Source organism: Scomber japonicus, chromosome 18, assembly GCF_027409825.1.
Source record: "Scomber japonicus isolate fScoJap1 chromosome 18, fScoJap1.pri, whole genome shotgun sequence".
Lineage (NCBI taxonomy): Eukaryota > Metazoa > Chordata > Actinopteri > Scombriformes > Scombridae > Scomber > Scomber japonicus.
The window spans coordinates 19378020-19522198 of NC_070595.1; the positions used below are offsets into that span (position 1 = coordinate 19378020).

The 144179-nt window shown below is 40.1% G+C and overlaps 8 protein-coding genes and 1 pseudogene across 13 annotated transcripts; 5 read left to right on the top strand and 4 right to left on the bottom strand.

The window, feature by feature from the left end:
- Window positions 1-6720: 6720 nt before the first annotated feature.
- On the bottom strand, window positions 6721-19580 carry stk17al (serine/threonine kinase 17a like). Its single transcript, XM_053337880.1, has 7 exons — window positions 19249-19580; window positions 15442-15654; window positions 10734-10878; window positions 9707-9833; window positions 9553-9601; window positions 9052-9231; window positions 6721-8576 (listed from the first exon to the last, which is right to left on the bottom strand). The coding sequence occupies exons 1-7, from the start codon at window positions 19365-19367 to the stop codon at window positions 8294-8296; spliced, it is 1116 nt and encodes a 371-aa protein (XP_053193855.1). The 5' UTR covers window positions 19368-19580; the 3' UTR covers window positions 6721-8293.
- A 16793-nt stretch (window positions 19581-36373) lies between these two features.
- Window positions 36374-41670, top strand: LOC128379270 (17-beta-hydroxysteroid dehydrogenase type 1-like; annotated as a pseudogene).
- A 1232-nt stretch (window positions 41671-42902) lies between these two features.
- On the top strand, window positions 42903-45672 carry si:ch73-141c7.1 (coenzyme Q-binding protein COQ10 homolog, mitochondrial). Its single transcript, XM_053337881.1, has 5 exons — window positions 42903-43061; window positions 43597-43749; window positions 43837-44029; window positions 44643-44744; window positions 45348-45672. The coding sequence occupies exons 1-5, from the start codon at window positions 42958-42960 to the stop codon at window positions 45498-45500; spliced, it is 705 nt and encodes a 234-aa protein (XP_053193856.1). The 5' UTR covers window positions 42903-42957; the 3' UTR covers window positions 45501-45672.
- Window positions 45673-46427: 755 nt separating this feature from the next.
- On the top strand, window positions 46428-47618 carry LOC128378380 (complement C1q-like protein 2). The gene is made up of 3 exons (XM_053337882.1): window positions 46428-46706; window positions 46815-46949; window positions 47034-47618. The coding sequence occupies exons 1-3, from the start codon at window positions 46451-46453 to the stop codon at window positions 47318-47320; spliced, it is 678 nt and encodes a 225-aa protein (XP_053193857.1). The 5' UTR covers window positions 46428-46450; the 3' UTR covers window positions 47321-47618.
- Window positions 47619-49538: 1920 nt separating this feature from the next.
- On the top strand, window positions 49539-53409 carry LOC128379271 (uncharacterized). Its single transcript, XM_053338896.1, has 7 exons — window positions 49539-51015; window positions 51089-51228; window positions 51358-51562; window positions 51644-51748; window positions 51942-52129; window positions 52368-52509; window positions 52607-53409. Exons 1-7 carry the CDS (start codon window positions 49539-49541, stop codon window positions 53188-53190), a joined length of 2841 nt encoding a protein of 946 aa, XP_053194871.1. The 3' UTR covers window positions 53191-53409.
- A 369-nt stretch (window positions 53410-53778) lies between these two features.
- On the bottom strand, window positions 53779-63762 carry mylk5 (myosin, light chain kinase 5). Of its 4 annotated transcripts, none has more exons than XM_053337867.1 (17): window positions 63281-63762; window positions 61000-61143; window positions 60374-60526; window positions 59989-60171; window positions 59512-59547; window positions 58199-58326; window positions 57933-58086; window positions 57533-57844; window positions 57342-57447; window positions 56648-56851; window positions 56321-56538; window positions 56107-56230; window positions 55464-55616; window positions 55256-55385; window positions 55074-55161; window positions 54808-54948; window positions 53779-54471 (listed from the first exon to the last, which is right to left on the bottom strand). In XM_053337867.1, the coding sequence occupies exons 1-17, from the start codon at window positions 63417-63419 to the stop codon at window positions 54266-54268; spliced, it is 2619 nt and encodes an 872-aa protein (XP_053193842.1). In that variant the 5' UTR covers window positions 63420-63762; the 3' UTR covers window positions 53779-54265. The 4 variants fall into 4 exon arrangements, 2 of the variants coding, with proteins under 2 accessions (XP_053193842.1, XP_053193843.1); XM_053337868.1 differs by having other exon boundaries at window positions 55080-55161; window positions 63281-63761; XR_008323356.1 differs by lacking the exon at window positions 53779-54471 and having other exon boundaries at window positions 54893-54948; window positions 55080-55161; window positions 55464-55591.
- Window positions 63763-73128: 9366 nt separating this feature from the next.
- Window positions 73129-75452, bottom strand: fzd2 (frizzled class receptor 2). Of its 2 annotated transcripts, XM_053337878.1 has the most exons (2): window positions 75182-75310; window positions 73129-75065 (listed from the first exon to the last, which is right to left on the bottom strand). In XM_053337878.1, the coding sequence occupies exon 2, from the start codon at window positions 75023-75025 to the stop codon at window positions 73748-73750; it is 1278 nt and encodes a 425-aa protein (XP_053193853.1). In that variant the 5' UTR covers window positions 75026-75065; window positions 75182-75310; the 3' UTR covers window positions 73129-73747. The 2 variants fall into 2 exon arrangements, with proteins under 2 accessions (XP_053193853.1, XP_053193852.1); XM_053337877.1 differs by having other exon boundaries at window positions 73129-75452.
- A 1930-nt stretch (window positions 75453-77382) lies between these two features.
- moto (minamoto) lies at window positions 77383-82722 on the top strand. Its single transcript, XM_053338897.1, has 7 exons — window positions 77383-77445; window positions 78634-78806; window positions 79004-79108; window positions 79582-81097; window positions 81805-81939; window positions 82270-82447; window positions 82532-82722. The coding sequence occupies exons 1-7, from the start codon at window positions 77383-77385 to the stop codon at window positions 82720-82722; spliced, it is 2361 nt and encodes a 786-aa protein (XP_053194872.1).
- Window positions 82723-83899: 1177 nt separating this feature from the next.
- On the bottom strand, window positions 83900-90778 carry ccdc43 (coiled-coil domain containing 43). Of its 2 annotated transcripts, XM_053337884.1 has the most exons (6): window positions 90752-90778; window positions 89138-89361; window positions 87195-87285; window positions 85497-85632; window positions 84921-84976; window positions 83900-84728 (listed from the first exon to the last, which is right to left on the bottom strand). In XM_053337884.1, exons 2-6 carry the CDS (start codon window positions 89309-89311, stop codon window positions 84541-84543), a joined length of 645 nt encoding a protein of 214 aa, XP_053193859.1. In that variant the 5' UTR covers window positions 89312-89361; window positions 90752-90778; the 3' UTR covers window positions 83900-84540. The 2 variants fall into 2 exon arrangements, with proteins under 2 accessions (XP_053193859.1, XP_053193858.1); XM_053337883.1 differs by lacking the exon at window positions 90752-90778 and having other exon boundaries at window positions 89138-90081.
- Between the last annotated feature and the right edge of the window lie 53401 nt (window positions 90779-144179).

The following is a 144179-nucleotide window of genomic DNA, read 5'->3' on the forward strand; positions in this document are numbered from 1 at the left end:
GGTGTTGTCTTGATCCAGGCACAGGAAAACAGATTTAGATATTGTATTAGCCTACACCGGTAACAGCTAAAAATCCACAAGCATCACTGTCATGTTTTGCTGTACTTTTCCATACACTACAAAGCGCAATCCGTACTTTACAGTATGTGAAATATCACTATTATTTGAATACTTTTGTGGCTGACCACAGTATCCACCATCTGAAGAGCCCAAACTACAGTATGTGTTATGAATTTGTACAAAATCTGGAGCCTTTGTGTTCTTGCTGGCACAATTTAAGACTCAAACATCTTACACATCTTTGTGGGATGAGAGACTCAAGATCCTTTCCAAGAGTGCTGTGCGCTCTGCAGCTGTGGAATAATATTGATGTTCTCTTTTCTTCTGTTTTCCACCCACACACTCTTTCAAGCCCAGTGTTAAACTTTCGGACAAACAAATGATAACATTTTAAGTGTAGCTCATATAGCTTGTGCTTCTGTGCTGCTGTTATGAAAGAAATCATTAGGCTTATATTCTGTCTTTTACGCAATATATCTGACATATCTTTGGACTACACAGACTAAACAAAGTCTTTTTTAACTAGACACATGAGAAAAATGATTTCTGTTCAGAGAGTGAATAACAAATCAGAATTGGAAAAGTTTTTTCCAAATAGTATATAAAAGTTGGACAAAGTAAAAGCCCTTTTTCTATTCTAGCCCACTTGAATTTGACACACACACACACACATACAAAAATAACAGATTTCCAAACCTGCAATTTGTTTGATTTTAGCGTAAAAAATGTCTGAAACAATCTGTCCTCACTCATATTTCTATGTCTATGATCCCTTTTGACATTCAACTATAACACAGCCAAAATAAAGCCTGTCTCGTTGTCATGACAGACTGCCATAAGCTGTCACATCTGGAGTTATCGTGGCTGATGGACAGAGAGGCCAAAAATGTTCATGCAGACTTGACTGACAGGCAGGTCCATTCAGCTAATAGATGACTCAGGTGAGCCTGGGATAGCGGAAGCTTCTCTTTACTCAAAGGACTTGTACCTTAACACACCACTGGGATTTTATTACCAGGTCTTCAGATAACATTGTTGTTCAAACGGTTTTCCACGACCTGTCTGACCCCCAACCATTGTTTCCAAGCTCTTTTTTCACACAACGATTTGGCCGATTACATCAGGAAGCTTCAGACAATATGAAAACCTGACAGCGGTGACAATGTTGGACACACACACACACACACACACACACACACACACACACATACACACACACACACAAACACACACAAACATCTACATACCTCTGTGGAAAAGAGTTACATAACAAAAAAAGCCAGAAAAAATGGAAAAGGGAGGTAAAAGGAGAGAAAAAAGGAAGAAAAGAAAATAAGTGACAATCAGATAAAAAGATATGACAGCTAACTTTTTGACTAATTAATAGCTCCAGGAAATCTTGAAAATATTCCTGGAGGATGGAGGAGTGGAGGTTCCACTGGCAAGTTACCAAGTTCCAGAAAAGCACATGTTTGCCTCTCTCTCATCTCAAAATCTGCAGCCACACTCACAGAAATTCATATGACTGACACATTAATGAGTTGCGACTCACGCTGCCAACACAAACCCTCACATGAGCAAAAATGGACTCTAATAACCCAAAATACACATGTATAGAAATATAAGAACTAAGAATCTGAAATGCTACAAGTCTGAGGATCTTCACCAATCCTAAAAATCAGAACAATCTACAAAAAACAAGATCTTAATTTTGCATTGTAACCTTTATTTCACTTCTTTCCAAAACATTTTGATGTGATTGTATTATTATAATATTGAGTTTCATGCTGAAATAAGGTAGAAAGCATTATAAAATGTTGCTCAAAATAGGAATTTTAGTGTAGACTATCAACCCTCAGGTTTGACCACGTGCCTGGATCCATGTAGGTATTTGTCTGTGTCTGTGTGTGTATATGTGTGTGTGTGAGCTCTAAATTACTCTCTAATCCTGTACCGTAGTAAACAAGGAGAGAGCTGTGGGTTGGAAATCAAGAGCTTGAAGAGATTTGTTCTTGGCTGTACTTTCATAACTCATGATTGTACAAAGTATGAAACTCATAATTGGCCCTCTCCCCATCATAAGATCACAGCGACATTGGCTGCAGTGTATTTTTAAATATGTCCGCTTCAATTACCTTCACTATTTAAAACAGTTCATGGTACTTTGAGACACTCTATACAGCTCTTGTTCTCTGTTCCCGCAGTCTCTAAGTCAATAGCTGAGAAAGTCTTTATGTTTAAACTTCCATCTGATTTTAATAGTCAACCTGTAAATGCTTGATCCATATCTTTCTACTTTGCCCTGTCTTCTTATTGTAGGAACAGTTGTACATTCCCATAATTACCTCTCTATGATTATGTTTTATAACTTTATTACTTAATGCTATCACTGACACGAAGACTTGCCAATAATCTATGAATGACTGATTCATTTTCACGCTCTGATTGGAGTATGATCTCCTGATTTAAATGTCTTATTTTTTAATATTTATAGTTCTTTTGGTATCATTTAATTACCTCCTTGTTATTTTTGTTTTTTGTCAAATGTTTTGTCTAATTGTGTTTGCATGGTATTATTGTCACTGATGACCCACTTAAAACACAGGATGATGCATCACAAGTGGTTTTTCCTAATGAAGAATTTCTATTAAGATCCAGACCACCAGAGTCTGTTCCTCGTCAGTCTGAAAACCTGGACTCCCTCCCAAGCCAGAGGATAGAAGACAAAGTTCACTGTGGCTTCTCTGGCAGGTGTGTGTGTGTGTATAAACTACAGTTCACGTACATGTGAGTGGGCATTTGTGGGTATCACGTCCTACAAATCCAAACAACAGAATTGGCAGTCTTTTTGTTTCTTTCCATGAGCTTACCCACATTGAAATTGAGCTTTTTAAGGATTAACTTAGCAGTGTCCCTTGTTTTGGTTGGGTTTCTTTACACCGCTTTTGAGTTGAAAAGTTCTCCCCACGTTCAGTGTGCCTATTGTGTGGCTTTTTGGAGTATGATCTGTGCCAGTAGTACCCCCATGTTGAGGGAGGACACAGCCGCCGCAGACGGAGGAAAACAGGCCGCGGCAACAGGTCATGCTACTCTTTGTTCAAAGTGCTTTTGTTGTTTTTCAAGCATTTCCAGGGACAGAATAAATAGCTCTGCTTAACCAAAGGCATTTGCCTCCCTCACTGCTATGAATGCACCACCATGAGAAACATATTACCAGTGGTTACGAGTGTTTCGCCTCCTCTGGAAACTCTCTACCTCTTTCTGTTTTTCTTTTTAAAGCATTGCTGAGACATGTGAAAGAAATGTTTTGTCCCGGTCAGCATCTAGCCAGCGAGTATGGAGAAGGCAGGCTTTGATTTGTCATTAACCTCATCTCTATGAATGACTCCAACATTTGAGGACTAGAGACCAAATCCTGCCTCTTAGAAGGTAACTGTGAGGACATATTCTTGTTTTTATCCTCTTCACATGCACTTTACCTGCCACTGATATCCATCAGCACCAACAGACTGCAGTGCTTGATCTTACTGTAAGCTTGTGGATCTTAAGGATCCTTGCAAAGGTTTGCACCAAAAGCTTTAGGTCAACACTGGAATGTAGCAGGAGTGAACCAATTCAGAGGAAGTGACTAAGGGGTCAGAGTGTTAAGCATATCGTTAAGCACATTCCACAAGTGATGGAGTGAAAATGATTTGATTTGCCATACATTTCATTATCGTCAACACCATTTATGGCTACAATGTAAAGGTGAACTGAGGTCATAAAGGAAAAAAAGACTTGAAAGGGAACGAAGGAGAGAGTTGGAGAGGCTAGTGGAGGTTGCAGGTTTTCCATACCCTGGAGAATTGTTTTTCCGATCACCCCTCACCCCAACGGTATCTCCATAACAGCGGTATAATCAGGAACATAAGCGTAAAGGAATTTCCCCATTATGTAAGGTGCGAGAGGAACTACTTCTGAGAAATGTGGTGCACTGAAAGAGATCTAGAGATTGTGAGATTGAGAGAGACAGGGAAAGAGACAGGGAGAGAGAAAGGACGGCAGTTAGAGGAGGCACAGAGACAACAAGAGCAGAAGGTCACGTAGATGGAGAGAGAGATACGGTGCAAGGAGATGGGAACGATGGGATAGAAACCTGTATACAACTAAACTGAAGTCCACTGGCCAAACCAGGAGGATGTATGCTCTAATGAAATGCTTTTCAGCAAGGAATCAAACATTCAAATTGCTGCCAAGGCAGTGCACTGTGGGTGTCTGTGCAGCTGAACATTCAGTCAAATAGAAAGACATATCATCAAAGGATCAACTGTTTCCACACAAAGCTGTAAATTAGAACAAGGCACATAGTATCACAATGTGTACCAAGAAGTACCCAATGTGCTTTATACCAATAAAAAAAAGATGGTGGTAAATGTAGGCTCTATAGGGCTGACAAGGATCATTATGAGAGTTTGCATGGCACAGTCTTACTTGAACTCTGCCCTCTAAATTTGTTTGCAATATTTTTGGTACTATCTGACTCTGCGTTCCACTTCATGTAAACTAGTAGGACTCCCATAAAGACCTTTTGTAATCCTTATCTCTTTGATAAGCTATTTTAGTTTGCTCAATGACTCAGAAAACAGAAAAAACTGGATGTTCTACATCAAATAGTTTCTGTTATCGACTCAGATAAGAAAATATCAGAAAATATTTGACTATGAAGTGAAAAAGTGCTTTACATAAACAAATACTTTAGCACCAGTTGGCTGCTGTAATGATGCCAGTTGTGTAGTGTGTTCTTATAGAGTGCTGTCAAGTAATCTCTTGTTATATAACTGATTGTTGTGACATGTAGCTTTTCCGACTTCCAAATCTATATTTGCTCTATGAAAGTCATTCCTTTACTTTTGTCACACAGACTGAGAGGAGACAAATTGATTTTGCAAAGTAATGCCTTATTGTAGCGTTTAAAAGCAATTTGCTGCCTGTTAAACTTCAATAACCATAAAGTCAGACATTAGTTAGCAATATGCAGTTCAGAGCAGGTTATCTGCATGTCACTCTAAGCTTTAGTTTAGATCAGTACGAGCCGAGTGCTCTTTTGCTACAAAGTCAGATTTTGTAGCACACTCATCAGTCAGCAGACAGCACGAACTTTCTCCACATCTGTTTTAAATCACCCTGTACAGGTTACCTTAAATATCAAAGTGACATCAACTGATCCTGAGAGTCCTAGAAACATCCACTTAATCAAGCATTTCAGCATATGTTTATGCGTGTGTGTATATGTTCTGTGTGCACTGTGGTATGGAAACAATACCTTCTACTGAGGAAACAAACCCCGTAAGGAGAATAAGAGTAAAGAGAGGCATAAAGGACGAGGCTTGAAAAAAGGACGGAGGCCAGTTATGAACATTTCTGGCATTCCTCAGCTCCATGCAGCAGCAGGATTTTCTTTAAGGGAAGCGGTCACTCCAGCCAAGAGCCACCGGAGCAGGACCCTGCAGGGAGCCCTGCTTTCTCCTTATTGGCCACAGCAGAGATGGACTGGCTCGGTGCCGAGTACGCAAGGAAGAACACATTAAAGCAAGAATTCAGGATATTGGCGGTCAGGGATATTGTTTAACCTGAGACAAGTAAACAAGCACATGTGTGCCCTTGAGAGAGAAAGACAGAAAGAGAAAGGAACTTTACTACAGTGGAAAGCATTACTGAGTGTTCCTCTTCACAGGATGCTGGTATTTCCTGTACAGAGAGGCTGCTGGATATTTATGGATGACTGGCCCTAGAGAGGATTTCTATTTTCTTTATGATATTCTGTTTCTCTAAATAGACGTACTGAGAGGAAAAGCAGATGCTTCACAAGTAATCTGGTCCATGCATGGGCAATCTGTTTCGGTATTAGATATACTTCTTTACTGACCTTGCACACAGGTGAACCATCTGAACTATCAACACCAGTCAACAGAAACACTGAAAGGTATTGTCCTTTATCATCAGCACATCATCAGGGGTTCATAGGGGGATGAGAATATGTTGAGACGATACAAATATGTGATGACATGCATGATGATGTCAAATGTGAAATATGCATCCTAGAATGCAGATTTCCATCCTCCTTTCCCCAAGAGGTCGCCAGCTCAATCTGAGGCGTCGCAAGATGATTAACATGAGCGGAAATGAGAGGGGGGGGGGGGGGGGGGGGGGGTTCTGTTATACAACTCTGACTTTTCTCTTTTGTTGTGTTTCATTATGAAATACTGGGAGTTTATGCCAAATTAGGCCCATTAAATCAAAGTGTTGTATATCTTTGATCAAATTGTCCACATTGCATGTTTATATTCTTAAATTCCAGTGAACACAAGTAAATTACATGAACATGGTGAATCAACAGAGGGTCACTGCCCCCTTGTTCTAGACTAACTGAAGTATTTGAATACCAACTAAGTTCAGACCATGACTCTATCCGAATGAGGACTCTCCAACCAAAGATTTATCTATAGAGAATATTACTATGAGTCTGTAAAATGAGCCTGGATCAGGTTCAATTATTGTACTGTAACACTTTCTAGAATCATACATTTTCATTGTAGTTCAGATTTAACTTAAAGTGACAAAGCTATGTAGAGCAAACTAAATTGTTGATGTTGCTATAAATAAAAATAAGACACAGGCAGAAAGGTTTGATACAAAACAAACATGTATTTTTTTCTTCTCTTACATTTTGCAATGCATGCCATCAACATTTATTCATTTTAACATAACGTCCTCAAGGACAAGTGCAAACCTGCCTGAAATTCATGAGCAGAAAAAAAGGAATAAGTAGAAGTTAATGTACAAAATAAGACATGATACAATGTTAACATTCATACATTGGTAAAAAACAAAAAACAAACACCCCCCCCCCAAAAAAAAAAAGAACATCAATTATTTTAACATAATCTCATAATTTTAATACTAACTCACAATATACATTTCAGTACTTTTGAGAAGTTCTCCCGAGCATCTGAAGGCAAATATCACATATCTATACAACTCTGGGCCCTTCAGTTAACCAGGTCATTGATCATCATCTGTTACACTTCTAATAACAAAGCCAGACTGTTGCTTCCCCCCCTCCCCTCTTTCCAAGACTGTTCTCACAATATTTGAAGAGCATGAAATCTGGTGGCAACTTCGCAGTTCAGCACAACCACAAAAAAAAAAAAAAAAAAAAAAGTGTGCAACTTGTGCAATAGCCAACAAATTAATAATAATAAAAAGAACAAAATAAGTTTGACTGCAACATTAACACAGAAGTGAAGTGAGGTTGACGAAGTGGCACTTTGTGAAAAAAAAAGAGGTGACAACTATAAGTGGAAATGGTTAATAAGCACAGTACAATATGTGACAGCTGAGTGTGCTTGATGAGCCTTTGGTTTCTTACCATTACACGAAAGTCCAATAACAAAATAAAAAGTGCTCAAGATTGTCATTAAAAAAAAACAATAAAGAATGCTACTATTTGCATCTTAAACTCAGGCATTTATGTGACTTTGTGTATTTAAGGGGCTGAAGTGGTATAACGCAAACATATAAACATATAAAACAGTGGAACAGTTCACGTCTGGCTTCGGCGTAGGTGCTGTTCTTTTTTCTAATTCCTTTGTTTAATACAACCATCTGTCAAAACCCTTTACTTCCTTCACGAAAACTCATCACATAAGGTATGTCTGGGTCAGCTGAAGCATAACTTGTTTTGATGAGAGCACACAGTGAGTGAAGTCATTTCCCAAGGAAGTGAGAGACTGCGTCCCCTCTGAAACCCAGTTCAAAAGGCTAATTGGGTAAAAAGAGAAACCAGTGTGCGTGCAGGAGTGAACTAGCCACAGCGTGAAGCCGAGTCCAGTTCATGTCAGTCACTTTTAAGGCAGCAGTGCAGTCCTGCGACAAAACACTTGCGGTTGAGTGCTGTGTCTTCTCCCACGTCTTTCTCCCGCATCTTCATTCCTCCTGTCATCATATGAAATCAGCACGGAGTAGCATGCATTATTCCAACACACACACAAACACGTACACACAGGTGTGAAACTACACACACCCCAGCTCACAGACATCACAGCAGTAGAAGCAGCCAGCAGCAGGCGTACAGCATCCATATAGCATGGCCCTGAGTCAAATCAAGACCGAGAAGCTGCAGGCTCACTGGCTTTCAGCGTCTGCTTCGTGGAGTTAAGGTTTCTTCAGGCTCTCTCCACCTGTCAAACGTGGTTCAGCAGATCAGCTCCTGTTGTATCTCAGGCCGCGTGGGGAAGGGGGATTCACTGAATGTGAAGGCATCACGGCCTGTTTTCAGTTCACCCTGGCCCGGGCATATGAGGTACCCGATCAAGCCCAGCTCAGGGGAGGGAGCCGGGCTCTCAGGCTCTGACTCCGACTGGCTCATCTCCGGCTCATCCAAAGATGACCCCGTGTTGAGGTGCGGATGGGAATGGGGATGGGGTAGCGGGTTCAGCCAGGCATGGCTGAGGCATTCTTCTGCCGTGGCTCTCTTCCTGTACACACAAACACAATAACACTGTGGATGAGTGGAAATTCCCGAAGAGTTTACATAACCAATGGATTTCCAGGATCTTCAGATTCACTCAATCCGTTCCCTCAAAGTTGTCAACCATATTGCTTTTCAAAATTTGAAACCCCCCCCCCCCCACTCAGTCAAAATTAGAGTTTCTGGTTAATTTTTTCAGTAATATGATCAGATGGTTTCCTATGAAAATCATGTGGGTTTAAAATGTCTTGTTTTTTGTCTGACATAATTTGCAAGAAAGGAAATGACTTTTCGCTCAAGTGACGCAAATCATGTTACCACACACTCTTTTAGATATACGCAGATGCACTTCCGTGCCGGTGTGAACCTGACTCATATCCTCAGTGTGTAAATCAGCTCAATGTAGTGCTGACGGAAAATTTTCGGTTTTAGCCATAATCAGAACATCTGAGTATCTTCAGCTTAACTGTAAAAAGCCTCACCTGGGGTTTTTAACCAACAAGGACTTGATGAAGTCAATGGCCAGGGAGGAGATCCCCTCAAACGTGTCTTGCGAGTAGTCGATGTTGACTTGGGAGATGTTGAGAAATGTCTCCTGCTTGTTGTCACCCAGAAAGGGTGATTCACCAGTCAACATGACGTAGGTCAGGACCCCAATACTCCTGCAGAGGAAGAAAGAAAGGGAAGGAGTCAATAAGGCAATTTGTCATGTTTGAGAGTTACAGAATGTTTTACAACACAACAGATGTGGCTGTCTTCCACTGTGCTGTGGTTATACATTAATTAACCACTCAAGGATGTGATAAAGATGATTTGTGGTCAAAGGTCTAGACATAAAAAAGGATATTTTGTACATTAGGGAGGTGATGTCATTGTCCTGAATATGTCTTTATTTCCAGAAGTACTAAATGAAGCCTGCATGGCAGAACCATTTCCACTGAAATGAGTGGAAATAGTCTCATTAACTGCAGTAGCACACTCACCACATATCTGTTGCAGTGCTGATGGGTTCGTAGTTCAGGATCTCTGGTGCTGCAACATAAACACATGGCCTGTGTTAGTCATGATAAATGATGACACTCAAATTGAACAGACACAGGTGATTGTGGGGATTTAAGGGCTGAATGCAGGACTCACCCACATACTCTGGGGTACCGAGGATCTCTCTGACTTCTGTGATACTGTCCATGCGTCGGGACAAGCCAAAGTCCACAATGCGAATGTCCCCCAGAGGTGTGGCACAGGTCAGCAAGATGTTTTGTGGCTGGAGAAAGTGAACAACAGATTAGATGGAGTTATGTTACATAATGACTAATGATGATTCAAGAAGCTTGAGGTTTGACATCTGAACATCTTTGACATTTGAAATCCACTGATTACAAGCTAGTGTGAATGAGTCAAAGCATTTCAGGTAAATGGCTGCAAGAGGATTTCAAGTTTGGTCAGCATCCAGCTGCTCCTCTGAGCTCAGATCATCCACTAAGCCAATCAGACAAGACTGAAAACAGGTAGGGTATCCCTGCCAACTAGCTATACTGCTCCAGGGTTGGTGTGTACAAATACTTCAGTGTGCGTACAACTGTGCTTAATTCTGGGTCAGGCTCACCTAATCCCAGACTTGGTTGGAACATCTGAGATAAACAGAAGAGGAAAATACAGACTAGCTCTCAGGCATGGGCCATTATAGTCCATCACACCACAAGAGCAGCTAAATAGTGCATGAGATTCACCTCTTGAAAATACTTAACCACACAACTTTATTATTATAGGCCCAAATGTTTTACACAAGCAGTACTCTTAAACAGAGCACTTTTTTTTGTATTGCAAGTGATCATTTTATCCAGAACATGTGCAACACTTTCATGACTTATTCATTTTATAAAATCATTCTGGCTCATATTATATGAGCAAAGAGAAAACAGGTTAATTTGTGAGATACTTATGTAAATAATATCCTCAATGGTAACTGCCTTGTAACCTCAGAGCTTAATAAAGAAAACATGATAGTTCAGACAGGTTCTTTTACCGACTGATTTCTTGTGGGAACTGGGTTGTGACACGCTGAATGGGCTGAGGTTACATAACAGAAATAATATCTGCCTCAGTCTGCTTCTCGGGGGAATAGGCTGTCCTATATCGCCATATAATCTTTCAGTGTGCTTACTTTCAAATCCAGATGCACCACATTGTTTCGATGCAGGAAGGCCACTCCAGTCAGGATCTGCTTGGCCAGCCGGACCACATCTTTCTCTGTGAAGGCTTCGTCATTGTCGGCAACGCATTGGTTGAAGATTTCACCACCGTCGGCGCTGAAAGGAAAGCAGAGGAAGGAAAACTTAGAAAACAAAACAAGGATAAGATGAAAAGAAAAGAACTGTACGTGGATAGCCACCCAGTGAAGTTTAGTTTGGCCGACCTTAATTTTTTTATTATTCATTTTAACTTGTCATAATAAATTGCCTCTTAAACTGAACAAATACACCCTTCCTTTCATTTTTAATCACACAAGTTGACAATGGCAAATTCCAGCTGATCCCATTAGCACAATTTTTGTGAACAAACCCAAAGTAATTTCCACTTTCTTTAAAATTACATAACACCCCGTCTCCTTGTACTTTGGCTTGAAAAAACAAAGTTCATCCACATCAACAGACCAAGTCCAACATGATTCAATATAATTTTTGTTACCCCGCCTCTGTATGTACCTTCCACTTAACAGGAATATTACTGGAGATAAGAATGGTCATATCAGTTTACAGCAGGTTCAGATAAGGCTTTATACAGCCTGATATGCTGCAAGTTCACATACTAAATCAAAACAGGGGAAGCAGTGGCAAACAGTGGCCAACTTATCAAAACCTAAATATTTTCTTAAAGTGAAAAAAGAACAGATTTAAAGCTTTAATATGGTCAGATAATGTTAATAAAGGGTGGCAGAGGAGTAGTGTCAGGTTGGTAACTAGATACTGCCTCCGCCTGCATAGTTTCTTTCTTGTTCTCTCCAATAGTACAAAGGGATTGTCCTTTTTTGGAATTAGTAATTAGACAACTCAGTGGTGACTTCTCACATTTTTGGGAAAGGGATAGTCAGATTCTTGCCTGATCTTGCTGTTCTTGTGTAACAACATTAAGTAAAGTGGAGTTAAGTGGTAGATTTACATTGGATGCTCCATCAGTCAGATCAATGCCTGGAGCTGACAGTTCACCCAAAAAACTCAAACCATGTGTGGGGGATTTAGATGGTGCACACATGCTTTTCATCTTCAGAGGAAAACTTTTGTGACCAGGCCCTGGGCATGTCTGTTACATAACCAGCAACACCCAATCCCCCTTTAGCCTCCTAACCATGCACCCTTTACTATCCTCAGCTGTGAAAATAGCACTCGTGTTTTTTTGGATTTCGAGGATATCCGTCATTGGTCCATATAATCTTTTTTTGCTCCTAGAACCAAATACTTGACCTGCCACCTACCTCACTTGTTGCAAAAATGCTCAATCCCACCTTATGACCCCTAAAGAGTTTAGAAGCTCTCAACTCTGCACACATGTATAATAAATGCAAACAAACCTAGTATTAGTGTTTACCTTTGGGAGAGCAAATGAGAGACATATGAGTGTAAATAACAGAGGCCTTTGATTATTTGATTTTAGTGTTGAAAAGTCCTCATATCTCTTCTCTGAATGGACTTGAACTTGAATCTGTCAATTAGACAGAGGCGTTGAGTGACCTGTTAGCATTTACTGTACCTGTCTTAACAATTAAAGGCTTGAAATGACGAAGCATTACAATTGTTTCATTAAGCTGTCAGTATAAGGCCTGAGAGGATTTAAAATCTTGATAAAGACCATCTTGTTTTAGTTCAACAGATTGTACATATCGTGGCCAAGCACTTAAGAATGATCTGATACTTCCCTGAAGTCTAAATATGGGCTCCATGGCTCCCTACTTCCAAGAGTTAATGTACTCACTACCTCAGCTTGTAGGCAGACATCCTCCCCTGCGCTGACACGCAAGTAAAAACCTAATGTAACCAACATGAGTAAAGTGAAGGCAGAGTGAAGCTAAACAACCATTTGAAGACAAGAGCTGAGAACAGATGAGCTTCAAACTCTGAATAAGGAGATGTTAAGTGGGAAAGAGGCAAAAGTATTTCTCTATCTTTAAGCGGTAAACCAAGTCAACCTCATTTTACATCAGCAGGAGAAGCTATTTGGTCAAAGCCCTTCTTGGCTGACCACCAAACCGGGCGCTCATTCATTGACGTCACCTTAACAGCACCCTGTCAACCAGTTTCCACAAGCCTAGCCTGTCTGTTGGCTACATTTTCTAGACAGCACTTATACTCTACTATAGTCTAATTAAAGAGTGGTGAGGTCATGAGGGCTCTGGGTTAGGTTAAATGCATGTAGATATTGAAATTAAAATGGACATAAAACATGGCAAAGTTTTCTAAACAAAAAAGAAATGGAAAAAAAAAAAATCAAAATTAAGTTATGCCGTAGCGGGGTAATCATGTGGTGAACCTAAATGAATTTGATTCTTGCAGTGTGTTGGATTTAGAAAAGATGCTGTCAGGAGTGCGCAATGAGCTTGGAGCATGTGTCAAGCAAAAACTTGTGACATCAACAGGAGGGTAAAGGCATGAATAAGATGACTTGATGCTGAGAGTTTAATAAGATTCATGAGGAAGATATTGTTGCAACTTAATAGGCAGACAACTCATTTAACTTTTAAGAACATCTGACATTTAAAAAAGGAAAAACATTTATTGGTTTGGCTGCTATTCCTGTTGTTGTGACGCATTAGGATCTTGATTCGTTTACCTGCAGATGTAACCTCATATTTTAACTTAACCTTGTATGTAGCTAAAATGGATTTATTGCTTGTGTATAGAAACCAAGAAATTAAGGACTATGCTGTGCACAAAATGGGGTTAGACTATCAGATGGTCACAAAGTTGAAGAGTTGCATTCATTTCTCATCTAGTGCCCATCTCTCACTTACGCTGAGGTTTTCGGGAACTAGATGCACGCTGGGGCGACACTTTAAATGCTAATCAGAATTCTAAGTCTCGCTTCCATTTCTCTGACATTACTAAGGAAGTGGTTGTGGCTATATGAGAAGAGTGTATGTGTTTGTAATATACCAGCGCAGTGGTGTGCTACTTCTGGGAGCATTGCTTGCTGCTTGCATTGAAACCCACAGGAAATGGAAAATGGTTTGCAATTCTTGAAACTCATGCTGAGGTCAGTCAGTTTGAAGATGCAGTTATTCACAGCCTCGCTCTCTTTTTGTGAGTGCTGCTGCAACTTTTACACCACAACCCTAACAGCATGAAGTGACATTTAAAACCAAGCTCTTTAAATGCCAAAATATTATAACCAATGCATGAACAGGCTGCTTAATTATTATGCTAAAAGACTCAGCGCTGCTCCATTTGGCTGCCAGAGACGATCTTGGACCGGTGTCAGCTGACCTCCTGCTATGTTTTCTCTGCAGGCATGCAGGGGTGAACTGTGGTGCTACTTCCCCTTTCACACTTCAGTCAGAGGTCAAACACAGCCCCCCAGCCCCCCCACAGAGAGGTCTTTGTTCTGCAGAAGCATTCCATGTCTGCAACGGGGATGACTAGCAAGAACTCGGCAGGAGAGATCTTCCTGCCTGAGTAGCGAGCAGTTCAGGGACAGGGTCAGGAGAACGAGGTTCAAGCATAATTGCCCTGTGTTATCTCTCTGTAATGAGGCAAGGGAGGTAATTAAGAGGCTAAGTGTCCTTTCCAAATCGTAACTAGATGGCATCATTAGTGCAGTCAGAGTACACTTGGTGGATATGCATGATGTCATTTAACACCCAACCACAACAGACCAGAGCCAGACAGCCAGGATGACCTTGCTGGGTCAACAAGCAGCTCGACTCAGCTGCCGGCCAGTTCACCTACATTTTGGCAACATACTGTCTGTCTGAGCAACAAGTTCTCACAGTGAGGTCTGACTGACTCATTTGTAGCTAAATGTTCACACGGTAAGCAGGCTGCAGTTTTGCCACATCAGTATTTAAAGAGGCGGTTACTGACAGTTATTTAGCATAACTAGGATCTGAGGTGTTGAGGCTTTGATGAGACTAGTATGAAACTACAGAGAAAGCGAGGATTTCCATTTAGGGCGAAATCATGTAACAATAGCACAACCCTATGCATTTTACAAGTGTGTATGTGTTTTTGAGGTGAGAAAGATCTGAGTGACATGCAGCTGTGCGCTGAGCCAACAATATCTCTAACCTGTGAAGTAAGTAGGTTTTGTTTGTAGGTCAGACCAATGAATCGAATAAAAAGCTGACAATTCACATGAAAACACCAAAGAATTGACATCACCATGCAAAATACAGGATGTTGCATGACCTGTATGCAAGATTTGATGTGAGGTTTCCCCCAACTAATTTCCATGAAAAATAAAACTGTGCTTATTAAGTTATTAAGTGGACCTGAATTACAGTATTAGGAAGTTCTCTGAAAGCCAAAAGTTTTGTGTCCTCACATACCTCAGTAATTCTGCATAAGAAAAACTGATGGAAAGTTTTTAAAAGGGGATGATTAATGTATTTTCATCTGCCTAGTAATTTAGCACCAAATCATTTTATCCTAGTTTTCCTGGCATGGCTCAAACACCAACAAGTGAGGAAAGTTTAAAAGGCCACTTAGAGTTCCATCATCAATTTTCTTTGCTCCTGTGGGTAGTGAAAGCTGAGGCTGTGTGTGTGCACGAGGGTTTGAACACAGACAAACTTGGGAGAGACAGACGGGGGAGACATAGCTGTTTTGAGTAAACTTTTCATGCCTTTTTTTTTGTTGTTTCTGTAATGTCTACTGTCTTACCATTCCAGAACGAGGATGATTTCGGTGCTGGTCTCATAAACCTCGTGCAGTGCCACAACATAGGGGTTTGACTTTGCTGACTCCAGCACGGCAATCTCGTTCAAGATGTCCATGCGGCAGTCCTCGCCCTTCCGTCGCTTTCTCAGGAACTTGGCAGCATACTGCTTCCCCGTTGCCTTCTCAATGCACTTCTTCACCACCGCAAACTTTCCCCTGGGAAACAAAGAGGGGGGGAAAGAGAGAGAGAGAGAAAGAGAGAGAGTGATTAGTGAGGAGGCAGAATAATCACAACCACATTACTGGCTTTTCAAAAATAGTTGGACTGAGATGGTTCTGTTCTGTATGCAAGTAGCCATTGGGACCACTGGATCAAATTTAGGTCAGTCAAACTGCAGTAGAAGAAAAGCTGAAATTACTGGACAAGCCAAAGACAGTTAAAATGCCATGAGGTGAAACCTAGATTACAGTGCAAGACGTTTGGGAAAAAGCCCGCCAACTGGCCACGAGTGCAACACTGTAGGCGAGGTTAAAGAACAGTTAAGAGATAAGAAGGTTAAGTGGCATCATTTGAACATACAAACACTGCTATTGACCACTGATATGCTTAGCTGAAGAGACGTCATTAGACATTTAGTAGAGACCACCCTTCTCTTACTTGTTCCCTAGCATTTAGGAGGGTCTGACTAGAGGCAGATAAGGCTGACAGTTTTGGCAAGAGCTCCCGAACAATGGGCAGGGACCTGATAAGGCTAACACAACTTTATAGATCAAGTAAACACAAAGAGATTCAAACTGCACAACCTCAACACTATCATTAATTTTTCTGCATCTACCCTGATGAATTCATTGAGTGGTGTTAAGGGTCAGCTGTGGGTGTGGGCAGGATGTCCGACGTGTGCAGAATTGCCCCTCTCTGTCAAGCTGACCACAATCACTAGCTGTCCCTCTTGGGATAATAATGCGGCCTTGTTCACTTCCTTTTCTTCACAGCTGACAGCAGCGGGGACAAATGGAATTGTGTTGACGCCTCCGCCCAGCTCCTTGGCCGGAGTCTGTTTCTCTTTTGACAGTTGTACAAAAGCTGACCAGTCGGCTAACACAGCAGCCGCCCCCCCAAACCAGGACCACCCACCTGACCGGGGCTGGGTAGGCCAAGCAGGGGGTCACTGCTGCTACAGTCAGGTTGGAGCCACAGCATACTAAAATGGATACTGTAACCTTAACAAATATATCCAGCTTAATGACATTCCCATGCTTTGTGGACCACACAATATAGATACACTGCAGACAGTTAAGGAAAAGTGAATAAAGGATGTGAAAAGATTACTGTGAACTGGACAGCATCTGAATGAAGTGGCCAAGTCGGAAAGGTCCAGTCAGCATGGTGCCAGACTTTTTCCCACACAACATTACCCCAAGCCTGCTCTGCTGTGGACCAAAAACAGCAACTGTTCTGGCCGGAGACTGGTTCTGTTTTGGCTACCACCCCGACACTGTGAGGCCCGTTCCCTCTCTCTTGCTGTTTCCCAGTCTCACATAATGGTGACAACTCATTGTTCAGAATGAAAAGGCAAAACCCGTCAGAGCCTTTTCATCCTTAATTAGCCAAGTTCAGAGAAGCTCACTGTGGGCTGGGAACTACATATGGGGTGAAAAGAAATGACCGCTGGCCACGGAAAGGAGCAACAAGAAGTCTTTTCAAAGGCTGACAACAGGTCAGAGGTTACTAAACTCAGCCATCTTCCATCTTCAAACCATGCACAGAACCTGCTGGTTATACAGTCCTTTAATGCAACAACATCACAGCTCTTTCATGTAATATTTCACATATGAAGTATTTTCTGCATGACAGCTGGATCTGTTATAGAAGAAAACAAACTACCACTAATGAAGGGTTTTTAAACATCATGTCTGGATCCACAAATACAATTATGCGGATCAAACAGCTCATTTGCAGGGTTACTCTCAGCAGAATTGATCTGAAACTCATCTGTCATCAATCAATTTTACTGTGAAATGTTAAACTAATTCTTTTTCTCTCTCTCTCTCTCTCTCTTTCTCCTGAGAGCTGGAGATGGTGAAAATTTGATTGAAAATTGGTTTCCTGTGGAGTCTGCGTTTTGTCTCCCTCAGCGGGTCACTGACTCATGTCTGAAGTGCAATGACAAATGACAGCTCTCATAGCTCTCATTTGCCTGCTTCACAGACAAACAGACAGACACACAAACACACACACACACACACACACACACACACGGGTTCATGCTTCCTGCTTTCGAGTTGGCCGCAACATATTTTTGTGCCCAGTTCTGCAGGGGGCCAACACTCAAAATGCAAAGCTTGAAGATTAGAAGGTCTTAAAATAAAGCTAATGAGCCTTATTGTTTGTTACAACTTGAAGAGAGCTTAAACAACTACAGGAAAAATCAAATCAGGCACCAACAAGTTATAATATGGTCAACATCCTTCCTACTGTACAAACTATATAGCTGAACTCTTGGCATGCAGCGCTATGTACATTCCTTCCCTTAATACGATTATGAGGCCTGATCTCAGGATGTCATTGGGTCAAAGTCATGGGAAGAGAAGGGGAGGAGGATGAAGGCTGAGGAAGAGTGGCTGCTGTGCCCTACACTTCACAAACTGCCTCCAGCCAGACTCCCCACAGGTCCTGGCTGCTGTCCCAGGACGTCTCAGGGTGTTTGACAAGGAAAACTGGCTGCCACCAACTGACTCTTTATTTAGCCTGTCCCAAACTCAGCAGAGGAGCAAACTTGCAGTAAAAAAAGAGGAGTTATGGAGACAGATGCAAAATTGGCACAAGGAGCAATCAGACAGCTGTTACATTAAGTTGAATCCAGTAAGTCCTCTTTGGCAGCTAGTCTTAACTCAAAATGATTTTGGGTGATAAGTCATTATTGTGTGGCATATTGGGCAATCTCTGCCTAAATACCACTGGAATGTGCACTTCAGTGTCTGAGTCCGCTTCATTAAAAGTGACCCGCAAGCAAAATGCATTCAACTGGAGAGAAAGAAAGACAGAAGGGGGAGAAGTGGATGATGCTAGATGGTATATTTTACGCTGCATCTTCCGAGAAAATGGTACAAAACATGAAAACTGTCTTAAGTCTATACTCCATATGAGTAATAATTTACTTTAAAAGTGTGTAAACAAGTGTCTCCAAAAGCTGCTAGAGTCATTTTCTGTTTTCACATACTGTTCTCTCATTAGTCTGGGTGCTTTTTTTGTCATGTCATATATTTTGACTCACTCAAAATATATGTTAAAACCAATACTTAAATTCAGCTCATGGTGTTTTACACTTTCACCACCTCATGCAGGAGGATCTACTAGACCACACAGGTGGGCACAAACAAAACCACAGGGCTATGAATTTAAACCCAGACATCATTATCATGCTTTCTCTTCTTTGAGCTGTGTCCTTTGATGGCCAATGCAAATTCATAATGCCAAAAAACTTTTATGGCCCTTGCATCTTCACATAACTTTAGTTTTCAATCCAAGACGCACAAAAGCGCATTGCCATTGCACGTCCGGGGTGCCAAATGCGCAACTACATCTACAGCCCCCCCCCCCCCTCCCCTCTCTCTAAAAGATGGTGTGAGAGATTGGAAATGTTCAATTAACACGCTTAACGTTAACAAGTGCATAGAGTAAATCTAATATGATTACCCGATTAACATCAGCTTATCAGTGCAAATTCCATTTAGCCGGCACACGCACACAGATTCATTTCTCATCAATGAATATACTGGAAACAATTTACGCAAAGAAAACACATTTACCTGCCCAGCTCTTTACCGACCAACTCGTAATTGACTGCAAACGGGTCAGCTCTTATCCTCGTGTGGATTTTTGTCACGATTCCGTTCCTGTTCATCCTTGCTGAAGTCGTGCTTGGCATGAAAAAAAAATCTCTTTCACCAAAAACAATTCACAAAAAAGCCCCACAAAAATTAACAAAAGAGGAAGAAAAATATGGTCCGATCAAGTAAAGACTCGCATGATAAAAATGGTCGTTTAGAAGCCTATGCGAGCTGTGGAGAGAAACCACCGGGAAATAAATCCAGGTTAAGCGCGTCCCAAACAAGAGAAGATGCCCTGCTAGAGTGTTACACAGTCGGTGTGGTAAATTGGTTTGAGTGCTACTACACATTCCTCACAATAAACTCCTCGTCCTCGCCCGCCCCCTGAGCTGACGCGGACGCTGAGCAGCGCAAGCCAATGAATAATGTTGTAAGGCTTCAGATCCGTCCTCTGACTTGACTTCAAGCTGGCAGTGGTGGTGGTGGTGGTGCGTTCAAGTGACAGGCATTTTTAGTAGCGCAGGTAAACAAACACATTTATCATTGTTTTTGAGTGCAGCAGTTTTTATGATGATGATAATTTGTAATTATAAATTATGGTGATGATTAAACATGATCAGTCCTAAATATCAACTGAAAGGTGATTAAACTACTGTGCACTTTAGTCCCTCATAATCTACAGCAGGCTATTTGTTATGATGTACAGTATCGGTTTAGAGTTGGCTATTTACCAGGCTTAAATGGTAAACTGTCACCAAAACAGTTAAGGAAAGACTTAAAAATCTATTTGCTAAGACGTATTAATGAGACATTTGAAATGATAATCTTACCTCAAAGTTTTATGTCTTGATTAACCCTTTCCCTCTTTTATTTTCTACCTACTTACTCCCAATTTTAAGAAATATAAACATGTTCAGATTCATATAGCCTTCATACACATGCAAGCTGGCAGTGGTGTGTTCATGTGACAGGAATTTTTTGGTACATGTAAACAAACACATTTATTATTAGGTTCAGTTTATTAGTTTTTATTATGACTTATAATAGATTAGGTTTATGATTAAACATGAACATTCAGCAATAGAAAGGAGATTAAACTACTGTGCACTTTATTCCCATAATCTACAACTGTCTATTTGTTATGATAGATAGTATCGGTTTAGAGTTGTTTTTTTCTCAGCCTTAGGAAAGAATTAAAATATGTTTGGTAAGACTAATTAATGAGGTATTTAAGTGATAACCTAACCATAAACTCGTCTCCTCCTTATTACTAACCCTGCATGATACAGTCCTACTCCCTGTTATATAGGGAGGTGAGGGAGGTATATTCATATACATCCGTAGCACTTGCACTCCCAAAAATGTAAGGCATGTTTGACAGTTTCTGTTTTCCTGCTACTTGTTTTGGGCTTGGCTGTACTTCAGTTGAGTCTTGACTTTTTCACACATAGCCTTCATCATGAATGCAAAGCTGCCCTTGACTCCATGGGAAATGTGTCACCTAACCTCCAGGGGCTTGCTGCAGCTAAAACTGTGAAACTGTGAAGCTATTAGGAAGACAGAGGCCCAGACTGACCCCAAGCATACGTCACACACATACACTCACACACACACACACACACCCGCACACACACACGCACACGCACACACACACAAAGCAAATCATCTCCAGCTGAGAGTCAAATCCCACACGATAAGGAACTGGTGGTAGAGGTTATGGTCGTAGCCCTGTGTAAGGAGGCAATATCAACCAGCGTCACACGTTTTCCTTCCTCAAATGGTTTGTTTTACCCAATAGCCAGACTCATGCTATCAGTCATTGCCATCTAGAGCTATATTTGATGATTATATCTCTGTATTTATTTTAGAACAATTGTAAAATCTATGAAATCAACCAAAATCATTGCTGACTAGTTTTTGTTGTTGATGGAATAATAGGCTACTTAATTTTCATTATCAGTTAATCTGCCAGTTGTTTTCTCAGTTAATGTATCAATGGTTTTGGCTAATAATTGTCAGAAAATAGTGAAAGATGCTTGTCTATTATCCAATGAGTCCATAGTGACATCTTCAAATGTCTCATATTGATTGATCAACAGTCCAGAATCCAAATATATTCAGTTTATCATCATGTATGACAAATAAAAGCTTCAAAACCTTACATTCGAGAAACTGAAACCATGTTTGACTTAAAGAATGAAATGAATTTTCAATTATTAAAAAAAGTTGATGTTTAATTAATGAATCGTTCCGCTTTGCTTGAAGAAGGGAGAGGCTCATACTAACCTGTATATTTCAGGTTTCTAAATGAGGAGATTTGTTCTGCCTTGAGGAAAGAGAGGAGAAAAAGAGGAGATGACAGGATGACAGGTCCTTCTGTACTGGTTTTATGGCCCACGGCTTAGCACATTGCCGGTGGTTGATCACATGCCCTACATAGCTGTTATCTAGCACACAGTGAAGGATTTGTCCTTTCTTACCATACCAAAGCTAATTTTGTTGCCACAAACAGCAACTGATTTAAAAGAGACCTATTGAGACAGGACATTCCTCAAACACTACCAAGTCATTAGTATCCAGCGACAAGGTTACATAACCTGTTATGCCTCCTCAAATTGTTACCTTAAGTCCTAGCAGGCCCACTCTGAAGCCATGACCCTCTTTCTCTGCCAGCCATCCCATTAAAGCCAGGGTCAGAGGTCAGAGGAGCCACGTTAGTGAGGGAGCTCTACCCGGCCCTAGAGACCTAATGAAAACACATACCAGCGAATTAGCCTGCCAGCCTGAAGTTTAGCTAACATAAATATGAGAAGTTCAGCCATGACCTGGGGACCACGAACACTTTCCGAGCTGCTGGAACACACTGTCCTAGTCATGACTGGGTCAGAAAACACAGCTCTTGTTTTTAACAAGACCTCGGCTGTAGTGTAACGGTTGGATCCGTTCCAATAAAGTGTTTAAGATATGGATCTGACTGACGTAAAGGATATATGATATGTTAAATGTGAAATTACGAGGTTAAATTTTCTTGAAACTGTGAAACAAGAAATGACTTTCATTCCAGTCCAATGACTGCATCTTCCGTTCATTGTGGCAGCGGGCATCTCACCATCATGCAGGACGGGTAATCAGAGGGGCAGTCATTCTTACAAAGGGCTGCTAAAGAGCCAGCGGAGGTAAAAGGTTGGGTGGTGAAGGGGCTGGAGCAATCTGGTGTTAAAGAAGTGACCATTGCCGGATCGGGTACACTATTAAGCGCTCTTATGACTCCCTTAGGTAAATGTGTTAGAGAGACAGACAGTCTTTTGTCTACATTTTCAAAGATGTCCTTTCTCTCCTCTCCTTTTTGTTGCCGATGGGCGTGTAAAAAGAGAGGGGGGGGGGGTGTTTCTCATTATGTAAGTGTTTTTCTCCCGTGACTCTGTGACACAGTGTTGTTAAATGTTTGCTTTATGAGTCTGCTCGGAGGCCCGTGGAGTCATGTTAAAATATCCTGATAACATCCCAGACTTTTTCCTCTCTGTTTGAAAGACCACAATGACCTGTTTCCATCCACTGCTTATAACGCTCAGGCCATATGAATGAAGAAGTATGCCATCAACCAGGACTGGCAAATGTCTGGTTTATGAGGTGTCCTTTCTAGACAATGTTCAAAGAAATAAGCATAGAATAAAATCAAACAGCTTTCACTGAGTCTATTTGAGTCTCTCACTATTCCCCCTTTCCTTTTCTCTCCTTGCTTTGCTCCATCTGATAGCTTTACAGGCAACATTTCATGAGAATGATAAAGCCTTCCACATTTTTCAAGGAAATTTGCCCTGTTAACAACATCTAAAAGACTACATCTACAAAATTGCTGAATGCTGAGTCCCTCCAGAGCATGATTGCTAGCTGTCTAAATTATCTGTTTATGGTTCTTAGTTATAAACCATTGTTTATGCAGAAAGAGGCTTCTGTTTAATGAATGGGTTCAGACTCAGGAGGGCCACTTGGTAATCTCACCTCAGCTGATAAGTGTTCCCTGTCTTCTTTGGACGCTTGGGCATCAATACACATCTTATCTCTTGCATCGTGTTGTGCAATTTGTAATTAAGAAGCAAGTGATGTTTTGGCAAAAAAAAGCTCCATATCTCTGCAAGACCAGACACTAATTTGCTTGGTTGGATAGCGTGCATGTCACCATTTAGAGGGTTAGAGCGTACTAACAGAAGGCTGATTTAATACATGATGTCATTCTTTCATCAACTCTATAAATCATTGGTGCAGTGGTGTAATGATGGTGGGTCTAGGTCACACACTAGTGTGATCTCTAATCTGTTTGCGCTGACCTCAGTGTAAAGCAGTCTGAATGGAGCAGCAAAGGTCTCACACCTCATAAAATTAAACAGCCCAATAGCTTTGGTTGATTTAGATGCTTAACAAACCACCCACGTCTTAACTCCTTCTCTTTCCCCTACTGCTGGTGTTTCTGCCACATCAACTACTGTGGTTAACAAAAAGCACAAACATCTTCTCAGTGGGTTCCTAAACATCAGTGCTGGAAGTCATTCACTTCTAGACGGCAGGATGACGTGCACAGCTGACGCTCGACCAGTATTTAAAGATAAGTTCCTAATCCTTTTGGCAACAGAGGAAAACACTGAAGGAGGGATAAAAATAAGACATCAGAATAGGCTCCAGATCACTTTGCCTTGTTTGTAATCTAAAAACAACACATGGCAAACGGGCCTGGAGACAAAGTGTGGCCTTTGTGAGAATCCTCTCTGTGGATTTCAGTCGGTCACACTATTTTATCATGTGTGGTGGAGTTGAATACTCTAATTAAACAGTCCTCCATGATGTGGGAGGAATAAAAAAAAAGATCTTAAAAAAGATAATGTGTGTGCACATGAAAGGTCTTTTTTAAATGAATAGTCAGCATGATCTGTTTATTTCACTGGATTAAAACACATCTGCAATTTCAGATTAAATCAATTAAACTGTAGGTTAGATGATTGGTGGTATATTACTACATGTTTACTTCTTCTGTGTGCTTTGAGGATGAGTATATTCCTTCACAGTTATTTAATTGATCCAACCAAATCCAGAAAAAATAAATAAACTGGTGTGAACAAACATCATAAAGTGTGACTGTAACCTTTGCAAGTAAGTAGCACTTTTCCAGACATACGTATATGGCTTTAGAATTGACTTTTGAATTATAGCATGTGAGTATTTAGTCTCATGTCTGAGAAAGTGACATAATTAGCAGTAGTTGAGAAAGAGTGGATGTTTCTGTATGTAATCATTTGTCGTCAAGTCTTTCAACAAACAGGCCACTGCCTCTGTTTCAAGCTTCTGTTTGAGAAAAAAAAACCCTGATGTCTTAAATGAGAAAGTGAACATGTTTTTCTACTCCTCTCGATCCCACTGGAGCCTCATTTATCAAATTCCTTCCTCTGGGCTTACATGATGTACCCCTCTGATTACAAATCAGCCAACAACAATACTCTGTTTGACACCCTGCAGTGCTACAATGAGCAACTTCCAGTCAGTGCTCAGTGTGCTAATATTTTCAAAGAGGTAACATGTATGGATGTTAATCACATTTGAACAGCTGGTTTTGGTTCATCTCTCCTGACCATGATGTTCAGGATAAATGCAACAGATGGAAACGAGTGAGGAAAGACAAAGTTGAGCACTGGGAATGCTTGTGTTTAAATCTCAGACCCATTGATTGCAGTGGAAATCATGAGTGTGAACTGCACACTTTTTCTTGCCCACAAATATGAAATTAGCTTTTAACAGACTGCAGTTTCAGTAACTGATTTGTTTTCTTCAAGCTGACACTGTGTGGGTTGATGCAGAACAGATAGCAATGCACACAGGAAGAGAGGGATGAGACAGAGACAAGATGAAAGCTGTTCTCAGGTAGACGCTTTACAGACGTTTTGCCACATCCTGCTTTGCTCTCTGGCAGCGTGTGACCTCCCAGTAAGGAGGAATTCATAACTATAGTTGTACGCACGTCTGCTAGACGGTGTTTGCACATAAATGCAGTGATTGTGGTAGAGTGCTTATTTCCTTCAGGCAGAAGAAAGAAAATGCATAAACATGTACAACACAGGCAGATGATTTAGGACGACTTGGTGTAAGTGATACTGTGACAAATGCTAACCATGCAGCACTATATTCAGGATAACGTATCACATCATCTTTTCATCTTTCTCAACAAAGTGTAAAACAGAGGAAGCATATTGTTGAGCTTTGTCTGGTTGATTGCACATGCAGGAAATTTCCAAAATAGCTACATGCAGATATAGATATTACACCACCCTAAATGCTGTTGTGGGGTGTGGGCATCAACAGATGCAGCCAGGCTTATCCATTGACAGACACACAGGACAGACCAACTTAGAAACTGAAAGGGTTTTCTCAGCTGTTGCTGTGGGTTGCTTCTGTCTCCAGTCTCCATCCCCCCTCACAGCTACATCATTGTCTCATCAATCCAACAACAGGCAACTTAAAGCCTTTTCACCGCCCCATTCATGCCTTATGTCTACATAATACTCACATCATTCAGGCAGTATCTGATAGGATTAGCAACAACTTTAATAACAGAGGTCTTGCTAGACCTGATGAAAAATGCTTGCCAACACAGTCCTGCACCCGTTGCCATCCATCAAAAGCTTATCTGTGTGGGTTGGTTGGAAAAACAAATTACTGTTGTCTCAGGGACTGGGGCTCGACGACATGCAAAAATAAAGTTGTAAAAAATAGCAACTGCTGTCTGACACCCGTAAACACAATTTCATTTCCCAGCAATCCGTGACAGATGAGGCGGAGGAGTTCAGATTTTCTCCTCTGTCTGAAATGGTCAGATAAATGTAAAACTAAAGAATTCCAAAGTGATAGAATAAGAAGTGCCAGTGGATAGAAGAAGGATGAGCGAAGGAAACGGAGGAAATGGGGAAACAGAGAAATCCGTTTGGAATGTCTGACTGAGGAGAGAAATGGAAAAAATGTATTTTAATTGGCAACTGAGCATGTGAGGTGGGGGTGTAAGTATCAAGAAATCGGATAGTCTAGCAGACAGACATACCAGTGAGGGAAAAAAAAAGAAATGTAAAGAAACAAACACAAATTGAAAGGGGGAATTAAGACAATAGAAAGCTCCCATTGGTTTATAGAAAATCTCATAAAGCCCAACACTCCTAAATTAAGAATTGTAAACAGGACGTGTCTGCAAGGAAATCAGCAACAGTCATTTGCTAACATTTCTATGCTATTTGCTGTGGCAGGCTCTCGCCGAGGGAATTTCCTGATCATTTTTTTTAAAGAGGGTTTGTTTCATAACAGAGAAAGGAAATATTCCCCGTAACAGCTATTGGAGATGACAGGCTGACACACAATACCTCTGGGGACAAAAAAACCCCAAAACAACTATTACACCTTCTACCTAAGAATCATGTTTAGCATTTAAAACACCATCGCCTGTCAATGAGCTTATACAGCCTACATAGAACAAATCTAACTGGCACTGTGGGTCGCTGCATTTACACAAACCTTCCTGCTGCTGGGTGACACAGTCCATTGACTCCAGTAACAGCAGGTAGACACGGCCATATGTCATCTGAGGCCTGGCAGGGGTCAAAGGTCAGCTTAGTACTAATGATTACCTGCTGAAGCGTGCTGCTTTGGTTCTCCGTGTTTGTTTGTGTAGCCGTGGTGACAGCGCAACAAGCTGCTACATTAAAACACAAGTGCACGCACGCTTCCCATCGGCACCATGAGCTCAGAATATTCAATGAGAAACAATATTAAGACTTTGAAAACTGTTCTTAAATAAAACTCACAACTAGCCCAAGAGTTTTATGACTTCAAAATCTAAAGAACACTTGATTTTTTTTCCCCCCCAAAGAATAAATCTGTGTGGGAGGAGGAGTTTGCTTTAAACCATAGCCAAGTAAATCTTTAAAGAAGTTAGGCTCGGCGTTATTTCCATTCCACCACCAGGCCATCAGGGAAAGCTTTGTGGTTTTGGTTTATGGAGAGGTCTCAACTTCAAAAGAGGTGAAAGACAGGCAAAAATCATATCATACCTCATAAAACATACAGAAGACCGCATAAGGTAGATTTTAAGAGCTAAAAGGTCATGGCTAGGTACACTGCACCAAATTTGTTTGCTTATGCATAATGTGAGATTTGTGTTTGCCCTTTCCTGTGTGTCCATCCAATGAGGTGAGTAGAGGTCAAAGGTCAGACAAAGCCAATCTTCTATTCTTATTGTGAACAGGTGCAGTGTATAGGCTACTGCAGGAAAACAAGTCCTATGCTTTTGTATGGCACTGTTCTTAATCATTATTATCATTGGTTCTTGTTATTCAGAGTTCCTTTGTCTCTATTCTTGGAAATTGATAATAATAAACTTTCATGGATTTTTATTAGTTTTAGATATATCTTGATATTGGCCAGTGTTGTTCAAGTGAAAATTACAGTGGTGGTAGAGGGTCAGGCAAAATATAGCAATCATCCTCTGGAGACCATGAATATCCAAACCCAGATTCAATAGCAATATGGTCGATTTACTGAGGATGAAATTATTTGTGGACAGAGAACAATCAACAATCAGTACAGTAACAGTACAGTAACACCGATGCAGAAGGCAAGAAGTACACCAAAATGGTGAAATTTAACATATTACAACTCATTTTGTTCCTCAGCTGAATTCTCCTTTTAAGACTATAACTTCCTACAACGCCTCAAACAGGTGAAGTAATGATAAAGTGGGTTCAGACCCTCTCACTTCTTTCGTAAGGAAATCATTTATTCAATATTGTTGAGCGCTGCATGGCTGTGATCTAGTTGCCTGCTACTGTTTTCCTATTTTTTGTTCTCATTCACACTCTCCTCTTATTCACATTCTCCTTTCAGCCTGAATAAATCCAGAGGACAGCGCAAAACTACAATGAACTAAAATGGGAATGTGGCTGCTAATTCTCTTCCATAATATTATATTCTGCTCCCAGTAACCTACAAGACCTCCCAGGGAGAGACTTAACTAAGTACCCTTATGAGTGTGTAAATTTCCACTGGCCTAGCACTCAAGGACCCCACAGCTATGACTTATAGCTCAAGTTGACAGTTAATTCACAGCTATTCATGCGTCCCTTCAGGCCTCTGCTTTAAAACTACTTCCTTTATAATACTACTCAGCTTTTCAGCTGATCACATCACAAATCAGACAACTGACTCACAAACACCAATGAAACATTTCTCAATATACTTTACTCCAACAATCTAATTTTCCGCAGGACGGAATTTGCTTTGGGTGAATAACCCAGAAGTGAACATTTTACACCCCTGTTTTACAGCCCTATGTAGGATTTTAAATGTTAATATAATATCGACCTGTACTGGCAGCAGAACATGTATAAAGTAAAACAAATTGCCCTTTAAATAATATGTAAAGAGTTGGAGGGTGTCCAGATTCCAGTGGTCTGAAGCGACTTGCTCAGGCTGAATGTGAACATAAAATATCCTGTCAAGGATTCAGACTGAGTCAGATTGAGAGCCGCCCTCTAGACTGTCTGTGGCCACACTGAGGGCGAGTCCCCACTTTGATGGGAGACCCACCCCTGACAAGCCCTCCTCTAATTCAAAACCCTGAAACCCCACATATAAAGGCAAGAGTTAGCACCATCTGTTAGGTTTTAACATAATTTTCCTAATAAATTCCAATTATTTTGTCTGAGAATCCGAGTATATGGTTATGGTTTATGTTACTTCCACATATGTTGTCTTCATAATTTGAAATTGTAGTTGGAGCTTCATGTCTGGTCACAAAGCGAAAGCCTCATCACACATCTTCATATTCATTCATAGCCTAGTATTTATTATAGACAGGGCCTCTTGTGTTAACAAGAGAATTGCTCCTTTGTCTGTCTTCTTCATCTATTGAGTAGAGTGTCTGCGGAGGAGAGGGGACCATTGCCATCGTGGAATTTGTTTCATTCGCCTCTCTGGCCATAACTCTGAGCTCAGTGATCGTGTTTCTCACACCCCTCACTCCAGCTGGGGGATAGGAAACAACTCTGTCTGTGACTGTGGTTGTTGGATTGTCGCGTCTCGTGAGAGTTGCGATGGCAATGTGTAGGGACGGCAAGAATGCAGCACCCAGACGCTGGATCTTAAGGAATCCCCCTGCTGACGCAAGGCCAGGCCAAAGAAATCTGCTGCCACATCCCCGTTAAAGTAGAGGCAAGACTGAGACTGAACAAATGCATTAATCAGAGCATACTGTGTGAAAAGAAGCCATAAATTACTGTTACAAAAATAATGTTTAAATGAGGAATATTCATCACACCTGATGACAGTCATTAACCAAAACATATCTACTAAAGTATCTTTATTGAGCAAGGGAAGACAGTGTGCGGGTGTTTCCCTTTTAAATACCATCATTTGACTAAATTATTTGATAAGGTCCACATTTCGCAGGGTGATGACGTTACAATCGCACAAAGTTTATCTCTTCACACAGGAAACAAAAACTCCTCCCACACGAATGAGGGTACAAATCCCATAAAAACTATCACCTCACAAAATCTAGCCTGATATCTCTCTCACGTAACAGTTCTCCAGCACCTTTGATGTCATGTCACCTTTGTGTAGGGTATATTGTTAATGAGGAGAACAGCATATGTCCACTGCAGTATGTGATCCGTAGCACTGATCAAAGAGTCCAGAGACAGATCAGTCATATGATCTGGCTGAATCCACTGTGAAATTCAGACAGCCAGGACACTCATGAATTAAATAAACTCACAAGTGAGCTCTAAGCTTACTAGGATGAGGCCAAGAAGAGTCTTTCCACATTACTTTTCTCCCCTTAATCTCTCACAGAAATGCACATGTGTATTCAACAGTAGATCTATCAGGTGAAAACGTGTGAGTTGATTGCATCCTAATGCCGTCACATGAAGCACAGTGAGTGTAAATATTATTTGGTCATCACAAATGGTTTTCCCATAAAACATACAACATTTATGCCAGCCCTGTCAATTGCAATTTATGGCTTTATCAATGGTTAACAATTTAAATAAAACATTTGTAAAGCTAACTTTCTTTGTCTTTCTTTGTACCCATTGTGTCTGCAGTTATAGATAACAAGGACATGCACAAGGCTAGGCTAAAGTTGCCTTTGCAACAGCCCATCTTTGGCTGAGTTGCCCCTTTGGAGTTAAATAAATAATTTCGACATGTGAACAGGAATTGCCAGGGATTAGTTGGCGACTTGCTTTAGCTCCTGAGTCACAGCCGTCCTACAATTAAACAGCCACATACACTACACTACATGCCAACCTTCAACTCTTTGTATGTATGCCTTTATTAAAATATAGTAAATTAAATGAGACATCTAGAAACAACTCAAATCCGAATCAAACAAGTATGTTAATTGACTGTTTAAGTTCATCGTAAAGGTGCAGGTATGAAGGGCATGAAGGTTATGAGGGTCCGCCCATTGGAACTCCACCCATGGTTTCATACATAAGAATCCTTTCAACCTTCCTGTAATGATCCTAACACATAAAAGGAATGTGAATGTAGGTTCATAACCTGATGTGATGAACAGAAACAAAGAAAAGCTGGTTTGTCAAACTGGCCCATCAACTCAGCATAATGTCCTTATTAGGCTTTTATATCATGGCATTCTCCACACGCCTGCCATAAAGATTGCCACAGACGTCACTCCCAGAAATCAACTTGATGTGCTGTGTTGAGGAAGTCATGGAAAAACCACTTTATATAACCAGAAGCTAATAATCATGCGTTCAGGCTTCTCTCCTCCTACTGATATCTGCTGCCTCCACAGAAGTCAGCTTTCAAAACCCAAATTATAGGCCAACAAGGTCTTATGTAATAATTACTAAGTATGATATATCATCAGCAGAAATATTCACCCCAGATACAGCTGAGTGATGTGTTCGAGTTGGAGGAGTTCTAGTTCCCAGAGGATCACGCAGAGCTGCACGTTTTACAGAGCTTTCTTTTGACCTTTGATCCGTCATCTCATAACCACAAGACAGATTCAGTTGCCGTCTACCAGAACATGTCACCGTGACCCCTTCAGTCTCTGTCATGTCTGTCGAAATGTATCTTAGCCTTTAACCCTCTAGCTAATCACTTTAAAAGACAGCAGTATTTTAAAAGAGAGCACAGTCTGAATATTAGTACAAGAGGAGGAAGAAAATTTCATCCACATTAGCAATAATATGTCAGGGCCATGACACAACAAAACAAGGAGTGATGTGTGATAAGCACGTAGCACCATTTACAGTTAGCTCAATCACACTTCAGGGACTTGGCTCCTGATCTTGGTCATTTTATGCGAAGGAAGTGATGTTGAGAGGTGATAAGAGCCAGATGGTCCTTGGGAATTTCTGAAGTATGCATCCTTAGCTCAGACTGGGATGTTGTGCAGAGTAAATTTACATAATCCACAATTGATTTGAAATTCTTTAAAATTCCCCTGTCGTAATAAATAACTCTCTCTGATGCCAAGGGAGCCAAAAATATGTTAGATTTTAAGAGGCATAATATACTTCTATTTGACATTTTTATTAGCATTAATGGTATTTGACTTTTACTTTCATGAGCACTAACAGAAATATCTTCTATTTTCTGGATCAAACAACAAAACAACAAATGGAAATTTGACTGAAAAATTATGCAGCAGGGTGATTTAGTGTATTGGGAAACCACAGTGTGCTTTCAAAGGCCTACATTCAGGTCAAGCTGTCAGCGAGTATTCACACTTCAGAGATATTTCCGAGCAAGACTCTGAATCCCCTCCAGCAAAGAAGAGAGAAAAAAGAAGAGATGATTATCATGCAAGTAAAATACAGAAATCTACAGAAAGAAACCTACAGTATGTAGTATATTAACTTCTTGCTTATGACCTTCTACGACATTTATGTGGTGTTTCTCCTAATTTAAAACTGTATGCTTGTGTTCTACTCGGCCAATAAGGATTATGTGCGTCTCACAGCAGCAGCTGCCAACAGGCATCTCTCGTGCTTTGAGTATCTCGGACATCACCATACAGGGAGCAACAGTTTGGGCATGGCAGCAGAGCGTGTTGGGCTATCTCTAGCCTCCTATTATCCCAAACTGCTCAGCCGACTTTGTGAAAGCTTTTATGGCTCAGCTCATCCAATTCCACCCACCTTTGTTTTGCCTCATCTCCCAGATATTTGAAAGTGTGTCAAAATGCATTGAAGGGAGCTGTAAATATGACCCTATCAATTCACCCCAGCTGTTTGCTGGTTTGTAGTGACCACAGTGGTGTTACTCTGACAGAACCCCTTCTTTGGTCCTAAGCACATAAGGTTTATATATAGATTCAGAATTATTCATCTAGAGCCATTTCATCCTCCATGCAAAACTGAACCTCTTATGCCCAGCATGAGCGTTGGCATGTTATATTGAATACATGGCCCCCTTTCGTCTCACTGAACAGCCGTTTGTGTGCTATGGAGAGGGAGTGGCTAGTTAGCTTTTGAGTGCATCTCCGCAGCTTACAGGCAGTTGGTAAGGACCCCCCCACTGTGGTCCAAGTGCACTCCACACGTGGTGTAGCAGTGTCAATCCAAGATGACTTGGGGATGAGGTGTACAGGGTTGTATGACGTGTGTCACCTGTGAGGTTAGGCCATGGTTTTACCCAGTTCATGTTCATATTAACTGAGCTGGAATGGCTCCCTACTGCCCTGCTTAAGCGACTGGAATTATAAAGTTGGAGGAGTGTTGCGGTGACTAACCTAGAGGTCTGGCTCAGTGAGGCAGTCTGATGACATGTTGTGGCAGGGTGAACATTAATCAGGTTCAGCCTACTGTACCCATAGAATCCAGTAGAGGGTGGAGTCCTTTACCTATGGCCCCTGCTGCTCCTACGCTATCCACTGAAGTGGTTACTGGATAGAGAGTGGCAGTGAGATGCTGTCTTATGTCTTATATGCTGTGTCAGACACACATAATCATGACACACACATCAGGTTTATCTTTAGGCTTTGCTAAGGCTGTTTGGGTATCTGAAGCGTGACTTCTCGTTTTAAACCTGTTTTTATTTTGTTACTAGGCATGGCTTTTCAAATGTTGCATAAACACCACAGTGTCAGGAGAAAAAACATTGACAAACTAGAACAGGTATGCATGAAATGAAGACAGGCGTCATTTCTTTCTATTTAGGTGTGTGAGTGAAGTATTTGTTGAGGTAATAACAAGGATTAGCTCTCTACTGTGGGAGTGTGGGCATACCGGGCCTCTGCTGAGAGCAGATGACAAAGGGCGCTGAGGAAATATGATCCTCTAAATGCGTCAATTAGAGAAGCAGCTCTCACTGTGATAGGCATGTAGCAGGTTTGCATGCCACAGGTGTAAAACTTGATGTCATTGTGTTCTTAGCCCGTGTGAACTGAAAGTTCAGGTGGTGATTATCCAACCGTGGTATGAAATGGCAATGTAGGTAGTGCTTATATAATTTTCTATGATAAAATTGCCACTAACAGACTGCCAATGTCTGCTCCCTTCAACAAAAAGCTTATGCAGCTACTAAAATGGGAGGGGTATCCTTGCCCAGCAAAAACAAAAGAAACAGCAACAATGTGGGTGCAAGGACAAACTCATATCAGGATAAGACTTAATTATTCAGGCTAAACACAGCACTAAACACTAAACACTGCATATCTTAACTGCAAAGCACACTAATCTCCTTTGTGTGAATTGTATATGCATTTGAGAGGCAGAGGAAGTAGGTTTGGTAAGCATTTGCACGTGAGAACACAGGAAAGAGCTAGAAAAAATAGAGCAGAGGCGTGTGTGGCTGTGAAAATGCAAATGAAAATAAAAGGTTTGTATTAATGTGTTTATGTTAGTGGGAAGGTCTGTGAAGGAAGTCTCACCACTTACTGTCAAGCATGCAAAGGCATTATGTTATGTCTTCACACTTAGTTACAATGTGTCCAGACACAGTTGTAAACAGAGAGTATCCAGGTAACCAGGTAGGTGGAGTGCACCATTGATTGCATCAATGTCTGTGTGCAGGCAAGATTGCACACAGAGAAACATAATTTAGAGGTGAATCTGTGACTGGGGCACTGAGAAAAAAAAGAAAGAGGAAGAGAAAAATGTGAGGGCAAAAATAAGACAGTTTGGAGAACTGTTCCAAGTGAGAGTGATAGTGTGAAAGCAGGCCTTTTTTTCTGCTGAGAACTCTATTTGATATTGGGTAAATACCAGCATGACTGAGTCACTTGCCATGCCCCAACAACTCCACCCATCATTTCATCTCACAGGTGGGGTACTGATGCATGGAGTGCCTGGCATTCTCCGCCTGCTGTACCTCAAGCAAAGAGACTGAGTGCCAAGAAAGAAAGGATGAGACATTGGAATGTGTATGACAGACGAAACTGAAAAAATACAAATACAACCACCCAATGTTTTTTGTTTAACGTTTAGTGTCACTTCCTGCCTAACATTCAACCACTGATACATGCCCAAACTGAATTTTCCAGCCAGACCAGGGACCCAGCAGAACTTTACTGATGAGATCTGCTCTCAGACTGTCTAAATGTTCCTGTATGTTATCTGACAACCCGGATCTCGCGATGGAACAAGCCTCCGATACATTGTTCTGATATGTTTGTGAGTATCAATCGAACAAAGGTTCACGTGATTTTGCAGCTGCAGGAGGAATGTATACACCCTGAAACTGTCCTGCTTTGACCTCCTGATTAAGCCATGACTACGATGTCAATGTTTTGAGCTAAATACAAGTCAGGTCTAGCTCCAGGACAGACTTAAGTGTCTGAAGGCCTAGAAACGAGCAGGAACAGGATGTCCCCAATATAACAGCGAGAAAGAATGCCTTGAGAGGTCGAATCAAGACACAAGGGACATTTCCCATGACACAATCCCTGCCATTTCCTGGAGCGCAGAGGTTTTGTACACAAACTAGTCCTGTGGAATGCCAAACCGGCAGGTCAGGCTTTGGCCCTGAGGGTTACGGCTGACGTAAAGGCTCATGTCCAGCTGGCAGCCATAACTCCTGCATCATCACATATATCAAAAAACTCTGGGAAAATATGTATATGTATAAAATATGATGCTCTAATCTGCTCCTATGGCAGTGACCAAATGACCTCTGGGATGGAAGTTTGACAAGACACCATTGAGCTCACAGCAAGATTGCATTGTTCTTGCACTTTTAATTTTGATAACTATCTTATTTTTTCTTCTTGAACTTGCAGCTTTCATGTTAATAATGCTGTCAGACAAACTGCATTTCTCTTTCTCCTTTGTAGATTAGGACTTGAAAATGTGCTGATTCTGCCTCTGTATATGTGTGTTCAGCACCATTCATACTTTCCACACGTCCTCTCCTGTTTCACCCAGTGATGATTTTACCAGAAAGGAGAGAGCCCCGCTCCCTCCATATTACCTTGTGAAAAATGCACTGTGCATTTCTCAGGCTCTCTCTTTACTCTTTATTGAAGTAAACCTACCATATTCTCCATGGTCGTCAGAACAGAATGATTTGTCGGAGCCACATCTCTCATCAGTCAGTGGTTTATAAGCAGGCGTATAAAGTTATAGCTTCTCGGTTTGGGTTTTTTATCATCCTGGATTAAATTCTCAGAGGAAGGAATTCTTTCAATCTCGCTCCCCACTTACAGTTGTCCTGTAGGCTAGATGGGTTTTGCAGAGCAGGGGATACTTTCTATTTTTACCACAAATGCCTGCAACATTTAATATAAGAGCTCCAACTGCAACACACTTAAGCACAAAACCTCTCTCAAATGTCCTGAGTTTATTTTGCAAATTTACTATAACTGTGAGCAAAGAGATACATGCAAACATACAATAGTGAAATAGAAGAAACTCTGGAGAGACACCAGAAATAACATGTCTCCAGGCGAATCAATTTAAAAGAGTTGAGAGACAGCAGACTTTGATAAATTATTAGATGAGAAATAGCTGAAGAAAAAGATATGGATTAAATGTATCCACTGTGAGTTTAGAAGAGAGCAAGAAGGGGTCACAGACACAGCGTAACTCAACCTCATCAGATGCAGACGCATTATCATAAAATCCATCAAGTCTAGACCAAAGCAGTCAAATGGTGGTTTTACAAAGTGAAACAAAACTCCTCAGACAGGTAAAGAAGAAATAATTTGATATCAGACAGGAATGCTGCACTGACATGAATTTATTGGCATGGGAATAACACTGGACAATTATAACACACACACCAACATATTTAATTTTCTGTCCCACAGTGTTCTCATTATCTGTTAGATTTATGGAAATCATTTTCACTGAGTTAAGAATGAAAACAAGAGTTGAAGGGGGGTTTACTCAACAAAGTGATGGGTAATTTGAGCCGCAAAGACAAAGTCACATTGTCCCTGAGATGTCTAAAAAACAGTCTGTTACTGTATTTCAGTGTATCATTTCATAATTGTGAAATAGGGAATTGTGTCTTACATTTATCTTCAACAACACATTAAAGATACATGATATTATAGAGCACCTTTGAAAAACAGACAATAGTTTTTGTTATTTTAAAGCTTCTGCATTGCTGTCAGCATACCCGCTTTACAGGGAAACATTTTGCAGCAGATATAATCACCTTATCATGTGTAACTTGATTCCAAAGTTAAAAATATGCTTTATTTCCAAGTAAGCCCTTTCTTATTTCTCCTACCGTGCTGATGGTAAATGCCTACCTTGTCTCATCACATCAGCTGATCATATAAATGACAATTATGCGAGATCATCCTTTTTTAAGACTAACAAGTTTGATCTAATCAACTTCAAGAAAAGGTCATTAAACAATTTTATCTTGACCTAGTATAGTGAATCAACTTCTCCGAGAATTCAGTTTAACATTTCAGGTATAGCGTGACATTTCAGCTTCACCACATACCACAACACGTCTTCAGTTGTTTCACTTCTGCTCATCACTCTCACATGGGACATCCTGTCGAGTACATCTGCTCCTGCAATGATTCTGCAGTAGTATTATACACCTTGCATTGTGTCTGTACCATGTTTTCACGGCATGTGTCTGCCCTGAAATAGCATGGCCCAATGTGACTACCTGTCCTTCACAGTGTAAGCATATGAATGGGCTGACACCAGGGAGCTGTTGTGCTTTTTTGTCCTGAAGCAGTAGCAGATACCTCGTTCGCTGTTTGCACTTCAGTCACAGTCCAGAATTACTGCTGCATCACATGTATTTCCCCCTTGAGCATGAGGCCAGCCTACTGCCACCAACACTTTTCATTTTCAAAAATGAAAAGCTATGGAAAAAATGCCATAGCTACACACATGTGTGCATGTGGGATGTCCTCGCTCTTGCCCTGAACAGCTGTAAGGTCTTCAGAAGACTGTTTACTCACGGGCCAATCATGCCCAGGAGGTGTTTTAAAGGCTTTACCAGACCACTGTGTACCTCCACTTGACCTTCTCTTAGTAATTACTGGGCCACAGGGAGACTGTAGGCCATGTGTAGGAAGAAGCTGCTCAAATTAGACAGTGGGCCATAGTCTGTACAATGATGCCAGGATGGATTCAGAGAAATTGAATGGATGAAGTCCGGCTCAAACAAGTCTGTGCAATGATTTGCTTGACTCTGCACATGTGAAGTAATGAATGCAATGAGTTTTAATAAAACAATTAAAGTTAAAATAGTTTCACTAGCATTTGGTGCTTCAGAACAGTAACAATGAACATGTACATGGCATGCATACGTTACACATGACCATGAACAGGGAAAGCAGGTATGAAATATTATTTGTAATTATTTGTATGCATGTGACAGCTAAGGTCAGACAGTTCAAGATTTTTAACAATGTCTGGGAGTTGTGGATATTTGAAAGAGGTCCAAGGCCTGCTGTTATCTGTCCCACAGACTCTGGGACAGCAGCCAAGCTGATGCCATCTCAAAGGGAGGAACGCAACAAAATAGCAGGAAATTCCTACTTGGTTTGCTCCCATCAGCAGAAGAAATGATTTAAAATCAGGGTGCTAAAATGTGGTCTAAAGCCAAATAAAGAAGTTTTAACTGGACAGAAACTAAGCAAGAGAATCAATGCACATGGGACTGCAACCAGATAAAATGCAAAAATGAGGTGAAAACAAAAAAAAGAGGAAGAAAAGAGTGCACAGTAGAGAACTACACACTTATCTTAAAAGTTGAATTTTGCATATTCTACACACTATATGACATTTCATGAGAGCACTTCTTTCACCTAATAATGTATTAAAACCCAGAAAGATGCCAAGTCTTTCTTCATAGCTTATTATAGGAAGATGCTGTACACCATTACTAGACTAGCACACACAAAGAACCAGGCTCTGGTTGAAAGAGAAGCAGACTGGTTTGTTCCTGAGGTTTTGTCTCCACCTAGTGAAATGTCACAAAACATGAAGTGGTATGTCGTACTTTGATCAAAATTCTTTCCATTGCTAAGAACTTTCATGACGCATTACTTGTACTGAATAACAGACACTTTGGTGCTCTGGTTGAATTTCTTTTCTTTTAAAAGGAGCCAAGTTTTCCCTTAGTTTCCTTTCAACACAGCTTCATTTCATATGCAAGGCCCTTGTTTGAAATTCCTAAATCCAAATAATTGTACTCATAGATGACCAAAACTAAAGATCCACACCAGACATGTTTTAAGATAAAATACTCTGTGTTTTTAAGCATTTTGAGCATGAAAGTTCATTCTTGACCTTTGGAACAGTGTGTGGAGTGGAAAATACTCTCAACTTAAAGGTCTGCTTATTAACTTTTTCCAAGCTTTCATTTGCTGATAAAGATTAAAAAAAGAAAGAAAGTAATAAGTAGACATTTGAATTTATCTTGTCACACATTCAAATAACATTTAAGGCATTGTTGTATGGTCAGACTGCTTTAATCAAAACTAACAGAGCTTTGCTGGAATCAGTAAATGACGGGCCTTATAAGACTTGTCTGAAATCATTTTTCTCAACACAGGCCTGGGAAAAGAATGCAGATCACCAAATCAGTGATCTTATGAGAATAACATACAGCTATTTTTCTCATTAAACCCTTAAACTCAAACCCATTGTGCTTCTTGCTGACTATTTTCCAGCCTTATTGTCTTGATGTGGTCAATGGAGCACTCAGAGGTCATGGTGGCTTTGTTCATACTCGGTGCAGGACTGATATTGTAATGTTTTGCTGCCACCTGGTGCTAATGTCAATAGTGTCATTCAAAGGACAAACTGATACATTGCAACATATACCAGGTTTTTCTGGGAATTGTCCTTATTTTCAATAGATAACTCACTGAAATAAATGGGTAGGACTCCAGCTGGCCAATAACTGGAGAATGTACAGTACACAATACAGTATGTGATGTACTGTATACACTATGTGATACTATACTGCTACACACACTGGACACCACACTGCAAGCCATCTGACTTCCTTTCCACATATATTTTACAACAGATCATTTTAATGTTGTTTATTTGAGTCCAGTGTATGTGTTCATTTCTATTTGTTTAGTGTATGCCACGATGAGGCCTGCACAGGAACCCCTTTGACATACTCAAGATGGATGTGAGTTATTCGGCAGTCCATCCTGGATGCAAGGGGCAGGGATGTGGAGATACAAGAGACAGGGATGTGGAGAATGAGTGGACATCCTGGGTATGTCAGTGTGGTCTTCTGTTCTGATTACAATTGTAATTTGTGTATGCTAATGGGCTTTCCTTCAGTGCATGCTGTGTGTAATCCTGGTGCGGGTTTAATGGAGTTGCTGGAGATCCAATCCTTGGACTCGATGAGGCCTACTCTAGAGATCAACCTCATGGGTACCATTCAGAGTATTCAGGCCTTTCTGGCTCAGGATCAGAGCCACATTCTGGTCACCAGCATCACTGGTGCGTTTCATGGTGAGACAAGCAAATGGTTGAGCAGTAACTGAATGTCAACAATGTTCTGCACGTGCAGTTTTTGTGATGGTTTGATGGAAATCATGTACAAAAATCATGTTGAAGTTTGCTGCCTGCATGAAATTTCCAAAATAACCCACATCTTGGCACTTCATGCTCTCTCACAGGTCTCTTTTAATGAGCTGTACTGTGCCATTAGGTTTGCAATAGAAGGAGTATGTGAGAGTTTGGCTGCCTTTCTTTAACATTTCAATACCTAGTGAGCTTGGGCATTTTCTGTATCTTGCATCCTTCGTTTCAAGATTGTTGAGTGTTTAGTCTGTCTCTCTATTATAAATGTTAATTAAGAGGTACCATTGACTGGATGCTTTATCTTCAGTGTGAGTCTCATTGATTGTGGTCCAGTCAACACTGATGTCCTGGTCAACCTGCAGAGGGCAGAGCTTGGACTGCAGGACTGTAGCTCCATTTTCCAAAATGCAGTACAGGACACTGAGGACATTGTGAGGATCTGTTGTGTGTCTATAGAAGATTATAACTTAATTGGTTAATTTAATGTTTTGAATATGGCTTAGATATTTGGGTGTTTAAAGGCTATTATTGATGCCAGTATTTTTAGACAAAGGCAAATTATTTTGCATTGTGTCTGAAGACTGAGACATAATCCTGAATCATTAGCATTTTCCTTTTTTCAATTAAAAAATCCCCCAAATTATAAGAATTCTGTATTTTCTTTGAATTGTTTTTGGCGTGTTAAAGATAAGAGAGCATCTGTGTATGTGTATGAGGAAAGTTTAAATGCTGGTTTACAGACTATTATAATCCCTTCACACCGCTCTGATTTCTTTGGTCAGCTATAGAATAGAATAGCTTTATTGTCATTGCACAAAAGATACAACAAAATTAGGATAGCTTTCTACTGAAGGTGAAAACATTCACATAAGTAAGTAAAAAGTAAGTGAAAGCCCTGAGTTACTCTGCAATGTGCTGCATGTTGCACAGATTAAAAATAAATAAATACATTGAATATGAACAGTATGTGGTGAGGTGGACTGTGTATGTGGGGTGTGTGTGTGTTTGTGGGGGGGGGTTAGTCAATATGTGAGTTTAGTGTGGTAATGGCTCTGGGGAAGAAACTGTTCTTGAATCTATCTGGAATCAAAATCGATTTAAAAAATTGTTCACCTGCCACCCTGTATTATTATTACTCCTATTATTACGCTCTCTCTCTCTCTCTGCCTCTCTCTCTCTCTCTCTCTCTCTCTCTCTCTCTCTCTCTCTCTCTCTCTCTCTCTCTCTCTCTCTCTCTGTGTGTGTGTCTTTGCCTCTCTTTCTCTGTCTCCCCCTGTCTGTGTCCACAGCTGATCTGCATTGGCAAGATGAGAAGCCTAACATGTCAGTACGCATCGTGCGGAATAACCGTTCTTGTAGATGATGGTCTGACATGTGCCATGGACAAGTTATTCAAGAGTGATTGTAATTGACAGTTCTCTTGTAACCTAGGACATGTTAGCTTGTCTGAACATCTACACGTTGAGTTTCCAGCCTATCTTTGGATTGACTGAGGTTCTTAAACCTCTCCCTGATCAGGTGCCCTAATTCCAGCCCGATCCTGTACTGGCAGTTCTGGCTTTGTTACCACACAGCCACTTAATACAGCCAAAATGATAGGTGTCAGCCTTTTCCTCTCTTCCTCTGGGCCTGTATGTGGATCTTTAATGATAGTTAGGTAAATGCTTTTGTAAAACATATAAAAATTAAACTTCTCCTATTATCATAATGTAAACATTTTAATTTCGTCTGTGTATTAGAATTCTGCTGCTTGTTGATATTTGTTTTAATACTCTGCAGTATTTCTCCACTTAATCTGAATGTAGATGATGACCTTTATCCCAGGTGTAGCACCAAAGTCCAGGTTTGTCTAGTGTGTGCTTGTTGTTCTCATGACTCACTAAATTACACAGTATTATTTAGACTTTGACTTACCCCATAATCTTTTATTTTTTTATGTGACTGTCATAAAACTTTACATGTAAACCATTTGGTATCACTGTTTGTAGTCAGTAATACAATGACATAAATATTTTAGTCTTGGGTTTCATACACCTTCTGTAATAATACATCTAAAATCTAAAACTCTTATCAAATGGGGTCATTAACATGAAAAAGTTTGAGAACCACTGGTCTAAAGCAACTCCATCTGTCTGTCTCTGAGTAAGGAGTGGGGCGGGGGTGTCACTATTCATCCCACAATACTTTTATTAATGCATTTATCTATAAAGAAATTGTCAAGAAAAAGTTAAAAATTGGTTTTAAAAAAATAAATATCTGTACATATACATATACAATACTTCAAAAATGTCTGCATGGTTTTAGGACCTTTAAATAGACACAATCCACCAAAGTTATGAGTCCTCAAGTGATAAATAAAATAAATATATCATTTTAAAATCCTTCTTAACATACTTTTTTTTTAAAGTTGGAATTGCCTACTTTAAATTATTTTGAATCATTTATAAGCGATCAATCTAATTTTTTGAAACACTTTATCAGCCTTTCTGTTTGATTGGCCAGAGGCAGCGGGCCAGAGCCAATAGCGCCTCTTATTACATCACCAGTGTCTTTATTGGGAGGGTGAAGCGACTCACCACTGAGCACAAAGCCGGTGAGCTGCTGCTGAGGTGCAAACAAAGACTGTTCGTTTCTATCCTACATCCTCGCCATGGCCAACAAAACGACTCCGCTTCTCCTCAAGGCGCTGTTGGAGATATCTGAAGCCCAGTCTTTAAAGCTTTTGGGAGGAAACCTTAAAAGAGCAAATGTCAGGTGAGTGATAATTGGACTTCACCGTTGAGACGCCATCAGGTATTAGACAACATGCTGAGTGAAGTCAAGTCGTACTTCTCATCAGTCATATAGCTGTCGTGATTTAGATGTTAAGCTCAGATTGTTTGTTTGATAATAATTGATTAAGCCTTTCGAGTCATTTTTAAGAAGAAAATGTTCAGTTTTTCACTTTCCAGCAACTCAAATCCAAATATATTCTGTTTTTTTAGCCCTTGATTATAAATGTATATATCTTTGTGTTGTGAATAGTTGGTCCACAAAGAAATAGTCTACATTTGAGGACTTCATCATGGGCTTTGGGAAACAGTGATGGTCTTTTTGAATCAATTTCTGACATGCAAATAAATCCAATGTCCAAATATTGTTAAACTTATCCAGAGTAAATGCACAGAAAGCTAATTAATCAGTCAGTTGGTATGGGACCCCCTCACTATGTAAACCTGGGATGCCCTTTTTATATTTCCCACACATTAATTTATTAATTTATGTGTTACCATGCATTTCCTCCCCTCAGACATTTGAGCTCCTGCGGGCCCCTGGCAATGAGGAGAGCCAGCCTGCCTGTCTTCCCCACCACCCCTGTCAGCACACCCAGCCGCAGCTTCATCAACCTGGCTGCTCCCATCAGCACCCGCAGAATGGAGTACACTGAGTGCCGGACACTACGGTAAGTCCCACAATATATTATCTAACATGCTTCTATGCTTATTATCTAAAATTCATCTAACTGTAACTTATGTTCACATGTGTTCAGGTATACTCCAGAGCAGATGTACAATGTGGTGGCCAGTGTGGACCAGTACCAGCACTTTGTTCCCTGGTGCAAGAAGTCTGAGGTCAAGAAGAGACGTAACGGTGGCATTCGGGCAGAGCTTGTGATAGGATTTCCCCCCATTGTGGAGCGCTACACCTCGGAAGTCACTGTTATCCCAAACCACCAAGTCAGGGTAAGTCTTTGTCTTGTTACTTCCAGAAAACTCAAACTCACTCACTCATATACTGTTTTTTCTTCTTGTACTTGTTGAAAAACCTCAATTTAAGACTTACGTTTATCAATGCTTGGATTTATGTTTACTACTTCTTGCCACCCTGCAAACTATTGTGGCTAGGAAATTTTTATTTGGTTGAGGAGGAGGAGGCTTTGATGGAACTGAGGAGAAACAAGCAATTGGATGAGTGTAGGATTTAGTGGCATCTAGTGGCGAAGTTGCAGTTTGCAACTAATTGAATAGATCACCATAAATCCTACAAAGACACATACTAGAAGTGAAATTACTATTCTTGTATGAGGAATAAATATCTTGACTCTGTTCCACGTTAGAAGTTGATACATTTGACATGTTCTCGAAACCATCATGCACTTTCACACTGGCTTTAAGCTCTTCTTGGTTCCACCACATAATCCTGTTCCACCCAAAAACGAAAAACTTTGGAAATGTCACTTCTTTGTGACTTAAAACAATATTTATGGTATAGAGTTGAGAGACTGTAAACAGACAATGAAGGGACTCTGTGCTTGGTAGTCACTGATTAATAAATACTCTTTCCTCTTTTAAACAGGCCTTGTGTACTGATGGATCCCTCTTCAACTATCTTGAAACAACATGGAGGTTTTCCCCTGGACACAAAGACCTACCAGACTCATGTCAAGTGGATTTCTATGTAAGTGTTTAAACTTGACTCTGACACCTAATGAAGAAATTTAGTTTTTAAAGCAGCCAAATTTTAAAGATGGAGAAAAAGTAGAATTATCCAATTAAAAAGAATAATGTAAACATTCAAAGAGTTTAGAATGACTGGGACTTGATATATGAGATTGCATCCCTAAAGAGAGACAAATTCCAAGTATCTGATCTTGTACTGTTGTGAATGGATTACCGACTGTTGAGTAAAATCTCATTATCCTCTAAATTTAGTCTTGAGTACCATGCTGGTGTCCTTGGAGGCCTGAAGTACCTACTGCGACAGGGAACAGTGTTAAATAGCTGCAGACAGGAGCTTGACCTGCATGTTGGCTCAGGTTGCCTCAGGGTCAGCCAGGAAGTGGTTGAACTTAAGCCAAACATGTTAAATAAGGGAAGCTGTGTGATTTATCAATGAACACATGTACAGGAAGGAAATATACATCTTTTGTATTATTTTTAGGTATCTATCTATCTATGCACAGAACAGCCATATATCTATATTCTTTAAACTCACAATTGAATTATTGAAGAGTCTTAAACAGTCAGCTAACATGATTGTCCCCTCCTGTGTCCACCGTAGGTGTCATTTGAATTCAAGTCTCTTCTGCACTCTCAGCTGGCCACCCTTTTCTTTGACGAAGTGATTAAGCAAATGGTCAGTGCTTTCGAGTCACGGGCAGCAACACTTTACAGGAACCAGCAGGAGGCATCGCTGAGGAGGCACTCAAGATGAAGTTGACCCTTTTGACCTCCCATTCATCCACATCCACATCCACTTGAACTGTCAACCAAACCCTGCCAGTCTGTTACCCTTACATACTGTTAATACTTGTCTTACACAGGAGACTGGATCTTGTTTTTGCACTCACTCATATATTTTGAGTTGAAATGCACTTGGAATATACTTAAAACTATATATTTATAATCCACAAACACATTTATTAACTCTCTTGTGTGTGTATATATAAATATGTATTTATTTTGTATATATGGTAAAATGCATGGTTTCAAATTACCATGTTGAACCCAAATGTCGTCTTTCAAAATTGACTCCTGCTCAGAGCTGAAACATCTGAAATGGTTAAAAGCTTTTTCTTGTCTAGGATTATTATATCAGTGGAATTAAAAAGCTCTTGTATTTTTTAAACCATTATGTCAAAGCGTCATTTGTTGCACTGTTTTCTTCTTTTTCTCAATTTTGCAATGGGCCACAGTAACTAGCCACACATCAAGACACAAGCAATGACTTCCAGTTTAGTGGATTGTATTTGTAACTGCTTACTAATTTAACTGTTCGGGCAAGAGTTTGGAAAAAATCATGTGCCTCCAGGAAGAGTTGCAAAAGTTCAGTCCCAGTGACCTGACACTACAGTCTATATTTCAGTCCCAATCAGCTGTTCATCTTTAATTAATGTCACCTTTTAAAATGTATTTGAATTTGCTGTATGCAGTGTTTTATTATCTCAGGCCCATATAGAACATTGTAAGCTTTGCCAATAACATGATATATGACTGTCATTAATCACTTGTTGGACTTTAGTGGGTTTTCCCAACTCTTTCAACAAAGAGGCAATGTTTGTTTTTCCTGAAACTGGTGTTTCCTGTTTTGCACAATGTCAGAGTATAAAAGAGGGTAGACTTAACAGAACACTGCATGGAAGCAGAGATTTCAAAAACACAAGGATGAAGAGGATTGCAGTCATTATTATTGCGTTCAGCTGCTGTCTTTGTGAAGTACAAATCAATGAAAATAATGACAAGGTCCATCAGTGGCCAGGATCAACTTGCTGCTCTAATATGTGCTCCCTCACTTCCATAACTCAAACCCTGGGCGCAGTTGGAGAGAAAGTAACAAACATGGCAGAAAAAATTACACTCCTGGAGGCTAGGTTGCAAAACACAGAGAAGGAAGTCCTGGAGTTGCGGAGTCTGACTGGAGGTAAAATATGGCAAATGTTTTTAATGGGTTATAATGAGATGTAATTGTTCACTGATCACTTCATCAGTTCCAACCTCTTATGTGTCTGTGGTAATTTGATGCTCTCAGGTGCAGCTCAGGTGGCCTTTTCTGCAGCTCTCAAGGAATCTGGCTCTGGAAACATTGGGCCTTTCACAACTGCTACGCCACTCCAGTATAAGAAGGTCTTTGCCAATAGTGGCAGTAGCTACAACCCTTCAACAGGTAATGTGCTAGACAGAGAACAACATATAAGGAGAAGGGAGAAAGCTAGAGCAAATAAATGTAAACCATTCTCCGTTTTTTCAGGCATTTTCACAGCACTGGTCAAAGGAATGTACTTCTTCCGATTCTCAATGTTCAACAACCTCAATCCTGTTGCCAACTCTGTTGTGAGCCTCATGAAGAACGGTGTGAGGCTGACGTCTGTCTGGGACACATCTGGGACTGACGGCAATGACATGGGCAGCAACGCCGTGGTCATCCCCCTGGAGGTGGGAGACAATGTATATGTGGAGCTTCTAACAAACAGGGTAGTCTATGATGATACCATGAACTACAACACCTTCAGTGGTTTTCTGCTATTCACCATGTGATTCAAACAACATGATTTCAGGGTTACCTGGCTCCTAATACTTTTATGATCAAATAAATATTTTACATTATTTATAGGCTACTGATAATTGGGAAGAGGATTTATTCACACACAAGCAAAAATGAGGAAATTAAATTAAAATACAATTAGTTTCCAATGAAATTTGTTTATGGAAATCTGGATGTCAAAAGAAAATTGTGCAAAATTGTGATTTAATGTAGAAATATTTCTTGTACAGTTACATTAAAAGAAGTAGCTACTATGTGTACTAAAGGAAAAATATTCAATAAATACAATAAAATGTGTGTGTGTGTGTTTGTTTGTTTTGTATAACTGCATTTTCTGTGTAGCATGAATAGTAGTCTATATAGCTATATTAATCGGCCATTGAATAAGAAATTTGGCTAAGCAAATGGTGCCCTGTGTAAGGTGTCCTGTGGGCCAACTTCAGCCAGGTTTGTCAGCTTTAGTACACACAATGTAAAAGGAAAGTTACATGTCAAATTTGAAGAAAAACCGTGCTTAGGTAAGTCTAGAGGCATAGGTGTCACTTTTCATGTTATGGCTTATACATCCATGGATAAACTTATTAAAATAAAATAAATAATGTAACACTGCATCGAGTTTTCAGCAGCATGTTAGAGGTAATAATGCCGCCAAAATGCACATTTTAGCAACCAAGTTGAATTGCAAGACTGAAAGAAGTAAACCTTTAAAACTATAAGAAGTTAACCTTTAAAACTAGGGTCCTAGAAATGTGATCCTGAAACTGCAGCCCCTGGTTTTGCAGAAAACATAGTGTTGAATGGCTGGATGTGATAAAGGGCCTGTCATTCCATACAGGCATTGTGGTGAACAACCGCACTACGGGGGTCCTCCCTAAGCTGCAGTAGGACTACAAACATGGAGGACTACAGAGCGTTTTCTGTGCAGCAACATTTAAACCTGCATTTTTAATGGAAGTTGGGCAATTGGATGCTTGAAACCATCATGGTCAAAGTAAGCGGAAATGTGAAAATGACACTTTAGTGTAGTCAGAGTTGGAGAGCTCAGTGTTAAACACGCTATTTAAAAGCGCTGTTATACTTTGTTGTGGTTAGCTGTTCCCATGTATGCGGATGTACGAGTAGCATTAATGTTCACAATTATAAGCTTGTCACCAAATTCAAAGCCATGATATTACAATGTCTCTAAGTTCATCACAATATACCTAGTTTTTATCTCTTCATACTGATAACAGAACTGTAATAATCATAAATCAACAACAAACTAAGATAATGTTCCCAATTTCTTATTATTCGGTTCAGTTGATTTGGTAATGTGTTAGTAATCTCTACAAAATCTTTATAACACAAACCTAGAGCCTGATCGATAGCCTATATCAGTCAGCCGATATTAACTTATCAATATTAGCCTATCACATATTGGTGTGAGCATATTGTCTGATATGCACCAATATATATTTTTTCGTTTCATTTTTTTTTTTTTTTTTATAAATTATTGGCCATTATATAGATATTGTAATTTTTTACTCCCTAATATCGCTATTAGCGTCTGCCCCAAACGTCCAGTATCGGTCAGACTCTATAAAACTGCCATTCTTCTGGAAGACATCATAAAGGATAATTAATGTTTTGTCAGCTCTGTCTCATATTTTATTTCATATAATTTGTTTATTGTATTTTTATTCTTCCCCTGCTCCATGTAGAAATGTTATGTGTTTGCAAGGCTATGTCTGTATTTCCTCTGTTCTGCTTATTCCAATACTTTTTTTTTTATGTCCCAGAGTTTCTAATAAAAACTACATTGCTATTTTACAGATCCACCAATCAATAGTTCAACCCGGGGGCCAGTTCGAAATACAGTGCTCAAATATCAGTGATACTTTGTTTCACTGCCTTCTGTGTCCCAAATTCAAGCCAACTACAAGCAAGAAGATCCAGAGACACATGGATAGCCATATCAGCACTGCATTGCATGTTCAAGGTAAGTCAACTGTCTCAGCTAAAGAACTCGCAGATATTTATATCTTAATATTTGAAGTTACAGATGTCGCACCTCTGTGTCCTCTTGCAGATAACATCATTTGCAGATGCAAACAGCCATGCAGACTCACAGGTCATTATCATTGCCCCTACTGTGAAAAAACAATCTTACGGCGAGCGTATATGGAAATGCATGTGCTCTCATGTCAAAATAAACCACCCTCGTCACTCACAATGGAACCACTCTTATTGTCATCCCAGGAGATTTCAGGATTCCCGTCTTCGGAAACAACATCAGAAGTACCCCACTCTTCACCTGCAGAATCACAACCGGTACCCCCTTCGCTATGTGCAAGATTGGCAGTGCCCCCTTGTCCATCTGTGACATCTGTAGTACCCCCTCCTTCATCTATGACATCAACTGTACCTGCTTCACCATGTGCAATGTCTTTATCTACGACATCAGCAGCGCCCCCTTTTCCAGCTACAATATTGGCAGCACCCAACTCAGAACCTCACCAAAGGCAGTTGGATCTGCTGGAGGAGCCCATGGAGTGTAAAGCATCAGTAGTGCAAAAAGACCATAGTTATACACTTCCACCCCCAGTTTCTCTCCACTTCCCTGTAGCTTCACCAGTATCCAGCGATATTCCTGCAGCTTCACAACCAGAGGCCTCAAGCACAGATGCCCCTTCGCCCCAGACTTCAATTGAGGACGCTGCATCGTATCCTGACACAACGACGCGGGTGTCTTACGGTGTCGGAAGTTTAAGAGTAGTGCGATGCCCTCACTGCTCGCTTCGTCTTTACAAAAAAAACCTGCATGCCCATATGAAGAGGAAGCACGGAGGGCTGAAAGACATCACTGCTGCTTCACATCTTAAAAATGTGTGTGTTGATGAGACACGTGGAATATTTGCTGTCCAAAGAGTTGCTCATGGGTTCTCTGTGCCGATACATGTACAGCGTAAAACATGGGGAAATCATCATCAGGTAAGGTGTGGGCTGGAGGAATGTCACAAGTACCAGTTGCTTGCAAAGCAGAGTGGGCTAATTTACAGTCTGTGTGAACACATTCGATCATTGGACTACTGCACCAAGATTGCATGCGAGGACTTTCTTTATCCAGAGTTTCTTGGGGAATTGGTGTCTCTGCATATTGTCGAAGAGTCCATGATGGGCACCTGCCAGCTGAGGCAAGAAGCAGCAGAGAAAGACCATGTGCCTTTTTCTGTATTAGTGGATTTGGGAGGTTCCACACATCAACTTTGTCTCTCTGTTCATGAGCCCAAAATATGCAGTTTCTCCTCCTTTGGCAGAGTTATAGTTACTTATAATTTGAAAAAACAAACCTGGCACTGCCCCTGTACCAGCCCTCAAAAATCCTGTCCACATAAGAGCATTGGCAAATGGCACATATTCCAAACCAGGAAAGATCTCCTGCCTGCATCAACTCAAGAGACATTTCAGTCTCATTCTAATCCTGCTTCCACAGAGCTGGAGAGAAGTGTGAGATACACTTACGCAGAGAAGAAAATACCTGCAACTCTTCCTGGAGCTGCCACTGCTCCTAGAGCGCTGACCGATTATCCTGCATGTTTGATTCCTACTGAAGAAACATGTAAACTCTGTCCAGGCCATCCCAGATTAGAAGATGGATGTCTCATCACAGACAAAGCTACAATAGTTGGCATGAACGGTGTAAATCACAGTAAGTAAAATACATCATGGATTGACCACCTACTGCTGATTTTGTGTTCTGATGTTATCATTCTACACTGCAGACACCTCGACTTGCAATAAAAGATGCCCTAAATGCCACATGGACTACCGGTACCAGGAATGGCAAGATGGTCTTCACAACTTTAATGACCATGTCATCTTGACACTACATTTTTGCCTCTATATGCGGTACAACCTACAGGTGTGTACATAGCATGTCAGAACTCAAGAAATACAAAAATAATTTTACTAGCTATTGGTGAATATGTGTATTTAGCAAACTGCACTTTTATTTTTTTCTGAAGAAACACTTTGAAACACTTCTTTACAGAATCATGTGTCAGTGTCCAGAATGATCAGCTGTTTGGAGAGTTTTCTGGGCCAAAAGTTTCCTGCGGTCAACATCATTTTCCAAGCCTATTGTCACTTTGAAGCACTGAACAACACAGAGTACAGTTACTCCTGTATGAACTGTGGCTTTTTCCCTGCTGTTGTCATGATGGACCTCCACAGAAACCGTGTCTCCAAACTGAAGAGTAAGTAACTGAGATTAAGAATTATTGTAATTTAACCTAAAAAAAAGCTTCCATATTTACCTGATGTGTCTGTGAATGTAGTGAGTGAATTGAAAACACCCCCTGAAGACTTTGATGGAGAGCACAAGATCGAGGACTTCTGGGAATCTGTTCATCTGGAAATGATCAGTCGAGGCTTTTTTCCCAGTAAGTAAAGAACTAAATCTTACTGAATGTTCCTAATGTGTATTTGTTCTGCTAAACCACGAGTTGAACATCAAAGATGACTAGATTATTAGGTAGGTCATCTCAATTCAAAAGTTAATTGTGATCATTTTAAAAAATCTTTGTTTTTACTTTTTTCAGTTTTGCATTGGAAATGTTCTTAATCTTTTTTTAGACTCTTCAACAAATCCATTTGTGGTTCATCCATCTTATGAACACTGGGCTCCTTGGATTGGGAAGGAAACCCGTAAATCTGACTGTGTCCTCAACACTGAATTCAGAAAGATGCCAACATCTGAAACTGAGGGAAAACTGAGCAGTGTGACTACCGACCGTCTTTGTGAAGATTTGTTCAAACAAAATGTAGGTTATTTGTAAAATTAAACCTTATTTATTTTGGTCGAATGTTTTTTATACAAAGCCAGAAAAACTACAGATTTTTATTTTTTTTTTATTGTAGTGTTTTTGTAATCCAAATCATTTACCTTCTCTCTGTATGCCTAATGTATTTCAGGAGATGCTACAATAAATACATTGCTAAAAATAACTAACTAACTAATTCCTGAATTCTTGGTGAACACCTCTGTTTGATATCTCCCAGGAATCAACTCTACAAAGTCTGTGCAAAAGTTGCGGTGTTGATTCTAATGGATGTCGTGTAGATCTGATCTTGCGGCTGAGGGAGAATCTGAGTGATCGTCAGACCTTTGTCAAAGTGTATCAGTCTATCTGGGGTACCTCTGGTAAGTATGAATTAAATTCAACTATGAAAAACAAAAGTCTGAAAAGAAAGGAGATGAAAAATGTGCAACATTTGCAACATGTTCTTCCCCTCTACAGGAGGATGGTGTGTAGTTTCTTGCCCCCATGGCATCGTTTACAGTCTGAAATTCAACCTGCAGACAGTAAGTCCGAGAGATTTCGCCGACCTTCTGCTGTCATGGAAACATTTCCCAAATGTCTGCCTGTATGACTCTGCACATGGCTTAGCAACACACACAAATTCAAGAGTTCCTGACAAACCCCCATTTCATCCACATGAAGGAAAACCAGCTGCTCAGACAACAAAAAACTTGACTAAAGCTGTTCATCGAAAATTCAAAGTGTCCCTGCCATGGCTCAGAGAAAAACTTGAGCATTCAGAAGAAAATGGACATCCGATAACTGGATCAAGCCACCATTATGCACTTCACCAGGGTAACACAAAGGACCCACATGATGTGTTACGAAGGGTTAATCTGGTACCAGAACTCAAGGACTGTGTAAATAATAAGTCAGTGAAGCGGCTGCTCGCTTACATGAGAAAAAACAATTATTTCCTCAACAGCATGACTCCTTCCACACACGTATTCCTAATGAGGAACATGATCCAACACAGGAATGCTCGTTGTAACACACAGCTTGTGGAAACAGTTAAAAATTAGTTCAGTAACACTAACTTTTGGACCCCATTGTCAAGTCTGATATGGGTCAGACTGCCATGGATGTGTAGATCAGAAAGTCCTCACTGATGCTAATCACATGAAACAATTTCATTTTGAAAGGATTCAATGTATAAATCACACAAATATTTAGTTTATTTCTTTGAAAAGGCTAATTTTCCTAAAACAGCCGGTCACTGTAATAACTTAAATTATTACTCACACAGCAGTAAAAAGTGTATTCACTGGGGTGGATTTTATTTGCTGGTGAGTATTAATGTTAGCAAGACAGTACACAACATGTATGTGTAATGCACATTATGTCAAGTTTGGTTACACAGAGGAACTCTTTGGTTTTGTTGATTTTATGGCAAAATATCCCACTAAAACTTAATCAAAAGTCTTGTTTTTGGTGTGTCTCAATGCAACTTGAAGCTTCTGTTGGTACACTAAAGGTTTATCTTTTGATACTGGTAGCAAATCTCTACAGTGCTGCATGAGAGTTTAGGCAGCCCTTAATCTTTTGCACTTTGTTGTTTTGTTGAATATTTTGAGATACACTGTTGAAATAAAAAAAAAAACACTCTTAAATTGCATTTTGTCAAGCTTTGTTTTACTGAGAATATTTATTAAAGAACATTCATCTTTTTGAAATTTTTGCCAACAAAAGCTTTAAAAAAAATTCAAACAAAATTTAAGGCATGTGTTTTTCAGAACAGATTATTTTAGTTCATTCTTACAGCTAGGTGGGAAGTCTGAAAGGACAAATGTAAAGTAATGAACTAAAATGCATTTTTGGTTTTATCTGAAACAACTTCTCACTGAAACAAGAAATAAAGACAGTTTGTCAAAGACAGTGTATAACCATATCATGATCCTATGAAAAAATATCAACCATTATCTATATAGTCATCTCATATTACATTTTGTGCAATAACATGTAGAAATGTTTCCAGCCACAGTACATAATGTACAGCTTTGTCCCTTTTTGAATTAAAATAACAGTTTAAGCCTCAAGAAAATTACATTTATACTTATATCTGTATCTATATGTAATGTGCATACTGATGTAATGAATCTACTCTTGAACAGTGAGTTTGGCTGAGCAGGATTTCTCCCCATGGTCATTGGTGGCTGTGCAGGTGTAAACATTGGTGTCCTCTGGGCCAACGTTGACTAGGATCAGGGTACAGCAGCCATCTTCCTCATATTCTATCTGAACAGTGGATGACTCCACCAGCGGCTCCTCCCCGCACAGCCACACTACCTCTGGGTCAGGATATCCTGCCAAGACAGAAGAGGGGTGAGTAAAGGCGCAAGAAGCAGAAGTCTTCATGAACAAATTGCAAGCCAATATCCAAGACCTACAGGCTTGAATGCTGACTATAACATGACTGAATGAAGATACAGTATCTAAACATACTTCTTTCAAATCAATAGGACTGATAATGGAGTATATAAGGTGTGTGTAAGGTTGTGTTTAGTGCCATGATTTTAATTAATCAAAATTTAAGACTTGAATATTTTTCCATCGAGTCTAAATCAGGTCTCTAGTCCTCAATTTTGTGATTTGCAGCAAGTCTTGAGCTCCTGATTGAAGGAAGATAAGTCTGTGTGTACCTGTGAGGTGACACGAGAGACGGGCACTGGATCCCTGAGCTACTGTTTGATCCTTCAAGGTCTGGGTGAACTGCGGTGGCTCCTGCATCTTGCGCTCGAGTGACTGCAGGGCATGCTCTGTCTCCGGGGTCAGGGGTGACACTATAGGTCAGAGAGAAGGAAGGAGGAAATAAGTGAAAATGGAGTAAATTCCCAGCAATGCAGAGACAGACAAGTTAGACCAGGAAACAGCTGGTTCTGATAAGAATAATGAAAGAATGTGTCACCATTACCAGGGCTGGTAGGAGATCCAGAGCCATCACTTTTAGACAGCAGAGCCATTCTCTTCAGGGCTAGCATGGCCTTGCCTGCTTTCTATGATGCAAATCGATATATATATTTAAATCAGAAAAGAAAAACATCTCAAACTCAAAGTACCAAATGAATGTAATATGCTGAAATGTGTCACCTTCCACTTCTGCCGGGCTAGAAACCTCTTCATCTTCTCCTTTGATAAAGTCTTGGTGGTGGCATGATCTCCAGAGTCAAATGCTGCCATCCAAGGGTGGGCAAGTGCCTCTTCACAGCACATCCTCCGCCTGGGAAACACATAGAGCGTTTAAGGTCAAGATGGGGCCCGGGGATGCTGTGTATTAGCTGTATGATTATGACATCACCTGCTGTCCTTGTTAAGCAAGGAGCTGATGAAATTTTTGGCCTCGTCTGTGATCTCATCAAAGCTCTCTTCATCAAACTCCCACTGGGCGGCTGTGACCAAGGCCAGGGTCTCTGCATCGCTGTTACCCTGGAATGGAGACTCGCCACTCAGTCTGACGACCACAGACAGAGCAGTGTCATTATATTGACTGTTTCAGTCTGTATCCACTAGGTGGTACTAAAAGGCAGTCAATCCATCATGATCAGTCGTGCCAGCAAAGTCTTTTCTGTTCTGATTGGTTCCTCAAAATGTTTTCTGGAGTTGCAATTTGCCAAGACCCATTGAATCTTACAGGTAAAGTATGGGGTCAGTTTGATTGAAGTCAAATAGAAGGAAAAATGCTGTATGTGCATGACACAAAATATGTTTGACATTTTGGGAAATGAATTTTCTCACTTCCTTCTCTATATAGAGAAATTCAGTTCCTCTCTTATCACCAGTAGCTGTTAGCTCAGCTTATCTCAATGACTGGAAACAGGATGAAACCTAGTTTTGCATGTGAGCCATATTGATTTTTTCTTCTAACTCTAAAGAAAAGAAGTGTATTTCCCCAAATTTTGAACTATTCTTTTAAAGAAGAAAACAACAAAGATGTGACTCACAGTATATAGCAGATGACCCCAATGCTCCACATGTCAGTGGCCAAACACACAGGCTCATAGTTGATCACTTCAGGTGCCACAAACTCTGGAGTCCCATGCATGACCTTCAGAGGCGTGTTGCTGTCTGTTAAACATAAAATCCATAATTTGGTACTGAAACATACACACTCACACCAGAATGACAAGTAAACATCAAGAGTTTCATTTCACATACCGAGCCTGCTGGCTAATCCAAAGTCAATGATCTTTACGGAGGTGCCAGTGGTGTCAACACACACAATGTTTTCAGGTTTGAGGTCCAGATGGATTATGTTTTGTTGATGCATGAAGGAGATGCCCTCCACGATCTGCTGCATGTAGCGCACACTAGCAGGCTCTGTGTGCTCAAAGTTGTCATCCACAATACGTTCAAACAGCTCCCCGCCTGCTATACTGCAGACAGACAAACAACAAGGCCAGCAAAGTGTTAATTCTGGTTGTGTAGAAACATTGCAGGTGCTGTAAGAATTCACCCACTTTGGGCTTTCATGATGATACTCACAATTCCATTACCATGACCATCTCAGGCTTGTGATCATATGCCCCCAGACACTGAACCAGTTTGGGGTGGTGAAGGTAGTTCATCAACTCTATCTCTTTGCGAGCAGCCTCTCTCTCCTTGGCACGTCGGCCTTTGTAGAACTTCCCAGCACATACACGTCCTGTCTCTTTGTGGGTTAGTTTAAACACCAGGCCGAACTTTCCCCTAATAAAGACACATGTTTTGTCTATTTTTATTTCTGGACCTCAAGAAATTAAATTTGAATCTTTGTCATCATAGATCCCTAAAAACATGTGGTATTTTAATGAAACAAGCACATCACAATGGTCTTTTCTTAAGCTTCAAAGGCTGGTAATCAAAACCAGAAAAAAAATCTCCAATCTTTGAAGATTTCTTCAACCAGTGGTTGAAGTCAAACGAAAATCTTTGTTTTCTGTATAACTTCAATGCTGGTGTTCTAAAATCTGGTGTCAATAAGATGAGAACCATGTCTCCACATGCATGTATTTTAATCCACCCTCCTCTGCACTTGGCAGGACTTTCACCCTTTCCAGAGAGCCCATGTTGACAAAAGGACAACTTGATGTTGAAATGTCAAGTTTGCTTGTTGCCAATTTTTAAGTAAGGTACTTTTCTGCAATATGTCAAAAACAAACCTGTTGGAGAAATGAGTTTTGCCCAAACAGGTACTCACATTCCCAGTTTCTCCAGCATATTGTAGTGATCTGTGACTTTGTGGGAATCATCAATCGTGACAGTGCTATATTCATGAGGGCCCTCTTCTTCTGGTTTGTGTGAAACTGCAAACACAGATATAAAACCTGTAATAGTAGGATCTTTATATTTGCCTCTATTTTCATATGTCAATAACCCATATCACCTTACCTTTCTGCTCCATCTTAACCACTGCTGATACTGGGCTTGGCTCACTTACTCCCACTGTGTTGAAGGCCTTCACCCTGAAACAGTATTCCCCTTGAGGCTGCAGTCCGGAGCACACTCTGTACGAAGTGCTCTTACACTGGGCAGTTAGTTCACTCCAATCCCCAGGCTCTGCAGGTCCTTGGCTTTTTACCTCAACCACATAACCGAGGACAGCACTGCCACCGTCGTAACAGGGGCCTGACCAGGACAGCACAAGACTGCTGGCAGAGATGAGGGAGACCACAGGGCAGGAGGCAGGAGGCTCTGGCCTCTCTGGTGGGAGGATGATGAATATACTGCTTAAAATAACTGCAATACAACTTTACATGGTCTTAAAATTGCAGAATGTGTGTTGCCTTACCTACGACAGAAAGGGTCAGTGTGTGTTGTGCTGAGCTTTTACGGTCCTTAACTACAACTGTGTAGCGACCAGTGTGCTGTGGTTTAGCCTCTGCTATGACAAGTGTGCTGCTCTGATCAGTATTCTCTACCCACAGCTCTGGACCATCCACTATCTGTAGATAAAAAGTGTGTAAAAAAAGAGAGAGGGGGAGATAAATACAGAGACATCATGGAGGTGAATTAAGTTGGGTTGTCAGAGAGTGGACAGCCTTTAAATTACAGCACCTGCTCTTTGTTTCGGATCCAACAGGACACTACAGGGGGGCTGCCAGTGAAACAACAAGTCAGACGGGCAGTTTCTCCCACCTTCACCTCAATTTGCAGAGGATGGTTCTCAACATGTAATGCTGGACCTGCAAAGACAAAACAAAGCAAGTGTTTTGACTTTAATCTGCTGACTCACTGAAGTGTTATTGAACAGGTTGAAAACAAAAGCTGCGTGCCTTAAACGCCACACTGCAAGGAAGTTATTCAGGGTGGTGTGTGACAGTGTCAGATAACGTCAGAAAATATCTACTAGTGGTATGTTATGACATGATCTGTGTTATGGGATGTGTGCTGCGCTGTAAGGAGTGTGTTACTTCCCCTAAGACCCTTATTATTGTAGCCTACAGCTCATCAAGTATATCGAGTGGAAACCAATGCAAAACACAGATAACCTTCCCCAACACAAGCACAACCAGTCCTTGTGTAATCAAGCGTGTTAAGCAATGTTAAGGTAATTCACCTGATCTTGTGACTGTCTTCCGGTCCCATAATATGTTCCACAAACTCACAGCTATTTACTTAAACAAATGTCCTCAAAGGAAATAATCATGCGCATGTCTCGAGGGAGAGCATGAATTTGAAGTCAGACACTACTGTACTGTATCATCTAATTATGTCTAGATTACCATGTGTACATTAGACTAGAAAATACCATATATGTGCTGAAGTCAAGATCATACTGTCAGTATTCAAATACTTGAGCATCATGATGGTGAATTTGACTGGAGCCAATCTGATAACCTCATTATGTTTTGGCTTAAGTATTTATTCTCTCTCTTCTTTACCGACAGTCTGATGTTAAACTATTGCATCTCTTTTATCCTTATTCTTACTTATATTTAATTCATACCATAAAATATTATCTGTACTATATCAATATATGTCCTCTGTACTCATAACAAATTCCGGCCTAATAGTGTGAGCTTTCATGCTTTTATTATTACAGAATACACCCCAAGGTAAAGTTTCCCAGGATATGGAGGCACAATAGCAAAGAGCTCAACATCATAATAGCAAATACAAAGGCTGAAAAAAGGTGTAGCTCAAGGGCAAACCACACAGGCATCAGACACAATACACACACACACATACACATATTAAACACACAAAGCAATAGACTATAATCAGATAACATGGAAGACAGAAAAAGCAGCAGACAAAATAGCACGAGGTAGCATGAAAAAGAGAAGAAAGGGTGAGTAGATGGTGGAACGACAGGTGCATTGCTTGGTCATTTGGAGAAATGAAAAATGACAGTATGTGCCTCTCACCTGTCCCTGAGTTGGCTCTCTTCTTCGGGATGACTTCTGTAGAGAGAGACAAGTGCAGGTAGGTTTTAACCGGGGAAGATAGAGGTGTGGCTCTCTTCTGTCTATGCTATCAGTTAACAGACTCAGCAAGTTTCACAGGACTGTGCACTATTCACTTCCCTACATGGTGCTCACTCGGGACTGAAAACTTTCAGTGGGTATATCAAAATGCTAGATTGTTGTGAGAGTCCTATATGATTCCCCACTGGTATACGCCAAATGCACAAGGACAGGAAATTATGTGTTTCCTTTATATTTAAAAATAAACACATCGATAACTGGAGGAAGTTGAAACAATGGTGGAGAGGCCAATATATTTTACTGTGGTGTCAAAACATGGAAGACTTGAAGATATTGAAATGCAATACACTGACTTGACTTCTGGGAATGCTCACAAATTATTCAATCTCTCTTATTAATATAATAATCTCTTATTACCTCTTGGAGATGAGACTGGGCTCTGCTTGTCAGAGTCCGTGGGCGAGGTGCAAGTGGATCCTCTCAACTTCTGTAGCTCATCTTTTTGAGACTGCGGTGGCTTTCCATTTTCCATGATGCTCTTGGATGCAGAAATGGGAATCTTTGAAACGGGACTATGCACACCATACATAGTTTCAAAGTCTGCATTGGTTGTCAGTAAGAGAGGAAATGGAGACAACAAACCACAGGACATCAGAAATGAAACTCTTTAGTTTGCTATTGGCAGCAAATTTGGGTTAGAGGAAATCCCCAAAAATTAGAATTTATGAGACAAGATGACAGATGAACTATTTTTTATAACCATTAAGGAACTATTTCAGAAGTGTTTCAATGTCCACTTCACCTTTGACAAACACAGCAGCACAGCAAGATGTCTTCCCTGCGCTGTTTTCTGCCAAGCAGGTGTAGGCACCAGCATCTTCAGGCAAGCATTCCCTCACCATAAAATTCACCTCCCTGCCATTGAAAGAAGGATTCCCAAAACGGGCCACTTCACCTGCCCGTAGGAGCAAACAAACAAACTAGAAATACTCTTTCACTGGCATATTGTACAAGGACAGTGAAGAGAATGAAAGGAAGTCATGAAACTGAGGTCAGATATAACATCTGTGGATCAATCATTACAAATGAACATTACATGGCCAAGCATTGTTTAAATTCTGACCAGCATCCCAGCTTTCCCAGAATACAAAACGTTTCAGGCTGAGACATCAAGATTGTTGTGTTGGAACAAGCACAAGTTGACAGAGTGAGTACACTTGATGTTGTCACACAGACTAGATTTCCCCCAAAGATTTACAGCTTTAGATAAAAGTTAAGGGTTCAAGAGTTTAGTGGGTCAAATCAATCTCACAAGCTGCTTCCCATAAATAGCCGGTTTTTAAACGAAATGCAAGTTCTTGCTGGTTTTATTTAGTGTTTAATTTAATCAACGATTCAGAAGTCTTACAGTATATTCTGCCACCTCACCATTGTGCAACCACGACACTTTGATAGGCTGACTTCCAGTGACGACGCCATGCAGCTTGATGTCACTTCCTTCGTCCACACTGCAGTCCTCCAGGGCCTCTATGAAAACGGGTCGATCCAGATGTTTACAAGAGGAAAGAAACCCTGGATATGGAGGAGAAGAGTTAGATACTGTCACATCCTGGCTCAGAGGTAGGACAAAAGATGGAGACCACACATGACTTTTTAGACTAGGAAACATAAATGTATTTCATTTAATTTAATTAAGTATCTATGTCAGTTTATCAGTAATGTTTGTAATGTATGTGTGTGTGTGTGTGCGCGCGCGTGTACGTGTGTGTGTGTGTGTGTGTGTGTGTGTGTGTGAATGAAAGATAAGATAAGTCAAAAATATAAATAACCAAAGCTCAAACAAACCCAACAGGAGAGAGAGAGTAAATACGCCAAGCTCTATTTATAAAAGAGCATTCACACCAATTCAGGTGTTGACCATCTCTCCTGATGAGCGACTTCCCAGATCCCTTACAACCAATAAGAAGAAGGCTGTCACACAAAAATTGCAACACAAGCAGGAGGATTAATAATAATAATGAGAATGTGTGTGTGTGTGTGTGTGTGTGTGTGTGTGTGTGTGTGTGTGTGTGTGTGTGTGTGTGTGTGTGTGAAAGAGAGAGAGAGAGAGAGAGAGAGATAGAGAGAGAAAGAGCATCACTAAACTGCATCCCTTCTACTCAAAACATGACAGATCATAACCTGAGATACATTTACATAACTTTACCATATAAAACAAATTAATTAAGTTTAAATTAAACCCTAGTTTTTACAAAGAAAATATGACGAGTCCTCACTTTAGCCTTGATGTATGTTGTTCCATTTTGTCATCTACCATAACATTTCACACCACACCATCTTTTTCTTTTGCTCTTCCGTTTCTCTTAAATTTAGTCCAACCACTACCCAGAAAACCACTTCACACAGTTTACACTGACTAGCCAATGTTTCATTTTTCTTTTTTCCTTCTTATTTTTTAAGCCTTTTATGGCCAAGTCTTGTATTGATATTCTACACTCATTGGACCCAGAGATGAGTTCTGGCATGGATCCTAGCCAGAGAGGGATGGTTATTGCTAGGAACTGCACTCCCCCTCAGTAAAAACAAAATTATTAATCAACAGCTTATCCACAGCTTATCATAACAGAGAAAATAATAGCCATTAGAGAGGCCTAGTCAGTACAAAATGTTGTGTAAACGTGGACCTAATCTGAGTGTATGTTTCAATATTAAGCCATAGTATCTAGTTATAGTTTAACAAATGTTTTACCATCAACCTTTAGCCGAGGTTTACACTGCTGAATTACTCTGTGGCAGACACTGAATGCTTGTTTCATCAAGCCAGACTATTTTGAGTTTGACTTTAAGTTCAAACACTTATGGGTGGATTTTCACAGTTCTTTAACACCATGACTCTTTGCCCTTATCTTTCTTTTTTTTTTTTTCTTGACAAAACTTTGGCAGCCATAGAAGCTTTTATATGCATCTCTGTAGGGTCAGTGGCTGTTCTTCTATAACAGGATTGTGGGAGTCTTAAAAAACAAAAACACCTCTAAAAATGAAACTTTCATTAACAGTTTCATATATACTTTTAGTACCAATAGATATGCTCTGTGGCCAAGTTGACACATGTCTGTTTGTGTCAGATCCTGAAATGTTGACAGGTAAAACATTCAGCAGCTGACTATCATCTGATAAAGAGATATCAAATAATTCACTTATATCACACACAACCAAAGCTTTAAAAGCTGCCTGTATCTGTCCTCATATCAGCACATGAACTTTCGCCACAAAAGCCACACGCCCAGTTTATATTATTCTAAAGTGAAAGAGATGTGAGCGGTATGTGTGTTCCAATAGACAGCTAAATTTAAATGGCCCATAAGAATATTGAAGCTTTGTGAATATGACAAAGTTGGTATTCAGTGTGTGAAAGGACAAAAAAATGTAATAAAAAGAACCAGATGGACATTGAAGCTCAGGACAAACGCCTGATATTACCTTTGAATGTGATAAATATGTTAAGTGATTCTCTAGAAAATAATCTCCTTTTAACATTGGGTGGAAACTAAGCAGATGTGTTTTTGCAGGAAGCATTACCATGTTCAGACTTGTCTATTCAAATGCTGGTATTAATAACATGGTAAATGCTGCCAGTTGGGTGATTTCCAACACACACAACACAACATTCAAATTATTAATCTCACGGCCTCTCTCATGCAGCTCTCACCTGTTTCAGTAGCATTGCCTGAGATCCTGGTGTCAATAGCTCCTGTCCCATTCCCTAGTGCAGCAGACGATGCATGGGAAGGCTTGATGTGTATCCTGAAGGTTGACACATAACGCTGTTTGCTGCTATCACCATTCATGTCTATTTAAGAACAACCCCCGTCTCTTAGCGGAAAAAAAAACCAACAAATAATTTACACAGTCATTTCTCAAGCTGGTTATCACACTTCCTTTCTTTGTCACTGCTGTGTGGCCCTCTGCGGCTTTGCTCTGTCTCTGTCCTCTGTAAAACCCAGCACTGTCTCTGTGTCTCACTCCCTGCTAAGCCACAACCAGTGCAGCTCTGACCTCACTACTCACACTTCTCTGCACATGTTCAAACCCTTTTCTCTCACCATCCTCTGATCTACAGTAACTCCACCTACATCGCAAATTCCTCCCTTTTCACTTTAGCCATAAGGCAGGGCAGCCTGGGAAGGTATCTCCTTATCTCTTCAAAAATCACTCTAAACGCAACATCCCCCACCCACTATACTCAAACCCCATTTTCTTTATTGTCATGGCTTATAAACACATACTGCATATAAACAAGGAAAGGCGGAGATAGGGAGAGTGGGAGGAAGGAGGGGGACTTATCTACCCACCCAGCCAAAGGTCATATTGTCTGCTGTTTGTTGAATGCACTGCCGTTTATCGATTTCCATGTTTGCTTGCTCACTTATCAATGCTGCAACTGAACTTTGTGATGCCAGTGACACAAGCCCTGCAAAAGGGTCATTTCACGCCTGTGTGCTGTAAAGCTGTGATTGTGGACAACAGGCTCATAAATCCTATGTGGCTTTAAGTGTGAGTGCCTGCCCTGGTACAGTATATCCCAGCACACATGGCAAGGTGTCCGTTTCCAGGGTAATTGCGTCACTTCAATAGACCCACCTGCTGCAATGGTAACCACAAGATGTCTCAAGAGGAGACTGCTGTTGTTCTCATTATGAACATATGTTGCTGTTGAGACAGTTGACACAGCAGAGCAGCAGACATCACACAATCTGCATGATTTATTATAGGATGCAATCATGAGGGAACAAATGTGACACAATTATCAAACTTAACATGTCTGAATCTTGGTACAACAGTTATGATGAGGTGGGAAAACAGCAATAGAAGTTCTTTATGTCAGTGAACACAACAGGAGCCCGCTGAGATGATTAAAACATCTCTTTCCACTCCACTCCCATCCTAGCTTCCCAAATTCCACATCAGTGATCACACAGAATAGCACAGCGAGGGGCTTGTTGTAGTTTCTGTGAGGGAGAGAATTCCCAAATTAAACATTTACCAAAAGGCTGCACACACAGATACACACAGAAAGGACCTTTTGGTAGTGTACATAGTCGATATTATATGACTTTCAATACATTTTTTGTTATCGGCCAAATTCATGAAATTCACTCGTGTTCTGCAATAATAGAAGTTAGGAAACATATTTCAGTTTTGCGCTGCTGTGAAAATACAGATACCAGGGATGGGATTAAACTACTGGAATTCACTGCTGTCACTGTGAAAATAAATAATAACCTTACTCAACACATTATCAAGACTAACATAAAACTCCAGATCAGACAACCGATCCCCTTCTCATTTCTCAGGTCACATTTGATGGAAATAGATATCTTACATGCCTTGTGTGAGATTACTGTATGTAGCAACAGGCTCCAACTAGCCGAGGAGAGATTAACAGATGAACCCACAGGATAACCTGTCAAACCATCGTGCCTCAGGTGCCTAAAGATCCTGCTTCAGCGCATATTTTAAGACGCTGTGAGAATGACTGTGCACACAGTGGTAATACATTAAATCAAGGGCTTCAATTTGATTGTAATAGTGTTTATGGGCCCCCCAGTTAACGTTACGCAGAGACTGGTTACTAGAAGAGTTCAATGTGTCACACTACAAAATAAAATTAGGAACAGTTATAGTATATATATATATATATATATTCCACACTATGATCGACACTGTATCTAATAAGGCTGGACTCAAAGCTGAAAATAAGATGTGACAGCTTCCTGGGAAAAAGAAAACACACGCAGAGAAAGTTGGCAGAAATTCTGAAACTGCTGAGCTGCTCATTAAGCGGAAACACAGTGATAACACTGCGTTTCTCCCACAGAGCTGTGGACTGTAGAAGCATAATTAATGCAATTTAGGCGCTGGGGCCACTTACTGCACACAACAGAGCCTGGATCAGGAAGGATACATGCTGACAGACCCATTACTTCTATAATGTTGTCTACCTTCCTCCTATATAGGTTTTTACCAGCAGATGATATGCATGCAGGTAGTTTGGTCTGCTATCTGCCCTCGAATGACTGTAGTGAAAAAAGGACCCTGTCTCTGGGTTATCTACCGTGACTCTTCAGTCTGAACATGAGTGGAGAGATGTGGACTGGAGATAGTTACAGCAGAATGGAGAAATATTTCTGTCTGCTGATGAAAATCTTTGTAGGTCTTCAAAGTGAAACTGATACAATTCAGTGACTTCAAAAACTAATAATGATACAAAAAAAGCAAAACAAAGAATATTTAATGGCAAACTTTTCCATGAAAAACACCCTGCATCTGTTATATGTACTGCGTGCTATAGCTAAATGTAATATACTGTAGGAAGCAAGATGGTGCAGCCTGACTATTATTTCTGATTTGTGACAAACTTGTCAGCCTGGTTCTTGACATATGTGTGAGGATGTTGTTGCAGCTGTCAAGTTAATTTAAAAGATGTTAAAACTGCAGACATTTTTATAATAAAACAATGTAAAAAGATGTTGAACCAGTGAAAAATACTAATACTAATACTAATGTATGAGTGGAAATTGTGGAAATATAAGGAAATATTAAACTAAGTGACACAGACTAGAATACCCATGCTGAACAAAGGCACATTCAATTAATAAAGACATAATGCTAATATTATAACTTATGATATTATTACTGATAAATGTCTCTATGAGTCTGCTTATAAAATAATTTGTCTTGTGTGCCAGATGTGTGATTCGTTGCTGTTCAAAAATAGCAGAAGTTGTGAAGTGTTGCTATGAAAATAGCCCAGCCCCGTCACTTCTGAATCGCATCTTCTCTCCATGCTGAGACATAGAAACTAACAAACGGTATGTCTCTACGTCAATGACATATGCTAAAGTACAGTGATCTCAAAGCAAGAACTTACCTTTACATGATCAGGCTTGCACAATTGAACTTGAGTGCCATCTGGTGTCCAATTTCTTTGCTTGCTTTTTGCAAAACCCTTTCCTGCGAATGATGGCAACATATTCAGGTTGGGTAAGATTTGGGTTTTTTGGTAAGAGGAAGGTAGTAAAATGTGGGCATCCTTTCAGAAAAAACAGGCAAAGGGTTAATGGAATATAATGTCCACTTCACAATAATGAACTAAAAACTGCATGCTCAGCTATCATTTCCTCTTCACTTTGGCTGTTGTCAGGAGACAGTCCTTCAGTTAACACCATCACGAAGACTGAAGACACTGACACCTATCTAGATGTGAAGTATATACATACAAGCAGTGCATTGCCTTTCAGCTCATTTCAAACAGACCACTAAACAGGAACTACCGTATATATTGTGTACTGTGTAACATACTTTCGACTTTGTCAATGCAGTAATGATCCTGTAGTTCTTAAATTCTTATTCTAAACCAATAAATAAAATCATTGTCTCAATAATTTTTCTTTACTTTATTTGAAGGCAACTATAAAGATATAATATTGGTTATTTAATGGCATCAAACATAAGTCCATCCTCTCCATAGATGCATATTCCCCTCATCTTCTTCACATCCAGTAGGGTTGTGGCTTAAATAACCTCCTGACCTTTCCCTCCTTGAGCTTACTTGTTAAAGCAGTACATTTACAACTTTTCAGCAACAATATTATGAAGCTTCCAAGAGAAAAATGTAACACTTGAGCTGTGACCCCTGCTGTCTCCCACAGCAGCTGCCTCTGTAGGCTTGCTGGATAAACAGTCAGCATTCCCTGTGGTTGTATTACTCAGAGGCCAAAGCTGTTATGTTCTGTTGGCTGCAACACCACTAACTATTTTCACAACTATTCTCATAAAAGTGGAGTGAGTTTCTGCAAAAGGTATTCTTTTTTGAAATAATAGACTGTGAAACTAAAGCCCAAGCAGCATGTAGGAGACACCGCAACATTTACACACATATATATATATGTATATATGCATGAACACAAACTTTAAACAAAAATTAGAACACAAAAAAAACTGTTTATTTTATTATTGAGTAACCATGCCACCATGTTGTAACTTTGTGGTTGATTTGTGTGTTCAGTGTTTATTGCAGCAGTACATGTGCCAGAACAGCAGAGGGTGTTGTTCACCATAACAATAATAACATTGGCTGTCGCTGTAATAAGAGCCTTGAATCAAATGTTTGAAACACAGAACGCACAATTACATCCATCACTCTTCAAATGTTCATTTTCAAATTCAGTCTCAGTAAAGATCACATTATGCTGCCAATGTCTTTAAATGGTCTGACTTGTCTAGACTTCCAAAAATACCATCTTTCCTATCAGGATTTCTTATACCTTATAATTTATTTTCCTGAAATAGCAAATAAGTTCTGGCGAGGTGTCTTTAAATGCCGACCATGTTGTGCTAAAGCTTTTGTTGTTTTACGCTCTGTTAGTTTCACACATTGACCGTGTCTGTCTGGCCCAGCGGCCCTCAGGCCATTCCAGCCCACAGCCCCAACATGTGCAGTGGGAGCCATTACAAAAAAACCACACAGGATGCAAAGGAAAACCACTAAACTTCTGAATGTCTCTAAAGGAAATAACTAATGTGCAAAAGTTGGGCACACTGACTGTTTCACTGACCGAGACATTGGAATAATAAGATTTTATCTGCTTTGCACACTGGTCTGGGAATTTATGCATTAGAGGTTTGATATGGCACTGGCAAAATGGTTATCTGTGTTTCTGTTTTTAAAAAATGGTGTTGTAGTCTTTTATATTTGTAACAGGCTTAGTTTTACAGCTCTTTTCCATGAGAGAGAGCATTTGAAAGCACATATGTGTCTATGTGTTTAACTCCCACCTTTGCAGTGAGGCCCCTCCACTACTCTGTTGTTGGTGAGGGCCCACATGGAAGCGATTACGCTGTGCAGAGAGTGAAATTACAGAGAGAACCTACAGAACTGGAGCCCTACTATAACCACTCACTCACTCACTCACTTAGATGTACACCCATGAACTCAAGCTCAGAAGCATACAGCCAAGCGAACACACACAGAGATAGAGAGAAATGGGCACACACAAACACAAACACACACACGCACACACTAACACAGAAGCTCTGCTGCCACCTTGCCTGAAGCTGTTCATTTCCACCGCTGGCTCTGTTGGGACAAGGCAGCAGTGTGCTTCCCTCCCCGCCTCCTCTCTCCTGGACTGGAGTGGGACGGGGCCAGGGCTGTAAATTCCTCAGAAAGAGCTGTTAAGAGGGCCTCCATTAAAACAGGGGGGCAGGCACTCGCCAGAGAGGAGCCGACTCAATAAGTCATCATCCAAGCCTCGAGCTTTACTGGGGCCCAGGGGAGAGTAACTAAAGTCACAGACTGGATTATAGTATTACTGCTTAGTTTACCTGGAAATACAGGTGCTTCTAGTGCTGCTATATTGAATTATTGGGCCAATAAGAACACGTTTTACTGTGCTGTAAAGCAACTGCATAAGTTGGTTTGCTTATCAATTAATAGCAAACTGATTACCTCTCCAGCTGTGAAACTCATTTTTAAGCCCCTGCTTCATAGGAACAACACTCCCTTTGTTATTTCAACACACTATAACCTCCTCCTTCCTTTTGGCTCATAAAAATATTTGTTCACAAGCCAAAATATCAGTTGGAATTGTTATTACAATATTTCACAGTCACACTGTGTAGGAAGGGGAGAGAAGTTCATTATATTCACTCATGCTGATAATATTTCTATGAAAATATATGAGTGAAATTCTTTGTATAGTGGTGAGCAAAATACAATAGATTCATTACAAAACACATGGACATCAAACAGAAAGCTTTGGTGTTTGAGTGTATTCTTCCTTTAACGGTGACCCCAGATCACTGTAGCTCCATGTCTGAGTACAGCAGATATTGTTGTATCAAATTCTTGTGCAGAAGGTTTGGACGACATTACTGATAATGATACTTAAACAAAAAACACTTTGTGTCCTCTCCAATGGCTGCATCAAATTTCAGTGACATTAACACAGTAGCTTAAAATACCAGACACTTGTTCCTGCCTGGTGTTATCATTTGCTACTTGCTACCATCACCCCGAAGGTTTATGAGAGTGGCACGCTTGTATACACATTGCGGTGTCTGGATGCACGTTAACCATTCCCTTCCCTCTACACACACACTCCTCCCAATCAAGCCCATTATTATCCCAGGCGTGCTGCAGGCTCCCAAAATATCTGTCACACAGCTGTCGGCACCTCTCTGCTCAGCAGCTGGAGAGGCTCCCAAGTACTCCTTCACTTTCTACCCCGATAACATACACCCTTGCCCTGAAGGATGGGGCGAGAAAAAGAAGAATAAAACCCCTCCCCTATCATTGCAGAGTTTTTCAGTCTGTTGGGTGCGTTTGCTTTCACCCCTGAGTGGTCTGTGTACTAATGAGCAATAAAATCTTGGACAAATGGTGTGCATGAGGCATGAAAATGAGCCACCAAGAAAGTAATGCCCAGGGAACTTAGTACGGTGAACCCCTTTTTCAACAGTTTCTATTACATTTTGCCTCTCCTGCAAGAATCTAACCCACATGTTGATCGTATTTAGACAATAAGGTATGAGAGGCTGTGTTTAGTGACTTTGGAACAGCTGTTGATCTTGATGCAAGCCTTAAAGAAACTGGGAGGAGAAGTCTTCAGGGGTTTCAACAATCTTTAAAGATGTCAGCATGTAGACGTTGTTGTGAACGTTATCTGTCTTACAAAGATAAGTCAAGAACAACAACCATTATGGATGTCCCTGAATTCAAGAGTAGGTCAGATATCAAGATTAAAAGACAATTTAGAGGATGTGAGATAAATGGAGCAAAGCACGACACCTCCTCATGGTGACTGTCAAAATTAGTATTTATGGCTGAAGGCCCTGAATCAAAGTCAGAAAACTTAAAATGTGCATTTAGACCACTCTCCTGCCAACTTGTTGAGCTCCATCAATCCCACTCACAGCGGCCACTATCTGAAAGCAGTGATAGAAGGAGAAAGAACATATTGCACTTCCTGTTGCGATTTCAAGGGAGACCAAGACAGATAGATGTAGCGTGTGCTCTGGAAAATCTCAGCTGCTCTCCTATGGTTAGGATAATGTATGACTGCAACTAATCCAGAGTTAGCCTTCAGAGCATGAGTTCTTCTTGAGTCCGTGCCAAGATTTGATTAGAAGCAGGTTTACTACATGTCTAGTTTTTCTTTTCTTTTTTTTTCATTCTTTCTCTTTTTCACTATCCTGATTTCCTTTGTTTGTGAAGTTTTTAACCCCTTTTATAGACTTTATATAATTCATATACAGTAACACTACTTAAGAGTACCAAGAAATGTGAGCTGCATCCACATGGGCTTGAACAAAGACTTCTAAGTAAGAGTGAGAACACTAGCGCTTGTAACTAACACGATCTCTCTCTGACATGCCAAGGCTGTCTTCCAATAAGAGCGACATCATAATATCAACTCGAGAAGCATTCTTCCTGTCTTACCCCCAGCTTGTCCCTTCTTGCCCTCAAGCAAGCAGGAAACGGCTGCATGCGAGATTTAAGATTCGAGATCAACAACATGCGAGACGGCTGCCACAGAGAAACTGGGCACCAACATTAAAGCGAGGACAATTAATCTAATCTAGAGAACTATCAGCTCTTGAACAGTTTATATGCACAGTTTATCACAGTAGCTTTGGCACAGTTTTTTTTTTTTGGTTAAATCTATATCTAACGTTTATTTGCACGAAGTCTGTGTAAAACTTCCTCAAATGGCCCATGCAACACCCACTTTGATTTTGTGAGAAGCTTTTTTTTTTTTTACCTGGCATAAATGTAGTGCATCTGATTCCATTTACAATAGTTATGATGGTTTGCGATTCCAAGGTTTTACTTAAAAGATTCACGAAATCATAGTCATGTCTCTCTTCATTTCAATTCTTTTTCCCTCCTTTCTTTGTTGTTTTTTTCCCCCTGGAGTAAGACAAAAGCAACCAAATAATACTGATTTTCCATCGTGCTCTCCAAACCCCTCCTCCCTTTAACCCTAAAACAATCTGACTCTCTTTACCACCAGCACCCCACCCACATGCCGCTTCTCTTCATTCTCTCACTCTTCACTCGTTTCTCTGCTTCAGTGCAAAGCCAAACAAGCCAGCCATTAAGTTGAGTTAAGCGCAGGAAGTGGGCCTTCGGGCCAGGCGGCACTGTTTACAAGGAGCTAGTCAGGTTTCAGCAGCGCTTTGAAGTGAGCAGCACACAGGAGACTGTCTGTCAGTAGGCAAAGGCCCAGCGCCGCTCCACTGACTCACTCGCATTCCCCCCATTCATCTGAGCGAAGAGAGGGAAGGAGGGTGGAGGTAGAGGGGGGTATAAAGGGCAGAATAGAGAGAGAGACAGGTTGATTTATGGTCCCCCACGGAGAGAGTACCTGTTCCTACCTTTAATCAATTTTACCTGTCTGTTATTACAACCCATCTGTACTTAACCCCATATAGGGATACAAGAAAGACAAACATCAACTTGTCCAACGAGTCATGAGATAGAAGAGAGGGAGATTGATAGCAGCTACATGATCATGTCAGTAATATAATATATATACTATATCCCTAACCCCCTCTAAAACTTTGCAGTAAGATAGAGTAAGTGATACACACACACACACACACACACACACTGTATTTGCGTGCATTTCTTTAAGGTCTGTTTCTAGCCCAGAGCCTCTGCTGCGAGGCAAGAGGATCAGCTTTCTCCAACACACCCATCTACTTCATGACATCACCGTGGAGAACGTTCAATTTCAGCCATGCATGGCTTGGGGGATTCCAACTTGGCAGAGAACACAGTGGCTGCAGAGAAGTAACACTAAAAGCACAAAGCTGAACAACCTTACTTTTTTCCCTTCACCAAATAGGCAGTGAGGAACATTTTCACACCTATGCAACAGCACAGACTTCACATGCCAGTTGATTCCTGTTGATTTAACCGAGACCTCTCTAACAACAAGTAGTGAAAAAAAAAAGAGGGGGTTTCTCGTTTTGTTTAGCACTTGAAGGAGATGTTAGTGTACGTGTGAGGAAGCTACTCCATTTGGAAATGTTGCTGTCACATTCTTACAGATTGGCACCAGCTTCCTCCGACACAAAACACACATATGTGAAATCTTTCAAAATGTTTGATATGTGATTAAAACACAGCTGCTACAGTATAAACTCACTCCTTGTATTTCCTTGAGTGTTAGGGTCTTAAGGAAACACGTTTTCATTAAGAATTCCAGTAATCTGCTTTATAGTTGCCTGTCAGTCTGAGACAACAGATGTTCAGGTGTGACACAACCCTCACCCCCCCCCTTGTGAAAACAATATGGCTGTCCTTTTTTTTTTTATCAAAGAAAATAACTTTTTATCACGACAGTATTTAATCATTAAAGAATACTGAACATATAAGGAAAGGCATAAATAAACCAAGCACTTGATTTATAGTTATTTGATATGTGAGCATTTTGCAGAGAGAGCATATGTTTTTGGTTAAAGAGGAGCGACTGAAATCTCCTTTGATATCATCCAACAGACTGAAATATACACATTCTTTGAATCCATAAAAAAACATAATTGATTACCTGTATTTAATACAAAAAAAAAGGGAACATGTCCAGATCGACGTTATGTGGTTTTCTTACAGTGCAAAAGTAAAGCAGGTACACTGGCAGATAAGAAAAAGTATTTACTTAGTTTTTTTAAAAATACAAATATATAATTTCATGTTTTTACAAATAGTATTTACAGGCATATTTAATTACATATGAAATGTTTACAGAGAATAAACGGCCATTCTTCATTCCTCATCCTCCCTCTCTCTCTCTATGTTCCTGGCTGCTAGATCATCACTACTCTCAAGTTTATGGTGGTTTTAAGAAAAGAGCCAAAGAGGGGGAGGAGAGAATTTCAGCACATGGCATCCACAGCCATGCTTGTTATTTGTTCAGACAGTCAGGTTCAGTTTATCCAGCATGCCCTTTTGTCAAACCCTAACCCTTAGTTTGGTATGCATGAATGGCTCTAAAGCTGAGTCGAATACAAATGCTGTCTAGTTACTCTCTGTGTTTCTTATCTGTCACATGAGAAACAGGTAATAATATACAAATCAGTCCTAGAAACATACACACGTCCCTTTATTCTACACAGTGGTCTCTCCGTGTTTGCCATATGTAAGCCTTGAGTAGAATTTATGCCAGGAGTGAAGGGTCTTCCCGGACCAGATCCAGAAACCAGAGGTGATGCCCACTATGAGTGTCATCAGGTACTTGATCATGTAGACAGTAAAGTCTGGGGTCATGCGGGCCCTGACTTGCGAAGGGCAGGGGATGGCCAGGCTCCTGCAGTTGTGGGTAATCCAGCTGCGCTCCCAGTGGGGGCGGAAGGCCTGCTCATAGAAGAAGCAGGCGATAACAATGGTGGCAGGGACAGTGTAAAGCACACTGAACACACCAATCCGCACCATCAGACGCTCCAGCTTCTCTGTCTTGGTGCCGTCGTGTTTCATGATGGTGCGGATTCGAAACAGTGACACAAAGCCGGCCAGCAAGAAAGAGGTCCCGATGAAGAGATAAATGAAGAGAGGGGCCAACACAAAGCCCCGTAGAGGATCAAGGTTGCTTAGACTGACGAAGCAGACCCCACTGAGCACATCACCCTCTATCTGCCCGATGGCCAGGATGCTGATGGTCTTCACTGCTGGTACTGCCCAGGCGGCTAGGTGAAAATACTGAGAGTTGGCCTCAATAGCCTCATGACCCCACTTCATACCTGCTGCCAGGAACCAGGTGAGAGACAGGATGACCCACCAGATGGAGCTGGCCATGCTGAAGAAATAGAGCATCATAAAGAGGATGGTACAGCCTTCCTTTTTGGTGCCCTGAACAATTGTCTTCAAACCATCATTGCCGAAGCTGTCATTACACACCACCTTGTCCCCCAGGAAGTAGCCAGCTATGTAGGCAATGGAGACCATAGTGTAGCAGCCAGACAGGAAGATGATGGGTCGCTCTGGGTATCTGAAGCGCTGCATGTCAACTAAATAAGTGGTAACTGTGAATAAGGTAGATGCACAACAGAGCACAGACCACACCAGAATCCATAAGCGGGAGAAATGAATCTCTTTGTCAGTGAAAAACATATACCCATCGCGCCTTGATGGCTCACAAGGAGCTGCACAATCCTTCTCATCCAGAAACCTATAATTCAAATATGGGGGCACTTTGAGAGCAGACGGGCAACGGAAAGGCCTGTCGTTGGAGGAGATCAACGAGGGGTCCATTGTTCCCGGGACAGGTATGATTGGTGGGACGGTGGCGGCAGAGGAGTCGTTTTGTCCCACGCAGATTTGTCCATCTCCCAACACAGGGAAGTTCTCGCAGCGCAGTCGGTCCGGCCACTGAAAACCGAACTTGTTCATGAGTGCTTCACAGCCCTGTTTGGCTCTCTCACAGATGGACCTGCAGGGAGGGATGGCCTTCTCCAAAACTGTACATACAGGCGCATACATGGAGCACAGGAAGAATTTCAGCTCCGGCGAACACTGTACCTTAACCAGGGGATAAAACTGGTGCACCTCGAGTCCTGCGTCCTCCTGATTAGTGTGACCCACTAAATTGGGCATGATGGTTTGGTTGTAGGCTATATCCGTGCATAGAGGTATTGAAATCGGCTGACAAAATCCATGCTCCGGGACGACTATTCCGTTGTCCCCTTGATACTGAGCTGATATCAGCAGAGGCAGCAGGAGAGCAAGAAACCAGGTGTTGCAAAAAATCATCTTCCCAAGTTTAAGACAACAACTTTAGCCGGATAAGTCTGCTATAAACCAGTTTAGTGCTTATCATCAGTACTGCAGAAACTTTTGAGCGAAAGTAACTCACTAAAGTGAAAAAAGTCTGGCGGTAAAGACCTGAGCTCGTCCTCGTCGTGCTTAGTCTCCGCTTTGAACACTGCAAGATGACTTTTTTTCTTTTCTGTAACTCTGACTGATTTATATTGTCAAGGCAGCGACAATAATAATGAAACTTCCGGTATAAACTTTACAGAATAAAAGACCCCGCCTAATATCAATGTCAAATATTTTGTAAATTGTAGGATTTGATGCTAAGATATATTTGATGCAATATCTAAAGGGAATTGCGTAATTTATTTATAGATCTATCTATCTATCTATCTATCTATCTATCTATCTATCTATCTATCTATCTATCTATCTAAAGTATATTGCATCATTTATTTGTTTGCATCATTCATTCATTCATACACATACTTTATCTATCTGCCCCTCTGTCCATCCATCCACTCTGACTCGCTATCTATCTATCTATCTATCTATCTATCTATCTATCTATCTATCTATCTATCTATCTATCGCATCATTTATGCATTTCAATACACATGTGGGCCAAATACGCCAAACATCATCTATTATGGCTATAACAAAAACTGTATCATGATCATAATCATAGAAGCAGCCAATCAAAGTCAGTGGCCTATATCCCAAAACTTTGGCAAATCTTCTGCCTTTATTTTGAAGGTGATGTTGACTGGGAACTAGTCGTTTGCTTGCTAACAATGTCTAACTTGACTCCACAGCTGGATTGCGTGGCCCAACCAGACTTTCTAGTTTCCCCATTTGTCCATGAGTGGAGGAGGAGGAGGAGGAGGTGGAGAGGGTGTACTTCCCCACCTAGTGTCCATGTCATGTCATTCCACATCAAAGTTCATCACCCAGTTTCACAAATAAACATTGCTTTACAATTTAAATTGAATGCATTGGATTTGAACTTAATCAACCTCAAATAAATTGAACTGACAAAAGCTACACATGAGTTTAAATGAAGGAAAATATAAAATATACTACAAATAATACATTTATAACAATGCCAGACAGTCAATAAAATAAAAAGCAAGTGTGATAATGATAACAATATAATGTATTCTTTATGGTGTACTCATATGATATGAAGTTTATCTTAATTGACGTCGAACATTTGTTATTGGTTTATTGTTTTTTCTATCTATCTATCTATCTATCTATCTATCTATCTATCTATCTATCTATCTATCTATCTATCTATCTATCTATCTATCTGTATTGACCATGATTCAATTTATAAAAGTAAAAAAAAAGGGGAAAATACTGAAGGGGATGAATGTTTTTTTCAAAGGCACCGTATTTGGGGGGATGGGGGAGGGAGGACGAGGCCGGGCGTTGCTATGCAGTGGGTTCTCCCGATTGATTTTAATTGGACGAAAAATTAATATCGACAAAGCTCAGCCAATGAGCGCTCAGGGCACGTGAAAAATATCAAAGTTCTACAAGGGGGGTGTAAGAGGGGGGCTCGAGACCACTTGAGGATAATGTAAGTTAAGCTCCTGAAGTTCCCCTTCATTTAACTTACACAGGTAGGTTAGCTCAGTGTTTGACACCTATTTTTATTCACACAAATATGTATGTTTGTTCGGGCGAATTTAGCCAAAGTTTGACTGTTTTAATATTAGCGAAAATTTAACGCTAGTCTAAATTAGCCGAGGCAAAGTCGTCGGCTTGCCTTGGCTAAGCTAACCCACTAAATGTTAACGGCTAGGTTAGCAAACTGTTCTTTTTTTGATTAATATTTTTTTCTATCTGATCCGAAATCTGTGTCGAATTAATTATGTAAGTGTATGTCAACTTTTATAATAATCAATACTTTGTCTCTTTTGTTGTTGCCAGATGATAATGATAATAGTCAGAGTAAAATAATCGGTTCAAGTTCAAGGGAGCTCAGGATGGCATTTGACGGGCATCACAGCACATTTCCAAATTCACTCTTTCCCACATACCAGCGCCAGGTAAGATATCATTTTAAGCCTTTTAACTATGATATTTACATACCAGACAGCTTAGCAACTATATTAACTACAGAGTAATTAATAGTGGAAAACTGCTTTTATACCAAACATTAATAAATTGATACATATTTGGTCAATCTTATGGGGAAAAGACATTCACAATCATGATATGGTCCAGGGGAACATTTGAACATTTTTGAATACTGATTTTTGATTTATTATTATTATTTTTAAATAAACACAGGTCAAATTACATTTGCATACATGAAGTATGCATCAGCTACACAAAAACTTTAAAAATGATGTATTTATTTCCATTTTTGTATACTGTGAGTCACATCAGGAAAAGTCTGGCTAAAAGAACAACATGTAACAGTTAGAACAAGTCTATGAATAAATCTGTGAAAGTTTCTCTGTGCTCATTGAAAATTTGATTATATTGGGGTGGGCGTTGTTTTAATAAATAAATAGTTTGGAGTCAATAATGGTCAAATATTAAACTTACACTCAGTTACAGTCTAAGTGTAGAAACTTAAAACCCCCAGTGCACATACACTGAGATTTGACTTTACAGTGAAGTAGGAGTAGGGCTGGGCAATAAAGCGATATATATCGATATCGTGATATTTCATAGATATCGTCTCCAATTGTGAATATCGTTATATGGAACACGTGTTGTCCTTTCCTGCTTTCAAAGACTCAATACAGTAAAAACAATAATTTTCTGAGCTTAACAGACTGTTCTATTATCTGCTTTTATCTACTTAGTCATTATATCCACATTACTGATGATTATTTATCAAAAATTGTATTGCATACATATTTTCTGAAAGCACTGATAGTCATCTCTACAATATCGTCAAAATATTGATATTGAGGTATTTGGTCAAAAATATTGTGATTTTTGATTCTACCCATATCGCCCAGCCCTAAGTAGGGGACATCTTTTGAAATGAAAATTGTTTAAATATTTATAGACTATGAGGAGTATATGTAGCCTTATTTCAAGGATTTAACCTGATAATTACATTTTTTTGACGGACAAAACATATCAGACACCAGTTACTATTCAAATTACACTATTTTATATACTTTACATTCTAAAACATGTCAGGATGGGACTTTTAAGTAGTAAAGTCTTCCTTCAGATTGACCAACCTTTTCTTCTTTTTCTTCTCTCTTTTTCAGGCCAGTGTAAATCTGGGTGGTGGAAACACTGGAAACATGGCATTACCCTTAGTTCGCATCCCCAATGTCTCACTGCAGGAACAAGACACGATGTCCTACGTGCCGTGGTCTCACAATGCTCATGATGATCCCTATGAACTTATCAGTTGTGCCCAGAGCAACATCAAGAGCAGGTATTCAGTTTTAACTGTGCTCAGGACAAGTGTGTAATTATTCCCCTGTGTACTATCCGAAATGTAGTTAAGTAGATCATCACTTTGCTAATCTGCCCAATCAAAATAGGTAGTTAAATGACTTAATGAGGAATGAAAATTGTCAGCTGTACTGTTAAATGAATTTTGTAAAAGATGTTTTTTCTTTGGTCATAAAGGAAACCCACCGGCAGTACTGACTGTGACGGGGAGACCGATCTACAAGGCTTAGTGTCAAGTATTTTGGATGAAGCCGAATCACAGGACAGCTACTACAGTGAAGGGTACGTCAGATTTGATGATTTTACCAGTGTAGGGTGGAGTATACCGTAAAAAACGGGGTATAAGACGCACTCTTAGCGCAATATTTGTTCATTTAAAAGTGAAGTGCCTTTTATACACCGGTGTGTCCTATTCACCAGTAAAATACAGAGTGGTTGGATCTGGATATGATTATAGTTCAGTTAAGCGAATCATTACCGGACCAAGAAAGTTTTGAAATATAAACATATGTGTTTATAAATGAATCGCTACTGGTGCATTCAAATAAACCAGTATTTAATAGAAAAGTGTTTTTCCCAGCATGACACCCCCGAAATAGACTGTGACTTATACACCGTTTTTTACAGTATATTTCAAAAAGTAGTGTGATTCATGGTAGTGATATTTGTACCTCTATCTTAAAAAAAGAAAAAAAAACCTTTTATATCACTTTAAAAACACCCATACTAAAAGACTTTTTCATCTGTTCTTCTAGGAACCCACCTACCTGCAACCCGGTCTGGTCTCCAAAGACACTCAGAGAAGAACTGCTGCAGTACTTTCAGTCAGAGGCTAAACAGAACTCTAATTTTCTTCCAAACTATGTTTCCTGTGAAGCTTTCAGTAAAGCACAGGGACAGTCAGTGGACAAAGTTGTTGAAGAGCTGTCCAATGGTCTTACCACCAATCAGCAATGGCTTTTTAATATGCCTAATGGAGACAAGGACGGCTTCAACATTCATCCCCAGAAACTGCCACCAGGTCTACCAATTCCCAACATGGGGAACACCTACCAGTCACACATGCAGCAAAGCAAATACGACATGTCAGCTGATGCAGAGAGAGGCAGAGGGAATAGTCAGCCTGTGAATAACTTCCCTGATTTCAGTAATGTCTTCAGACCTCAAAGTGAAATGAACAGCCCCTGCTTTGATCCTTACTATGAAGACCACTACAACCAGGGCAGCAGTGCAAAGCCCATTAATAATGAGCAGCAACATGTGCCACAAGACATTAATCAGCTGGTCAGCAGTTTTCAGTCGTTCATGGCCGGTGAGCATGACGGCTTATATCGTGATTTTCCAAACATACACAGGCAGACGACGGGCATGTACCATGAAGACAGCATGATGGCTGAACAACGGAAAATGACCAGCCCTGCCATGACAACACAAAACAGTCATGCAATGCAGACCCAGAAACAGCTGGTGGGAGAATTTGGGACAGTGCAGAGGGAAAGAAACGGAGATGTGAGGAAACAAACATATAAGCATGATGATTTTCAAGATCTAACCGGGTTCAGCCCTCAAAACACTGAATATTTCCAGCAACCGAAGCCACTTTCTGCATCTTTAAACCTGCCAAACCAATACCAGAGCAAGATGGCTTTGCACAGAGAGAACACTTCACATCCCATTAACATGAGTATGAACCAGTACTCACATCACCACATGCAGCAGAGCCAGATACAGAAATCAGTCAGGCCGCAGATGCAGAAGGAAAAGAAAAGGATGCACATGTCTGGTTTTGTGGGAGAAAGCTTCTCCACAAGACCTCTAACTAACACTTACATGAGAGAGGCCGATAAGAAACCGACCCTCTCCCCAAACACATACTTTGATCTCCTAGGGAGCATGCAGGCTCAGAGGTTTGATGCAGAAAACGGCATGATGCGTTCAGGGACAACACAGCAGTTCATGCCTCTTGTGTACCCTGTAAATGACCCCAGAAGATTTTCCAGACTGCCCATCAACTCCTCCAACTTCAACCCTAGAGCCACTTTGCCCTATGGAAGCTGCCCTCCTGTTATGGATCTGGGTGACATGTCTGCCAACGAGTCTGCAGCATTCAGCTCCTATCTGAGTGACGCAGTGACCCGCAGAGGAGAGAGCACCTATCACGGCATGGCCACAACGATGATGAATCAAGGAGGAGGACCCGTGATCCAGCTTTACTTCTACCTGGACGAGTGTTATGAGCAGTGGAGGAGCTTGGAGAAGGAGAGAAAGAGGGTATGCTCCCAAAATCTGGGTGAAATTCAAGAGTATCAGCTGCATATGGTTTCATTTATTTCCAATCCTCCTTGGGAACAGTTTGTGACCAGATATTGGCAAATACTAGCTTGGGACAGTTTCTCATGCACCTTAGGAGTTTACTAATATTTATTTCTTCCATCTCAGGGGTTTAATTAACTTGTATTGGGGGTTTCTATTAGCCTTAATTAAAAAAAACATATATGGGTCAGTGTCAAATAAGGGTTGGCAAGATGAACAGTTAAAAAATATCTTAAAAATCAGGTTTGTTAAAATGTATATTTTGTGTTTTTGTTGGTTTAATGTAATTTGAAATAACATTTGCACCATTTTTTTAACCAAAAGTAAGACTAGTAAGTAGTAAAAGTTATAATGATAAATATTAAATATGTTATCCACCTACAGTGTATTTAAATGTACTTATACAAATAATTACTTATTTTTAAAACATCAAATGTAAACAAAAAAAATTGGAATATTACTACATTTAAATTTTATTTGAAATGTGTTTTGTCAATATTGAGCAGGACATGTCCTAACAACAACCATTTTTTCTAAATAAGTTTTGACAAATGATGTAAAATGAGTTACAAACCATAGTGTTGTTTTAGTACCAATTGGACAGTGGGTTGCATCATGTCATTGACCCATATATTTTCCATGTTCTTATTTATTTTCTCCTTTAGACTGAAGTCATCCTCAACAAGACATTTATTGGGAAGCGGACTGCAGCAGTGAGCACCTCCAACCTACTCAAAACTCCACCAAACCCCACCAGAGTCGACCACATCATCGTGAACCAGACGAGGGAACAAGCAAGGGTGAGACTCCTCCATCTGCTTGACTCCATACTGCCATCTTCAGGGGAATTATGTCACAGCAGCGTTATATTCTAAGGGCAATATTTTCTGTTTTATTTAGCACAGGATATCCCTCAGATATGTTTTTATTTGTTTTATTAATTTCTGCTGTTATGTTTGTTTGGTTTGTTTGCACAAGTTGTCCCATTATTACACAACTTTATTAAACAAATACTACACATATTGCTTCTGTTTTACTGCAGTTAAAGTACGTACAGTAGAATATCACATTAAGATACACTGTCTAAGATGGAGGGAAAATATAAAGGGTGATTGTGTTGTGTGTTTCAGGTGGCAAACCTTCTGGATAAAATGGAGTGTCTTCGTAACATCCCCCTGCACATCAACATCCACACCGCACTGAGCAGGCACCACATGGCCATCTGCATCACCCAGGCCAGACGCAAGGAGGAGCTCGCCAACATGTCCAAACATCAGCGGCAGAGAGCTCAGCTGACAGAGGACAGAGGTACAACTCATATTTTAATATTTGACACACTGTATGTTCCTCTCTTTGACTCGCTGTCAGTCCTGACTCACTCCTGTTTCATAGACACCCTGATGCTGGTCATGGCGCTGAAGGACCTCGCTGCTACCACGAGGAAGCTCCGCACAGCCCTGTGGTGCGCTCTTCAGATGACCATGCCGAAACCCGTCAAGATGCAGGACCACCACGTTAACAGGGAAGCCCCAGGCAAAGAGAAGTGCCCCTCTCCGTTTGAGGGGTACTCTTTTAAGTTATAACTTAGCAGGCAACCGGCATGAGTTAAAGGTATTGACATACAGCATTACCTACCTACAAGTCTAACAAAAGACATTTTACTCAGATCACAGTGATCACTGCAGAATATGAGATGAGACGTTTTAGGTTTGATGACAGTTGCACCTTCTGGCCCCCAGTAGCCAGGTGGCTAGCTTTGTCGTGTAGGAGTTGCATGAAATGTAATTTAACCTGCCACATCTTAACTTAATTTCATTCAATTAGTGTCAGTTCTAAAATTAACGTGAATCTTGCTCCATCACCGTTGTATTTAAAGGCACTATTTATGTGGAAGCTTTCAGTGAATTATTCATTGTTTTACGTATTTATTGGATTGTTCTGGGTATTCCTCGGCAATAACTGAATCATAAAGGCAGTAGTTTAAAAAATGAACATGCTAAATCTTTATTTTCTGAAGTAATATTTGCAGCCTTTGTTTCTCTTATTTAACCTTAACGTGCTGTAATCAGAAAATAATTTTATTTATCTACAATTTGGTTAAGTTTGCCCAAAAGGGTAAAACAAACTTTGGATTAAAAAAAAGTTCAGTATTTTAAATTTAAATGTATTAATCACATTTCCATTAGAAACATGTAGTAGTATTCAAAAAAACATCATTCCTATCAGTGAAATCTAACAATAGCTACGACTTATTCTTTATCAATAGTTTAAAATAAATATGCTAAATTATACTTTTTTTTTTTTTTTAATGTTCTTATTCATTTCTGAAGCTTTGGGTTTCCCGTTATTAATTAACACAATAAATCATAACACTTTTATTTATATGTAATCTGGTAAAAAGGTTTTAACTATACCAAACAAAAAAAACTAAACATTTCAGCTTCGGCAATGTGAATTTAATAATCACACTTTCCTTCATTTTATTTTCAGATAATACTACTAATAAAATATTATTCCTATCAGTGAGATATGACAGTTTGTCAGCTAAGGATCAAAGCTTTTACAAACCTAAGTTAAACAACTGTCTGTAGCATACTTTGTGAAATACAAGTTGCGTTATTTGATTGTGTAATTTTAAAGTTCATGCTGTTTTTTTTTTTCTCTTTTCATTACTTGTTCTGTAAAACTGTGAAGTGACATTTTGGAAAATAAAGCAACCCAAACTTCTTCAAAATGTTGTTGTTTTTTTAACATTTTTTATTAATTTAAAAAGATGTTTTAAACCCCATTATAAACATTCAAATCATAGTATGTGATCAATTTGAGGTATAATTTAGCAACTCACTCCTTTCTTCTTATCCTCGGAGGAAAAATGCATAGACGGTAAAACTGAAACTATAAGCATCAAAATGAAAGCAAAAAAAAAAACTGACATGAAACACTTGTCTTCACTTTAAAGTGATGAAAAGTCAAGATATTGACACAGCACATAAAAATCTGATTAACAGATCATTTCTCTTTTTTTAACTGTGACTCATGTTTGAGAGCTTACTCAGCTGAATCAACAGTAAATTGGCAGATATGTATAAAGATCTATTTTCATTGACGTACTGTTAGACTGACTGTCACAAGTATTCATCATATAACCATTTGCAGCTTTATTCTTAGACAACATCTTATAATAATATCTCTTTATATCCTTTTTTTCTCGACACGTATTGAGAGTTGCAGGAAGTGAATAACGAGGGTCTGATGACATCATGTCCACATACCCGAGGTGCTAATGAGGTTTAGATAAAAAGAGGCAATGAGTGTTGTTTTTCTGTTTCTTTCTCCGTTGTTTAACAAATCTTTTTTTTTTTTTTTTTTAAAGTCCTTTCTCTTGGGGTTTTTTTTTTTTTTTATCTTCTGCGTTCACCTTTCTGTGTACGCTTCTTCTCCTTCTCCTTTCTGTCTTGTTTGGCGAGTTTGTCCTTTTCCCGCTGCATCTTGTCCGTCTCTTTCTTCTTCTGAGAGTCTTCGCGAGCCTGGTCCCGCTGTTGTTTCTGTCTGTTCAGGACCTCGGTCACGTTGGTGTTTTTGAACAGGGCTGACGCTCTCGGTAAAGGAGAACCCGGATCAAAAAGTACTCATTTATCATAGTGTATACATTTACACTAAAGACATGGAAATGAGCGGGACAGATGGTGTAGTCGGGGGTTACGCAACTCTTGCATTAGCCATTCATATTTCGATAAGTAACACTGAATGTGATTTCATGAAGCAGCTTTACAAAGGATACATTTCTCAGTTGCAGGCAAGTTATTTCCACACGGTGTCTCCTCTTCTTCACCTTCAGTGCTTTAGTCAAGGAAACAACTGACATCTGTTCAGAATCAAATTTGACCCATTTTTATATTTTGAGAGCTGTAAAAAGAACCTGTCCACATTTCTTTAACGTGGACTTTTAGATGGAAATAAAATGCATCTTGTTTTTGTTTTTTTAAATCTTGTGTAGCTTATAGACATTTTTATATATGCAAATGTACAAAATTCAAAAAACACCCATTTAAACATGTTGACATTTTCTTCCTATTCTATAAAAATGTTCTCTTGGATCATAAAATAGCTTTGTTAAGGATTAATCAAACCTGTATTAATGACTGACGGACAATTTAAGGAATGTGAATTGGTGTAGAGACTAATTGTGAGTCAGAATATGAGCAGTATGTAAAGGGTTAAAGATCGTGAAACCATTATAAATATTAGCTTTCTTCTTCCTAGAAATATGACCATGAATGTTCTGTTCAAAGAAATGCTAACTGCAGCTGACACATAAGCTATTCTAGCTAGCAAGCGTGCAACTTTTAAAGGATATTCCTCATCGTCTGTGACGTTGGCGTACTGAGCGAGCAGGGCTTCTTTCCTTTTCTTTGACTCCTCGGAAACATCTTTCGGCTTCACCACGATTTGAGCCTGTTTTTCTATCATGCTGGCGATGGCCTGGACCTCAACTATAGAAAAGACATTGCAGCATTTGAGTATCACATAGCACACAAGCCAAACTGGAAATAACCCATGATACTGTAGCATCCTTTGCTTGTAATAAAAAACACCTTTGCTTTTTAGCTGCCATCATTACAAAAGGTATATTAAAAAAGGGACCAACCAGTGCAGCGGCTGAGCTTGAGCTTGCAGACAATATATTCATCCTCACAAACAATACATCTCTGGAAATTACTTTCTGGAATAAACTTTTCTTAATACTGTAAACCCTTGCCAGTGTCAAAAATATTTTTTGTGGTCGAGTGGCTAGAGTACATGCCACATAATCACAACGTCCCTGGTTCGAATCCGGCCAGGGACCTATGCTGCAGGTCATTCCCCTCGCTCCCTGTTTCCTGACAGTCTCTCTGACAGTTATTATCTGAATAAAAGCCCAAAATAAACCTTTATTTAAAAAAAAAAAAAAAAAGATCAGATTAAGAGCTCATCTCTCTGTATAGTTAACAAATATTGAAGAAAGTTTCAGTGACAATCGGTCTTTTATGTAACTTGATTTATAGTAAGTTGTATTAGAAATGACGGCGCTGTATGTACATATTTAGATGCTCCACAAGATTTGTGGAGATGCTGGCGGCCAACCTTGGTAACTCAAACATACACTGTGTTGTGACTAAACCTTTAACTTTAGCTGCTAATGGCTGTAACTATTTAAACGTGTACTCACAACATGAATGATAGGTATTATTCATCTTTTCCAGTATATAATAAAGTAGGGCTGGGCTAAAAAAATCGATTTTTATATTAATCGCAATTTTTTTCTGGCGATTTTTAAAAATCGATTCTTATGCTAAATGTAGCAGTTTAGTTTATTGTAAGATGTTGGCGGATGAGAATGTTTTTTGTGAGGGCAGGTGCACAGTTTTTAAAATAAATCTCACCAACTGATGTGATGTGTGTATTATTGTTTTTTGTAAATATGACTTATGATGTATTATCAAGTGTTTGGTTCAACCTGTTCTTGTTTAAGGAAAGAAAATCACAATAATTGAAATATAAAATCGCAATACTTGGCAAAATCGAATCACAATTTAAATCGAATCGGGACCCAAAAATCGTTAGAGAATCGAATCGGCACAAAAGCATATCGGCCCAGCCCTATAATAACGCATTTATTGTCTTGTTACACATTGTACCTTTCATAAACTTTGAATATAAACTAAACAATAAAACAATAACAAGAATAGCCCAACATATATGAGTACAATCACAACTCCTTACATCAGCAAGTTCATGCCAGTTGAGGTAACTGGCATGAACTTAAATACCCTCTCCCCAGCTGGGCCTTTACCATGTACCCCCCTAGTGTTCGGGAGGAACATTACTTTTTACTCAAATCAAATACATGGCTCCTACACGCTGTTTAAAGCTTTGTCACATTTCTTATCAAGAATTAGTGAATGAAATCATCACTAACATCTCCTGAGAAAGAACATGGATTGGGAATGTGGATGCATAAATGTTTAAAATAAAATAATAATAATAATAATAATAATAATAATAATAATAATACCGTCATCTGCAACATGTTTGGCTGATTGGCTGCAGTGGTCCGTCCACTGCTTGATGATCTGTTTGCAGACGTCTTCCACACTGTCCTCATCCTGCACACAAAGGACAAGTAACAGCTCGTATTATACAGTACATGCATCAACACAGCCTGTTAGTTAGAGATGAGCCCCTACAGCACACTAGCACAATGCACAAGGAGGACATTAACACAGCAAATAAGTGTATACTACTACATTATGTGAGCATTACTGTTATTATATTAGACTAACAACTGGTAGGCTCTCAATGGCAGCTTACTACAAATGACGGTTAGATTCAATACTTCATTCTGCAGTTAGCTAATAGCTATAATTGTTTGGTCTAGAAAATGCTGACACATCTGAAACGATCTGTTCCCCGAAGCCCAAGATGACGTCCTCAAATGACTCCAACAACTAATCAACAAATCGTTACATATGTCGTGTATATATGTATGTGTATATATATATATATATATATATATATATATATATATATATAGTACCAGTCAAAAGTTTGGACACACTTTCTCATGTGAATGGGAAGGTGTGTCCAAACTTTTGACTGGTACTGTATATGTATTTATTATTACTTTCTTTTATTTGATCCAACCTCTTCACTGTATTTTCGGGTGCTACATCAGTTTTTCTTCTTCAGTTCACTGCAACAACAGTTTGCACTAATTTGTTGTTCAGTGTATTTGTGTTTCACCCAGCAGGGATGGGAAGGTTACTTTGGAAATGTAATAGGTTAAAGATTACTAGTTACCCTATTTAAAATGTAATAATATAACTATTTCAATTACTTAATCAAAGTAATGTAACTTATTAGATTTAATTACTTTTCTAACAAATGTTTTCAGCTGTTAAGGTAAGTGTACCCATTAAGCACCAAAGTTCAGCTGTTTTTCATGGATACTGACATGATTTATACGGGAGATCATTTCTTATAAAGTCAGATTTATCTCTCATTTAAAAATGTATTCATTAGTTCATGTAGATTTGGGAATATAAAATAAAGATATTTTATGTAAAAAGTCAAAGCTCTGGCATCGGCTTAATCAGTACTGTGACATCATTTAAGCCCATGTCATGATTTATTTAGAAACTATAAAATAATATTGATTTCAAATAATTAAAAAAAAACATCATATGTACTCAGTAACATGTTAAATATTTAAAAATCTTAAAATGTCTGACATCTGCCCATCCCATATATCCACCTATCTTCACTCACCTGCCTTCCCACTTCTCCCTTTCCCCAATACCACCTCTGATGTCTCTCAGTCCAATACTTAGTTTAGATGTCTTCATATTACAGATCATTCAGAGACAATAACATAACACAAAATGTTATACAAAGAAGAATGAATGCAATAAATCAACCAGAACAATCAGACAGTATTACTACTTTGATAACCACACCCTACTCTCTACTCTCACAACAGCTTCTTCTTGATCACTTCCAGCCAAATGGACCATCTCTCTATATAAATGTGTATTATGTGAAATTTGACTCTAATTCCTTATTACTGATCGACCACCTGGCAAATGTTCGTTCTTAAGCCATTTCAGTTTTATTGCTTTTTCATAAACATTAGTGAATAAGCCTTTTATCCACTCCCAACTTTTTCCGGGAAAAACATTAAAGCCCCATTTTCAATACAACTATCGAGGTGTGCCAGTGTTCATCTATTTCCAGCATTTATCTCTAGCTTTATGGATTTAGGGAGTCTTTCTTCAGCCGAATTTACTTTAATACTGTAAGGAACTGTGTTTGGTACTGAATCACATGTTTAGATACAATCACTACCGATTAAGACCACATTTATCTCTAAAATGGCAGGTTTTCTGAGTGAGGTTTGGTGTGTCGGATCGCATTACTGCCTCGGTGGCTACGCGGGGACACGCCACTTCACATATTCACCAGAAATGCGGATAAAATCCCTTGAAGCGCATCTTCTTTCTCTTCGTCACTCTCCTCTTCTTGTAAGACCCCTAAAATATAGACTCCATACACCTCACGGTCCACTTCAAGCGAGTCCAGCCGATCATTAAGCCAGCTCCCAAACTCGCCGGCGTCCGTCACGGGGGCAGCCATCTTGGCTCTTTGGGGTCCTTCTGTGGCGCACGGCTGTCGTTAGTAACTGCCTGTAAGAAAAAGCTGCAAGTTTTAGCCCGCTCCAAATATGGATATATAACAGGATCTTATAATAGATCCATGGCTCCGAGCCGCTGGAAAAGCCTTCAAGAGGAAATGAGAGGAACTGAAAATCTTGATAATTAAAAAACACAAAATAAAAACAAACATCTTTTCAACCTGGCTTGTATTGTAGTGTGTTATAATTGCATGGTTTAAAGTTATACACCTCTTTATTCAGCTATTCAGCAGTATTGTCATTGCAAGTATACAATGAAACTCTGTTTGAACAGTCCAATTGCAGCATAGAAATATAAAATATGTACACATAATACATACGCACAAGCCCATATTTTACTATTGCCCCACTATTTATTACTATTATTATTATTTATTTCCTTGGACCGCTAGATTTGATTACGGCACGCATCCGCTGTGGCATTGTTTCCATAAGCTTCTGCAATGTCCAGTGTTGCATTAAATTTTCACCACGATCTTGTTTTGATGATGGGAGAGTCGGACCACTGCGCAAAACCTTCTCCAGCACATCCCAAAGATTCTCAATGGGGTTAAGGTCTGGACTCTGTGGTGGCCAATCCATGTGTGAAAATGATGTCTCATGCTCCCTGAACGACTCCTTCATGAATCCTGGCATTGTCATCTTGGAAATCCATTGATAGAATAACCTGGTCATTCAATTCAGGTAGTCAGCTGACCTCATTCTTCTCTCATCTCTTCTCATTCTGAAATCAAATAGCCTACATTCCAGTTAAAATTTAAACCGATGTTTATTTATCAAGTTACTTAATGTGTATTGAAACTGGGTGATAGAGTGGTGAACTTGACATGGACAGTAGGCTACACCCAATTCTAGGAATCCCCTCATAAAAAGTGTATATAGGCCTACCAAATTTTGAACTACAGATCTATATAGAGAGCATCAGTGGTCAATCTAACTGTTGAACAAATGTGTGATTAAACCTTGATGAATGTTTCAGAGAGCAGGTTTTACATTACTATTTTCTTGAGAAAAAACACTTTCTAGACCATAAAAAAAACATGTCTCACTTCCACAGTTTGAACTCTTCAAGCACATATCAGACCTCTAAATGTTGCCACAAGCCTTCTCTCTCCTTTGAAATGTAAATATGTTTCCCATAGAACAAATAATTATTTAGAGATATGAAGTGATTTAGACAATAGAGATTTATAACTTAATTGATAGGTAGTGTGCTGCTCAGCACTACAATCTGCAGATGGTCTCTCCTGTTTCTTAAACTTAGAGATTCTCTTCTCCTTCAAACTCTTCACATATTCATCCAGAACTGGTCCTGCCTTCACTAATGATGTACAAATCTCTAACGTTTAATATTCATTTTAAGCAAATGAAATCTTCCTCACCTTAATGTAAATGTATGCTCTGTGTTTCAGGGATCCCACTGCTGCCTCTGTGTTAAATCTCTGGTCATGGTAAGCCTCCCCTGCTATTACAAGGTTTGGGGTTTGATACTGTCTCAGAACAGTCTTGGGACAGTGCTCCTCATTGGTCTTATGAACAAAGTACAAAGTTATTTTATATGTTGATCATGCACCATAATTCAATGCCACTCTATTGCTCTTTAACTTTATAATGAAGATAAATATAGACATGAAAAGGTCATCTTTTGTCTTGGCTAGTCGCTATCACTGTGACAACATTGACTACATAAAGTAACCATGACTTATAACTGGACAAGGGTTTGGCCTTTGCTTTATAAGTACTGTATCTCAAACAAAAAATAGAAACACTTCAAAATATACCCTACTAATCATCTTATTGGTAAACTGATCTGGAGTCTCACCTTTCTGAAGCTGTCAACTCTTTTAACCTCCAATACGTTGCTAATACTGTATGATAACTCGGAAGATAGTGCTGTAGATAGAATATCTGATTCATTTTCTCATTCTTTATGCATTTTTTTATATTCATGAACAGAAATTCACTAAATCATTACTTAAAATTATATCTTTCTGCCTAGATTTGAACTCTCTATTAAAATCACTCTAAACAATGAAAAAAGCAATCAATTACTGAACCAACATGAAACTCTTTTCCCTTTCCTCTTCTTCTTTTTGTTATTATTATGTAATTTATTGTGTCGTATTCTTCATTTCCTCTTATACCCATCACGTTAACAAGGTCTTTGGTACCAAAACATAGCATTCCTTTAAATGATTGTATTATTAATGTCTCTTTGTCAAAAATATCAGACGGACTGAAAATCCACGTAACAAAACTGAACTTGTAAGACCTTGTTCAATATCACTAAAACATGAAGTAATTACAAATCTTTTTCTAGTACAATTTTATTTGTTTTTAGACAACATCAGAATTAAGCTAATTCATGATGGACTAATTAAGGTCCCTATTTAAGAACCAAACTGAAACAAAACCTTTCATTGTTAATGTTTTTGTATGCCTACCTTTATTTTTGAGAGATAGATTTTTTTTTAAACTTTATTGACTTTCTGTGGCATTGTTATAAATGCATTATTTGTAGTATTCTGTATATTTTTTCTTCAGTTAAAAATTCTTTGTAGTTTTTGTCAGTTCCGTTTATTTGAGGTAGATTAAGTTCAAATCAAATACATTCCAGTTACATTTTAAACCAAGGTTTACTTATCGAGTTACTTAATGTGTATTTTGAAACTGGGTGATAGTGATATTGTTAGCAAGAAAACAACTAGTTCCCAAGCAAAATCACCTTCAACATAAAAGCAGACACAAAGTGTTGAGTTATAGGATACAGACTTTAATACCATTATTGACGCCACTGCTGTCTACTTCATGATTATGATCATGATACTGTATTTCATTTGTTCTATAATGGATCATATTCGACATATTTGGTCCATATGTGTATTGAAGTCAATGTGAATGAATGCAATCAAATAATTAATGCAATAACTTTATATTATAGCTTAGATAGATAGATAGATAGATAGATAGATAGATAGATAGATAGATAGATAGATAGATAGATAGATAGATAGATATTGCATCAAATATATTTGAGCAAATCCTACACATTACTCTACCAAACATTTGACAAGTAGGGTTTTTTCTTTTCTTTTTTAAAGACCGGAAGTTTCATTGTTATTGTCGCTGCCTTGACAATGTAAACAAGTCAGAGTTACAAAAAAGAAAAAAAGTCATCCAACAGTGTTCAAAGCAGAGACTAAGTACGACGAGGACGAGCTCAGGTCTTTACCGCCAGATGATAAGCACTAAACTGGTTTATAGCAGACTTATCCGGCTAAAGTTGTTGTCTTAAACTTGGGAAGATGATTTTTTGCAACACCTGGTTTTTTGCTCTCCTGCTGCCTTTGTTGTTATCAGCTCAGTATCAAGAAGTCAAAGGAGTAGTCATCCGGGAGCATGGATCCTGTCAACCGATTTCAATACCTCTGTGCAAGGATCTACCCTACAACCATACCATCATGCCCAATTTAGGGGGTCACACTAATCAGGAGGACGCAGGACTCGAGGTGCGCCAGTTTGATCCCCTGGTTAAAGCACAGTGCTCGCCGGAGCTGAAATTATTCCTGTGTTTCGTGTATGCGCCTGTATGTACTATTTTGGACGATGCCATCCCTCCCTGCAGGTTCATCTGTGAGAGAGCCAAACAGGGCTGTAAGGCATTCATAAACAAGATTGGCTTCCAGTGGCCGGACCTACTGCGCTGCGAGAACTTTCCTGTGTTCGGAGATGGACACATCTGCGTGGGAGATCAGGACTCTTCTTCTGCCACCACCACCATCACCACCGCCCCACCAACCAGACCTGTCCTAGGACCACTGGAACCCTCCACGGACCCCATAAATGACATATTAACTTATATATATACATATATCAATAACTTAATTAATGAATTAATTAAAAAGAAGAAGTAAATGTTAACAAACCTCATGCATGTCTTATCTTATCTGGTCTTCTCTTGTCTTAATTTAATTAATCTTGACGTCAATTAAGTTAAACTTCATATGAGTACATGACAGAATACATTATATTATGACCATTATTATATTTGCTTTACTTTCTGTATTTTGCATATAATATAATTTTAACCGTATTAACTTTCCGTAGAATTGTTTTAAATGCATTATTTGCCAGTTAAATTATATTTGATTAGTAAATTATATTTCTTCAATTAAAATTATGTGTTGCTTTTGTCTGTTTAGTTTTTTTTTAGTTTTTTTTAGGTTGATTGAGTTCAAATCAAATACAGCCCAATTAAAATTTAAACCAAGGTTTATCAAGTTACTACAAGTGTGAAACTGGGTGATAGAGTGATGAACTTTGATGTGGAATGCCATGAGATGGACACTAGGTGGGGAGGTACAACCTCTCCACCTTATCCTCCTCCACTCATGGACAAATGGGAAACTAAAAAGGTTGGGCTACGCAATCCAGCTGTCAAGTTAGACATTGTTAGCAAGCAAACAATTAGTTCCCAGGTGACATCATCTTCAACATATAGGCAGACACAAAGTGTTGGGATATAGACTACAGACTTTAATACCATTATTAGAGTCACTGCTGTTCATTTCTATGATTATGGTCATGATGGATCATATTCAGCGTATTTGCCCATATGTGTATTGAGGTCAATGAATGAATGCAATGAAATATATGATGCAATAACTTGAGTTAATTGGATTTAGGTCATAGTTTTCACTTTTTTCTTCTTTAAAAACGCTGATGTAATGTTTCATTGTGTTTGGGATCATAGGCTATCGAAGGATAGGCTTGTATTTATTAATGTGTCTTGATACAACACTCATGCCAGTATCAATGTTGAGAGTTACTGGTGGCTGTAATCATTCTTCCTGTCCATATTGATGGTGTAACATGCAATATACACAACATGGCTAGAGGTGATTCAATGCCATTATAGCAACTGTATCAACTGGGTACGTGTTGCTATCTACGTAGCCTATATATGTGGGGGCTTCTGGACTGGAGAACAAACTTAAATGATAGTTACCGTTTTTTACAACCTGGACCTTATTTCTAGCATACAATAGGACCATTTACTCACCCAGACAACTTTGGTGTCATTCGGAGTCGTTCGGACGAAATTAGCTCCAGTGGAGCGCTGCGTATATCCGTATAATGCGAGTACACGGGGCACCGAAGCGCAGCCTCTATATAACACATTATTACGGGGTCTGTAGGTTGACCTACTAACCTCTGATCTGACATCATCTGAAATGACATCATCCAGGTCAGATGTCAGATCAGAGGTTACTAGGACAACCTACAGACCCCGGATGTTGATAACATGCCACTACGGGCTCGGAGGGGAATAGCACTATTCGTATCGCACTAACGTATCATAACTAAATATTGGTGAAATGAACTAGTTTCACGGCAGATAATGTGTTATATAGAGGCTGCGCTTCGGTGCCCCGTGTACTCGCATTATACGGATATTATTCGGATATACATGTCCAAACGACTCCAAATGACACCAAGTTGTCTGGGTGAGTAAATGATCGTATTTTATGCTAGAAATAAGGTCCAGGTTGTAAAAAACGATAATTATCCTTTAACAGTCTTTGTTTTGTGTAAAATGTACAAGAGCTGCAGTTCACTTTGGCTGGTCCCAGTTTTATCCTTGAAAAGTACTGCACTACTGGGAGTGTGGGAATTGGGCTGTCCCATGTGCCTTACATGCTTCGGTGTGATCCAAGGGTGTGTGATCCAATGAGGGTTCTGGGGCGCCATCCCTACTGCAAATCCAATTTTAGAGGAGGAGGTCGCTCTAATTATTGACAGTTCTGTGCTGGGTAGGACAAAGGGTCATGAACTTGACTATTCAAGTTTGAGGTGCTTTCGTGATACTGTTTATGTTTTGATTGTTGTGGTTGTGTTATGTGTTTGTGTGTCCAGGTTAGTGTTAAGGTTTAACTAGCGATGTGGCCACCATGACAGAGACCCCTGTACTGATTGATGACCTCTGGCTAGTGTTCGTGTTCAGTATGTGAATTCTGATATTGGTTAAAGCAGCATTTCATGGAGCTGTGTAGTACATAGTACTCAGGACTTCCTTTAAAAGGGAGATCTCTGCTTCATGACGCATTATTCCACAAAAGCTTGCCACACACAAACTGATAGTGTGTAATATGATTGTCTTTTCCTGGTGGCTCCTGATTGGTTGACACTGCATGCTGAAAATAAATGAATTAAATATATTTTAAACCCAAGAAAGGTAACCAGATTGGGTGATTATTTGCCCTATTTCTGCTTCCTTATTCAATAACAGTTTCCCCCGAAGGCAGGCAAAACATGCACAGATTGTTGTGGTACTGTGGTGATAATTGTGAAGAGAATGCACTTGCTAAATGTCCACCTAAATATACTTTTCTAAACTTTTAGAAACCACTAGCCACCAGCTGCTAGCTCTCTGCTACATTGTACAGTGCATGCTCACAGCCAATATACACAGAGCTACTGAGGTCTCTAGCCCCACCTAGTGGAGAAGTTCTGCCTTCCAGTGCGACCTGGAAGACGGAAGAAGGGGGGCCAAGGGCCATTGCCCAACCACTTTACCCCCTTCCCACATTCTTAGTTGTGAATCATACAACACTTACAGTAAAAAGACGCAGGAGGTTTTCTGTAATTTCTGTGAATCACAGACTACCCCCTGCGACTCATTTGGGTTTATGTCAACACATAACACTGAACACAATGCAGTGCCAAACGTTTGGGTCCGTCCTGTAGGTCCTGAGGACCACCACAGCTTCTACCTCAAATGTCTGGGGCCTTTCTCTGCATATTTCTATTCCTCAATACTTAAATGTAAGAGTGTGTGTGTGTGTGTGTGTGTGTGTGTGTGTGTGTGTGTGTGTGTGTGTGTGTGTGTGTGTGTGTGCGTGCGTGTGTGTACGTGTGTGTGGGGGGTATTGTTCTGCACCACAGCATGTATGCAGGTTGCAGATGTAAGCCTATTACAGGCAGTAAAGTTACTTTTACAATGAGTGGAGTGGTTTCCAGTGTTTCAGGCTTTTTTCCACATTGCAGAAAACAGTCCAGTATAAAACAATAGAAAAGGCTGTGTTGGTGTGGGGGTGTGTTGTTTACAGTGCCAGTGAGACAATTAAATATGATCCAGAAAGTCCGGTTGGATTAACAGATTATTATGTTTAAAAGCTGATCAGAAAAAACTGCACACTTTGTAATACTTATAACTCTGGTAAAGTTATCACGCTGCAACCCTGTTTACTACACACATGTAGAATGCATCTGTGTCCACGGACCTCCAAAAAGTATGGAACTCCATGTGCAAGTCCACAGCTGTTTGCAGAACGTGGAAAGTATGTTAAAGGGGACACACACACACACACACACACACACACACACATGTTTTGGCCCCTGCACTACTGAAATGAATCTGGCGCCCCTGGGTGAAGCAATGTCCATCCTCCTGTGGGGCCGCTCACTCAGCAGGAACCCCAGAAGGCAAGTAGCTCTCTGCAGCTGGTCTGGACTACTGCTAGGAGGATATCCAAGGTTTTAGCGGGTATAACTCTAGCCACACATGCAGGAGACATCCCACCTGAGGAGCAGACCTCCTCCTGCAGACTGGAGTAACCTAACACTGCCAATAACCAGTGAGTCTAAACCCTGGTTAGAAACAACAGCAACAACATTGGTGGATGTGTTCATGTCTGCCATAAAAATTCAACTGATTTTTATGTCCACAAGTCAATGCTGCCAGTGGCCTGCGTTCCATGAAAAATGTGATGGAATGGAATGGCATTATTTGTCATTATAACAAGTACAAGTACAAGTATATTGAAATTGTAGCAATCACCCGTCCGTACATATACAACATACAATACTTAACAAGACAGAACTGGATGACTGAGCAAGGACGGAGGGGAAAAGAGGGGAAAGAAAAACGAGGAGAGAGATAATAGAGGAACAAAGAAAACAACCACCTACCAAAGTAAACTGAAACTGCGCCAAAACAAAACTTAATAAGAATCGCACTGGACATATACAAAAGCTAGTCATTTTATCTAAATATTATTAATTTGGAAATAAACCAAGCTGTTTACTACCCTCAGCTGAAAAAACAATGCAGTGACTATACAATTTAACACAGTGAAGACAGAGTCAGATTATTTTCTCTCTGCTAAACATTAAAACAATCCAAACCATGATGAAGATAGATATGCATGTTACTCTATTGCTGCATACTGTTATACATGACTCTTATACAACTTTGCCAGTAGGTGGCGCTACAATATTAAAATATTTAAACTATTTTTAAAAAATCCACATTCTAATCTAATTTATTAAATTCATTTTTCATTGTTATGTTTATTTCTTGTATTTAAAAAACAAATGTTATTGTTGTCTTATTCAATTAACTTCTGCTTTTTAATGACTTTGGTGTGCATTAAGCTCTATATCCATTTTTAACATCCTGTATATTTTGCCAGTTGCTTGTAAAGGACTTTGAATTGCATTTGATTTGTCTGAAAGTTGCTAATAAATAAATAGATTTATTTTTCTAACAAATGACTAGGTAGCTGCCCTGATTCAGGTAACTAAAACACATTAACCATAATATGCTAATTTACAAAGTTAAGCGCTAATGACTTTACTATATTAGCAAACTATGTGTAGCTTCTAACCTAAGCTTGCTACGGATTTAAAGCCCTGCATACATGGTTTGTGAGTGGTGTATTCAGGCAGCATTTATCACTTTAAACCTTTTGTCTCTTGAAACAATGATTTCTAAAACTATTACAGCAATTATGACACACTTAAAACATTGAGGCATGTTTCAAAGTTGTATTTCTGTATAATTTGTCATTTAGACTAAAGTCACTCCGTACAAGTCCTCTGTTTTCAAAATGAAAGCTGGTATAGATACTTATAATACAGAAATATCTACTAATTGTTATCCAAGTGTTATCCATCCGAGTGCTCCTGTCAATCTGGCCTTAATATATTTGTCCACTCCATTAACAAACATGAGGAAGGCAGTTTATTAGGAACACTTAACAATCAATACACTCCAGTACAACACCTCAACTCAGTCACTACGACTTCAATACATAAAGTAGAATCATCACCTTCTGTCAACTTAAACTGAAAATGATTTTTATAAAAGTAGAATTTATGGCAGAGTTGTTTTAGTTTGCACAGGTGTTAAAGTGCTCAGTGAGTGCATATGAGGTCTTCCTCTGTCTCTTAACAATCATCCTTTCACCAAATCACACACACATCTTCCTGTTGCCCCACTGTGTTTTCAGCCTGTTCCACATACACTAATTGTGCCACATACACTCATATAATTTTGCCCCTTTTGGAGTAAATTTGAGAAGTACAGTTCATGAGTTCTAACTAAAACCTAAATTACAGCTCATAATCTACAAACACAGGTCTCTACTGTCCATTTGAATGAAAATAGCTGTGATAACTTTGTCATGCCGCCAGCCTGGCTTGTTAAATTAATTTCAGCTGCCAAAATTTCAATCAGTGCTAAATGCTCAGTGTTGGCAGTCACATATAGTGCCCTGGATACTGCCACAAATCCCTATGTTCTTGATTGAAAATTAATGCTCGATTGTCCCACAGTTTCCAGAAGTACTTGTGCACTCACTCATAGGCTCTGAGCACTACAGGCATGCCAGTACGAGGCTAATTGAAATGCTGATTTCAACATAATCAGCTATTCTTTTTAAATTCAGTGGGAAGTTGGCAGTCAAACAGCCTTTGGCAGAACAAAATCATGATCATAACATACCCAAATCCTGAAAAACCATTTGTTTCCACCATTTAAGTAACATCTTTGACTTTGATCAAAAGTTGGTACGCTGGTAAACCTTTGAGATTTTTTGAAAAGTCTCCCTGGCATTGAAGTTTAGTGAAAGGAATAGCTGAGACATAAGTGTAATAAGTTGCCTAAGGTTTCTCCTGAATTGACAGTTTATACTTTACGGCTAACTTTTACTTCACTCTTGCCTGTGCAAGCTGAAGCACAGATGAAATACAGATGTGCTCTAATCAAAAACAGATAGGAAAGGAGTGTAACATCCTGCTTATAGCCACTAGGTGGAAGTAGAGGACACAGATTTGTTTATGGCTCAACAAAGTCAAAGAATCAGTCCTGGTTTTAGTTGCATCGCATGACAGTAGTTTGGAGCTTATTTTGAACGTGATGCTTTACAAATTTCTCCGTGCATGCGCATCAGACACAGATTGTTAAAGTATAGTTATAAGCAGAGCTGTGGAGCAAGAAAATGGGCTGCCAGCTGTTTGTTCATCCTCTTTCATTTGACACTGGGACAACAGACAACACCTCCAAGCAGTTTGAATATATTAAACAGTGTTTCCATGTGATTGACTTGATCCTGCTTCCAGAAAGCACTTTGTGCAAAAGGGGGGAGGAGGGTTATTAGTTAACCCCCCCCCCCCACCTAGTCCCAGCCTAGTTAGAACAGACACAAACACATGCGCGTGCATTTTGCCTTCCCACTGCTCCTACATAATGGCTTCACACGTCGCTGGCCTTGCAGTAATGAAGTGTGAAGCTTCTGTGACGCCACAGGGAAGCTACCGTGTGGAACTGTACTCTCTATTTTAGTGCACCACCTTGAATTTCTTGCAGCACAGATACATTTTCTCAAATATTTGGCTCTCTTTGTACTTTCTACAGGCAAAATTCAAACTTACTTTCATCAAACACCCTTAAACAATTGTGAAACCAGACTGATAAGTTGGTGCGCTACAGTGTTTTGTGTTTTGCAGAGGTTTTAAGTTGGACCAAAACAGACACAATTTGCATCCCAACTGCATATAATGTATTCACTCCAAACCTGAATTGAGTATCTTATTGGGAAAAAAAGACAACAAAGTATTACTGGTATTTAAAAAAAAGTCCATACCCAGTGCTTGATGTTGGTATTGATGCGCATAAATGTTCCACAATTAAAATGAGGACAATGAAAATGAAGGAGCGACTCAGAGCCACATGGAGAAGTTCATCTGTTCAGCTCCAGTAACAGCATGGGAAAACAAGAAAAGAAATAAATAACCCTTCTGAAAAACATTTTTAACCTTTTGAAGTTTTATGAATTTAAAATTGTAAGCAGCTTTCCAAAGTCACTGTCTCATTGACCGCTCACATGCAGGTGTAATTTTAGACTTTACAAAACGTACATTCATTTCTTGTAACCTAACTACCAAAATAGTGTCCAGTTAATAGTTAGAGTAGTGTACAAGTGAGAGGGAAACTGCCATTAGAACTGGCTGGCATTGTCATATTTCAAGCATAGGGGCCCAGGGTCGATGCATTATGCCGTTGCCTCTCTTAGTGCTCTGTAGCTTTAGGATGCCTGTCCTATTTATATTGAGGGGCTGTGGATTGATGCGAAATGACGAGGGCCGCGAGGCTGCTGAGTGGGTGGGCATCCACATGCTCCGCTCCACAGGCAACCCTCTCCTTCTATACACGCAAACACACAGAGACACGCAACACACACAGACACACACTTGTCTTCATGTCCCAATGCCACCAGCCTTAGAAAAGCCCTACAGTCTCAATGTGCAATGTCCTCTCTCTGTCACATATCCTCTATCCCAACTTTAATGTGACAGAATATAACCAGAGCCCAGAACAACCAGTCAGTGCAGAGCAATGAAAAAACAGCATGTGTAACAGGCATGTTTTCTCATCTTCTCCAGCAGTTTGCTTTCCTCATCACATAGTGGAAAAGCAGAAGGTTTGAAAATGCTGTTACTCTGTATAAGCCTGTTACATCAGCTTTAGCTTATTGCTTCAGTAAATGGTTGTACAGACATCTGGATTCACATTAAAGCAGCTGAGTTAACTGTTATGTAATAGATAATTGTGTGATCGAACGAGGCAGGTGTTATGGGAGGTTTCTTTCATTTAATATCACGTGTACATTTTTCAATTAATTTTGATCATTTCAAGTCCAACTCAAAATGCTTATTAACAGTAATTATAACAACAACGCTTCATTTTAATTGTAGTGATAGTTACACATTATGTTGCATTTGTTATTATTAACTTTGACGGGATTGCACCTCTATTCTTCTATTTTTATTCTCTTCCCGTTATCACAACTCACTCATTCTGTCTCTCTCTCTCTCTGTCTCTCTCTCTCTCTCTCTCAGACAGAGACACACACACATAGACACACACTCCTTTTGCTCTCAGTCATTCCTCTTTTGTCTCTTTTGAGAGACTTTTACGGTTGCATTAATTAGAAACGAGAAAAATGTCAGCGGTCTTAAGAATAGAATTTATATTAAACATTGCTTGATTGCTTATTGATTCTACAAGATACCAAATCTTGGTTGTCAAGATCACCTCACCACGTTCCTCACTGTGCGTACTGTGTACAGTGTGTGTGGCTCACTGATTTCATGCAAGAAAAATTATCTTACTGTTGTTTAAAGCCGTTGCCATCTTCAATGACAAAGACGCTTCAGGCTGGCTGTTAAAAGTTGTTAATTTCCTCTTTTAGGGAACAACTGCTATTGCTCAGCTTGGATTCATGTTGTTTACAGTGTACATTAAAAGTAATGTTTACACAGTCTAAAAAAATGTACTGCACACTGCACTTACTTTTACCACAAAATCCACTTCTCCTCATTCCCTCATCAAACTGCAGGAAGAGGCATAATTGTTAATAGCACATTTTTAAACCTTTTGGTTCAGGGGGGTTGACAGGTTATTTCAATTAAAGTTGTTAAAGCCCAAGTGGTAATATGAGTCAGCGGTGTTGAAGTAAAAAGACAAATTGCTGGTCCTTGTCGATTTTGTCGAGTGCAATCTAAAGTTAACAGATATTTGACTCAAGTCTGGCTCAAGACCACACCTCTGATGGATAAAGTGGAGCCCAGTCATTAAATTAAAAATGTTTAGCGTGACTAATGATCTATACAGGGCTGCTTAGATTTCAACTTAAGTGGCTGCACGGCAGTGACGCGGGCTGGTTCATCAGTTTGTTGGAGCTCAGCGACTGCATGTCTCTTTGGAGGAGAAAAATTAACTCGAGCTGATAGCCGGGGGAATAATCTGGTTATGTGTAATGAGGGCTGTTATTAGTAGTTATGCGTCTATCAGGTTGAGTGTGCCGGTGGTGGACTTCCCACATCTCCCTCTCAGGAGGCATGGCGCTTTCACTCCACTCATCCAGCTTTTTAGCATGAATTGTAGGCAATTAAATCCCTGCCATGTGAGTGTGTGAAAAAAGGTAATGAATATGGAACACTAACTCAGAGACGTCTGCAGAGACCACTCGTCGAGTTCTGAGGTTTCCTTTCTCCAAATCATCGGGAAGCATAAAGATCATTTGACAGCGTTTTTTTTTCCCCCATCCAAATGGTGGCCCAGAGGTTTTAAAAATGCAAAACCCGTTCCTTCCAGGTTGGTGAACTTCCGTGACCTCTGGCAGGGAGGAGAAACTTTTTGTCGTGGGCTTGGCGCTCTGCCTGGCTGACCATGCCAGCTCTCGCCGTTTCTGAGCAGAACAGAGGGAATGATGGGAAAAGGGGGCTGAGTGGATGAGTCTAGACAGCCAAGTGGAGGAGGGCAAATATTTAGCCATGCCACTTGGGGAGGGGATCCACCCCCCCCCCCCCCACTTAGGAATGTCTCTTAGCCACAGAATCAGGCCATGTCTCTATACTGCTCCCTGTGCTGCTTCACACTCTGTATTCAGGGTCACGGATCTCATTTCTTGGATAATATTTCAAGCTGGCCACAGATGGGGAATTAAATTGAAGACCTGGCTTGGAATGGGGCATAAAGGATGGATTTTGGGGGGCTTCGCAGAGAGATGATATGAAAAGGAAATGGATACTGTAGATTTAGGTGTACTTATTCCACTTTTAAGGGCCTCTGTAAATGAATGCATGAAACGCTGACTGAGTTGTGTGCACATTGAAAGCAGAACAACACCCTCCCCACACACACACACCCACACCCCCACCCCACCTCCAGCCAACACTTATTATTCAATGTGACACACGAGTCACCTCATTTTAAAATGAATTGTTATTTTGCTGTTGAAAGCTGAATGCAACCCCCCCCCCCGCCTTTCTCCCTTCACAAATAGTGTCAGGGTGAGATTTGACGGTACGAAAGGTGTTTATATGCAAGCTCCAGTATTTCCCTGAATGCACTGCCAATCCAAGCAAATTCCCGTGGATTTCCTCGCCACCATCGCCAGATTTGAATAAGTCTTTAATTAGATGAATTGTCGTCAGATGACTACCTAACAACAAGGCCACTCAAATCAGGGTAAATATTGACTCAAGCATATCAGAAACATGACAGTTTAGGGTGACACCATGCTGTCATGCCAACAACAATACACATCTTTCCATTACTGCTCTGGCAGGATCGTGACACAGAAGGGAAAATAGTGGTCTGGTGAGGTTTCTCCGCTGGTGCCACAGACTGGCACTGGTGTCGCGTCTGCTGATGGGCTGAGTCAACCCTGCTCAACTGGTAGCCGTCACTCACCCACACATCAGACAGCGCAGCGTGGTCTCACGCCACCTGTGTTCTCACAGTGTGTTTGTGATGGTCTGTCTCCGTGGCATCCTATTCTTCATCTGGTTAAGAGCTTGAAGAGAGGAGATATTCTTTTCTCTAACCATCAGTAGCCATCAAGCAGCGATCAGACAATTAGTTAATCAATATTTCAAATGGCAGAAAATTTACCAGTGATAGTTTTGTTAATTGATTGGTGGAAGTCATTTATCCGTTATATATTTGTATGTGACAGAAAAAAAAATTAAATAAATATAAATATAAATAAAATATGAATTGCTGAAAATTGACACAACTTCAACTATTGGTTTTTATGCAAGAGCATTCAGCTCTGTCAAAACTTTCTAATATTTCTTCATATTGTGGTTAAACTGAAACAAAACTTCCAAATAATAATACAAGTAATAATATATAGCAATCCTCCTACAAACCACAACTGAGGTCAAATAAAATCAACCCAAAGCTACAATTGACCAACTAGGCCTATGTTTGCAAAGGCAGAGCTCGCTTTAAAATGAGGATTGTATTTATTGTTTTCAGACTGAGAGAGAGGAAGTACTGTACTGCATGGTAGATTTATTTTGGCCATGAAAAAGTCACCTGAGATTCTTCAGGTAAATAAATCTTTGAAACGTTGTGATTAGACCAAAGCTATTTGCAACAGTTGAACTAAAAATTATTGAACAAGCGTAAATTCTTCATCTCCTATACAACCATTTAAAACATAACCAAAAAAGCTTAAATAATATCTTATTATTTAAAAGTCAGTGGTTGAACCTGATAAGGAAAAGTGTATTTTTTGTCTTCCCTTTGTCTCCTTCTCCTCTCTAGAGCACACTTTTGTACACGCTGTGAATATTCAGTGTCACCCAGGTCTAATGCCATAAATGCAGCATACATATTTGTTTATCCCACCCTCCTGACTTAATGAAAGGATTTGTGTCACTTTGATGTAAAGCCTTGTAGGGCTGTCTACACTTGTGCTGTTACAGTGTCATCAGACTCTGCAACAGCAAATTACAGCTTATTAGTACCAATACCAGCACTGACAACATTTATCAAGGAAAACATCTCCCACTCTCCCTAATTGTCCCCCTCAAGGCCCACTGTTCTGTGGACGCGTATCGACGGCCGAGCAGTCATTAGGACATCACACTTGAGCTGATGAGCAGAGAATTCAGGGGACACGTCCACCCTGATTGGTTAATTTGATGTGAGTAGAGTGACACTGCGTCTGGAGCATAGACGGAGCTGATGAGGTATTTATAGTGCGGATGTGGATATCCAAGACACCCACTGTTAGTTTGTGTGCTTCTGTTCTGTGGACTCCTGGTAGAGCTGTGCCCACAGGGGGTTGGTGGCGAAAGCGAGACGGGTCCTCGATATGAATAGCCGACGAGGAGCAGGGTGCTGGAGGTGGAAAGGGCAGTGAAGTTTATGTGTCAAAGAATAAGTAGTTGCGGATATTCAAGTATATCTGTCAGTCTCTCTTTGGTCTTATGAGAGCGAAGGAGAAAGGGCACAGGTCAACTCGGCCCGTCTGAGCTTTTTTGTCTCCCCTCAACAATGGGATCTTGTCTGATACAGATATGAAGCCTGTCTGTCACTTTTACTCACTGATATTTTGTCACTTTTGTCTGTGCTGCGTGAGGCCGGCTTGGGCATTGTCACATGAATATATGTGTGTGTATGTGTGTGTGTGTGTGTTGTCAGATTGTGATCTCCAGTCAGGTAGAATTGTCCCTGCTGCTGCCCCTCGTTCATGGTGATACCTCCCTTCTGCCACCTTCCACTTCACGCCGCTAACATCCTCAGGGAGTGACAGATAGGAATCAGAGTCTAAGCCGGGCTCTCAGCAGCTCAGCGGCCCGTTCAATGCCTGCTCCCAAATGCTGCGATCTTATAAAAGCGCTTTACCTCTCTAAAGTCTGAGACACCTCCCAGCCGACATCTCCCATTCTCAGGTTCCCACAAGCAGCTACCACTGTAGGATTGCACACTAAAGCAATTTGCCTCAAGTGTCCACAGTCTTGTCTCTTTCACCCTCACACCAGGAGTTTACTTCCCCTCATAACGACCATGCTTACAAATCATGCTTTTTTTTCTTTTCCTCCCAATTGTTTCCGGTGATCAAGCCTAACTTTTTCTTCCTGCCAATTAAAAGGCTTTGATGTCTATCTGTGGAATGGGTGAGGCTAGAAAAGCATCTCTCTTCTGCTGCCTCTTGGCTACCAAAGGCCAGACTTCTGCTGGCAGAAGATAATCAGCACTTCTCGCACAAACAAGATAAAAAAAATAAAAAATAAAAAAAAAAGTGAGAGAAGGATTTACTCCCATCCTGCCTGTCAGGCAACCCACTGAAGACAGGGGAATTATTTTGGCAGCAACACTAATGTGGTGACGGTTGTTGTTTCCTAAACTGATTTCCTTAATCCTCCACTTGTTCCACGCTTTGTAAACATGGGGGCTTGATTTTGTAATCTGGGAGGTCCCATTGACGCACAGACACATATACACACACGCACCAACAACTTGTCCCTCTAACCCCCTCCTCGTCAGCCACTGCCCTAATTAGTCAGAATTAAGACGAATGCCTGTGCCTCCCACGATCAATTGGTATCGAGCGGACCTTCGCTCGCCCCTGCCCGAGGGCCTCTCTTGGTCGGCAGATCATTTATATCAATCGCTTTTGTTTTTCTTTCCTTCCCCCTTCCTATTCTTCTGTCCACCAAGTGCAAGGAATGGTCTATTGGTTGGCGTGCAGAATGAACGGCAGACAAAATGGCAAATGCTGCTATAGTTGTATTGGTGTCACAGGGACACATTCTTCAAGAATACTCAGGAACACACACACACATCTGTCACATGAATATATGCATGTATTATCACATCCATATGTGTCTCTGTGCGAGTTTGGTGCTTTTTTTAAAAACTTCGCCTCCTTGTACTAACAAACTCACCCTTTACAAGCAGAAACCCCTCTTCTCTGCCCTTTTCTCTTCTTGCTGCCCTTCTCTCAACTATCTCTTTCCTCATTATTTGTTATTCTGGGTGAGGAGAGGCTGTGTGTTCCATGCTTTTATTGATCTAGTCCATTTGGACCGAGTTTATAATCGGTACAAAAGGGTGTATATCTCTCTTGCTTATGTTCTATGTCTTTTTGTTTGTTTGTTTGTTTTACAACAAAATGCTGTCTTTGTCATCGTTCTTGTGCAATCTTGGTTCCCAGAAATGTGTGAGGTCATAAGACAGATGTTAAACAAGGGGGCAGAGAAGACAAAAGACAAGGAGAACACTTGACATATTATATCTCATCCTGTATGTGGGCAGCTCTGGTGAAAAGTCACTGTAAATGGCATTTAAGCTACAGACCTCTCATTGATAATCTTTTTAAATTAAGAAAAAAAGCATGCTTGACTTTGTGCCTTGTAAAGGGATTTATATTACTGCTTGTGGCTGCATAACAGAACCGTGCCCTATGTTTTTCTTCCATGTTGCATTGCAGTGCATCTAGCCAATCATGGCCCACACTAAAACAGAATTGTTAAAAATGAAAAAGCTGTTTCTCAGACCTGCTTCTCCATGAACGTTTTTAAAGGATTTCCAAACCATTGCTTACTGGCAGGCGTGTTTTTTCTGTTTCGATTGTATCCTGCTTCTCTGGTTTTTCTACTCAGCGCCTTGCATTTTCTAGTATAAATTGCTACACACAACACCAGTGGATTGTTTTGTGTTATTTGTGCATTTTTCTTATGGTAGGTCTACTCCTACTACACAGCACATTCATGTTTAGGACATGTAAACAGGAAAAAAGGAAAGGGTACAAAAGTGCACTTTGATTAGTTCCTTTCTCCAAGGTTAACGATACAATGATGAACTGCTGCTTACAACAGATTCAATTTGTCCTTTACACAGTTCACCAAGGGTCACTGAGTGTGTTCTTTAGTGTGCTACATACTAGTAATACATGAGAGTGTAACTACTGACTGGTTTTGCCCTGGCTGTTTTTTCTTTCTTTGTGTACAGTCCTGGTATATTTGTGATGTTGCAGTGACCAGCGATGGCAGCACTGCATGCACGTGCTGCCAAGGTTGGATGGTACACCACAGCATTTTGGTCATCCGTGAGTTGGCTCCTTGCTTAGTGAGTTTTTGCACCAGAGTGTAGTAGTTTGCCTTTGGTATGAGCCACATGGAGTTCAGTCCAGAAGAGTAAAGCCTGTCTACCTGATTTAAGCTGTGTTGCTAGGCTAAGATTAACCTCCGGCTTCAGTTTGAGCTTGTGGCTCCAAATGTGGCCAAATGAGCTCTACTTATCTGTACACTTGTCCTTTTTCATGTGTGCGTGTGTGTCTGTGTGCATGCATCCACACACACACACACAAAACAGAAAGCATGCATGTGGCGTTTGAAGGGGGCTGAGTGAATTTTATTTGGGCACTCTGAATCCCCATATCACTGTCTCATCCCCGAGGCCCCAGCTCTCCTGGCATAACCACCCTCTGTCTCTTTCTCACATACTTGTTGTTCTGTCTGTTTCTTTGCCACCTGCTATTTAGAGACAAGGGCTGACAGATTTCAACTCTGCCTTCTCATATCCCTCAGATACTGTTGGAGAGAGCCCTCATCTGTACAAACACAAGCCCTGCTCTGTATTTTTGCTTTGAACTTGAGGTCATAGGGGATATAAAAGAAAGAAAGAAAAACATGAGAGAGGGAAAGAGGGAGTCGCTCTATAGCATCTTTAAGGATTAATGGGAGGAAAAATGGGACTATTAATCCTCCTCCCTCACTCTGCGCTGTGGAGTTCAGAAAATGATGGAGACAAAGTGCCACGTAAATATTAACCAGTGTGTCTTCTTACAATTTTGCCCATTCACCTACATTTTCTGCTTATTATCAGGTCTATAATGAGTCACAGAGGAGAAACACACTCTTAAGCTCTCCTTGTGTTTGCGCATGTGCTTGATTGGGTGAAATGTTTGGCAACCACTTCTGTATTTCTGCCTAATTTTCCATTGTGAATACTATTGAGTTAAGTGGCCCAAGTTTGTTTTGCTCCCCGACTCCCTGCTGCGCTAGCATTACTACACCACTTGGGCTACAAGCAATCAGAGAGAGAGTGAGTGAGAGAGAGAGAGAGAGAGAGAGAGAGAGAGAGAGAGAGGAATTTATTAAAGGAGCAAGGACTGCAGTAGCATGTTTTAATAGGAGCTCACCATGTGATGCTGATGAAGAGGGATGTGGTGAAGGGGGACGAATGCCTGGACCCCAAAGTGTTGTAGCAGTCTCAGAGATGGTCCCCGTGGGGCCCTCTCCAGTGGAGAGTCAACTGTTGCTATATAGCCTGAATTCCTGCCAAGCTCACTGGCTGTTTGAGGTGTTGCAGATGGTACAGACAGTAGCAGCCAGGGATGTGGCAAGGAATCATATTATTATAATAATAACTGATAACAACTGACATTAAAACAAACCCAACTGCATTAGTGCTAAATGTTAAGGAATTGTAGCTAAGTCAGGGAATGTGGTGTGTTGGACAATACTACATAATAATACAGTAATAATACTTATAATAATAATGTCTGCCTTCTCTGTATTTAAGTAATTGTGATATGAGATGATGCTTCTCTGCCCACAAAAAAAAATATATAACAAAAATATAACCGTTGATAGTCGTCTTAGGTCTAAAGATGTGAGGTCAACTATCATTCAACATGTTACAATCCTTATGCATCAAATTAAAAAGTTAACCATGGCCATGGGATGATTTGGGTGACTGGTGTGCAGGTTAATTCCCTATTTTTCTTTAATAATATGCCATAGGTGTATGGAGAATATTGAGGTGGGTGAAGAAGCTGTATTTCACTGTATATACTGTCAAACCCGTACCTCTCTGCAATATAAACCGGTGCTATGTGGACCCAGATGTCAACAGTATAGCTTGAATCCTCCTACCTGAAGCTGATCCTCCCAAATCTTCTCAGCAACTGCAAGTGCTGCATATCCAGAGAGGAAGAAGCTGAAGACAGCCTGTTCTCTCTGCTTTATGATGCATTCACAACTAGAACACGTTGTTTTGAGATCCACATGGCAGATTCTTGTTAGCCCGGATCCTGAATAATCAGTTGTTGCCGGGGCTCCCAGCGGCAGTCTGTGGGGCTGCAGAGACATGCCCAGGGAACCTCGTTGGCCCCGGCTGGGGGGGATGAGGGTGCTGTTTGACTGTTGCGTCTGTCTATCAGGAGATTTGTGTGGATGCTTGGGGCACAGAGTGGAGACAGTGTCAGGGCGATACCCTTGACGGGGATGTGATTGAGTAGACAGCCATGACCCGCTCCTTTCTTTACCCGCCACCCATCTCTTTTCCCCAACATCACCAACCACTCTTCCTTACACAACAGCTTCCTGAGAGTGAGCGATCACTTAAAATAACGCTGGTTATTATACCTAAGCACATCCTAGTAATTTATGCATGATTGCCTGGCAATCTGGGGCAATTCATCATCCTCCTTCCTATCTTTCTTTTTTTAATCTGTTGGTGTCTTGTTCCTCTGGACTTTAATCTATAGGGCTATTAAGAATGCCTGTGTAATAATGGCTCGGCTCAGGTGACAGCATGACATTGGCGCCGTCATTGCTGTTCGGGTTTTGGATCCTGGAGGACTGCCGGCGGTGAGAGAGGGCAGATTTGGCTTTTATAGCTAAGAAGCTGTTAGACCATTGGCTGTTTTGTTAGTGTAAGATCTCAACATTTGTCAGGCAAATGGGAAGAGCTTTGTTTGTGTGAAAACATTGTGTTGTGTCAGGATTCGTTGGATGAATCTGAGTTGTCTGCGTGCTAACTGGGAAAGTATTATTTTGTCTTTCTTTAAGATTTAAATCTGGTGTTAGCTCTGACTTACGTAGACGCCATCCAATATCAGTATTGAACTGAGGTTACTGTAAATTTAAACAGTGAAGACAGATTTGAGTTATTCATTTGCTGAGGTGATGTCCATTCAAATTAAAATGAGCAGGGAATTTTGTTACTTTGTTCTCTCTCACCTTGACTTTCTTCGCAATTTCTCTGTAGGAAAGACCTACATCTTTAAGTGTTTTTGTAAAATTTTCAGTTTTGGGTAACCTTACCTTTTTTTTAACCTCTGGCAGGTCACCACTTACCTTTGTACCATTTCAAGCTATTCATTGGACTTGAACTGCTTGAATTTCAATTAAAAACTGGAAAAATTGGGGTGTTCTAAAACTTTTGACTGGTAGTGTATATGCCTCTGTGCTTGTATGAGTTTTCATGTTTTCTGGTAGGTACCATGAAAGATCAAACCGAGACAGAGGTGTTAACAACAGCAGTACAGGCTGACCCCTCTGCTGTGGAGTTATCCATCTGTGACTTCAAGGCATGGCTAATGAAACCTGACCTTGCGCCATGTTCTCGATCTGTTCCATTCAGCATCTATCAACTCAGGGATGTATCTTGATTTACCCCTCTGTCTCTCTTCCACTTCCTGCTTGTAGAGCGGAGCAGCCAGAGTACACCTTGGCCCTTTGCAGGCCATTGTAATCCGCCTGGGCTCAGTGGAGGCTAAATTAAGAACATAACAGCATGAGCAAGAATGAGACAGAAGGCACAATCTCGGCTGACAATCAGAGAAGCCAGGGTCACTATCTGTTGCTCATTTGCCTATCTTTATCAAAATCTTATCTAATTGGTCTGCCAGCATGCTAAATAAAAGCTTTTTTTATTCACAATAGATTAATCAAATTATTCCTCGACAGTCTCGGGCTCTTTGCTGAAAAATACGTAATTAATTATTCATTACTTATTCATTTCTTTGTAGTTGTCTATCTTGGGACCATCTGCAAGGCTGATAATCATGTTTGAGGGAAATATATCATGAATTGAAGATAATCATACAGAATTTAGTATGAAGTTGTTAAAAGTGAAATTGTAACACTACTCTTATTCTAATTACTTCAATGTCCTGCTATTAGAGCTGCATCAATTAATACAATTAGCAGCTATTTTGATTATTGACCAATTCTTGTAGTCATTTTTAAGCAGAAAGGACAAATATTTGCTGGTTGCAGCTTCTTGGATTTGATGATTTGAGGCTATGTCATACTGTAAATGACAGTCAACAGAATATATTTGGATTTTGGACTGTCAAGATATTTGAAGACGTCACCATGGGCTCATTTTTTATGATTTTTTTTTGGCATTTTATAGACAAAAACAGTCAATTAATCAAGTACATAATCTGCATATGAATCTCTAATAAGCCCATTGCAGCCCTATTTGCTAGTCATTATAACCGCACTGTTCTCGAGGAGTTTCTCTCCTTTCTTTTTCTTTCACACTAATTCATCTCTTGTTACCACAGTGCGAATGTGTGTTTGAAGCTAAATTTTACCTCAGTCATATTTGCCACTGTACATCAGATTTTTTGTTAGGGACTTACAGATACAGATGGTTGGGGTTATGTTAAGAACACCCAGATGGTATTTCGGATATATGAATCATATTTCAGTAGATGTGTTACAGTGTGTTACAGTGTAAAACCGTATCTTCCATTTACTCTGGTGTGACAGTTAAGAAAGCCTTCTACCAAGTGAAACAGCTCTAGCACTTTTTCCCCCTAAAACTTTTTTCATGTCTAGTTTTTAGCCCTGGATTGAAATAGCTTTCTTGTGTTTTCTCTCTTAATACAGAAATACCTAAAGGACAGCTTTCTCATGGGTTTTTAAAAAATCGCTAGCAATGAAATAATCTACCTAAAAGACACCCTGTTGATTTGTTTATTTAATTGTGAGTGTGTGTGTGTGTGTGTGTGTGCTTGTGTTTTTGTGTAGGTGTGCATGCCAGTGTGTGTGTCCTCATTTGCTTCTTTTTTGTCTGAAACCATGCGGGTATTTTTTTTTTTTTTGTGAATTGCACCTCCAAACATTTCATTGACACTCACAGCAGCAGTCACTGCATTGATTTCCCATTGGTCGATGCTGGTTGAGTTTACAGAAGGAGGTGCAGAGGTAAAATGTATGCTTTCACCCCCCACCCCCCACCCCCAGCGGTTACACCATTTTTTACTTCTTTTAAAGAAAATAGTGAGAAAGTTTGCAAATCACAACTAAGGTGACTTTTGCCTGCTAAAATTTGAAGGACATTTAGCTTAACCACTTAACGCACGCCCCTGTTTTTTATGCTGTTAGCCTAAACGACATGCCCAAGTTGTGAGCAGCATAGATCCCACATAGTTTGAGACTCAGAGATGTGTCTGGTATCATTGGAAAGGAAACACTCTCAGGATTCTTGTAAAAGTGTCTGTGTGATTCTGTGACTTACTGACAAAGAGTGGCAGAGGTTACAATGATGGGGTTGTTTACTCGCCCATAGGTTTGCCTTTACAATGACATGTGTACAGACATTCAGGGACCTCTCAGCAGGATATAGACACAATGAGGCCACAGCCACATGTCTTGGCTTCATGCAGTCCAAATTTGGAGTCCAAAGACCAAAAGATGAATTTTTCAGAATTATTTTTCAACAGGTATGTCCATGCATTTTCCTCAGGTCCTTTTTGGAGACTCCAAATGGACACTTGGTTACCAAAGCTGTATAACCGCAATCAAACACCTGTAACTTCACATCCCCTTTGCCTACAATCAAAATCTTGGTCTCTAATGAAAGCTGACGCCATATTATTATTATTATTAATATTATTATTATTATTAAAGGTTGAATATGTAGAATATTTATTAAAAGCTATATATTTTTATATATTTAAATAATACAGCCACGGGGCGTTTTGAGGGGTACAGAATGAAAGTATTGCTTTTCCATAAAAAAAAATATTTAGTCTGAATTAATATTTTTTAAATTTTTTGACGGGTTCGACAATGACGTTCTGACACGTTCTGTGTACATTGTACCAGCCAATTAACGGCCGGAATTGCGGGTTGCCAGGGTTGTCTGTTGTTCCGGTGCAGCTACTGTAGGCTGGCACTGGGTGAAATGGAGTTGTAAACAAACACGGCCGTGTTGGACTCACTAAAACCAGCGTTTTTTGCTCTCAAGTACAACTTTTCATCACAAAACTTCGAAGGTAAGACAGAATATCTGTTAGTCACTGTAAATAAGTGGTTGTTTACCTTTGTATGCTGCTGGTTCACTGAGTTTTTAGCGCAATAATAGTGGTACTGTTGAACTCGCCAGGGTTTTAGCTTTCATATGAGATGCTATTTGTTTGTGTACCATGAAGTATCAAAACGGTAGCAATGGAAATGTGGAGAGTGGGTTGACTTTCTGACGCTATTCGGATTTTGATATTTGATCATTAACCTCTTAACGCACGCTGTTCCGTTCACGGGACGGGACGGATGTTAGGAGGTAGCCACGCGGTCTTCTGAATGTTTTAAACACCAACCCTTAAACATATATACTCATGCCGTACATTGTTGGAAAGCTTAGATTGTTCTGATTCATTCAAGACCACTCACGACTTATATGGTTGCTCACAGCCGTAATAGTATTACCGATTAGCTCGGCTAGCCACTCAGCTAAGTGAGAAAAGCTATAATGTCTACATACCTTCAAAGTCTTCCCTTTATCCACAACGATCATCTTATGACTCAGGACTTTCTGTACAGCTCGCCAAGTATCCATTCTTGTGAAATATGAAATCCGTTTTCATAAAACCGGAATATTTTCCTCAATATGTCCATGTATTTAGTCCAACACGTAATGTAATAACACAAATAACAAACCATATACGGTCCGTTTACGTCATTTCCTGACCTGCGCGTCCATCTCAGACTACACGTGACAATTGTGTCCGAAATCACTCACTCATTCACTACTCCCTACTCACTATATAGTGAATTCAATATAGTGGACTATATAGTGGACTCAACGGCGGAACGTCTCGGACACGCTCGGACACTACTCCGCTCGTTGCTCGGCGCGGAGGAGTTATGTGTCTGTCCCTTAACTAAGAAATCTGCCTTAACTAATAAATCTGCCTTGTATTTGATATGTGTTGTCACCAAAGCTTACATCTTTACATTACGAGCACCTTGATCTGTCTTGTTGATGTATCCTATGTAAATAAACGGGTCTCCGCCATGGTCTCTGCATTGTATTGTTTTTATTAATAACTTTTTCCCGCCGCAACTCACGAACTCGTCTCGCGCACACAAAGGAAAACAAACTGCCGTTCATCTCAAACGGAAAAAAATGCCAGCCACCGTGAATTTCTCTCTTGAATGCGTCTAGCAATGCATGATGGGATATCTTGCTCCGGTTAGTGACCATCGGATGCTCACTACATTCCGCGGTGGATTGTGGGATAGATTCAGTGCACTATATAGTGAACATTAATAATCACTAAACATTCGGACACCACTACAAAATGGCGTGGTCACTATATAGTGCACTATATAGTGGTTAGGGGGTGATTTCGGACACAGCCTAACTCTGTAAATATACCACTTTATCCACATGTCTAACCTTTTTAGGCGAGAAAGTAGCCCTTTAGATCCCCAATGTGACGCTAATTTGTCCAAATAACATCTGCTTAAAGTTTTGTTCCTGCGAATTCGGAGCCACTCAAGTTAGCCGTAGCGAGTAACGCACTTCCGGTCATTTTCACAAAATAAAACACCCGTTGCCTTTTATTATTAAGAAAACCATAACGATAGAGTTGGTGCTTTTATTTTGAAAACAGGAAGCGAACATACCCTCGCTGTAACTGACTTGAAACCACCGAGGTACATTACATTGGAACGCCAGTGGGAGTAGCAGCCATAGACATATATACGTATATATGTCTATGGTAGCAGCAATGTCTCTGCATGTACTGCCTAATCCTAAACACCGATTGGCTTGTGTGTGGTGTCGTCAGAAGCAGAAGAGGCTCACGGTCGTAAACATCTAGTCACGTGTACTCTGAGAGGAAATGACGTAAACGGACCGTATATGGTTTGTTATTTGTGTTATTACGTTACGTGTTGGACTAAATACATGGACATATTGAGGAAAGTATTTCGGTTTTATGGAAACGGATTTCATATTTCACAAGAATGGATATTTGGCGAGCTGTACAGAAAGTGCTGAGTCATAGGATGATCGTTGTGGATAAAGGGAAGACTTTGAAGGTATGTAGGCATTATAGCTTTTCTTACTTAGCTCAGGGGCTAGCTGAGCTAATCGGTAATACTATTACGGCTGTGAGCAACCATATAAGTCGTGATGAGTCTTGAATGAATAAGGACAATCTAAGCTTTCCAACGATGTACGGCATGAATATACATGTTTAAGGGTTGGTGTTTAAAACATTCAGAAGAACTTGTGGCTACCTCCTAACATCCGTCCCGTCCCGTAGACGGAACAGCGTGCGTTAAGTGGTTAAAGCATTAAAATTTAACAACAATATAGGATCACAGTTATTTTTGACTTGATGTACAGATACTTCTGAGGTTCTGTGAAACATACAGCATCACATTTTATAAGAAACAGGATTGGTGTAGGGGTTTCTTTTGTCTTGTCTTTTATCTCCCTATAGGAAATCGAAAGATAGCTAAACATTCATACATATAATTGCATAAATTGGAAGTAGAACATTTTGGGAAAATTTTGAGCCACGTTGTTTAATAGCTGCACAGTGGAGGTAAGAAAAGGCATCTGACAACCCACCATGGCTGGGCGTTGAAGCTGAGCGAACTGTCAGTCAAAATACATGCACTGCACCTCTTATTAATTTATGATCATGTATCCTTTCTATTGAATAATAACTTAACCCAGAGGTTTTTACAGTGGGAGGCAGGCCTCCCCAGAGGCACTCCAAACTGTTTCTGGGAAGACTCAGTAAATGGAAGTGAAAAAATGTTACATTAGTTATCAAGGACATGATGTAGAATTGCCTAAGCATGTGATACAGTAGTTTTGGGGAATTTAAATGTTGTTCCCACTTACCCAGAGTCAGAAACTATTAAATCCCTTAGGACAGACTTTTTAAAATGTATTTAATGTATGTCAAACAGCATTATTAGGCTATAATGGCTCAGTTGTTGGGATCTGGGATAAAATAACATAATCATGATTCTACAGGCATCCAGGAATTGAGCAGAACTAAGCAAGTAAACTAAGGAGGGGTAAGGGGCAACTTTTTTTCTAAGCTTGGTCTGAGAGGAAGCCCATACTCTCAGCCTTTGAAAACACCCTGACTTAACCTCCTCCACTCCATCCCGCTCCCTTTTGAAAGTGTCAGAAACACTTAAGGTGATACAGTGACAGAGCAGAAGGTCTTAGAAGTCAGTAAAGGTGGAGAGCAGTATGGGAATATAAACAAAATATCATTAAAACACCTTTTTACCAATTTCAAAGAATATAGCACACAGTCTACTATAACTCTGTAAGTGTTTATAAGACACATTTCCAAAAGGGATATTTGGAGAGTCCATATTATTTAACACCCCTCAAGGCTTTTCACATTGACTTTTAATGTAGATAGAGTTTATTTGGAGCCAACGTCAAGCAGCTAATAGCATCCTCCGCCATGTTTTTTGCTTGATCTTTGCTAATCTACAAGATCAAATGTCAACAACACACTGCTGTATTAATACACAACATGCAACTACGACAAAACTGTCACAAAGTAGACAATTGCAAGTTGTATTTGGTTGTCAAATGGCCTGAGATGCTGAGGGCCAGAGGGCAGCAGTAAATTCACAGCTCTGTTGGGATTTGGCTTCCTTGCTGGTGTTGTTGCCCTCAGAGCATGGCTGCAGCTCAGAGGCCATCGCTGTGTACTCCATCATCTTCTCACATAGAACACCAAGCCTGCTGGTTATGCATGCCTGTGAGATGGTCCCATGACAACTCTGTGTGACATTTTCTTTCATCTGTGTCTCACTGTCTCTTTTTCTCTCCCATGTTACTTTATCAAACTTTCTCTTTCTTCCTTTCTTTTTTTTCTCCCTGGGCTCTCTGTCACCACTTGGGGAAGTAGTGGGATTTTTGAGTTTTGGGGCATTATTTTATTTACATCTAGTTTTTGTCCTCTTTATGGTAGACCACAGTTTACATATCTGATCTGACATGGACAATTTGTTTTTTTGGAGGAGAAGGCCTTGTGGTTGTAAGTTTAAGTGTTTGCGACAAACTGACAAATTCAAAGGCTTTGTGTCGCAGGCTGTCAGATCGCACATGTCCTTTCTTTCTAACAATCTCTTGATGCCTGCCGTCCTCCTTGGACAGAGCCAGGAAAGGAGGTCTAGGCGACAGCTGTGTTTAGGGCTTAGATAGAAGACAGATAGTACAGAGGTGGGAAAGGAGACATGCTGTAATCACAGAGATGGAGGAATGATGTCAATCATGGCGTCTGGTAGCCTGGTAGAGGAAGGAGGGCTGAATACGGCCAGGATTGAAGGATCTTCAGTGTCAGTGCTGGAGCCACCCTGTTTCTCCTTAGTCTCTAAGAAGAATCAATCTCTCCTGACTATAAATGCACTCACTCCTCTCATGTTATTCGTCATCCAACTTTATCCTCCTACCCATCCTCTTTGACCCCTTCTCTTCTTAATCATTGCCAGAAGTTGGTCTACAAAGTGGCAGAAAGCATAGTATGAGTCAGATTTCTTCAATTTTCCTGTGTGGTGTTCACAAACTCTTCAAGTTTTGGATTAGTTTTGTCTTGAATTAGGCTTTAATTAGCAAGACTCTGCACGTCCGTACAACTGTGAGCAAACTTTGAGCAAAATACTAAATCAATATGCTAACATGCTCACAATGACATTGCAAAAGCACTGCTGTTTAGCAGGTATAATGATAATAATGTTTACCAAGGTTGACATCTTGTCTTAGTTTAGCATGTAGTTTTCTTTTTTTGGTGTTCAGTCAAAAACCAAAATATTCATTCATCCAGCACCATAGATATCTGCAGCAAATGTCATGGCAATCCATCCTATAATTATAAAGACACCTCAGTAAAAACCCAAAATGCCGATCTGTTAGTGATGCTCAAGGAAAAGTCACAGGATAATTATAGTCAGTAGGATTCATCTTCTGGAGGCATGAATGGTTCAGACTAAAGTATCTCTACACATCTTTTGTACCGACAGATAGATAGACAGACATTGCCATCCAAAGAGCCATGCCCCTAACATGGCAAAAAATAATTAATACAACATTGGTGCATTTTCTGTTTTGGTACCATATAAGGCAAAAGAGTTTCAACTTAAACCCCAGATCATTAAAGTTTTACTGTTGCTGTCTGACTACCTTCAGTGCACAGAAAGTGATGCATTTTACATCACCAGCTGCAGCAGCAGCTCCAATTTGTTTTAAACACAAGAGCTCTGTAGGTGATATTACCAGTAATAGCCACAGTGTCTGGCAATAAAAAGAAAAGCTGCGTTAACAAAATGAATAAAGACATCAAGATTGACACATTTGTTACTGATGCAACCTCGGGGAAAATAATTTCCCACACACACTCAGCTATGACCACTTCGCATGAAAAATCCTTCCAGAAAAAGAAAATGAGGCTCTTGCAGATTCGAACTCCAAATTATCGGTCTCCTGCAACAAAATCTCAGCCACATTCATCAGAAGTGTCAAACTGTGTGTATGTCACAGGCAATAGAGTCCCATGTCTTTTCTCCTCAGTCTCAGGGAGGCAGGGAAGTAAAACAGAATTTGATTTCAGACAGGTGTTTTACCCAGGAACCTTTGAAGGGCCTCTCCTGACAGTGCTACCGCAAAACCCTGTATAGAAAGTGAGGTGGGGCTGTCACCAGCAAGTCCCCACTGATGTGTCACTGAGCTTCAAACTTTTAAGTATTTACTTATTCATCCATATCTGTTTGTTTGCATATTTCATATTATCTGTTTTCATACTTTGAAGCCATGGGCTGTCATCATAGTAAGTGAGTTTATCTTAGTCATTTCTCAGCAAATTGTAATTTAATTCCCAATTCTTTGCCCGTTTTCCCCTGATGACCCCATATGGAGCACATATAAGCTCATCCTTGTTTAATTTTGTTACTTGCTTCAGCTCACAGCATGAATGTCCCACTCAATCCCCAGTGTGGCCACTTTTACTGTGGGAAGATACTCTGGCTTCACCCTGGAGCAATGTCTTGACAATTGAACTTGTTTGACTGCATCCTTTCAGGCTCTCGGAAATTTATTGAAGCACCATCTTTCAGCTAAAGCGAGCACACTCAAATTTTCCTCTGAAAATGTAGCTTTTTTTCCTGGTTTTTATGATTACATTTTGATTTGTAGGTTTGATATATAGGACTTTGGTGCCAGCCAGTCTTATTTTCACCTGCTTTGACTGACTGCGTGTAGAAATTAATTATCAACACTGTACTTCAGAGATTATTAATACCTTAATAATTGACAGTTAATTCTTACATCAGAGACAGGATATCCTGCTGATTTCTTCTGTATTTCATTCAGTCATTTCTCTGGCTGCAAGATATTGACCGTCTTGATCATATTTCATCAGGGTTTCAATCTGTTTTTTTTTCTCACTTAAAATTACACCTGGTCAGTACAATATTCCCATCACAGATAGATCTTCATGATTTTAACACTGATATCAGTTATTTAAATCAGTCAATACATTAGTTCCCATTTCCTTTATATCCTCTTATTTTCCATTTTTCTAAATCTCTCTCTCACTCAGTCTTCCTTTCCATTTTCATGCAAAAGAACTTGATGGTTTGACAGGATGGGCCCTAGAAACTTGTTACCTCCCTCCAGACCCTCTAAAATCTCTGCTCTCTCATTGAACTGTTATCTGCCCCATTTCTGGGCTTTTCCATGGCAACTAGGAGCCAGCGAGCATGTGAGCGAAAAGAGTGAGGTCTCCAGTGGAAGCAGCATCTTTTCTCAGACAGCTGTCTGCTGAGAAGACAAAGGGAAGAGAAAAAAAGGGGGAAAGGAAAGTTTGTTAAAGTTGTTTTTCCCCCTTTTAGCATGAAAAAGAACTTAAATTGATGCAATTCACTGCACAATGATTACAGCTGCATTCAATTAAGTTCTTTGGCCAATAGCATTCCTTGAGACATGAGTCTTTGCCCCGCTTAAAAAAACCACAAGTATTACTGTATTTAATTGCTTTTTTAATGACAGTGCTGTGCTTAGTACAGTGCTCTGTTCCTAAGTAACCTGTTCACTTGACGAAAGCTGCATCTACTGACTGACAGTACTCAAAGTTTCATCTGTGGGACCCCCTCAGTGGAAATAACCCACATTTCACTCTATTTTAAGCTTAATGTCAGATGTAAGGCCGTAGCAAAACATATGGGTCTCTCCACTCAACACGTATCAAGTAGAGCCCAGTTCCCTGGAAAGACAACATGCACACTTAATTCGCACTTACACGAGAGCCTCTCCTCACAATCCTTAGCCTCTCCTCTGCAGGTTCCTCACTTGGATTTGGAGCGACAAGGCGACTTTAAAGACGGGTTATGCCTGCGTATTCCGTAGGATTACACCAGAATCCCAATGGTTTTAAACAGTCACACTCTGCCACTCAAAGCTAGACATTTTGGTTTGGAGCGTTTATTAAAGGAGCTTGGGAGTCTGTGGTGACAAGTGAAGCGTTTTGTAGGAACGGAATGAGGGATAGAGAAGAACAAAACTCAGCAACTGGGGTTTTTCCTTTTTAAAAGTTTCAGTCTCAAGACTTTCATAGCCTTTGTCACTCTGTTTAGAAAAACAGTCACAAACATCACCGAGGGACGCAGTGGCCCTGTGGACAGGGAAGGAGCAGGCAGTCAGAGACAATCTGTGAGTGGCGATAGCTGTGACTTAATAGGATGGTTTTTCATATTAAGATTACCATTTGGGATGCAGAAAAGGGGCCTCCCATCTTTAGTGCTCATAAAAGGCTGATGTAAGTGCTTGATTTTCCCCTCCCACATCCAGCATAACTGGGAGGGAGTATAGGATGGGTTATTGATGAGTAAATATACATGATTAAGTGGCAATGCTGCTATTTTATTTCATCTCTTGTACATCTTTATCCAACACCAAAGATGAGGACCATGAAGGCCTGAAAGAGATTGGTAGGAAAATACAAAGTACTTATTTTACCTTTCATCTGATTGAATTTGAATTCTATTTGACATTGTAGCAGATCCATTCATCATAAAGTAATGGAAGAATTGCGTATTGTGTTATCAGTTTATAGACATAGTCACCTTCCAGTATAGAAAACATCACCTGAATGTATTGACCTCCATAATATAACATGTCTTTGGCAGAAATAGATATCATAGGTAAGCATGGTATTTTTTTTCATTGCTACAGAGATTTTAACTTTTAGAATCTTTTAAATCTTGCAAAATGACATTAAATGGTGTGTGGTATCAACATTCAAAGCACTTCACTAAAGAGATACTAAGCATACCAAAGCAATTATATGCATATTAAGACCACTTTGGCGTGTCTGACTTGCCTTTGTTACTTCTGTCAATCCTCTCAGAGAAAACAATACTGTTTCACCTTATACCACTAAATCTATTTCATGTTTTTAACAACATGCTGAATACAACAACCTGTGAGCATGGCATAATATTTCACCTTGACAGAATAAGACAACAAAAATGGAGAATAAAGAACAAAATCTCCCTTCCTCCTCTCCATGTTTTGCCCAGTGTAATCCACCTTGTCCAGCTTGTGGAAACAGAGAAGGCGCTTTTGCAAACGGCCTCCTCTGTCAGCTTTGCTGTGTTTATCTTTTCCTCCTGTCACCCTCAGCTCATCAGTGAAATGGTTGGTGAGAGTATGGATCCAGTTCATGACAATCCATCATTTATGACAAGTACACACAGTAATCTATTTTAAACAGCAGGGTATGGTGCTGATGATGCATGGCACAAGGGTGTATACAGTATACACACTTATGGGCGTGCATATTGATAATCAATTTTTGTTCATTTTAACCACTGCAGGAAAAAATTAATCTCTGTAGAAGCCACTCCATTTTACATCTTTGAACTTAGTGAATAATATGCGTTCTGACTTTTTGTATTGACACCTCTCATTCCTTAAAAAACTGCAAAAACTGGCAATGGCTAAATTGAAACATGATGGTGGAAATGTTTGTAATAAAGTCCATTTAGACTATCCATCTTATTAGTCTGAACACAGTGGACTGCAAATAGTACTGGAATTAGTAGCAAAACAAGCACGCCCAAAGTCTTATTGTATATTGATTTTTAAAAGCTTAGATGAGAGTTTTAGTTACACAGACAGACAGAGCTACTGCAGAAGAATAATCTCAGTGGTTGAGTTCAGCCTTGACAAACCATGCTTATGTCGTAACATGTACCCTGTATATGTACCTTGACTGTAAGTAGGAAAACAGAATAAGTGGTGTGAACACAGTGTTGACCGCTGCTGATTCTTTGCCTTTTTATAGGGACTGTGCACTCTGCATACAAGTGACAAAATTTTCTTTTTTGCAGCCTTTCCTCAGATTCTTCCATTTGCTATATTTGCTTGGATTGTTAAAGGATGTGGCAGATATTATCATGGCAAATATCCAGTGACACTGTGTAACAGTCTACTGCTTCATGCCCACGCCAGGAAAAAAAGAAATCTAGATCCATTTATGCCACAATATAAATGTGTCATTAATGCTAAGAAATAACTGTTAGAAATATATAATAACAATTTATTATATCTATGTAATTGATAAAATAGTCCCCCAACTGGAGCCCTAAAATTCAGTTCTTTGTCCCTTAAACTGTCTCTCCTTTTTAATCCCATTTTACCTCTTTCCCTACCTGTCCCTCCCAGTATCCCATCATCACCTTCTCATCCCTGTGCTCTCAGTGGCAGTAAGCCCATGAATTCCAGACCATTCTTTGGAGATATCTGTGAGGCTTTCTTCTTGCTCCCAGCCCCTGTTGCTACAATTTCAATCTGCCTGCCGGTTTGAAAGGGCTGCCAGGTGCTTCTGGCTCAACCATATGTCCTATGACACACTCTGTCTTGGGGATGGGGGAAGCAGGGAAGTGGGGGTTAAAGATGAGGCTATCTGGAGCTTCCTCTGAGAACTACTCTCCCTGAAACTCAGTTGGCTGACATGTGGCAAAAAACACAACCCACCAAAACTAAACCCCATCCCTAATTCCTCTTTGCGCGAGCCCTGAGCGAAGTTCAGATACAGGGATGGCAGTGAGTTCTTCACTGCGTCCCCATGGGGTCGGAACAACAGATCCTGTTTCAGTGAGCCAGTTGGCTTGGTGTGGCGCAGTGACCGCTTCACCATCTTCGGCTCAGAGTCTGTCAGTCAGTCACAGTCTGCTGGTCTGCCGCTCCAGTGGTCGGGCAGGAGTTCATTCTTTTCTGGTGTCTTTGTCTGAATGTTTCTCTGACTGCCAGACACTTCTCACAACTCTGAAACCTCAGTCAGTGCCTGGAACTGTCTTCTTTCTCTGTTTCCGATCCAGGGCTGTGATTGCTGAACTGGTCACATCATTGGCTCAGCTGCTCTTCCTGCCTCTAGGTAAGGCCTGTAAGCCTGGTGATAGTTCTGCTTGCGCAAAGGCAAGATGAAACACACACATTCATGCACAAACACGCACACGTACACACATATCAGAGTTTAAAGCCACTTGACAGCAGAGTAGCAGCATAAATAACAGCTAAATGTCCCCTTTGATTTGTATCCTGAGACTCACCGGTGTAAGATGGGCTGTTGTTTAGCAGAACAAACAACAGTCACAACAGGGGGTTCTTGTGCAGAGACTGACATGTGGGAATGGCTGTCCCTTATTAAGTATCAGTTCTGCCCTTTGTCTTTTCATAGCAGCAGGCACACATTTTCCCAGGGGTCTGGCCAGCCCAGTAGTGTCCTGAAGTTACTAAGACTGTGGGATGTATTGTGACAGACTTAAAATGTGAGGAAGAGGAGCCCTCATCACCCATCACCTCTGCTAGATGAAAGGCCCCGAAAGCAGCCTGCCACCCCACTGGACACAGCTCAGCTGTTACAAGAAGTGTTTGACAGAAGTGGCAGGTACTTGACCTTCTCTCTGGCTTTTTCTTTGCCTCTCTCTCTTTTTCTTTCACTCGCTTGGTCGGTGTCGCTGTTTCACGACAGGCTGACCACTCTCAACCCCCCCCCCCCAAGCCTCCTGGGTGTTGTCAGGGAGCTTAGAGTCCCAGTGTGCTGCAGTATGCCTACATTTCCTATTTTTTTTTAAATTTTTTATTAACACTTTCTTAGTGCATGCCAGAGGAAGCCTTATGGTGATTTAGCCTAGCATGCTGTGTTGTATAAATGCAGGGGTGAAAGTCCCTCTGTCTGTTGGTAAGCTGCTGTCAAAGGTCAGGGTGGTGAGGTGGGAAGATGAATTGTTGCTCAGTAGTAAAATATAAGTGAAAGCTAAGGCGGGCAGGCTCAAATGGCAAAAACACTGTTACTGATGTGGCATTACATGAAAATGATGACATTACAACAACATCCACCAGGGAAATCAAGGTAGACTTACAGTGGCAAACATGGTAGGTTGCCTACTGTATTATGAGCCTCGATCTGCATGTCTGTGGGGAAGGCAGCTGAATTTTTAACAGCCTTGATGCACATTTCTATTTCTCCGGCAGACAGTGTCCCATGTATTCATCTCTCCTAACAATGGCGAAATGTCAGCATACTTTCAGGCTGCTCTAAATTAAACATTCATCCCCTCTGAGTATACAGCTATAGAGCTGTTCATGCCATTTCCTCCCACACTATTTTTCTATTTTCACATTGAAGGTTTTGGCCAAATGATGAACAAGATACTTTCTCTCACTTAGAACCAGATGGTAATGATGTAGAGTATTTAGATTTCTTTTCTTTTTTTTACATTACAAATATGCCAAATGACAATTGTCTGGCTTACTTTCATGGTCATGTCCCAAATGTCCCAGGCCTCAATATGTGCAATGGCCAAGAAAGTTGAAGACAAGACTTAAGATGGGGAGGGGGATATTTTATTAATGGGAACTATTAATATTCCATCGCAGTGGGACGATGGTGTGTTTCTTTTTGCAGAAGCATAATGAATAACTGAGCGCCTCTATGGTACCCGATTCCTCAGCATGAATATTCAGGCGCTGGTGGTGTATCATGGGAGTGTTGAGAGCCTCTTCCCTACCCTGTAGTGGATCACACCCAAGCATTTTGCCTCAACTTTCTATTCTTCTTTTATTTCCTAAATAAGAGAGGAAGCAATAGACTCAGGCATGTGACCAGTAGCATCTGGGGACTGGCGCCTATAGATCTGATGCTTGGCTCTCAATAACAGCCCTCCACAGAGGCTAGATTGATTGATTACACTAGTGTGGCTTTGTGTGGGTTTTTAATTGATTGATTAATTGTGGGCCTTGGCTGAGATGTGATTGATTATGAGTAGTCAGCAGTGGGTCGGGGTTGGGCTGTCAAAGCCCACAGGGTGAGAGGTGAGCTCTTGTGGTTCCTGTAATATGCTCGTTCTTTTATCCCACAATCGCACTTTCATCTTTGATGCTTGGTACAGCCACACATTGTCCTTGCCCTGGTCACCTCTCTGGAGCTCTTGTTCTCCCTAGCTTCAGTGCGTATGTGCATGTGTTCACATGTGGTGTTGCCAGGAGCTCTGTATGTCCTGTTCTCGCCAGGAGAATGTTCAATAATGTTGAGTCTGTGACATTTAGTACATACAACAAAGACTTCCTTACAAACCTTATAATTCATAGAGCCCACGCAAGGAAATAGAAACAGTTCAAACATAAAGAGAAGAGGAACAACGAGAGGCTAAGTTTAAAGAATCATGTGACAGTGTGCGATAGAAAAAGCAAAGGACTGACCTCATTGAGATGTGCAATGACAGAAAGAAACAAACAAATACAGAAACGGCAGAACGAAATCAGGAATCAATTTGAAAGTATAGACCAGGCAGGGCAGACCGTTAGAACTGTAATATAATAATAATAAAATATGTCATGTCCCCAAGACTTTTCCTAAAATAATTTCGTGAAGCCGTTTTTGTTGAAAATATGGTGAAGATGAATCCAGATTAAAAAGGTGGACATTTATACCTTTAATCACCATTAAATGAAATGCATTTATATTTTCACATTTCGTATTTTAACTGTCTATGTTGCTAGGCAATAGCATTTCAATTAGGAGAGACAAATGAATGAAGCAAGAGGAATTGTTTATTATAATAAATAAGATAATATTATTATAAGATAATATTGTTGTTGAAAGTCTTTGGTGCTTAGACTCTACAAGGAGATTCAGAATCAAGGGACATCAGTCCTGAGCAGCAGCAAGATCAATCCTCCCATGGAGTCCAGACACTGGTCGTGGTGGTGGCTGATGACTTCTACTGAAACTGATTAGGTTGATGAAGTGATGCACTGATGAATCTGCAAAGACTGGGCAGTGATGGGGAGGTGGTGAGGCATGTAAAAACGGCACCATGAAGGCACCAAGGCAGAAAGGGGGAAACCATATTTAAAAAAAGACAGCTGCAATATCATAGGCTGACAATGAAGGTATGCCACTGTGCTTATGGTTAGACGTGACTAGCTGATGTGAACAGAACATTTTAACTGTCGCCCAGGGGAATGACCCCAGAGGAGAACGGTGTGCAAAAAAAAAAAAAAAGAAAAAAGTCTTCGCCAAGTGCCTGAAGTGCAGAATAGCTGTTGAAAATGCAGTTAAAATGCAGTCAAGGTGCTAAATGTCAGCTCAAAGTGTTCCTCCAATCAGATGTGTCCAAATGAAGATGATTTAGCCTACTCACAAATGTTCAATGCAGTAAAACTTAGTTAAATGATAATTCATTCTTTTTCTTTTTTTTGCCTTGATACCGTTTATTGATTTAGTCTTATTTGCCCATTGCCTGAAGCTATAACCTCAGGCCGCTTTGGTGATGTTCTCTTATTCACAGATTGTTGAAATGCCTTAATTAGTAACTGATTAGATGAAATTGTGCACTTGAGTTTGTCATGTTGATTTAATTACGACATTAAAGGGTGGGTCCATTATTTTTGGAGGTTTTTATATCATTCTGTGGTGTTCGATACTGTATTTAAAATCGAAAATGTTAAGTTTAAGTATGTTTTTTTTTTTTTTTTTTTTAAATATTTTTTCGGGCTTTTTGTTGCCTTTAATGTACAGGACAGTGGAGATAGACAGGAAACAGGAGGCAGAGAGAGAGGGGGAATGACACGCAGGATAAGACCGCTCGGCTCGGGATTCGAACCGGGGTCACCTGCAACGAGGACTATAGCCTCAACACATGGGGCGGGTACTCTACTCGCTAAACTATGCTCAACCCCTTAAGTATTTTTTTAAAAACTTTGTTCCAGCTCTGAAAAACATGCTAACAGACACACACACAGACAAAGCACATACTGCTGCTGCTGCTCATAAAAATAAACAAGCACCCCCCCCCCCACCACCAGTAAATGGCTCTGGATTAGAGAAGAATCCGATGTGACTTGCAGGTGTTATTAGTCCTGAAGCTCCGGCTCGGCTCGCGCCTCTCTCCTCCAGAGCTCCCGGCATTCAGCAGCTGCCTGTCCCTCTGCTCCGTCCACTGCGTTTTTATAAACATCTCACACACTCAGACTCAGCACTGCAACATCGTTCGTAGTATATCCGGACAATTGTTCGTGCTTTAACATACAGTGAGCGAGTATGTTAGGGTGATGCTGTCAGTGAACTTTATGTGTGTTGTTAGGTGGAGGGGTCATCAACACCCATGTCACTTTTTAGCAGTTTACTTTTTGCAAGCAGCTGAATTGCCATTTCCATTTGAACATCATCAAATAGTAATCTTTTAAATCATCCATAAGTGTAGTGGTTGCAAATTGTTATTATTATGGATCATTATTGTCCATTTAGAGTACAGTATTTAGGCTGCTTTAGTCATTTAAATATCATGGGTTATCTCATAATGTGATGAATTTCACTTTATAAGAATATCACACTACCCAAATATGTAAATGTTTCCTTCTAAAAACCATTTCCAGTGTCATTTCAGACTGATTCATACTGACAGCCATGTGAAGTGACAAGTGTTTTTGAAGAAACTTAGATTATAGAACAAATAATACTAAAACAGAGGTGATGATTAAACAATCCCACTACAATCCCAATACATTTTTAGTAGTAGAATGAAATGTGAAATGTGGTAGTCAAGCATACAGGTAGTCTAAATTGTACCCATTGGTGGTTTTAGGTATATAGCAACCCCTAGTGCTTCTAGTGTTATACAGAGACATACAAACATTCCAACAGTCGACACATCATTCTCAACAAATGATACATTGTCAAGTTGGTCCAATAAATGACAAAGTTGTCTGTTTTGTAATTGTGACTGACTGAGATTGAGGATGTTTGTTGTATCGTGACTATTGTATATTGTCACATTACTTCGATGCATCACAGTCATTTCTTCAAGTTTCATTAAAATCTGATCAGTGTTGTTTCAGGGTGTGTGACAGATACACAGGAGACAAATATTAAAAAACAGAGGAACACATGTACCAACAAGAACTAAGAAAGGAACAAATTAATTAATTAATGGATAATAGACTCTAGTATATGGGGGTAGTCTCCTTAGATATGATCTATAATCACAATAAAGGTTCTGACACTGCCTTTGGTTGCTTAAAAGGGCAGGATAAACATCTTGGCAGGTTAACATTTTATCTAATCACCCATCAAATTGATAATAAAACAGGAACATGCTCTTATTTTGTTCTATTTGCTAAACATGTCTTTCAGGGAAATGTCAAAAGCAGTTGGGAAGGCACAAATGTGTATTGCTAATAATTATCCAAAAGCTGCCGTAGGTAAGTATGAGATTAAAGAGAATAAACTGAAACAGACAGATACATTCATTGCTTGTTCACACATACCTGTTGAGACTGTGAAACTCATGGTTTAGCGCCCTTTCCACCATCTCAGGGCCAAAAAGTGAGAGTCTCATGCAATGTCATGTCATAAAAAAGACAAACAAAAAAGGTGAGCATTGTAATTTTACTCTGGTGATTTTCTGCAGACACCTTTCAGTAGTAGTCTTTAATTATTATGTTTTCTATAGTGACAGAATATTTTTTTCCATTCATGACCTTTCTGCCTCTTGAGCCATCACTACAAGTCTTCAATATTAGTTAAAGGAAATACTTTTACTTCCTGCTTATTTGCCTACCCATTGATTCTGTCAGATGTTTTGTAGTGCCAGCAATAAGTCATATTCTAGTATGCATTCATATTTCTAGTTTGCCGACCACTCAAAGCACTTTAAATTACAATACATTACCAACATAGCACACACACATTCATACACTGATGGCTGCCGTGTAACCTACTTAATAGGAATTGCTCATTCTCATTCTCTCTCTCTCTCTCTCTCTCTCTCACACACACGCGCACACAAAACAGCAGCAGCCACTTTATATATGTTAATCTGCTGCTCCCTGATTGCACATGGACAATCTGTCTCACACCATTTGCACTACTTTGTAAATATATATTTAATATTGAAAGTGCCTTGTTGCCCCTTAAAGCTTTATATCAGTTTTTTAAAATGTGTTTTACATTTAGTTGCACTATTGTTGTTATTTATTTGATTGTTGGCTACCTCACCATGAGTCTGATAGGAACATAATTTAAAGTTGACAATAAAGTTGACTTTGACTTTTGGAGAAAAAAAAAGAAAAAGCTGTTGCTAGGTGCTGCAGGTTGCTAAGCAAAGGTTGCTGTTTGGAGACGGGACTTATGGAACAGAATGCTTTTCAACTACATCATCATCAGATTGTTTTGTGACATCATCAGAAGATTCTAAATCTTAAGACTCATACAGATAGACAGACAGATCCATATAACTTAAGAGTACAGAGAACATTTGACAAGTTGCAGTTCGCATTGCAGAGCAAGAAAGAACAGCATGGATAGAACAGGAAGCTCGCACACAGAGGATATGGTGGAGATCACATTTGATACTTCCTGTCCACTCATCCAAATCTTTTTTGAATGGATAACGGAGGGACAGTTCTCCCGATGACACCACCAGAATCTTACTAGCTGTTGGATATCATACAAGCAGCGACAAACACCCTTTTGGCCTTCCTCAAGAACAAATCTGTGGTCATTTCTGAGGAGCAAGTTCAGGCCAAACTGGGTGAAACACTCATTCAAAGCTTTGCTGAGGTTCTGAAAGTAGCCAGTCGATGCAGTCATTCATCGTTGGTATCAACTCTCTGTTTGTGGCAGACGATGGGAACAAACACAAAGAAACTCTTTCTGAGAATAACGTCACAGCACTCATCAAAGAACTCACCACAATGATTTACAGCTTCATCAATGATGGAATCAGAAGACCAAAAGCCGTCAGGGGGAAGGCAGTGACTGTTCCTTAAGTCAATGCTGCCATGTATGTCGCCAGGAGAGAGTTCACTCATTCCTGGCTCAGATCAACTTGTGGCAGAAAACTGTACTGTGTCCATGTGAGTAGTCAGCTCTTCATGCATACTCTGCATTTCTGGCGAATCTAGTATACCATCCGTGAACTTCTCGCATAGTCTAAATCGCATATTATGCAGTTGAAACACACTACATACTTCAAATGACGTCAGAGTTAGCACGAGTAGTAGGAAAGTATGAGGTTTCGAACAGACCCAGTGTTTCCTCACAGCTAGACGGCAAGGGTTCAAGTCCTGTCCTGAGCCTTTCTGAGTCTGTGGCTCAATCCCAAACTAGTCCCTACCCACTTCACCACAAAGTGTCACTCCAAATCAAGTAACAGTCACAGCTGTGGAGGGCACTTCTAATGAAAGGGGAGGGTATGAATGGATTTCCAGGTGAAGGGGGAGTGGATAGGGGCTGGTTTAGGACTGGGCCTGTGTGTTGTCTACTGAGGTAGCTTGGGTTTTCGCTGGGTACTCCAATTTCCTCCCACATTTCTTTCCGTTCTTTCTTTGCTTCTTTCTTTCTATTAATCAATTTCTCAAAGGCTAATTAGTTCCAATAAAAGTCTAAATTTCAGTTTTACTCTGGCTGAACTAATAGGTGGTGAAGTCAAGTTATTTACTGGGGATTTCCACTGGGTCCGTCAGCGGCAGGGAACGGCTGTGCTACGGTTTAGCTCCCTCCTCTGCCCAGCGTCAACTCACACCGGGAGCGTTACAGCAGCGGACCGGAGCAAGCTCTGGTAGAGAAAGCTGCCTTTTAAAATGAAGTTGCACTGTTAATACAGTAATTATGTCAGCCTAATCAAATCCGAACGAGTGCCTAGTCTTTTAGTCTACAGTAATTACTGTAGTAGTAGCACAACTAAACGGCCCGATTTTGTTAACTTGCTCAATTTTGGTTGATTTGGTAATTTTCTTTGATTTTTGTGCTTATCCCATCTGTCAGTAGGCTACGTAGCTAGATGGAGTCTTTATCTGTCTGTTTTATTCCTGTTTGTTGCTGAAATACGATCGTGAGGCTGCACGAGTTGTTTTATTTTGAAAAACGGAAGTTTTATTATGCCGATTCAGTGTCGGACTTCCTGTCTGGTGCAATCTGCTCTGTTGAGCTTGTCGCGAGTTGGAAACGACTCTGTCAAAAATAGAAATGCATAGTGCTGCGGCGCGGGAGCCGCTGCTGAGACGTTGCTGACATGCTGCTGAAACGTTCCCGGTGGAGATACTCTCATTGATTATAGTGTTACCTATCAGCTCCGGTGACCGCGGCGCAGCTGTAACGCGCTGCCGCCGGACTCAGTGGAAATTGGGCTTTAGGGTTAGCTGGCTAATTAGTCAACTTTACCTCAAAAAGTGGGTGTTGTAGCATAGACATCGAAGGATACTGTATACGGCATGATAAATCTCTCCTGAGCGCTGAATTTCCTGAATGTGCCGTTCACCAAGAGCTCCGGTGTGGTTGTATCCATTTCAGAGGCTTTGCAATCAAGCCGTGAATTGTACAGCAGTGATGCTAAAATGTGCTTCAAATGTTAGCGAATGTGCTAGTGTGTCTGAAAAAATGTCCTGATATTGAAGGTGTGTTATCATAAAAATGTCAAACAAGTGCACACACACACACACACACACACACACACACACTGAGGGCACAGCCTTCAGGAGGAATTTGGGGTTCAGTATCTTGTCCAAGGACACACTTGGACATGTGGACTTGAGGGGATCAAACTACTGATCTTCTGATTATTGGACAACTCACTCTACCTGAGCCACAGCTGCCATGAAGATGAAGGATCTGTTCACTTGATTATTATACTACTGAGTGCAGTATTATTATTAGACTATAAATAGTTTGGTTTGTCCTTCATTGCTTCCCTCTGTACTTGGACTTTGAAAAGTGCAAATGGAATGAAACATTTGGAGTCTTTGAACTGTGTGCCTTTTTGGCCTTTTAAATTTAAGACTGAAGAGTAAAAATGACTCCTCTGTACATTGAATATCCTTGTGTATAGGTCCTACTGTGCTGCAATCCATCTATTTGACTAATGATAGTAACCATACTGTTATATTAATATGAACAAATTAAAATGCAACTCTGTTGAGTCCGATGTGTTTATCTGATTCATCAAAGTAGGCATTTCTGATATAAAGGCCCAGTTGGTTGAATGCATTTACAGACTCAAGACTGACAATGCTGCATATGAAGTTTAGTGGCCTTGAGGAGGGAAGGACAGATTCTTTAGAGGCTGAACACAGAAAAGAAAGACTCATGATGAGTTCAAGATTGAAATTTGCAAGGATCTCTGCAAGACCTTGCAGCTTCAACACAGTAGTGAGGCAAAACTTTCACAGCTGCCCCCCACTGCATGTCCTGCTGTTGTATGCTCTCCTGTTTGAGGACAATCCAGAGAGAGATGCGTGAGTAGGCCGCATATCACAGCCATCCGTCAGCCACACTCTCACATATTTGGTGTATGGTATTATGAAGATGGCACTAAAATAGATTAAATTCCACCAACTTATACTTTCAAAACCACAACTTGGTGCTGCAGAACAACGTGACATCATGTGTCTTGACAAGAGTACACCTTAAGTTAGAGGGCACATTCTCAACTGACTGAATTGAAGTTAAACTAATCAGGGTCTCTGCTGGCAGCTGGCAGGTTTACATATATCTAGGTGATAGAGGTTTTGTCCTGCTCACATTGCTGATGACAGCCCTGACCCACTCTTGGACCCTTCTCTTGCGTGCAATTTGCACTCTGTCACAGAGTGCACTGTAGGTTTCATGGACAGCTGGTGGACTTGCTTGGACACTACCAACACAAAAGGTCCTGTCATGTGTTACAATTCAAATCAACACCATCATTATGTAGCCTAAGGTCTGAGCTCTGATTGATATGGAGCTTAAATTAAATCAGCGTCTGACTCTGATGAAGACCTCTTCTTTTATCCCCCCTGTCAGTGCTCTGCCTCCCATCTGTAGCTAATAAATGATGGCTAGTCTGTTTTGAGTTCTCGTCAACATTTCTTAGCTTATGACTTGAGGTCAAACTATTTCTTGATTTCATCAAAGTTGTGCCTCTGAAGTTACAGCATCAGCAGCAGTTTGCTGCATCAGTAATTTCTCTGAGTTGTTGTCACTTCACAAGTTACACTGTGAAAATTCTATATTTTTGGGGCTCGTTGCCATTTTACACCTAGTGGTATTTTCCATTTACAGTAGGTTTTCTAAAATGTCTGGCGATGCTTACCAACATTAACATTTTCATTGCCATTTCTCAGAGACAAATTTGTGATATGGAGCATGTTAAATAAATATCTCATTTCTGTTCCATATTATCGGTATATTTGTTCAAAAGTTGTCTAGACAAGTGAGGCCTGTGGTATTTGGTACTGGTTTGTACCTCAGAGCAGGAGATGCATCAGACTTTGGCTTTGGAGAGCCTGTATGTTCCCCATGGGGCCCAACAGGAGAGGCAGTAACAGAGTGAATGCTACTAACCCTTCCTGCTTCCATTAGAGACAGAAACTAGAGGATTACTGCCAGGGGCAAGGCTAATGACTGTCATGGCCACAGAAAGCCGATTTACTGAAACCGTGGCAGAGAGGCGTGAAGCCAAAATCTCCCACTAAGACCCAGTGTGAGAGGCCTTAATAAAGGAGACACTCTGCCTTATCGCCTGTATTCTTCAGTGAAAAAGTTGTAGAAATCGCAAAGAGTATATAATATATGCATCTCTTGTGATAATTCCTACCACTATTTAACCAAAGAGAAAAAAATAACAAAAATGTGTACGGTATGTTGGAAATAAATATAATCAAATGGTGGTAATATTTCCTTGCAGATCCACAAACTTGACATAAAACCCCTTTGCATCCAAATCTCTTAGAGGTATTTGTCATTTTCTTTAATATTCATGCAACGAGGCACAGTATAAGTCCCATCGTCATTACTAACTCATAAGACATAAGTCATTAAAAATTATAGTGTTGTAAGTGAGTGGGAAGTTACAGACAATGAGTTGCTGTCTTTTTTATAGTAACAGTACAGTTGTCAGAAGAATGTGATAGATATTTTTAAATGTTAATGCTGTTTGAGGTTTCAAGCAGGCACTTGACGACATTATTGTTTCCATAGTATGGGGAAAAAAGCATTTTCCTTAACTAGGACGTAATCATTGAAAATAGAGGCCATGTGATGTGAAGTGGGGGGGTTACACATGAAAAGCTGTTTTCTGTGACACATTAAGGAGCAAAACCCAGTGTGAAACACAGCGCTGCATGCAATGAGAGCTGTCCCCGCTGCCAAGACGCCTTTATATTCCACACAACACCGTCGAGAGACACTTCAGCTCAGTGACATTTAAGAATATCTGATCTGAGCAAGTTCTTTCGTTTACTGCTGCGTCTCTTATTCCCTCCATTTTCTCTCCCTCCTTCTCTCCCACCCTCTGAGTTGTCCTCCCTTGTTCCCTTTCCTGTCTAAATAACATGCACACACACACACACATACACATACACACACAAACACACATGCCTGGGCATTGATTTGGCTAGTTCAGAGTGTACAGGGGCAAGGGAGAGCACTCATGGAGAAGTTTGTGCAATTGATCTCTGGGGGGCTTGAGATGCAGGACCCACTCTCTTCTCTTTCTGAATCTCTCTCTGTCTCTTTCTCTTGCAGACTATCACACTCACATTTCTCTCTTCTGGTCCTTTTGTTTCCTTCAGCTTAATATGCATTTCTGGGTTAGAGTGAAGGCATAGAGAAAAAGGAAAAGGGAGGACATTGCTGGTCTAAATCTCTGGTTATAGGATCTGAACTGTGGAGTTTGTGCAAAAAAAAAGAAGGGGGGGGGGGGGGGGGGGGGCTGTTTGATCCCCGGAGGAAGTATCTTGGTTGACTTGGTAGTAGGACTTATGGATGTTAGACAATGTGTGTCAGTTTGCAGATCAGTGCTTTCTGTGGTTGCTCCTCTATTAGGGAAAGGAGAGTTCACCATTTAATTTATCCATGTGTGTCCCCCTACTAACTTTTTATTTAAACATACAATTTACCTTGTGCTGCTTAATCACAGTATCCAAATATGTTTCGTCATCCTGCATCTGTCTTTAAAGCAGCTATAATTAATGTTACTTGTAGTGATGATTTTTGTTTTTAGCTTTTGATTCACTCCCATCACTCTCATAGTCTTGCTTTTAGTGAACAAGCTCTTAAAACACACTGCAACCAAACACCTGACAAAGTTAGCGATTAGTTGGTCAATATGGTCGCGCATTTAGCAGCTAAAGAAACAAGATATTTCCCTCAGGAGTAAGTGGAGAGTGAGAATGGACCAACAACTCCCTAGGACTGATAATATTGCTCCATGTTGGCTGGATGTGTAAATAGACAAGTGTTTGCTAATCATCAACTTGAAATGTTCTAATATGTCAGTGTTGTGTTTACAGTTTGTTTCCGCTTCTCCCAAGTGGCCACAAAACCACCCCCCAAAAAAAGCCAAAATGCTCTAAAAATGTATTTAATATCTATTTAGAAGAAAAAACACAACAAAAGTACTAAAAGATCAAAGAAAAAATAAAATAGTACAACCCATAAATAGAATAAAAAGTATAAATCAGGCGAAATCATGAAAGGCGGTGTGATAAAAGTAGATTTTGAGCTTAGATTTAAAAGAAGCCTCTGACTCCACCTGCTTTATTTCCTGGGGCAGGGTGTTCCAGAGCGTCGGGGCTCTTATTTCAAAAGCTTTGTCCCCCTTAGTCTTCAGCCAATAGTCTGGAACAGGTAGAAGGTCCCTGCCCAAGAATCTCTAAGGGATACAGGGATAAAAGATCTGAGATATATTGAGGAGTAAGATCATTTAGTGCATCGTTAGTAATTAAAATACCCTAAATCAATTTTAAAATGTACTGGAAGCCAATGAAAAGAAACTGTGATGTGTTCAAACTGGTTTAACTCTAGTTTAAAATTTAAGATATGCCAAATTCTGGTTATTTTCTTTAGTTGATACAAAAAAAATGCTTGTACAGGTTTTAAAATGTGCTGCTCATAGTTTAAATGACAGTCAAACAAGATGCCAAGATGTTATTACAGCTACTAAAGACTCATATAAAGAAGTGTATATATAAAGCATACTGAGGTCAGTGGGCTTAACAGACACATACAGCTGTGTGTCGTCAGCATAATAGTGAAAAAAACACCATGTCTATAAATACTATTACCTAATGGGAGCATATAGAATGAGAATAAAATTAGTCCCAAAATGGATCCCTGAGATATCCCATTATTGACTGTAGCAAATGTAGACAAATGATTGTTAACATACACAGAGAAGTTTCTGTCTGAAACATGAGATTTGATTTCACTCAGTGCTGTTCCCGATATATGCCCACCCATTGTCTCAGTCTGTCTAATAAAATGCTGTGATCGATCCTGTCAAAAGCTGCATTCAAGTCAAGCAATACCAGAATGAAACACATGCCAGCATCATTGGATATTAAAAGGTCATTTGTGACTTTGAAGGGCAGTCTCTGTGCTGTGATACTGAGGGAAACCAGATTGAAAAGGTTCAAAAAAGCTGTTTTCTTCCACAGCAGCATGGAGTTGCTTTGACATGATTTTTTTTTTCAAGTATTTTGGAGATAAAAGGTTATTTTGAAATAGGTCTGTAATTTTCAAGAACCATATGGTTAATCATAGTTGTAAAGTTGAAATCAATCAATATCAGTGAACATGATAAAAGGTATTATATTGATCCTGATAGACTTCACTATCTCTGAGAAGTAATTTTAAGCATCACATTCAGGAGGAGCTTTTGGAGAGTTTCAATAGCCCTGAATAAAAACCTGGGATGACGCTCATTTTCTGATATGACAATTGAGAAGTAGCATGTTCTTACCATTGTGTTTTAATCAAGTAGAAACTCCTTTACTGCCACATAATGGATCTGAAGACTGGTTTCCGTCCACCTCCACTCAGCCTTCACAGACACTTTAATTGTTTTTTTACAGCTATGATTATTTTCATTTATCCAAGGTTGCAACTTACAGTTTGGTATAATTCTGTTTTTTAAGGGGAGAAACTCTATCCAAAGTTGAAGAGCATTGATAATTAAAGTGAACAACTAAATCATTGAGGTGAGGAGTTTTGAAAATGTTTATGTCTAGTGGCTTAAAAATGCACAATACTTAGAGGAGCTTTGTTCATTAAGGCTGCCTGTGCACATAACATGGATTGGGGTATAAGTAGCAGACTGCAATTCACAGGGGAAAATCATGCATATGTGGTCAGAAATTGGTATTTCCAGACACTCCAAGATTCTCTAAAAAAATTTGCTTTATGAATCAAATTTTCTTCTGCCTCATTATATCATCTGAAGCTGTTGTTGTAGTTGAAGCATAGTCTGGATTATTTAATTTAAACACTGAGATACTGTTCTTTAAAATGAACAATTAAACATATCATCAACATACCATGGAAATACTGGTTGTCAGATGTCCATTAATATTGAATATATGGGACATTTTAAACTGGTAAATGGACTATGATATAATGTTTAATGTCAATATGGATAGTCACTGAATAGACCAAAATAAGTAAAACAATTGCTGAAGATTCTCAGTCTATCTTTTTTTACTTTTCTTGCTGTAAGTGGCCATACAGTAACAATGATAATCCACTCCAAGATGTCACAATACAGGAAATAATGGACTTCACCTCTCCCATTTTTTTTCTACATCAGGAAATGTCATGGTACATCATCATTTATATATGAAGTCATTAAGTGAAGTAGCTGGCGTTTTTTTTTTCTTTCCTTTAACAATTTTAAAAACTGTATATCACAAGCTGGAATGTCTTTGTGGCCATCTGATGTCTGACTGCATTTTCTCTAAAATCCTTGTATATTTGTGAAGGAGGAAAGTCTGGCGAAGGATTAGGGGAGAACAGCAAACTGCCAAAATCTGCACAGCCTGTCAGAGTTTGGAAAAGAAAGAGACAGGAGAGGGAAAAAATGTCAAGAAGGAGACTACAAATGAGGCTTGTTTCAATAAGGGGATCGATGGGGATGGAGGAAAAGATGTTGTGTGCATCGATGATAAGTGTCAATGGGCAAACACAGGAGGGTCGGTTAAAGAAGGGGGTATGTGTGTGCACGCGTGTGTGTGTGTGTGTGTGTGTGTCGGGGCGGATGTTGGGCTGTGAAGATAGTTTGAGTGAAATGAAGATAGAGAGTGTGGCCCACAGGAGACTGCAGAGATACACAGAACTGTTCTTTTCTATTTTTTTTGTTGCCTTCTAAAGCTCTGGTTGTTTCTGTGGCTTGAAAACAGTGTTTCTAATTAAGAGGAGGCTGTTGCTTGATTGCAGTACAGACACTTGTGTGAGATCGACCCAGGAAATATATTAAAAGCAAGTAATATTTATTGTATTTCCTTTTTCAAATCATATTTCAGTTTCATCTGATGCCTTGATGATGAACATTCATGGCTACTGTATTTAGTGGGCAATCTCTACAGGCTCGATAATTATTTTTAGGCTGTTGCCCTTTGTGTTATTCAGTTCCCTGGCTCGGGCCTTTTGTAGGAAGATGTGATTGTTGGGGACAGCCCTTCAGCAGTTGTCCGTGTCACAGAGCCTTGTGGGGGATGTACTTTTCACCATAAGACCCATCACAGCAAACCAGCCCCAACAACTGCAGTCATGCTATTTATGATAACCTTCATCCCAGAACTGTATTATTTATTTGTGCCTCATCCTCAACTTGCTGAACTTGTATAGCCAGCCTATTTTAACATGTGCATACATTGAGGTGGAGCCTTGTGGAGGAGAAATAGCCAGGTACTGTAAATTTCCAGCCTTGGTGTCAACTATGCTATTCAGTTTCTTTCCTCAGTGCTGCCAGCTCATATGATGAGAAGCCTCTGACCCTGGACTTATGGATGAACTGCTGAGAGCATCTCCCTTGTCTAGTCATGCCATGAGTCATTGATAGTCTCTGAAGTTGGATCTAAGAATGGCTTACTGTAGACAGGAGACAAAAGAATTTCCTTAACCTTCTATGGCACCCATATGATTTGGTATTGTAATGATTTAAGCCAGACAACCTCACATTGCATGGGGATATTTTATGTAAAGTATATATAATGAAAGGACATGCTGTGTTTTTTTTTATAGAAGAAAAAGGTGCATATATTCAGAAATGTCTTGTTAGCTGTCACCACATGTTTATCAGCAACCTATGTACCGATGTGTTCACATTGACAATGAGGCAGATTAGTCGCCACAGTGGCAAGTTTTTTTGTCCTTATTTTGAATGCTGTTGGCAGTAGGAGGATACCTGTTCAATGCCTCTCACTGCTTGCCATCCTGTGTTAAAAATAGTCAGACAAAGAATGACACTGAGCCATCATGGCATGTCATTTTTTTGGATCATCTCTACGCTGAGAAATGACTGGAACCCTTCTGTCTACCCATCTATAGAGGAGAGAAATGCCGTTTGTCATCATTGTCCACCCCGCTCATGTGCTTGTCAAGCGGCAATCTAACTTAATGCTGTATATTGGAAGATCTGCGTGTAACCTCTGTCTCATGCCCGTGTGTTTGTCGAGGACTGATATTTTTGAAAATCATGAAGACATTTCCTGTGGCTTCTTATCTCAAGGACCATGTTGTCACCCCATCATTTTACATGCCTTCATCTCATCACACCTCGCTTACTGCATCAGCCTTTTTTTTAGATTTCTGAACCAAAAATCTATTAATTGAGTCCGGACTGTACAGAACAGATTTTAACCAGAACCAAGCAACATGATCACATCATTCCTATTTTAGCCTCTTTACACTGACCCTCAGTATGTTTAAGAATAGACTTTAAGATCTTACTGATTACCTCTAAGGCTCTTCATAGCCTCTCTCCCTGCTATATCTCTGACCTCTTTGTACAATATGCGCCAGTACGTACTTTGAGATCCTCGGGGCAGAGGTTGTTTGTCTGAAAGCTGAAGGGGAGCGTTTGCAGTAATGGCCCCGAGGATCAGGAACAATCTGCCCAAGGACATCAAGTCGGCTGAGCCAGTGATCTCTGAAGTTCCTTCTTAAAACATACTCTTTTAGAGAGCCTGATTTTACTTGAGTTTTTACTGTCTTTTATTTCATTTCATACATATTTTTCTAGTCTTTTCTGCACACAGAATTATGTTTTATGTATATCTATATACCTGCACAATATATTTGCACCAAATAAAAATGGAATCAAAATATCTTAAAGGAAGCAGACATATTTGGGGGTAAACATTTTCAATCATTCATCTGTTGTTTTTTAAACCTGATGATTTTATGACTTTTTTATTTTGCTGCCTTTGTGAATCACATTGTAACATGGATTTTGAAAAGTGCTCTATGTCTAAAGATTATTATATTATTATTATTATTATTATTATTGTTATTGTTATTATTACAGTATCTTCAAACTGTTGCATCTCTTCTGCTGGATTTGGGAATTGCTCTTTTTCTTGTAGTAACACTTTGTTGTGAAATATATAACATTGCCAACAACACCATCCATCAAGGTAATCTTTGCTGAATGAAGATGGAAATAGCAAAAGGCTCTACCAATTCCCTAACCCAGAGGTCCTCTCCTCTCCATCTACTGTCTGTAGCAGGGCTCTTGAGCATGTTGTTCACACGGAGGCACATCCATCTTCTTTTTATCCCAAATTACTCGCCGTCTTTGATTCTCAGTCCCTGTGTAAATGAAGTGGGTGTGAGAGGGCGGGAAAGCGATGGGCTGATGGATCTTATTAGAGGTGTTGCATTGATAATCAGTGAAAAGACAACCAGATTTGGGGTGAGAGAGGAGGTGAGAGAGAGAGATAAAGAGGGAGGTAGGAATGGGGGAGAACAATAGCGACGTCTCTATTCACAGTGGCAAGGTGCCCTTGAGAGGATGGAGACAGAGAGAAGGCAGAGAAAGACAGAGGGAGGACTTGTAAAAAAAAAAAAAAAAGGAAAGAGAGCAGAATGTTGAGCTATCAGAAATGTAGCAGTGATGTCACTTTGGTTTATCTCCATCAGTGCATCTGACTGACCAGGGAGGCCGTTTCACATGTGTGAGCTGAGTGAAACTCTGTGTCTACTAAGGGATAAACGTTTGTACCACTCTCTCTCTCGCTCTCTCGCCTTCTTCCCTTTCCCTGGCAGTGCTCTGGCCCTCCATTTATGAAGTGAGAAAGCACACATCTTTATTTATAAATCATAGAAGTCTCATATCTTCCACTTGGCCTATTTGGTTACAATAACAGCACAATTCATTTGTTTTTTTCCCCTCCTCTATTCCCTGGGTTTCTCCTATGAAGTGGTTGTGTTTCGAATCAGCTGATTGTTTACATTGGATGGTGTACATGTACCTTCACCTACAACTCCAACACATGTACCAGTCCATGTTATTCTTAAAATCGAACCCTGTTCAGTGCTGCTGCTGATCGTGCTTCATTATATTCAATAAACAGAGCATCACTTTGACAGGTGACTGGTTTCTTGGAGGTAGCAGTCTGTCTGTCAGCCTGCCCCATCCCTTATTAGGATCATCTCCTCCTACTTAGCTGTATGGCCTGGAGGAGCAGCACAGGGAGGAGGAGCAATGACAGGTACACTTTCATGTGATCACAGGAATAATTGAAAGGATGGGTGTTTTGTGAAAGCCATATTTTAGGGGTGTTACGGTGCCCAGTAGGGGCCATGAAAAAAACAAAACTAATTGGTGCTCTCAATTTAATAATTTGTCTTATCTGTTTTGCCTGTTTCTCTCTTGTAGAGGGCACCGAACACATTCAGTCAGACAGAAGTTTTGAAGAAAGTGACAAAGAAGACATTTCCCCCTGTAACCTCAATTACTTCTTAATGTGCAGATGTTCATCGAAGAGCAGGTAAAGCTTGTTTGATTTACTTTAGGTTTGTTATCCTGATCCCTGAAGCTGAGTTTTTATGAACTGGATCTGCAGGATTTTATAGCCAAAAAGTCTGTTATCCTGTAGAATATGTTTAAAGGGGTCTCAGACATAACACAGTGCCGTGTTTACAAGCTAAAACTCAAAGTATATCCACACATCTTAGTCCAAGTGAGTCAAAATGAAATCATCATTATATTAAATCTAAGCAATCCCTAGTGAGGGTGTATGGAGGACAAAATCAAAAGCACAAATGATTAAATCGAGATTACAAACAATTAAATTGAAAACATAAATTCATTATTTTTCCCTTCTGGGCTCTGTAGGAGGGGATTGATTGAGGAAGTTTCACTTTTAAACACCACAGACAACAGAGTAGAGAGCCTATTGGGATAATGAGGTCATGCCCTAGCTTTTAACAACTTGCAGGGAGTTTATACATTTTCAGTTTGAAAGTTACTTACATCATTTTCCCCCCAATAAAATGTTGTTTCTGGCAGAGTAGAGAAGGCGTTGAATCAGCATGTTGCATTACAATGAATGAAATAGCCAAAGAATAACATTTAAACAAGAATTGGAAAAAACGTATAATGGTATATGGATGGACAGTTTATGACTGTTTTATTATATAAAACAATGGAGAAAGTGGCGACACTCTTCATCAAATAACACCAGTCGTGTTACTTCATGATTAAGTCAGTGACTCACTCACTCAGTCAGTCACGGATATTCACGTTTATAGGGCTGGTACCTGTAGCCAAATAATAAAAACTTTTACAGATGTGTTTTTTGGTGTCACACTGAGTGGTTAAAATCCTGGC

Bases quoted from the DNA above. Each gene is read 5' to 3' on its own strand.
- stk17al (XM_053337880.1), bottom strand. From the start codon at position 19,367: ATGCCAAGCACGACTTCAGCAAGGATGAACAGGAACGGAATCGTGACA. The intron at 15,655-19,248 runs GTAAATGTGTTT...TTTGTTTCCCAG, and splicing joins GTCGGTAAAGAGCTGGGCAG to GGGAAAGTTTGCGGTGGTGA. The intron at 10,879-15,441 runs GTAAGACAGTAG...CTTTCCTTTCAG, and splicing joins ATCATCCTCGTTCTGGAATG to CGCCGACGGTGGTGAAATCT.
- moto (XM_053338897.1), top strand. From the start codon at position 77,383: ATGGCATTTGACGGGCATCACAGCACATTTCCAAATTCACTCTTTCCC. The intron at 78,807-79,003 runs GTATTCAGTTTT...TTGGTCATAAAG, and splicing joins CAGAGCAACATCAAGAGCAG to GAAACCCACCGGCAGTACTG. The intron at 79,109-79,581 runs GTACGTCAGATT...CTGTTCTTCTAG, and splicing joins GACAGCTACTACAGTGAAGG to GAACCCACCTACCTGCAACC.
- LOC128379271 (XM_053338896.1), top strand. From the start codon at position 49,539: ATGGAACCACTCTTATTGTCATCCCAGGAGATTTCAGGATTCCCGTCT. The intron at 51,229-51,357 runs GTGTGTACATAG...ACTTCTTTACAG, and splicing joins ATATGCGGTACAACCTACAG to AATCATGTGTCAGTGTCCAG. The intron at 51,749-51,941 runs GTAAGTAAAGAA...ATCTTTTTTTAG, and splicing joins CAGTCGAGGCTTTTTTCCCA to ACTCTTCAACAAATCCATTT.
- fzd2 (XM_053337877.1), bottom strand. From the start codon at position 75,385: ATGATTTTTTGCAACACCTGGTTTCTTGCTCTCCTGCTGCCTCTGCTG.
- ccdc43 (XM_053337884.1), bottom strand. From the start codon at position 89,311: ATGGCTGCCCCCGTGACGGACGCCGGCGAGTTTGGGAGCTGGCTTAAT. The intron at 85,633-87,194 runs GTATTATTATTA...TCTTTTCTATAG, and splicing joins CAAACATGTTGCAGATGACG to TTGAGGTCCAGGCCATCGCC. The intron at 84,977-85,496 runs ATATCCTTTAAA...TGACTAAAGCAC, and splicing joins AACGTCACAGACGATGAGGA to TGAAGGTGAAGAAGAGGAGA.
- mylk5 (XM_053337867.1), bottom strand. From the start codon at position 63,419: ATGAATGGTGATAGCAGCAAACAGCGTTATGTGTCAACCTTCAGGATA. The intron at 58,327-59,511 runs GTGAGAGGCACA...TTGTCTTTGCAG, and splicing joins GAGAGCCAACTCAGGGACAG to GTCCAGCATTACATGTTGAG. The intron at 56,852-57,341 runs GTGAGTACCTGT...TGTCTTTATTAG, and splicing joins ATGCTGGAGAAACTGGGAAT to GGGAAAGTTCGGCCTGGTGT.
- LOC128378380 (XM_053337882.1), top strand. From the start codon at position 46,451: ATGAAGAGGATTGCAGTCATTATTATTGCGTTCAGCTGCTGTCTTTGT. The intron at 46,707-46,814 runs GTAAAATATGGC...TGATGCTCTCAG, and splicing joins GTTGCGGAGTCTGACTGGAG to GTGCAGCTCAGGTGGCCTTT. The intron at 46,950-47,033 runs GTAATGTGCTAG...CCGTTTTTTCAG, and splicing joins TAGCTACAACCCTTCAACAG to GCATTTTCACAGCACTGGTC.
- si:ch73-141c7.1 (XM_053337881.1), top strand. From the start codon at position 42,958: ATGGCCAACAAAACGACTCCGCTTCTCCTCAAGGCGCTGTTGGAGATA. The intron at 44,030-44,642 runs GTAAGTCTTTGT...TCTTTTAAACAG, and splicing joins TCCCAAACCACCAAGTCAGG to GCCTTGTGTACTGATGGATC. The intron at 44,745-45,347 runs GTAAGTGTTTAA...TGTCCACCGTAG, and splicing joins CATGTCAAGTGGATTTCTAT to GTGTCATTTGAATTCAAGTC.